General features: G+C 35.2%; 7 protein-coding genes and 1 pseudogene across 11 annotated transcripts; 2 read left to right on the top strand and 6 right to left on the bottom strand.

The window, feature by feature from the left end:
• Positions 1-11,554: 11,554 nt before the first annotated feature.
• Positions 11,555-13,360, bottom strand: LOC136226852 (uncharacterized). The gene is made up of 2 exons (XM_066015526.1): positions 13,142-13,360; positions 11,555-12,004 (listed from the first exon to the last, which is right to left on the bottom strand). Exons 1-2 carry the CDS (start codon positions 13,284-13,286, stop codon positions 11,643-11,645), a joined length of 507 nt encoding a protein of 168 aa, XP_065871598.1. The 5' UTR covers positions 13,287-13,360; the 3' UTR covers positions 11,555-11,642.
• Positions 13,361-14,386: 1,026 nt separating this feature from the next.
• On the bottom strand, positions 14,387-18,430 carry LOC136225832 (uncharacterized). 2 transcript variants are annotated; one of them, XM_066013950.1, is made up of 3 exons: positions 18,100-18,430; positions 14,949-17,305; positions 14,387-14,858 (listed from the first exon to the last, which is right to left on the bottom strand). In XM_066013950.1, exons 1-3 carry the CDS (start codon positions 18,293-18,295, stop codon positions 14,784-14,786), a joined length of 2,628 nt encoding a protein of 875 aa, XP_065870022.1. In that variant the 5' UTR covers positions 18,296-18,430; the 3' UTR covers positions 14,387-14,783. The 2 variants fall into 2 exon arrangements, with proteins under 2 accessions (XP_065870022.1, XP_065870023.1); XM_066013951.1 differs by having other exon boundaries at positions 14,949-17,302; positions 18,100-18,429.
• Positions 18,431-36,561: 18,131 nt separating this feature from the next.
• LOC136226672 (squalene monooxygenase SE1-like) lies at positions 36,562-40,626 on the bottom strand. Of its 3 annotated transcripts, none has more exons than XM_066015289.1 (9): positions 40,302-40,626; positions 39,218-39,362; positions 39,030-39,141; positions 38,764-38,938; positions 38,499-38,667; positions 38,125-38,343; positions 37,763-38,038; positions 37,377-37,655; positions 36,562-36,825 (listed from the first exon to the last, which is right to left on the bottom strand). In XM_066015289.1, exons 1-9 carry the CDS (start codon positions 40,448-40,450, stop codon positions 36,688-36,690), a joined length of 1,662 nt encoding a protein of 553 aa, XP_065871361.1. In that variant the 5' UTR covers positions 40,451-40,626; the 3' UTR covers positions 36,562-36,687. The 3 variants fall into 3 exon arrangements, with proteins under 3 accessions (XP_065871361.1, XP_065871362.1, XP_065871363.1); XM_066015290.1 differs by having other exon boundaries at positions 39,218-40,230; positions 40,317-40,456; XM_066015291.1 differs by having other exon boundaries at positions 39,218-40,230; positions 40,302-40,441.
• Positions 40,627-43,936: 3,310 nt separating this feature from the next.
• LOC136227087 (squalene monooxygenase SE1-like) lies at positions 43,937-45,850 on the bottom strand (annotated as a pseudogene).
• Positions 45,133-49,466, bottom strand: LOC136225833 (uncharacterized). The gene is made up of 6 exons (XM_066013952.1): positions 49,182-49,466; positions 46,181-48,495; positions 45,946-46,090; positions 45,680-45,844; positions 45,416-45,592; positions 45,133-45,320 (listed from the first exon to the last, which is right to left on the bottom strand). The coding sequence occupies exons 1-3, from the start codon at positions 49,375-49,377 to the stop codon at positions 46,016-46,018; spliced, it is 2,586 nt and encodes an 861-aa protein (XP_065870024.1). The 5' UTR covers positions 49,378-49,466; the 3' UTR covers positions 45,133-45,320; positions 45,416-45,592; positions 45,680-45,844; positions 45,946-46,015.
• Positions 49,467-67,705: 18,239 nt separating this feature from the next.
• LOC136227650 (aspartate--tRNA ligase, chloroplastic/mitochondrial) lies at positions 67,706-76,657 on the top strand. Its single transcript, XM_066016370.1, has 16 exons — positions 67,706-68,136; positions 68,275-68,418; positions 68,580-68,689; positions 69,734-69,845; positions 69,971-70,042; positions 71,197-71,288; positions 71,617-71,737; positions 72,296-72,418; positions 72,739-72,934; positions 73,024-73,214; positions 73,298-73,369; positions 75,572-75,670; positions 75,762-75,842; positions 75,939-75,996; positions 76,094-76,328; positions 76,421-76,657. The coding sequence occupies exons 1-15, from the start codon at positions 67,777-67,779 to the stop codon at positions 76,261-76,263; spliced, it is 2,001 nt and encodes a 666-aa protein (XP_065872442.1). The 5' UTR covers positions 67,706-67,776; the 3' UTR covers positions 76,264-76,328; positions 76,421-76,657.
• LOC136227652 (squalene monooxygenase SE1-like) lies at positions 76,542-80,811 on the bottom strand. Of its 2 annotated transcripts, none has more exons than XM_066016371.1 (9): positions 80,581-80,811; positions 79,385-79,529; positions 79,197-79,308; positions 78,930-79,104; positions 78,656-78,824; positions 78,286-78,504; positions 77,924-78,199; positions 77,558-77,836; positions 76,542-76,852 (listed from the first exon to the last, which is right to left on the bottom strand). In XM_066016371.1, the coding sequence occupies exons 1-9, from the start codon at positions 80,727-80,729 to the stop codon at positions 76,718-76,720; spliced, it is 1,659 nt and encodes a 552-aa protein (XP_065872443.1). In that variant the 5' UTR covers positions 80,730-80,811; the 3' UTR covers positions 76,542-76,717. The 2 variants fall into 2 exon arrangements, with proteins under 2 accessions (XP_065872443.1, XP_065872444.1); XM_066016372.1 differs by having other exon boundaries at positions 79,385-80,510; positions 80,581-80,718.
• Positions 80,812-107,890: 27,079 nt separating this feature from the next.
• On the top strand, positions 107,891-112,240 carry LOC136227859 (uncharacterized). The gene is made up of 6 exons (XM_066016625.1): positions 107,891-108,208; positions 108,940-111,242; positions 111,334-111,478; positions 111,581-111,755; positions 111,843-111,998; positions 112,102-112,240. Exons 1-2 carry the CDS (start codon positions 108,013-108,015, stop codon positions 111,204-111,206), a joined length of 2,463 nt encoding a protein of 820 aa, XP_065872697.1. The 5' UTR covers positions 107,891-108,012; the 3' UTR covers positions 111,207-111,242; positions 111,334-111,478; positions 111,581-111,755; positions 111,843-111,998; positions 112,102-112,240.
• The last annotated feature ends 31,939 nt before the right edge of the window (positions 112,241-144,179 follow it).

The raw sequence follows: 144,179 nt of genomic DNA on the forward strand, positions 1-144,179 counted from the left end.
AAATGAGCTAAATTTAACAACAGCCAATAATAAACAAAGCTACTTGTAGCTAGCTAGGCCTAACAACTAATGGGCTAAAAAAAATAGCTAGGCTTAATATGCTGCGTGAAAACATCCATCCATCATTTTGTATTTAGACTCCCTCAATATGTCATTATGCAACAAACACATTTACAAAGAGGTCCTTTAACTACATCACATTGTCAACCTCAAAACATTTAGGCCTACAAAGTGATACTTAAATCTTGAGTTGAGGTTGAACCTACATTACATTTAGGACACTAAGTTAAGTCTCTTGTATGAATAAGAATGATTTGACACAAAAAAAAAAAACCCCAAAAACATAAAGAAAGCTAGCTACCTCACCACAAACTTCAATTTTTAAGGCATGTGGGATGAGATGAATATGATTGAGTATATAATTAAAAGGGTAAATTTCAAATAAAACCCCTCTGGTTTCACTAATTTTCAAATAAAGGATTGTGATTTACTTTTTTTTCAAAGTAAGGACTGATGTTTTCAACTTTAACAAACTAAGTACTTTTTTTATTAATACTATTAAAATCACCATTGATGACTTCAAAAATGACATATTTTAAGAACTACTAATATTCTAAGCAATTTTAATTCTTCAACTTTCTTATTTTGAGATTATTTAGATGATGTTTGGTAAAGAGAGAGAAAGTTCCAAAAAAGATGATTTTCGAAAATTGAAAATGTAGTTTTATAGTAAATATGACATTGATCAACTTTAATTTTTGAAATTTTTTATTTTCAGATCGTTAAAGATGGTTTTAATAGCATTAATCCAAAAAGTCATTATTTTATTAAAAGTACAAAACCTCAATCTTCATTTTGACAAAAAGTAAACCACAGTCTTTTATCTGAAAATTAGTGAAACCACATAGGTTTTATTTAAAATTTATCCTAATTAAAATCTCCCAAAAAAGTGAGTATATAATTAAAAAAAATGTAGTATGTATACTACAAGTAATTTCCATCCCATAAATTTTTATAAATTTTATTCATGATGTATATATAGAGCTGGCCTACAAATGTAGCCTTTTTTATGATAACGTACATAATTCCAATTTTGCTATATAAACATGTAAACCTCTTTTCAAAATAAGAAAAAAAATCAATTTTGAAAACAGTGACCATATAGTCATTTTTTAAAAAAAAATTCTATTAACAATGTATAGTATAGTATATGTAAATATTTGATGGAATTGTATATGTTAAATTGTTTTGCAGCTGAGAAAGTAGGGTTACCTACTTCACCACGGTATAAATCCTTAACGTCGAACAATGTTTCTCCTTTTATTACCGGAGTCAGCTTCGCCTCCGGTGGTGCCGGAATTTTGAATACTTCAGATCTAACTCTTGTAAGGAGATGAAATCCCGAATGTCATTTTCTTAATTTTACCTCTTTTTAAATGTTATTTTCTAAACTATATATATGAATGGGTACTAGGGTCAAGCCGTTCCGTTGACCCAACAAGTAGGAGAGTATGAATCAGTTCATGGACATATGGTGCAACATCTTGGAGCGTCTCGTGCACAAAACATGCTATCAAAATCGTTGTTTTGCATAGTGATTGGTAGCAACGATATATTTGGTTACTCTAACTCCTCTAACTGTAACAAGGTCACCTCTCACAAATATGTAGATTCCATGACTCTTACGCTCAAACAACTCATTACGGTAAAAAAAATTGAATATTTAGTTATATTGAAGATATATATTATTATTATTATTATTATAAATTTAGTTATATTACTCATTAGGTCTAAAAATTGACCAAATAATATGTTATTTTAGATCTAAAATGGGTCCAAATTTTTAATTTTAGACTTTTAAGTACCATTTTTTTTATTAAGAACCTATTATTTCTTATTTCGCCTGGGGCCCCTAAAATGCCAGGACCGGTCCTGACTTGACCTTAACTTTAGGTCCGCTAAAGTCAGTCTATTTTTTAGTAGGTTTGAGATTCATAAAAATAGTACCGATCGTCCGTCCAACCTATTCAATAATATTAATTAGTAAATTTATATATTTATATACTAATTATTTATTTTTAAGTATAATTTTTTAATTATTATTAAAAATTTATATATTTATTTTTAGGTGACCTCATATGGTCTAGGTTTTAGATTTAATTTTAAAAATGAGTCCAGCTCGATCCAATCCCGCTTACAATTAACAACGGTTTGAACTGAGCTTAAGCTAAGAATCTTTAGAAGAAAGTCTACTGAATATGGCCTGACTACCACTTTAAACAAATTCATAAAACTAACGAACAAAAATTTAAGACAAATACAGACGAGAGAGTAGTAAGTAATTATGGTAATGAATTTAGTTGAGCATAACATATAACATATGTGATAGAATCTTAAGTTTTGTTGTGTAATTTTGGCAAAGAAATACATAATAAAGGATATAATCTTAAGAACAGAACAACATATTCAAATAACACAGAACCAATATTTCCAATAGCTACCTATTTAACTAACTCTATGTCTAACTCCACTGAAAAATAAACAAGGGACAAACAGCCAAGACATATCAGAAAACTTACCTTTATCTCTGAAATTAATGTGTCATTGGATCAAATGCAGCATCAAAAAATTCTTCAACATATAAAGATTTTAAGGACTGGCACAACCTTACTTCACCACTCAATATCCCCAAAATAGTTGCTAAAATTAATTTCAGATAAAAAGAAAACTATCTATAAGAACTGCTAAAGAAAATTATCTATAAATCACAAGACAATTTAGATATTGCAGATACTATCAATGGCTAAGCTCCATGATGGCATCTCCTTCAAAGTCATCACCAATTCGATCGGTAGTTGCTCTTTTTCTTCTTCTTATTCTTAATCTTCTTCTTGTACTTCTTCTTCTTATTCTTAATCTTCTTCTTGTACTGGGTAACTCCAGCTTGAGTCATCAGCCATTCATCTTCTTGAGCCATAGCAGCTGAAATCTCAGGTTTGGAGATCACATGGCTGAGATCGGGAACCTTAAACTGCTCTGCCCCCTGAGTTTGTAGTTGCAAGCTCAAGTCCTCAATCTTAGCCTCACCAAAGCTCACATGCGTATCTGATGTTGGGCTCTTGAAAACGTCAGGTTTTGAGATGACAATCAATTCTGTTGCCAAATTACTGCAAGTCTGAGTCGGAGTTGGAGTCGTCTTCATGGTCATACTTTCTTGAGGAACAAAAACAACCCTGACGCCTCAACAATGGCTTCTTGGGACTCAGATTCTTGACCCTTGTTACCTGAAACTTGTTGGTTGCTTTCATCAGCTTCATTATGATATCCTTGTTCAGTAAACTCATCACATTCAACTATTTCATCATCTTGAATCTCTGGACCTCCTTCAATTGCTATAGCATCTATAATAGTGCCCTCCACCATCAGGTTGTTATCAACTGAGCTGTCCTCAAGCAAGATGGTGATTGTATCAATTAACTTTCTTTCCCCCAATTCAAATCCTGAATTCTTCTTTTTTGAAAACTCAGAAACAGATTGTTCTGTTTTATCAGAAGATTCAGCAACAGAATTCCCACAAAGCATCATCAGAGAAATAGCAACTTCTTCTTGTTCTTGCTCAATTTCAGTAACAGAAGAAGATGAATTGGCAGTATTAGTACCCATGATTTTCCTTGTCCGCCTCTGTGATCTCTTCTTCTTCTGATTGGGAGCAGCAGTTTCATTATCAGATTGTTGGCTATCCATAATACTAGTCCATGAATCCTGCTCTTCTTCTTCTTCCTGTTCTTGTTCTTGTTCTTCCATGATCAATGATTTCTCTTTTTCAGTTGAATGAAACTTCATATGACCAAAGAGAGCTTTCCAAGATTGGAAACTGGTTACCAGATTATGAATATAAGATAACCATTGCCTGAACTTCTCTGTGATGAACACAGGTGCTACATACTCTGGCAGCTCAGCCTCAGATTCAGATTCAGGAACAATAACAACTTGTGATGACTTTGGATCATAAGGAACCATAACAGCCTCAGATTCATTTTCAGCTGCAGTCTCTGAAAATGAATCACAACAATCTACCACAAAGTCAAGATCTTTCTCACTGTCAATAGAGTTTCTCAGCGGATAATCTGCTAGACAAGAGAACAACGAGTAAGAAAGTGAGTGTGTATTATATATTGCTTGAACATTAACGTGATTGTACATCAGTATATATACAAACCCTAATGATATTAACTACTGTCAGTGGAGATAAGATTAAATCCTATTTCTTATTAGTAAATAAAATTGAGAGTGAGTGTGTGTGATATGTGTAGAGTGTGTGCATCAAATTGAAAGAGGAAAAGACTGATTCAGTTGCAAAATATTTGTAAAAGTTTCAGCTAAAAATATATTTTCTTCAATTAAGTATTCATATTCAACACAAAAGCCATTTTGTAAGGTCCATGATAACAGATGGTATAAACTCTTGTAGTACTACTTGAATATTAACATGATTGTGCATCAATATATATCCAATATTAAACTATCAACAGTTATATAATATATTAAAAAAAACAGAAAATTTAGAGAGAAGGGAAGAAAGAAAGAAAAAAAAAACCTGAATATAGTAAAGAGATCCTTTTAGAAAAAGGATACATCCCAAATGTTTGATTTAAAACAATCGAAGATTGTTTTTTAGTAAAAGGATTGTCAGTGACACATCTTCTCATGAAGAAATTGGTTACTTGGCTCATTCCTGAATTTCTTGGATTGGTTTGTTGAGTTGAAGCCATGGTTACCAAGTTCTTCTCCTCAAACTTATAATTTCTTTGAATAGAAATGTAATATAAGTAATATGACGGTTTTTGATTTATAAGAATGAGAGAAGTGGAATTGCACTTAGTAACAGCTTGTTTTGTAATCTAATTGAGAAATTTTAAAAGCATTAGTTTTATAACCTTTGACATAAAATGTTTTAAAAGAGTAATTTAGGGGAAAAGCAGTATAAAGTTTGACTAAAAAAAAAAGAAAAAAAGGTAAGGTACTTATTTTCATTTAAGGATAATTCCTAATAAATAAAAGTTTACATGTTCTATTAAAAGCAGGTGTGAATAATTCTTATTTCCATATACAGTAAAACCTCTATAAATTAATAATGTTGGGACCAAGAAATTTTATTAATTTATAGAGTTATTAATTTATCGAGTATAAAATTAGTGATCTAGTCTAAGTTGGGACCAGAAGAAATTATTATTTTAAAGAGGTTATTAATTTATCGAGTATTAATTTATGAAGGTTTGACTGTAATTAATACTTCAATTTTCATTTAAAATAATATTTGGTAAATTTTCTACCTTAATTAGATAAACTTTCCATAATCAAATAATTTGTAAAAATATGCAATTAAATTTTGCTTCTTAATTTAGTCTTGACTTTTATTCAGGGTAATATTTTTCATATATGTTAAGAATATTCTCAATTTAATTTACTTTACATACATGTATAGTACCAAATTGATTTATTATTTATAAAATATTTAAAATACTCCTTATTAAAATTCACATTTTATTTGACATATATATATGAAAACTTAATTTAGATTTTAATTCGATAAATATGATGACATGTATATTATATACATGATTCAATAATAAATAATCAATTCGGGATGTTATCTCAAACCAATAAAATTAATCCAAATTGATAAAAAAAATATCATTTGAATTTAATAATAAATCAAAATATTCCTTGTTATGATTCCTTATTATAATTCACATTTTATAAAATAGAAAAGTGGATTTTTAAAATGAAAGTATGTGTATGTTATAGATGTTGATCCAAACCAAACTAAATACATTCGATATTTATCGAATCAATAAGTTAACAAAATTAGCTCAAATTAATATGAAAATATTATTTGAGTTTATAATATATTTAAAATACTCCTTCTTAAAATCCATGCTTCAATTCACATTTATGTAATATTTGTAAGATTGAATTGGAATTTAATTTGATAAATACAATTACGTGTATGTTATATACGTAATTTCAAATTAAAATATACCTAGACCTAAAATCCTAAAAACGCACTAGCACATTTTCTTGTTTCGTGGTCATGATTTATACGTTGTTATTTTTATCATTATTTTTATTTTTATAATGTTTTATCTGAAATATGCATAACACAAGATATTCGATAAAAACTGTCAATATAGCTACCTACTTATGAAGTACTCGATGAAAGAGTAATAGAGATATGGTCGGCAGAAAGCCAGCGAAGGCTATGAGATACTACGACGGTGCTTGTGGCACCCAACCTCGCGAAAATAGACTTCAACCAAAGTGATTTGGAAGAGTTAAAATTCAATTTTAAGATGTTGCCAGTGGTAAAAGCTTTCTCTTACAAGTATGGATGGATACGACATTTGACAAATGAAGCAAACATGGGGCTTTCATAGTGACATTTGAGGGAATTATTTTGAATTTCAAAATAACCGTTGGAGGGAAACGCTCCTTCTGACGCTTTCATCCTCTGTCCTCGGTACACAGCCTACCGTTGATCTTTTCTTTTTGTTTTCTCCAGGAGACACCGTGCTTCTGAATTGTGCCAGAAGCAGACTAACTGTTTGCACAAATAAGGTAAAGATTCCAAATTGACTAGGGAACAAGCCGCCTGCTTCTTGTACTTCTTTCCATATATAGAGGTGTAATGTCAGTTGTCTAGAGTCATCGTTGATCTTGCCTGATATGGTTTGATCTACATCTTCTGGAACAAGTAACTCTTCTTATCATGGATTTTGCTTCTGGATCCTTCTAGCTATTGGGCCGAAAACACTTTTGGATCTTTGGTCCACTTTAAAGCCTTAATTTAATTTTCTTTCTTTCTTTTTTTACCCAAACACACTTTAAAAAAAACAATTAAATCAATATTTAATTTAAAACTAATAATGGAATATTAATTTTCTTATAATATTTTTATCATAATCAAAATTCAGTGTGGAATTTGTGTGTCAACACTCATCGCATACAAAGGCAAGCGTTTCATCCTCTGCCCATACCATGAAAGGTATATCTGTAAACTTTACTACTTTTTCCTTTTAAGTTATAACTTCCGTATATGTTTATTAAACATTATTTTATATCGTATGTTTATCGTTTTAATGTAGGAATCATTAGATTCTTTTTGTGTTGTGTACCGAGAACCATATGGTCTACTCATTCGATCCTAAAAAGTCTTCGTCAAAGTTTAGACCTAGTCCAATTAAGGAACAAATGAATAGCACTTTCTTGGGCTATCAACATTTGGAACCTAAACGGAAGGCTAAAAAAATGTTGACATGGATTATTGGAAAGGTATGTATGTAATGAAGTTCGTTTAGTCAGGTTTTGTGGTTTGTGGAGTTGGGTTTTATGGTTTTGTAATTGTATTTATCGTTTTGTAAATTTAAATTCAGTGTCCTCAATAAAGTGGATCTAAAGAGTGTGGATACTTTGTAATGTGATACATGTTAGACATAGTTTTGCATCACCGTGATTGTCAAGATATAACAAATGTAAGTTATGTAATATATTTTAATTGCATCCTTGTGAGCACGGATTTTTCTGATCCTTATGATGTACATATATTAACCTTGCAGGTAGGTCTGATGCGGTGAGAATCCACCTGAAACACTAAGTTGGAACCCTTTTCTACAAAATACAACTTAGTGGGGTCAAGTGAAATGGAGCAAAACTAAGTGAAATTGGCTGAAATTGAATAAAAGGGAGGAAGAAGGTCGATCGGCCATAATGTTGGGCTGATCCCCCATTTGGCTGGTACTAGACGATCGGCCACTATATAAGGGTCGATCGCCCTTTAGATATAATCTTAACTTTTGGAGGAGGTGGTCTCTAAATTGATGGATATACCGATTACTCATTCCATTCAGATGTGGATGATTTTAAATCTAACACTCGGTTTGTTTGTTTGTTTTTTATAATGGCATAGTGGTGAGTTGGAAAAGTTCCAAGCAATATGTTACTACGGATTCCACTACATAAGCTGAATATCTTGCTGCAACAAATGTGGTAAATGGATGTTATTTGGATTCGTAAGTTTGTAGTTCCTACCATTGTACATATTGTGGATACTTTGTAATATGATACAAAAAAGGCATCTTGAAAAGATAGGTTTTAAATATCATAATGATTGGCACTAATGCAAATAGGAGATTGTTAGTGATGTATGCTCTTCTGCCATACATATTGTAAATATTTGTTGGCAATAAATAAAATGTTTGTTTTCATATTTATCTTTTATTTAACAAAATATGTTAACAAATATTTGTCTTAAAGTATTATCTAAGAAAATTCTCAAAGAGTTGAAAATATGAAATAGGTTTTCTTGGTAATGATATACTTTAAATATTCATGGTCGTAGGAATTAATAACTAGGCATTATTACTTCATAGTAGTGAATTTCATACTGCTTGAGATGAGATGTTAGGATGAATACGTGGTAATTATAGAGATAAGTTGACTGAATTGTGACATTAAATGATAATAGCATAGAGTTTCTTAGCTTATCAAACATTTATCATTTAGGTCATATTAATACATATAGTCCTTTGACTTGAGCGGTTGTCCGTTCATAGGAGATTAAAGTGTGTTACTGTTTTGCACCATGTTAACCACATGTGGTGATTCAGCATGTGATGGCTTTATTCTGTTATATAGTGTGGCGAGAAATCAACTAATATAGGATTTCATTAGCCTGCAAGAACATGGATAAGATCTTATAATTTCTATTGATTATTCTTTAATAGAGTAAAACCTGGCTACGTACAAAAGACTTTAAAGTAAGTCTTATTTCATCCGAGAATTACTATTAAAGGTAAAGTTATGATATCTGATAATTAAGCTTTGAATAGAGTATGACCAGAGCAGGATCTTGTAATGAAAAGGACTTGAGTTTTTAATAATTATGATCATGATTCATCTTAATAGACTTTAGGGTTAATTTCAAATAAATATCTTGCGGTTTCATATTTTTTTTTTTTTTGCAGATCAAACATATAGTTGGCAAAATTTTCACGTTTCCAAATTTGGCCGATAACGACTCTAAAATGAAAATTTTTAAGAATTAAAGTTATTTAGTATCATATTTACTATGGAACTACGTTTTTTATTTTTCAAAACCATCAATTTTTGAGTTTTCTCTTTTTAAACATTAACTTTCTCTCTCATAAAAAAACACATAAATGACCTCAACTAAAAAAATTCAAGAATTAAATTTGGTTAAAATATCATTTAATTATTGAATATTTTCATTTTAAGGTTGTTATCGGCTAAATTTGGAAAAATGAAAATTTTGTCAAACACATGTACGATCTGCAAAATATGTGAAACTACAGAGATTTGATTTGAAATTAACTCTAAACTTTAAGGTTATTCATTTTTAGTTGGGTGTCAGAATATGTAATGCTAGACGTTAATTCTCATCTTTAAAGAATTGAAAGTAATATAAAATATGTATGGAAGAAGTCGATCATAATCCTCTATACATGTTTTGTGTTTATATACATATGAAAGCTTAAGTAGGACACTGTGTGTCTTACTTACAAGTTTCATTGGTTGTGTTTCCATATTGATATGGTACTACAACCTTATGCATGTTGACTCCAAAACTGATTCTACTCTGTTTCGTGAAAACGGACTCAAAAGAGAAAAGGTGATTGTTCATTTGTATCGGCCCCTAGCAAAGGACCGATGAAAATGATAACCGTGTTTACGTCGATCTTTTAAAGTGGGCCAATGTAAATATATCAATAGGCTTTTGTACCGGTGCTTAATAACGGACCGATACAAATAACAAAAATATTTATGCTTGTTTCAGTTAAGGGACCTACATAAATAATGTATCTCATAACAATTGTATCGGCTCTTTATAAAGAAACGATCAAATATATTATTATCACGTATTAAAAGGACCAATGCAAATACAGCGATGTAAACGAACATTTTTTCATGAGCGAAAATTCAAATTCAATTTGAATTCATTCAAGTTGCTATATAAATTGAAAAGTAGTCTTCCATTGTATTAAGATAGAAAACCGAGATACATAATCCAATAGATGGATTTAATATTTTATTTTTTTAACTATTAAAAGCAAAAATAAAACCTTTAATCAAAGTAAAAGATTTCGTGTGGACTGATTAGAGGTGCAATATTTGGTACACTACATCAATCCTACGAGTAAATTACAAAAGACAATGTTATGATCTCTATATTAGGGTTAGGACCGATCCTAATAATTTATGGATTCTTGGTGGAATAATAAATAAAAGCCCATTTAATAAAACATTTTACGTATAAGAATTTAAAATATATTTCAATACATGATACACAAAAAAGTATTTCATTAATTCCTTATTTCGTTAATTTATAAGCCTTAATCTTTAAAATATATTTAAAATAATAATTTTATTAGTTTGACCTAATTTAAAATAGGGTAAATAAGTTATTAGTCCCCTAGTATTTATCTAACACACTGTTTAGTCCATCTATTTTGAAAAACACATTTTAAGGTCCCTATCTTTTACCAATATTAACATTGTAGTCCTTTTATCTATTTTTTTAGATTTTGAATCGAACATATCTTAGCTTTTAGGACAACCACAGTACAATACAAGTTGACTATGTTACTCTGTTATTTTATATATATCCGTTTATGCTAAAATATAACAATTACAAGTCTAAAAAAAACTAGACAAAAGGACCTACGGGTTAATATTGGCAAAAGTTATGGACTTTATAATGTGTTTTTCAAAATAGGGAGACTAAACAGTGTGTTAGGTAAAAACTAGAGGACTAATAAATTATTCACCCTTTAAAATATCATTTGACATAATTATAAACAAATTTTTAAAAGTGGATTTCTATGTAAATTTCTTATTATTAATATTTGTAACCTAGACCCCTTTCAATGACAATTGTGATCTTAACCGCTAGGATTGGCTTTAATAAAAATTGTGTTTTACACCATATATATATATATATATATATATATATATATATATATATATATATATATATTATATATATATAATTTGGGGCCCTAACAGCCATGCGTTCTAGGCCAGAGCACTCCGCCTAAGCCATGGTTATAAGTTTGAATAGACGATCACATGAGTTACGGGGCATGCTAGTTTGATGTAGCCCATTTGATATATTCGTATCCGAGAATCAACAAATTCGACCCCGCATTGTTCACAAAATTTTCTGTCTTCTTTTTCATTTTTGATTACACGATCCTATAGAGATTTAATTCACGAGAGAATTCGGTGTTGGCAAAGAGCTTGCTAAATAACAAAAAATTTGGAATTTAGCTAAAATACATTACCGGTACCTCGAGAGCAAATATTATCAAATTACGTGAAAAGACCAACACGGTGAAGGAAGTAGACTACAGAGCTAGGAGGCTTGAGCATCCACTTGTAAATACCGAAATTTTTTATGAAACTGTGTATGGAGTTTTAATGTTTTTATGTAAAAATATCCAAAAATATCAATTTATAGTAATTATAAATCACGAGAGACCACCGCAAGTGAATCTTGGACTATTTTTTCATTTCCTTTACAATAGTTGATCTTTTGTTCTCATATTTAGACACTAAACATGAGATCATGGTAAAAGCTGCACATAGCCGGTTAAAACAGCAATCCCTAAAATAACGAAAGGTGGAAGGATTACAAACGCTCCAATAGTAGCAAAGAAAACCAAATCGTTCCTTTGAGATACTTCATTCAAGTAAGCTTGTCTTTTAATGTTTCTCTTTTGTGAAATAGTCAATAACTTTGGACTAAACTTCTTCAAATTCTTACCCAATGGAATGGTTAACTCTTCATCTTCATCTCTTGTTCCTACCAATTGCACAAGTTGTTCTCTGATTGTAAGTTTTGAAGATCTTTCGTAACTTGATGATGGTGTTGAGGATGTGAGCTGATCTAGGAGATCAAGCTGAGTGCGAGTGGAAGATAACGGTGCTACAAAATAAGTTAATTAAGACATAATTAGTGCATAGGGAAATATATAAATATTAAAAATATAAGAATACATTAATAAACATTAAAAGTACAATAAAAAAAATGGGTAGATGCAAGGGACGGATCTACAGTTTGAGCAATGGGACACTTGCCCCCCGCTGTAATTTTGGGAATATTTTTTACCCAGGTAAGTTTGCCCCAATTTTTTCAGATCCAGAAGCTTTTTTTCTCGCTGATGACGAGAGGGCGGAAGGTTGAAGATGAGATATTTAGTTTATATTTAAGGTTCGTAACATAAAGAAATCATTTGACTACAACACAACTGATTCGATTCAGAAAAGGAGAAAATAACTTGTAGTTTGATGGAAGAAATGAGTAATTTCAGTGCTTAAATGTATTGGCTTGTATCTTGATGTAGCATGGTTGTGGTAATTAAATTAGGATGAAGATGCTTTTTAGATTTATTTTGAATGGATGAAATTCATTTGAATTGAATGATTTTTACTTAATTTTCATGTTGGGAAACAAGAACAGTGGAATTCAATTTAGAGAAACTCGTTGAGGATATATTACGCACATTGACTAGTACATTGCTTCCACCTTTAACAATGATAATTATATCTTGATTTATCCTCACTAATTGAAAATCCTGAATTCGTCCCTAGTTACGTGTACTCTTAGGAATAGTTAGAAATTATCTTCAATATTAAGAACCAAAAGATGTGTTTTCTATTTTCTATATTTACGAAAATACACCCTGAAACATGTCATTCTAGTTTTCAGGAGTTTCCATTTCTGAAACTAACACGAAACACGAAAATGTTATTGAAGTAGAGTTTTCATGCAATTGGATCTCTTACACTTGAATTTATAACTTTTTGTTATTTGGCCGTCTAAACTTGTTTGACCTCATGAACTTGTCAATTTTGGACTTTTAGATTTGGTACACTTCAAATTTGATAAAAGTAGATTTCATTTAAAGTTTGTCATATTAGCAAATAAGGGTCTCAGAGATCCAAAATGACAAGTTGAGGATGTTAAACAATAAAAATTACATAAGTGTATGATTTGGGAGCTCAACTGCTTTTTGTTATTAAGTTTCTCAAGTTAAAGATTGTATCATTGATAAGAACATACCAGAAATTGGAGAAGGAATTTGTTTATCTTGGTCAGTTGGTCCACTTTCTTCTGATTGAGCTCTACAACAAGGTTGAAGCTTGAACAGATGTTTATGCTTTGGGATTAGAAATTGAGAAGAAGCTGCACTGAAATTTAAGGCCATGGGGTTGGGGATGAATCACTGCATCTAAATTTAGCCTTCATTTCCATGGACTTTTGAGGCTATTATTATTTTCTTTAAATGTCTCTCAATTTTTAGTTTTATATAATAACCACCTCATTTTATTTTATTTAATTATAAATCAAAATAATAGAATTAATTCTCTCATCCACATATTTTATATGTGTCTCTAGAAGATAAGAAGAACCACTTTTCTGAATTGGAATATAGCAGGGGAAGCCCTTTTACAATTTATTACAAGCCCAAGCTTCACTGATATGGAAAAGAGGCCCAGTTTTGTTATTGGATCAATGAAATTGTATCAATGTATAACATATAATCGGAGACTATGCAGTGGTCTATGTCTGCTTAATTTTTTAGATACATATTTGCCTTCATTTTTAACATAATCCAATTACTTTTAGTTATGTCTAGGATATCTAATTTTGGGGTGCAACACTAACAGTGACAGTTGATAGAGGATGGCCCAAAATCGACAGAGGCGGCACGATCGCGTAGCCAGGGATAGGAGGTGGTGACTCAACAGTGGACAATAATACTTGCATCAAGCAAATACAACACCCTTAGTTTATAGGGTCACCTAAAACCACCTTTTCCAAATTGGATTCGGGATTGGGGGGCACAATGGCAGCTTTGTGCGCCCCTCCCTCCCTTCCGACTCTAGCTACATTCTACAACTAAGGCGAGTCCAAATACAACACCCTTAGTTTGTAATTTGTAAATGAAGGATCATCTGAAACCACCCCTTCCAAAGAGGACTTTGGGATCTTGGGATGCAATTATCAAAACTAAAGAAAGCAAGCAAGGAAGAAGAAAATAGAAATGAGAAGAAAAAACGAATTCATGTATTGAAATGAAATTATTTTCAGTAAGTACAACTGTTGAGCAAACTAACAGTAAACACACGTGAATAACATGTATTACAAACCTAACTACCCCTGTAACTAATTTCTGTTTAATTACCTGATATAATCTAATAGCAATGGCACCTCTATGCACTGCTCCCTCCGCAACTAGCTACATGCTACAACTAAGCTTAAAGTTTAACGCTGTAACATTAGACTATGAAGGTTTTTCTCATCTAGTAGAATATGAAGTTCATCTTTACATCATAAATGAAATGGTACACAAAGATATAGATTTGAAAAGAATTCAAAGTAGATTCAACATATAATCAGAACTAAATCAATAATATAGGTGTTTTCCATGCTTACTTTGTCAAGGTTCATCACCATCCAATGGTGGAAAAAACAAAGAAATACTTATTTTGTCAAAAACAAAGTAAGCATAGCCTAATCCCAATAACATAATGCTACTAAATTAACAACTAAAAATCAAATTAAAACCTAAATTAGAACTACATTAATAACATAATGCCACTGACCAGTTTCAGTGGAAGTCACTTTACTTCAAAAGCAAGGTGGAAATAGCATCATCACTCAGATGAGGAAACTTCCATATCGATATCCAACATTCAGGTCAAGGAGAAGTGACTTGCTTTCTGATTCTGGTAGACCGCCTAACCGGAGTAAGAAACTCTTCCTCTGCATTTCCCTACATAACCACAAACAATTAATCATTAAACTTAGTTTCTGAACATGGTTTAAAGTATAGCAGAATAATAGAAAAAAAATGCATACATACATGTTTGATTTGGACTTTTTGGTATGTTGTGAAACTTCCGTAAGAAGATGATCCCATTGAATAATCTGATGAAGCCATGGATTCTCTCCTTGTATTGCTTCTAGACCTTCTCCCTTGGCTCTGAGCTTCACTCGAACCCCTCTGCTCTTCCTTGCTATAAGATGAGCTGTAGCGGGAACTGCTCATTTCTGATGGGCAACACGACTCTTCAAATGTGTTTCGTGTACTCATTGACAAGGGACTGTGATCAGCTTTCTTAGCCCTTGGCACTTGATCTACTGCTGCTGCATTTGGTGGTGCCATGGATATTAGATTCTTCATATAAATGAAAGCAATAACAGCAAGTAGACTTGAAACAGTCAAGGAGATAGTCCCCAACACTGCCTGTCCTAAAAATAGGTTCTTAATCCTATCTACTGCCATGTCCACTGATCCCGTTCTCTGTGTCTCCATTGTTGGAGCATCTGAATCTGAGCTTTCTGTTTCAAAATCAGGCATCGTGGACTCAGTTTCAACTGGACTAACAACAAATTCAGCTACAGGTTGCTGGGGATTGGCGACGTCTGGCTCAGCATTAGGGATTGCAACCCACTCTTCTGCAACATCTGCGTTACTTGGCAGCCCAAATAACTCTGCAATTTCAACTCTAGCTTGGGTCACTTCGGCTGCTAAAATACTATAAGCATTCGCCTCATCAGTCGTCGTCGTCAGCATACTTTCTTCATCTGATTCAGGAACAATAGCAATCCCTGATGCTTCAACAACGCTATAAGGTACCACTATTGCTTCTTGGTACTCAGATCCTTGACCCTTGTCATCTGAAACTTCCTCACTACTTTCATCAGCTGCAGTATTATATCCTCCTTCTACATCTTCTTCAATAAGCTCATCACATTCAACTCTCTCTTCATCTTCAATTTCTGGACCACCTTCATCTTTCTCATGGGCTTCAATTGGTGTAGCATCTTTTTCTTTTTCTTTATGCATGAATTCTGCTAAAAAATTACTGTGCTCCCCCATCAGGTAGTTATCAATTGAGCATTCCTCAAGCAAGATGGTCGTGTTAGCAAACTGCAAGCGACCAGGTTTGTGCCCTTCTGTGAAACTGCTTACCAGATTATGAATAGAAGACAATGATTCATATAACCATTGCCTGAACTTCTGAGCTAGGCCTTCTAAGTTCTCTCTGGTAAACTGTGAAATCTCAGGTGGTACATACAGATTAGGGAAGTTCAGATTATTAAGCACAGAAGGGTCCATGATTGGTGAGTTACTAACTGAGGCCCATAATCCGGCTAGAGCCAGAACAAATAACAAAGCGGTGAACTTTGGTCTCGTTAGGAGATGTCGCTTAGACACCTTCCTTACTTCAATAGCCCCCTCAAATGTGGCGATCGAATTTGGTTCAGATTCTTCCTCCTTTTCCTCTTCTTCTGGCACCACATCACCTGAAGCAACATCTTCAGAGTCTTTCTGTGAATCCATATCACTTTCATCACTTTCTTGTTCACTAAATTCGGAATCAGAAGAACTCTCAGACACAAAACTCTCCTCAAGCCGCTCTCCATATCTTTGCTTGAGATACAGCTCAAGTCGGGGGTTAGGCTTGTAACGACGAAACTGAGGCCTTGGAGCCAAATAATTCGTCTTTGGATCATAAGGAAGCATTAAAGGATCAGCATCAAGTGGTGCTAAAGCAGGACTTGACAAAGACATTAAAGGATCAGCATCAAGTGGTGCTAAAGCAGGACTTGACAAAGAGCTACTGAAAGCCATCGGACTAACCCTGAAACTTGGATCCAGATTTACAGAATCATCTACCGCAGCTGCAGCTTCTGAAAATGAACCCCAACCATCTCCCACAGAGTCAAGATCTTCAGCAAGTGGTGCCAAAGAAGGACTTGGCAAAGGGCTATTAGAAGCCATCGGACTAATCCTGAAACTTGGGTCGAGATTTACAAAATCATCAACCGCAGGTGCAGTCTCCGAAAATAAATCACAACCATCTGCAACAACAGAGTCAAGATCTTCATAACTGGTCATGATTTCCTCTTCCTTATCCTTCAGATAAGTGACTGTTGGATTAAATGAGACCTCCTTCTTCTTGTTCAAACCTTTTTCCGGCTTGAAGTCTGAATCTTCATTTAAAGCTTCATGTCTATTAACAGATGTGTGAACTGACTCACTTCTCTCCGTCAGCATTTTCTTCCTTGGAGTTGCATTGATTTTCGAGGCTGCAGAAATTGTTGGAGACATGAAGTGCTTTGTGCCCTTCGAAGGGGGTGGTGATTTAACATTGACATCTTTACTGTTTTCCTTGTTCTCACTGTCAATAGAGTTCCTCAGCGGATAATCTGCTAAGTCAAGAGAAGAACAACGAGTAAGAAAGTATGGAAAACAATAAACTCTTGTATTATCGCTTGAACATTAACGTGATTGTACACCAGTATATATACACAATACACAGAAAAGTTCTAGTTGCTATGCACAATATAAATCCTAATGATATTAACTACTGCAAGTGGCGATAGGATTAGTAAATAAAATTGAGAGGGAGTGTGTGTTTGATATGTGTAGAGTGTGCAGCAAATTGAGAGAGGGCAAAGAGTGATTCAGTTGCAAAATATTCGTAAAAGTCTCAGCTAAAAATAAACTTTGTTCAATTAAGTTCCATATTCAACAAAAGATCTATTTTGTACATCACCACAAAATTTTGTCTTCATAATAGCTTCTACCAAAATAACAGAGCAAGACCAAAATAACAGAGCAAGGAAGGGGGAACTTTATTTCTAAAACATAGCCAGAAAAAATGGAAAAACAAAACTAGGTAACATAGCAGCAAAGGAGAAAAAATCTTTCTTTTCTAAAATCATAAAAGAAAAAAGATAATACATTTTGTAAAATTTCCTCTCCTGATACCTTCATGATAAAAAAAAAAACAACACATGGACATCTGATGATTCCGCAGACTATCTGAAATCATGATCTATCGGAAACAGATAAAGAAACGAAATCTAAATTCAATTCATGACATTTTAGTGACTTTCTCCAAGTTTCTCATCGATCAAACAATTAAACAAACGATAATTTAAAAGAAAAACAGAAAAGCGAAGGAAGGAAGAAAGAAAGAAGAAAAGGAAGGAGAAAAAACCTGAAGGACTATTAGCAGGAGTGTTAGGGTTAAACCCAGATCTTGGGTTTGGAACAATGGAAGGCTGTTTCTTAGCAAAAGGATTGCCGGTGAAACTTCTCCTCATCGGGTTACTGATCTCTGAATACCTTGGAGTAGTTGGCTTGCTCGGTGACGGGGATGAAGAAGAAATGCTCTTGCTTTGAGGCGCAGCCATGATAGCGAGAGTTTCTTTCTTTGAATGGAAACAAAATCAAATAGATTTTGAATTAATAGAATCGCAGGGAGAGAGTTTGATAGAATGGGAGTGAGGACTGGAAATAGCATTCGCCAACGGCTACTTTTGAAAGGAATTGCTAGATTTTAATGCGTAGGTTCTGACCGTTGAAAAGACTGGAAAGAGTATAGCCTTTAGATTTATTTTACTTTTTATTTAATTTATGGTAAGATTTATTGTCTTTTTTATTTTGGAAAGTGCAAATTTCATATATAAATTTAATTTTAACGTTCTCGCTCAGTGTTTGCAACGGCTGGGGTGAGCTGTCGTGTGCTCATACTCCGCTGCAAAATGGGGTCGTTATCTCCCTCGCCTTGATGTTGAATAGCCAAAGTTATATCTTTCTTAAATGGGGGAGAAAGGTGGAAATAAAAAGTTGTTTTAGAATATGATTAATTTTGGTTTTATGTTATTAAAATTTTGAAAATGTTAGTTTGATTTTTATTAATTAAATTTATCAAATAAATTTATCGATAAATTGAATTAATTTTATACAAAAAAAAATTATTAATTATTTATAATTATATTAGTAATACATTAAATATTTTAGATACTTAAAAAATATATATAATTCTTCAAACAAAAAATATATAATTAATTTATATGTAGCATATTTTAAACATATATACACATTATATTTGGTGTGTACTCATCCAGATATGCACATAAAATAAAATAGATGGAATTTGAAATTTATTTTAAAAAACCCAACTCAATTTAGTTTGCCATATATATAAAATATTTTTTTAACTGGATTAAAAAAAAATTAGTATTTTGTAAAAAAAAACACTAGATTAATATCTAATATATTATAATTAAATCTATAAACATGCCTTGTCTCTCACAATCTAATTAAAAAAATATTATATAATATTAAAAAGATTAGTGTTTTGTAAAAAAAAAAAAAACAAGATTAATATCAAATATATTATAATTAAAACTATAAACATACCTCGTATCTCATGCATTATATGTTATAAGTAAGTAGCATTGAGCAAAAAGTCCAAAAATCAAAAACCAAACAAATAACCAGACTGAAATTTTTATTTTGGCTTGCTTATTTTAAAATTTTGGTTTGGTCGTGACCTCTGTGTGATAGCGATAACTCGTGTAGCTCGTTCCCTACTAGTAGATCTGTTTAAAAGCCCACTGGCCCGCCCAGTCCGTCCAAGCCCACTCTTCAAAGATTGGGCTTGGACATATATATTTCGTAATAGACCCGATCCAACCCAAGCCCGTTTAGATCCGAATACAAAGTGGGTTAGGCTTGGGATTTATCTCAAAACCCAGGCCCGGCCCAACCCGGTCCAAAATTTTAAAAATAATTTTAATTCAATAAACTTTATATTCCAAAAATAAAAAATTTAAATTTCTTAAAATTACAAATTTCCAAACCATTCAAATACAAAACAAGTTATAAAACTCTCTATATGCAATTAATTTCACATGTATATTTATGTTACTGATTTATTTATTGGTATGAAAGGAGTATTTTTTATATTTAGGATTGGGTTAATTGATTTTTATTGAAATAATCCTCTAAAGTTTAGTTTATTGTATTGTATAATTATAGTATAATTTTTAGTTTAATTTTAATTTTTAAAAAATACAAAGATATTAGTTGGGTCGGGTCGGGTCGGGTTGGGAATTAATTCTCTTAGCCTGACCCAGCCCGGCCCGAGCCTGCTGTAAATATAGTGCGTGCTTGATTGGGCTTGGACAAAGTAATTACATGACAAGCTCGGTTAGGCCCGGCCCAAGCTCAACCCGGTCCAGCCCATGAACAGGTCTACCTGTTAGTTCATGAAATGGATCGAAGCTAGTAAAGTAAATAAAGAGGAGCGAAGCAGCTTAATTAGTAGTAGAATAGTTCCGTGATTTTGTTCAAGTGATTCGGTTTTCAATTTTATTTTATTTGGTATTTAGTTATCGGCACGGTTATTTTGTAAAAAAAATTGGTCTAACCGAAACCGAACCAAAATTATTTATAAATATAAAAAATATAATTTTAATTTTTACTTATATTATGAGCATTTGGGGAAAGAGTATATCATTTATATTTATTTATTTTTTATTTAATTTATGGTAAGATTTGTCTTTTTTTTTTTGTAATTTGGTAAGATTTGTCTTCTTTATTTTGAAAAAACAAATTAAAAAGATAAAAGTCAGACTAAATTCTAATGTTTTTGGAAAGTGCAGATTGAGTCTAATATTTTTGAAAAGTGCAGATTTAACATATTATGTAGAATCGTTTTTAAATATGATTAATTTTGATTTTATGTTTTTAAAATTTTGAAAATGTTAGTTTGATTTTTATTTAATTATCGGATCGGATCTATCAAATAAATCTATCGATAAATTGAACCAGTTTCGTACAAAAAAAAGATTATTAATTATTTATAATTATATTAGTAATACATTAAATATTTTAGATATTTAATAAAAAATGTGATTAATTTATATATAGCACATTTTATATATATATTATGTTTAGTGTGGACTCATCCAAACATGCACATAAAATAGATTGAATTTGAAATTTATTTTAAAAAACCAATTCAACCTCGCATATATATAACTAGATTAAAAAAAATTAGTGTTTTGTCAAAAAAAAATCTAGTTTAATATGTTAAAAAAAACTTTAAACACACCTTGTATCGTACAATGTACATGCATAAGATGTTATGAGTATGGTTCTCAAAAATGGACCGATCGATTGGACTAGTTCAATCGCCAAATTTCTGGTCCGGTTATACTACTTTAGGATCAATATTAATGATCTCATTTGAACTGATGAACCGAAATTAAATTTATTTCATCCGGATTTTTATTAGAAAAATTATTTTATTTTAACAAAAAATTAATTTTTGAAAAATGCCTATTTAGTACTAAGGTTTTAAACTTATTACAAACCCACCTCTTTACCTTTTGATAACGTGATACCAAATACTTTCTGATAATGAGCCTTAAGTTACCTGAGAAGAAAGAAAACAGTCAGACAGGGGGCCGGAGACCGGCGAACCCTCTCTAATGCCTAAGTTAGTATGAGAAATAGGATTAATTACAAATTTGGACCTATTTGAATCTTTATTTATATATTAGAACTAGTTACTTCACTTATTACCAATCTAGACCCTTTCAATTGATTTGGACCAAAATACCCTCACTTTCTTCATAACTATAACATCATCATCTCCACCCTAGTCGCATTCGTCATTAACTTGGCTAAGACCTCCTTTATCCTTCTCCATACTCCGGTCACCGAGAAATGCAGGGATCTAAAAGAAAGTAAAACATTAACGTTAGATCTGGGTGTAAATACGGGGATCTAAGCAAAAGAGGAAAATCAGAGAGAATATCTGAGGAAGAAGAAGAAGAGAACGCTCACCAAAGGGTCTCCGCCATTCAAAAATCCTCCACCGTTGAGGCAATTGTCACCATCGATCGAAGAAGGCCAACACCGGAGAAGGGAAGTGCCACTGTCGGTGAAGAGTCGGCAGCCATGGGAGAAAATGGAAGTTGTTATAGAAGGTGAGGCTTCGGTTTGTCTTTGAGATAGGAAGAGAGTATGGCAGCCATGGATAGGTAAGGAACTTTAGGTCTTTTCAAAGGTTGAAAAAGATTCAGGAAGATGGTGGCTGCGTAAAGATTTTTGATGTCTTTATCAATGATTTAATTGCTGAGTATCTCAAGTTGCCGCTTCTCTTCTCGTTTTTTTTTTTTTGTTCTTTTCTGCTGCCTTTTGATCATGTTGCATATATAATTCGCGTTGTCGCGTTGCCATATAACGCGACATAATATATAAACTATTCTTTGTCGCGTTGTCGTGTTTTCATAACGCGATAGATAACACAAGCTAAACTATGCCGCGTTAAAGGTGAGGCTATTTTTGTCCAAATAAGGTTAAAGTGTCTGGATTGGTAAGAAGTTGGAGAAATAGACTTAGTATTTAAACGGGCTTTCAAATTGGCCCAAATTTATAATTTTTCCATGAGAAATACGTAACTTAATAGATATTTAGTGAAAGTAGTTAGTGTAGAATTGTGTACCTGATTCCTGATTTCTGTGCTATTTATAGACATTTATTTACACTAGTGTTTGTGCCATTGCACACGTGTCAGCTTGTCATTGGTTCGAAATCTATATTTCCGTAATGAAGTGATTTGAGCGTGCTTTTTGGAATCCGAAGCTCATTCCCTACATTAATTCCAAAAAGACCATTCCTAGCTGGATGGACTGACCAGATATATGAAATAATAGGTATGGACTTATTTGCTTAAGCTCATTACATTATTTCGTACCATATCACCTTTAAACTATCGATGTGAGATATCCACAAACTCGGGTAATTAGTATCGGCGGTCACTAAAGTTTGTAGAATATCTTCAAGAGGTTGTAAAAATTCAATTTGTCTTAATAAAATTAAATTGTCTTAATAAAATTATTTAAGTTTGTTTTGTCCTAATAAAATCGCTTTGAATGTCTTTTAGTCTTTTTTTTTTATCGAAAGTGATAACATGACGTCTAAACGTCACGTCAGCGATACCTGACAAATTAAAAAAATGTAATTACATATTTTAATTGATATTCGATATAACACGTTGGTTAATTTGTGGTTAAAATTTTAAATGACAATCCTTGTTTGCTTTAGTTAATTTTATTGAAACAAATTAAATTTTTTTTTTAATCTTTTAAATACATTATCCAAACTTTTGTGGCTACCGGTGCTAATTACCCCGATAAACTCTAAGCGAAAGATATTCAATTTCCACCAGCTGTTAAGCACACCCATTAGCACTGCTTGGATTGAGCTTTCTCACTCTTCCAATGCTTCTTCCTTAGCCCATAACACACGTAGCACTCAAGCTAGGAATTTTTTTATGGTAACAAACTCCTTTATTTTACATACACATTGATTATTTATATTATATCCACAAACTTATACGAATAGCAATTTTTTATTTCTGATTCTGCATTAATTATATATCTATTGTTTCTATAAAAAATCATATTTTTGATAATTTAATAATAGACTCGGAGATTAATACTTTTAAATTTGGTGAAATATTTGATTTTTTTGTTCAAGTAGCACAAAATAAAATATATATTTTATTTTATCTTTTGAATTTTTTTCACATCTAATCATATGTTTGTGATCTATTACTAACTAGCGATAAAATGACGATTATATGAAGTGTAGACGACAAGATTAATGATCGAAAAGACAATTTGATGAATTATTTATCAAATCGATCCAACTTATCAACGTTAGGGGTAAAATTGCTCTTGGTTGCTAACGCTAGTAGACCTGTATCTGGGCTTGGACCAGGCCTAACCGGGCTTGTCACATAATTACTTTGTCTAAGCTCACACTATATTTACATCGGGCTCGGACCGAGTTGGGCCAAGCTAAAATAACTAATTCTCAAGCCCAACCCGGCACGGCCCAACTAATATCATTGTATTTTTTAAAAATTAAAATTAAACTAAAAAATTATACTATAAATAATAAAATACAATAAACTAAATTTTAGAGGATTATTTCAATAAAAATCAATTAACTCAATCCTAAATAAAAAAAAATATTTTTTTTGATAGTAATAAATAAAATAGTAACAAAAATATGTACATGTTCACTAATTTTAAAAAATATATGGTTTGGAAATCTTTATGTTGAAGAATTTTAAAATTTTTATTTTTGGAATATAAAGTTTATTAAACAATAAAAGTTATTAAATTACAATTTCGGGCTGGGCTGGGCCTGGGTTTTGAGGCAAATCTCAAGCCCAACCTACCCTATATGCGGGCCTAAACGGGCTTGGGCTGGACTAGGCCTATTACGAAACATATACGTCCAAGTCCAGTCTTTGAAGGGCGGGCTTGGACGGGCTGGGCGGACCAGTGGGCTTTTGAACAGATATAAACGCTAAGGATAAAATTGCACCATTTTAGACGTTAAGAATAAATTTGCACATAGTTGTAAATGTTAGCAATATTTGTTATACTTTTTTTTCAATAAAAAATTATGATTAAATAATAAAGTTGTATAATTAAAACAAACTATATATGAAATAATGATATATGGGATCACGCTGGAAACTTTTGGAATTGCTTAATATTGGATCATTTTTGTAACAAAAATATTTTGTAACAAAAGTAGTCAAACGTAATGTAGATAAGGAAAAAAATAGAATATTATATTTTGGAATTATGTGTTAATTTTTGGCAACTTTTGCTGTCATTAAAGATGCTCTTAACTGCTTTGCAGGAAATTTAAGGTTTTTTTTGGATCAACTGGACCTAATTAATTATCTTTCTGTAATAGGAATGAGCAAAGCAAGAGTCTATTAGGAATTAAAATTAGATTTAGTCCTAATAAGTGGCATATAAATAAAATATTATGTCACATCTAAATCTTAATCTAAGATAATTAGTATTAGATAAAATTTTGTCTCCTTCTCCTCAAGAGTCGCATCCCCCTCCCCTCTCTCGATATGTGGTCTCAATTCGTAGATCAATCACAACTCCTCCTAGACTTGCTTAGTGTAGATGTTGTGGGATCAGTAATGCATGATCTAGTTTGTATCCTTCCGCTGCTATTCAACAGTTTTGCTCTACAATAGGTAACCCATTGCACCGTTATATTCGGGTTCTTGGCTCGCATCTTTTCCCATAAAGTAACCAATTAAACCGCTACAATAGGTAACCTAGCTATGATCTAGTTCGTATCCTTCAGCTTTTGATTTCACTCCTCAAGAGTTTCCTTCACTTTATGATGCATCCGCAGATACTCATTCGTTAGTTGGTGGGCGGTCATATTGCCTTTATCCCCTTTTGGAAGGTGTGATATATCCAGAGTGTGATTGAAGATCTTTGTATATACCATTTCAAATGGTGACTTCCTAGTTCCCGAATGTATAGACCCGTTATAAGCGAAATATGCCTGAGACAAACCAAGTCTCACATCTTGGGCTTGTCCTTACACTTGCTTCTTAGTAAGTTCCCTAGGGTCCGATTAACAACTTATATCTGACCATTAGTTTGCGGATGTGCAGTTGTATTGAACTTTAAGGTCGTATCAAAGAGATCCCATAACGTCCGCCAAAAGTGGCTTAGAAATTTTGTATCTCGATCTGAGATAATACTTTTTGGTACCCCGTGTAATCTTACGACCTCTTTGAAAAACAGTTTGGTGATCGCTGAGGCATCACTTATCTTTCGACATGGGATAAAATGGGCCATTTAAGAGAACCTGTCAACCACAATGAAAATGGAGTCCACGCCCCTCTGGGTTCTAGGCAAATCGAGGATGAAATCCATGGATAAGTCTTCCCATACAATCTCGGGCACCGGTAGTGGCAAATGTAGGCCGACGTTTGTCACATGTCCCTTGGAGGTTTGACAAATGTAATATTTCTCCACTAAATGGGCGATATTCATTCTTATCTTAGGCCATAAATATCGGGAGCTCACTGTTTCGTACGGGTTGTCTCTCCCCAAGTGCCCTCATAGACTTCCTCCATGTAAATCTCGAATGACTTTCTCCCGGATGGACGTGCATGGTAAACAAAGTTGGTTACCTCTCATAAGATATTCATCCAATAGATGATATGCCCCATCCCCATCTTGGTTCCTGCATCTCTCCCAAATGCCTCCAAAGTCAGGATCCGCCTTATAATCTCATCGGATGTGCTCAGAACAATCTACCTCCAGATTCACTGTCTTCAAAAGGGCTACCCTTCGACTTAGGGCATCTGCCACATTGTTATGTGTTCCAGCCTTGTGGATAAGTTTGTAGGGGAACTTATCTATAAAAGGAGTAAGGGGTTTGACACTCGATAGCTACTTAAAATCCTTTGCTGAAACATACCCCTATAATCGGTGCATCAACATAGTTCGATAACTTTGCAGATTGACTTAGATTCACTAATATTCTTTGATGTCGTTTTCACTACTTTTCTTTCAGCCTACATAGTGATCAACCACTAACTCATCTCAACTTCCATCTCCCCCTTCTTGACAACCAACTAGGCTTTCTCACTAGATAACTTGGCATATTCTTTGGAAGCCTCGACATCTTAGCTCTTGAGTGCCTTTTTAGCCTCTTTGAGCTCTTTGTTTTTAATGGCCATCTCGCTACACAACTTATTTAGCTCTTTTTGAAGAAGGGTTTCTTTCCCCTTTAGAGTAGCCACTCTAGTTCAAGTTAGGCCTTCTCTACCTGCAAATTCCGACTCTTTAGAGACTCATACATAAAATTATTTTCATCAAAAGCTTCCATAAGTTTTTCTCAACTACATCATCTCCCTCAGATTGTTATCGACTTTTTTTAGCATTTTCTTTCCTTTCCTTGGACACCTCTTGATGTTGAGCGATTTCCGTAAGTGCACGGTTTCGCTTGTAGTAATAAAAAGATATCGATCCCACAGGGAGCGTTTTTTCACAAAAACTTATTTTGATATGGTTTAAATATGTCTTTAGGTTTATTTAATAGATAGTCGTTAATTGAATTGGATTTGAGATTGAATTAATAAGAATCATATTAGAATTACATGTTAGAATGTTAGAAATCAATTCTGTCTTGAGATTAGATTACAAGACAAAAACATTTAGCGTTTAAAAATAAGAGAAGAGTTGAACTCGTTTGCATTAAGCAAAGATACCAACTTTAAACTTTGTAAAAATTATTAGTGTGTAATAAATGAAAACTCTTTCAATTAGAAGGCTTTGAACTGTAGAGAATCCCCCTGATGTTGAGTAGATTTCTACCTTAACCAAGTTTATACTTATTTCCGATAAGCCGATCCAACGATCATATCGTCCATAAATACGAACTTGTTCAAGTGTTCAACAAAGTTTCCTTGTAAAGATGAGGATTAAATTCGTTTTAATGAAAACACCAGAATCTTACTTCGGATTAATTACCAAAGTAACTATATAAAAATATATTGAATTGCATTAATTTTTATTAGATGAATTGTGAATTGATTCAAGTTTATAGAGAACATTAAACATGAAAGCATTCGAAATGACATTCGAGTTCCGGGTCGTCAATCCTTTCCTCAAACCTCGTTAGTGTTTGTCAGGCTCCAGGGTCGCATCCGCTGCTTGATCTTCTCGCTGAATCTTCGGAATAGAGATGATGTTTCTTCTACCGAAATGTAAACTAGTCTTCGAACAGATCTTAATCTAAATATAATTGCTACTGTGTTTGTCAGTAATCTAAGAACAATTAGTATACATCAGATTGCTTTTACAAAATTGAAATCTAAACTCTGAATCGTTTTGACTCAGAATTTCTGCACTTAATCTTAATTAATCTAACTCTCTTTAACTCTGAAATCAACTCTTTGTTTATAGATGTTGAAGAGTCGTGTTGAAGGTTCGTGTCCGATGCGAAGAGACGTTTCTATCCACCCGAACAGACGTGATTCTTTGAAATAAAACATGTGAAATTGATGCTGAAAAACTTACTGATCCTACCGAGATCATAGAATCCCTGCCGAGATTAGGGAGCAGTTTTCAGTCTTCAGAACGAAAGGGCGAATTGCCTCAAAACAGCGTGTCGCGATCGAGATTAGGGAATCTCGATCGCGACACGGGATCTTCTTCCCGAGTCCGTCATTTCTCGTCCTCCTTGTATCGGTGCGCTAAATTTCCTCGTCTTTTGGTTCGTAATTTAGGGTTTTTCCTTCATTTTTGACCTATTTTCGTTCCTATTTGGATTTTACCAAATATTTAAGTACCTTGCATGAAAGAAACATATTCGGACGTAAAATTACTCTAAATAGATATAAACAGCATGATTTCATAGCAAAACTAATGTAAATATTAATGATATTTTGGGTATATTTTGGGCTTAACACTTGACATGTCTTCTATTTGGTCATCTACCAAGCTTCTATTGGCTCTCTCGTTTGACATCCCTCTGTTTGACTTGTTGAATAGATATCACATACGTATCTATAAAAGCCTCGAAGAAAACACACATATTCCTTTAACACTTTAGCCAATCTTTCCGATAGATGCAACACAAAAAGGTTAACACAAATATAACATACCTTCTATTGCTCCTAATAAGGGGAATTAGTTCTAAAGGGTGTGAATAGAACTATTGAGTAATTTACGCCTTTAAAAACTTTTCTTAATCAAGTCAACAAACACACAGCGGATGATCTCAGTATTAGAGGCAATTTTAGTCTACTGAGATTTTCAGTAATTCAGCCTACTAAGATTGCTTCAGCTTCTCATAATTCCCAACTCAGATGGTGACTCTTTTATCAGAGGTTTTGAAGATATGAATGTATGCACGGTTTAACGAGTGCTCGGAGTATGAATGTGTGAGATAAAGTTCAGAGCATAAAATAATTCAGTAGAAGTAAAGGCAAAAGCAGGGAAAGAAATACTCAGCAGATTTATACTAGTTTGGCCTCTTGCCTATATCCAGTCCTCAGAATACCTTCTTATGAGCTTTAATCCAATATCGATCTCTTTCAAAGGTAGAGAACAAACCTTTATAGAATAGTCTAAGTTTGAATAAAGTACCTTCACTCAACACTTAATTAAAACACTGCTTATAACCAAAGCAACAAATTACTACTGATTTAAAATTGAACGATTATAATTTATTTAGATAAGAAATATGTTTGAACTAATCTCTCTCTAATCAATTACACATATATGAACTTGATTTGTATTTTGCACTTTACTCTGTTTTTAGCTTTTTACAATATATCTCATATATGCTTGAATTGCTCGCTTCATTTTTTTAATTGTTCTTGAGCTTTACTTATATAGGCAGAGATTAAAACTAGTTGTTTGAATCTAGAAGGAGACAGTTAAGAAGAAATGTACTCTGTCTTCTCTGGGATTTCTAGTTCCTTTGTTGAATTTTCCAAATGCGGAAACTAGCCATTTCAGACTCAGAAGACCGTTGAATGTTGACAAGCTTCATCCACTAATCTTCTCTAGTTTCTGATCTTATATACTGTAGGCTAGTCCGTTTCCATTTTTTGTGTATGTGAGAGAGATGGGTTGTTTTTACGGAGATGAATATCTTCTGCATTTTATCCATAATGGGTAAGCTGTTGGGGAAGATGATGTAATTGTCTTCTTATGAGTTTGGACTTGGGCTTCTAGTTGTGGGCTTGCTTCTGGCTGGACCTTTATTTTGCTAAAGGCTTTTTTGCTTTCTTTTATATAGAAGTAGCCTAATATGCCTTATACAATTTTTAATACTTAAACAAAATTGTTAGATAACAAAGACATATTTAATTCTGAATTTTAATTACTTGAGAGATCTAATTCCTTAATTGTAATTTTTGTCATACTCAAAACTTCACCAAAATTGGGTTTCAACGCCTTCTTAATGCTCTAAAGGGAGAAATCGTAGGTGATGATACAATTACGATTAGAGATCCTTCGATAGTGCGAGGACAACATAAACATCTTTGCCATATAATATATTTTCCAAGTCAGGCACATCCTAATGCACCCATTCTTGGTACGACCCTATTGTGATATTTAGACATTTCATGGTATCAAGAGAAAAACAAGGTTCCCTAGCACAAATTCCCTCCATTTTTGGACCCTCATTGTAGAGTCAAGGCTGCTAGATTCACCGGAACTTGACTCATGGCTCGACTCACTATCAACATCCATAATATCATTCCCCTTCATAGTTAACAAACTACAAGATCCTTATGGCCTGGTTGAAGAGGAGTGCGAGATTTCAGTCGAAGAGATCCTAATGCTCAGGATCCAATAGCGGTTCCCATAAAGCGGAAGGTGGTCCCTTCAAACTATTTCCCCTGCTCGGATCCTAATATTCACCCTAGATCCTTAAGAACATCTCCTTCGTCCTCGACACCCTCTCTAGCCTCCTCAACTTCATCATTTGACCACTTAGATATCTTTTGGACTTTATCAACAACCATCTTCGTGTTTTCGCTTATTTTCCTTACTTTTCTTCTTCTTAGACCCTGTTTGTTAAAAAGCTTTTTGGGGTAAAATTAGAGGTTTGAGCCACTTTAGAGATTTTAACTAGTCAATCCTTTAATGTTGGTGTTTGGTGAATAGAGGTTAAAAAGAGCTTATTGGGTTCAAAAAGCTAATTTTGAAAAAGCTCATTTTAGGAGCTTTTTCAATCAGCTTATTGCTCCATTTCTTTTGAAAGGACATTTTTACCCCTAATTATTACCCTTTAACCCCAAATAAATGTTTTATCATGTCTTTATTTGTCATTTACCTAAACAGCTATTAATAATCAGTTAAGTTTTACCAAACAAGTTTACACAATCAGCTAGTCAAACTAGCTAACCAAAAAGGTAATCAGCTATCAGCTATTTGCCAAACAGGGCCCTGGAATGAACATTAGAAAACTCCACACCTCCCTGTAATCTAGGCATCTCGACGGCCTCCTCCGACACCTTTATAGTCAAAGGGAAATATTATAGACCAATCAAACTAGACCTGGCAATTATCGTGTTCGAGTCATGTTCGTGTCGTGTCATTTCGGGTTCGTGTCAAAAAGAGTAAACCCAAACCCAACCCAAAAACTTTCGTGTCAAAGTCGTGTTAATTAACCTGTTCGGGTTAGTGTCGATTTCGTGTCGTGTTTTCGGGTTACATGTAATTTTGTTATGCATATATATTAATAATAACTCTTAAAAATATAAGAAGATATGGTATTGTTTTAAATATTTTATATTATTTTTAGATTAGTATGTTAACAATAATTATCGAAAAGTTCGATAATATCATGTTAGAGGGTCATGTAATGTGTTTATAACAATTTAGGAAATTCAAATCAATATTTCCAATTAATAATTATAATTTTATTATCTTTATTAATAAAGTGACACAAAACATGAGAGAATATAACAATAATTTTCAATATCCATGTCATTTCGTGTCATTTTCGGGTTCACATATCAACACTAACCCAACCCAAAAATTAGCGTGTCAGTTTCGTGTCAACCCAAAAATGACCTATTACCTATTAAGTTCAACACTAACACTAAAAATCCATATCGTGTTCGTGTTGTGTAATCGGGTCGTGTGTCATTTTGCCACCTCTAAATCAAACCATGCAAACTCTCTATAAGCACTAAGAAACCCCCTCAAAAGCAAAAAAGCAAGTTAGTTTGTTGTATGTCAAGGACTATCCTTGATTAGCACCTTGGTAGGATGGGAAAGGCTCAGCAACATCTCAGCCCCTTCTCCCTCGAGAGCCAACAATGAATATGCCCGCTCAAAGCTTATGGTCTGACTAGGTCATGTCGACCTCCATCAAATCAAAATCTAGGCATCGATCCCCTTTATATTACTCACTCATCACACCTATAAAAATGGGTAAAGTAAACATAAATGGCATCAGAAGCGTAAAAAATGAGAAGGAAGAAAAAAAACTCATTCCACTGCTTAGGAGTATATCTTTTAATCTCGACTCTAATTTTCTTGAGAAACCTGATTTTATCAAGAGGAAAACCACCATTCAAGTGAGGAATCATAGGGAACCTCCATCCCTTCCAAATCCAATGGCACTCATTCAAGATTTCCTCTAGCATTGCACCAACAAGTTGGGTCGGAGGATGAGTTTGCCTTATAGTTCATATTAGTCACTGCCATATATCTTGCTTGACATCAAGTGTTGCCCTACTAGGCATATGTGTACCACTCTTTTTTAGGAAAGGTTCCAACTAGTAGGAAAGAGGAAATAAGTCATTTTTTCCTCATAATAAAGAATGTGTTCTATCATTCAAGGATTTTATTTGTGTCGTTGGAGATATGAGGGCAACTTTGTGTTTTCTAACTAACATGACACGGTCTCACATCTTGAGTATTAAAAAGCTGCCTTAATAGAGTCACAATAAACCTATGGCCTCGTCGATGACAAAATTGGTATATGGCCACCGATTAGGACCAAGCGATGAGAGTAATTTGGCTCATAGCTAGATTCAAACCCGATAACACTTCTTGAGAAAAAAATTAAGGAGAACTTAGAAGCCATTGTTTAAATGAGCTCCATATAGTATGAAGGAATTATCGTCTATCTTGCTATTATATCGAACCTCAAGCCCTATAGTCTCTAGTGTGTAGGCTCCCCCAACGCAATATATAATGTCATCCAATGCCATATCATTGGGAGTAATTATACTTGCAACCTTGCCGACAAGGTAATAGTTCTTGGGTAGGGCATTCACAATGGTTGAATTTGGTCAACGGTTTCCCTCATGCCATAATCTAGTCTTCGCCTCTTGGTACAACTCAGGAAGACCTTTATCAACCTCTTTGAACTTATAATAGCAAAAAAATCTTTGGCACATTGCGCCATAGTAGGGAAGAAAATCGTACGTGTCAAAACCGTAAGCCTTTTCTGGCTACTCAATAAGTATACCATTACCCCCTTCACTAGAATCGCTCGTCTAAGAAATCTCTAGTGAAGAGGAAAATGGGCATTTAACAAGCGACGGACTTAGGAAAACAAATTTCTGGGTTTTTTAAATGGAAAAAAATGTACGGTAGTTCACACAAAGCAATATAGAAATAAAAAAGGAAGATATATAGAGAATAGCTTGTAAGAAGGCTAACCTTAATACAAAAGAAACTCTTTCGTTATTGAATGGAGCACTCCCGCGTCTTTTCCACTTTATATCCAAGTTCCATCGAAGATGAAGAGTTCATCTGACTTAACTTGAGTCTATATAAATTTTCACTGCCAAGTAATTATTTGTCCTACACTATTCGAAATGAAGGCCGTCTGGACCGCCTAGGCCCCGTCTAGGCGCTCGAAATCGAGAATCCGTCCCAATTTTCTACAATTAGTCCCTCTAGGCGTTTTATTGACTCCTAGGCGATTTCCAGCCGCTTGGGCTCCACCTAGGCCGCCTCGGCACCACCTAAACGATAATGAACAAAAGCATTTTTTATTGTGAATTTATTTTTTTTCTTTATTATAATTGACTTTTAAGTTGTTTCAATGAGATTGTTGTTGAAATGTTGATATTTACACAATTTTAAAGATATATGTTACAAATATACGTGTTTTTCTATATTAAATAATTTTATATTATTATTTTTAGATAGTATAATACATATTTTAATTGAATTATACAATAATTTGCTAATTAATAAATAAAAAATACAAATCCGATTAATCGTCAATTAATCTCCGACTAATCCCCGATTAATCATTGATGGCCTTGTCCGCCCGACTAGCGCCTAGAGTTTTTCAGAACCTTGGTCCTAATCAATGATGACCACCAACACCCTAATGAATGACAATAAATTTTCAAGATATCTGTAAAAGAGGACGTCATTAACTTTCTCTCAAATCAAATGTTTAGATAGCCCACCAAAAAACAAGCCCAAAGGCATCAAAGCTCCCTACTGCCAAATTTAAGAGCCGAGCAGTATTTTTATATCTTTCCAACCTATAAAAATGATAACTCACACTCTCTTCCATCATGATTATATAGTCTTTCATTTTTTATACATATAAATCGACTAATTTTGGTATCAGAGTTTACCTCGAGACCCATCCATATGTAAGTTAATTATTTCAGACGAAATCAAACATCAAGGAATTAGACCTAACCCAACAGATAATAATAATAACAATATCTAATAAATAATAATAATAATAATAACAACAAAATTTATTTAGTTTAAAAAGTAGATTTTACATATATATATATATAGATATATTATGACCTAATACATAAATAACCCCCTGAACTTGTTTAAATGTTGCAACTGTCCCCTCCAACTTTCAATTGTAACAACTTACTCCTCAAACTTGTCCAATTATAACAACTTACCCCTTAAACTTGTCCAATTATAAAACACAACCCCAAATTGCTAACATGGACTGCAATTAAAGAAACACGTGAAATACAATATCTGCAACGTTCGTGGAGTATGATAATCAGATCTTTGGCGTGATACGAATCCGGGGAAACTTTTTTACGGTTGCTTCAAATATGGGGTAAAAAAATTCTCAATTTGGGGTTATGTTTTATAATTGGACAAGTTTAAGGGGTAAGTTGTTACAATTGAAAGTTGAGGGGGGCAGTTACAACATTTAGACAAGTTCGGGGAGTTATTTGTGTATTAGGCCATATATTATTAACTTATATACTAAATTTATTAATTTAACATCTTAAAATATGATGAATTGGTATTAAAGAAATATTATTATTAATATAATTTTTATTAATATTATTAATATTTTACTATGGTGTATGATTAAATTTGAATAATGGCTTAATATCATTTGCTCCTTGAACTTGTCCAAAATGGTTGGTTGGCCCCCTGAACTTTCAAAGTGTCTCGATAGCCCTCTGAACTTGCATAAAATATTCAGTTAGCCCCTTGAACTTACGTAAAATGTAATCAATTAATCATTCGGTTGTAAAAAAGTAAGTCAAATGCGGAAGATATGTTACACGTGTCTTAGAATGTTATTACATATTTCACAAAATAGATTAAAACATGTTAAAAATGAATTTCTTACTTATTCAACTATAAAACATTCTCTTCTCTAATATTATAATCGTATATCCTGATCTTGGTCGTTTTACTTTTTTAAGATGCGTGCAACATATCTTCCACATTTAACTTACTTTTTTACAACCGAGTGATTAATTGATTATATTTTATGCAAGTTCAGGGGGTTAACTGAATATTATATACAAGTTCAGGGGGTTATCAAGACACTTTGAAAGTTCAGGGGGCCAATTAACCATTTTGGACAAGTTCAGGGGGCAAATGATGTATTAAGCCTTGAATAAAAGTATTATTTTCACATGATTTTTTTAATATTGGTTGAACTCCAAACCTTTAACTCTTTCCTTTTTTTTAGTTATTTGACTGGTCCAATTTTAGCAATTATATATCTTAAACTCCACTTTAGTCACCATCAGTGCTAAAATTCATCTACTTTAATGATTGTGGATGCTTTTTACTCGTTAATTTTGTAACTTTAATCTTAAAAAAATAAGTTTAAAACACTGTTTTGCTTTTCACCTATATTCAAAATGCTAAGTTTTAACTCTGAACCTATTATTTTTATAACATTTGCACTGTTCTGTTCAAAATAGGCTTAATACTTCTCCAGCCCCCTTAACTTGTCCAAATGTCATTTTACCCCTTCTCAACTCATCGAATATCCTATTTACCCCCTTAACTCCATAAAAGTAGTATTTCTCACCACTTATGATCATATTTACCTTCTTAACTCTATAAAAATGGTATTTCTTATCCATTTATAATAGTCAAAAAAGTTGAAAAGAGAAAGAACGAATAAAAAATACAAATAACAAGAACATTAATATAAACAAGTTAATGTACTAAAATAGGCCTATGATTTTTGGGGAAGTATCAATTTAGGTTCCACTTACAAAATAGCATAAATATAGGTTTAACGTTTAAAAAAAGTTATCAATTTAGGCTTCGATAACGAATTGTAAGGGGGTGAAAAATACCACTTTTATGGAGTTAAGGGGGTAAATAGAACATTCTATGAGTTGGAGGGATAAATGGACAAGTTGAGGGGGTGAGAAATACCACTTTTATGGAGTTAAGGGGGTAAATAGGACATTCGATGAGTTGAGAGGGTAAAGTGACCAATTTGGACAAGTTAAGGGGGCTGGAGAAGCATTAGGCCGTTCAAAATACTTGTTTTTACCCATGATTTATTATTTGTTAATATTTATCATCATCCAATGAGTATGATTTTACCAATTTTGATGAGAAAATGTTACCCAAAAAAAATTAACGGATAAAGATCAACATTTTAGATACTTTAGGTAGACCCGGTAATAGGTCGGGTTGGGCCGGACCAGATGGCCGGTTTCAACTTTCGACATATTGATACATCAAAGAGTGAATTCCGGCTTCCTGCTATCGGGTGAGCGCTCAGTCCAGTTTTGGTTTCTCTAGGGATGATGCAGTGGAACTTACTTTAGGAATTATTTGTTATTAAGTTGTGGCAGAATCAATTGTTCTGCAAAACGCACCGAGTCTAAGCCCATGAACTTCAGCTGAAAACTTTTGGTAGATGAAGAAAATAAAATGATTGAAAATGGAAAGTATTCTACTATTGTGAGATTTAGAAAGCAGAATATTTTGTATCATTGATATATTAAGTAATTCTACATTCTTTGGATACTAATTGCAGTACATTAAAGAACGAACGAATTAAAGAACGAAAGAATAAAAACGAATAAATTCTCAGATTTTTGTAATTTTCAATTAATCTAGTCTCCTCTCTGATTACTATACAACTTTATACACCACTTCAATTTTGTCCTGATCATCATTTGACAAACTTAGCTCAGTCTAAACTGCAAAACTGGGCACAGCTTATTTGTACGAAATTCAACTGTGATTCCAGACTTGCTTGTTGGGAAGAACATCTGTACAGCTCCTTCTGCCTTCATTATTGGAAGAATAATACTTGTTGCAGCCTAGAAAGAACAATGGAAAACAAATAAATATCGGATTATTTTGTGCACAATATATCCATAGCTCCCAAACAAACTTGTCCATAAAAGCAAGCCGAACGATTGAAGTTGCTAAAAGTAATATAATTAACCTCTTCTTTAAGCAGAGTAAAAGTTGGTAGAGTAATATGATTAACCTCTTTAAATTCTATATGGCTTAAAAAGTATATCATTTTAACCAAGTTCTCGGACTTGACGCTATATGTGACTTCTAAACAAGTTTAAGAAGCCAACATGTTACTTCAAAAAATAACAAAATTTGTTGGGCCTAAACCTCAGAAGGTAACCTCCAAACTATGAAAACAAACTAATTAGTATTGAAGTTGCTTAAAGTGACATTATTAACTCCTTAAATCAGGATGTTAATAGGTGATTGTAAGGAAGTTTGGAAGACCAACAGATGATTTTAAACAAGTTTAAAGAGTTAACCCGTCATTTTCAAAGTTCAAAGCATTAATCGAATTATACCAAGAAGAAGTAACAAAGTTATTAAGGTCATCATCAAAGAAGCATACCAAGATCAATCTAGCTCCAGCACAAATGCTTTTAGGTGAAGGAAATGGAAGTATTAATCGGCCAACTCCATAGATAGCTACAGCAAAGAAATGCATCACTAGATTCAAAGGACAAGGATTTAGTCCTGAGAGCAGAGAAATTGGTCCTTCTGAAAATACACCACCAAGACTTAAATAGTCAAAACATGCTTCACGCATGTCATTTCTTGCTGAATCACTTGATGCTGAAAAAACCTTGTACAGAGCACCTGCTAATGTATTTATGGTAGATGCCATTGGCTGCACAAATACAACAAATTAAAGCACTCAAGGTTACTTCATTCATAATTAATCCTAGTGCTAATGCTAAGCTATATCAAATGTTATTTTGAGTATGAAAATGTTACCTTTCGAAGAGTGTAAAAGGATTCAAGATTCTTGCTAAGAGCATATGCATCACTGATATTACGAAAAGGCTTAAGAAGGTCCCGTAATAGAACAATATCAGAAAGTGCAACAGTCATCCCTCCTCCTGTTAATGGATGCCTCATGTTGAATGCATCTCCTAACAACAACGCACCCGGTGTTGGACAAGGAGAAGCTGGCATGCTTCTATTCAGCATTGTTCTTATGTTTCCTTTCTCAATTGAAGCAATGAAAGCATCGCGTAACTCAGAGGGAATCTAGAAGATGCAAGGTAGTAATTAGCTTGATGATTATTAGATTATGCCAGAGCAATATATCAGTATTTATTAATTTCTAAAGGTACCTGTTGAGCCACCTCGCTTTTCAAATATTGAGCCAATTGGCCATTGGAAATGGATGGTACTTTTTTCCCCGGAATGTCAACCAAGCAACGGACCTCTGTGCTACTAATAGGATAAAACAAGATGGGTGATGGATCAGCCAAAACAACATGCCCGTGATTGGCAAAAGGAAGGTCGCAATTCTCTAGCACCAATGCAACAAAACAAGAGGGGATATCAACCTGTACAGTTGGTCATCAGATAAAAATCGTGTCAACCTCAACAGGAAATGAAAAATTGGATATTAATTGAATCATTTATGGGTAAATAACTAAGCTAGAGTAGTGTTTTTTTATTTTACAGTCTCATTCATCACTTAAAGATATTGTATTATTACCTTCGGGTTGCAGAGAGAACGTCGCAAGTTTGAAAAACAACCATCACATACAATAGTAAGAGGAGCATATGCTGTCAATTCTTGACCATTTCTAGTTCTGTAGTTCACTCCTTTCACTGTTCCTTTTTTCTCAATTAGTGATGTCACAGTTCCTTGTTCCAATCTTACACTGCATAGAAGATGAAGATAGAAGATGAATAATCATTTTATTAAAAAGCAACAGCAAACCAGTTAATATACAAGATTTAGGCATTGCAAAGATAACTTGGGAAGAGATGCAGCCTTTTCACGCATCCTTTGAATGAAACGCCCGTTGTGAAAGCTTCTTCCAGCGACATTAGACTGAAAGCCTTTCAAAGGATATGATAGTTTGGTACTTCTCCCATCTTTCATAATTGCATATCCAAATACTTTTTGAGCATCAATCTCTTCCACACAATCTATATCAATAAATATATATATTCTCATGTCAGAACATAATCATTTTTCAATTGAAGTAGATGAATGATTTCAGTTGTTAAGGATTGATACCTTCGAGACCGAGCTCAGTGAGTTTGAGATAGCCACCAGGCTGTAAGAGTTCACCGACAATTCGATCAGGCTCATTCAAATCTCTTTCTATTACTTGAACATGGCGTCCATCCTGCAATACATAATCAGGTCATTTAATAATCATGCTAATAAATGAAACAATAATACAGTGATCATAGCAAGTTCACCTTGCCAAGAGTATAAGCAAGAGCGGAACCAGCAACACCAGCCCCAACTATGATTATATCAGGAGTTGAAGCTATTTCTTCTGTAGAGCTCTTAAGAATAGTTTCATTTTTTAATTTCTTTGCAGAAGCTCTGCTGTTCTTCTTTCTTTTCAAAGTATACAAGAAAATCAATGCAAAAAATGAAGCTATAATAAGCATATAATCCATCTCCACAGATCAATCTAGTATGTGCTGAAAGCAAGAGAGATTACAAAGTTCTCTGTTGTATATTTTGGAGATTAATGGCTAATTCTTTTCAAGTACAAACTGTTTTTCTTCCTTTTTCTAAGACATATTCGCCTTTTATAGGATGTATAGCAGTCAAGGATAATGTCAGTCAATGAATTGCAGAAGAAATAATTTAGCTTCATTTTGTGACCAAATAAGTCAGATGGCCCTTCAACAAAGTCTGACTAAGTCGACAGAATAAGTCAAAACTCAAAAGCGGATGAGTTTAAGGTTAAAAAAGTTTTCATGGATTTGGAAATCAGTCGTAACCCAAATGAAATGAAATCAAACCAGACAAACAGAACAGTCCATCTGCAATATCATAATTTAATTTAGAAGTTAACAAACAAAGCAAAAAAGAAAGGACAAAGTACAGAATAATGCTTTAATATATGCTATTGAAGTCTAGATTGGAAGAAGAAAATGCATTGAAGTCTAAAGCAAAGGTAATATTTACAAAATTTAGTCAAATAATCATCAGCCAGACAGGAAAAAACGTTTGATTATTCATAGATCTTGTACTAAATCACAAAATAGTACTCTTCCTTTTTTTTTTTTTTTGCAGTTGAAGAAACTATAACTGTAACTTGTCATAGAAATGCCAATCTTCCCTAATTTTCTGAACTTTCAACCGAAATCCCCAATTGAGGAAGAAAACGAATTGTTAAATGAATGTTTCCAGAACGCCTAAGGAGAGTAATCTGGAGTCCCAAATTTTATGCAACCATTACCAATTTCAAGACAGCCTATTAAAGAAAAAGAAAACGAAAATCAAAATCGAGCACAGGCATTGATAATGGAAAAGAAGAAGAAGAACCTTTTGGTTGAGAACCTGAGCAGCAAAGAAGCCGAGTTCAAAAATGGAGAAGCATGATTGATGACGGAGATGAGAGTGATCGGCGGTAAGAATTGAAGTGGCAACTTCCCAGGCAGCGTCGGCCACCCGGTTACAGGAGCCGGCATCATGATTCGATTAGGACATTTACAGCTCCTTTAGCTTTGATCTTAACTCCATTTCTGGTTTGAGAATGGATAAAATTAAATTTTTGGCAGGAGCTTGAGCTGATGTTGATTGATCTTCCTTCAGATTTCAACAAACGGCTATAACTTTTGGGTTACAGGTTTAACACGCCCAGCCTCAGCGCAAATGGTAGTTAACCGTTATGGTTTAGATAATTAATTTTTGGGTTAAGGTGCAAAAATACCCCAATGAATGTTTGTGATTTGTTACTGATAAAATGACACACGTATATGAAGTGTAGATAACAAGATTCATGATCGAGAAGACAGTTTGATGAATTATTTCTCAAATTGATCCAATTTATTAATATTAGGGGTAAAATTGCTCTTGGCTTCCAACGTTAAGGGTAAAATTGCACCATTTTATACGTTAGGGGTAAAATTGCTCTGGGTCCAAAACGTTAGGGTATTTTTGCACATTAACCCTTAATTTTTAAGTATAAGGTTGAAAATTGCCCCATTTGTTTTTGGTAATTGCAAATTTTTTCCTATCAAATTTTACAATCTTATCCCTAATATTTTCAATTAAAGTCAATTTTACCCTTACATTATCATATTAGTTTGACGTTTATTTGATTGTCCTATCAGATATTCCAAATAAGTTTATCGATAAATTAAAACAGTTTCTTTCATTTCAGCTTTTTTTTTTTTTGTAATTGTACTATTAGTAACGCAACAAACATTTTAACGACTTTGACAAAAAAAAAATCGGGTTAATTACAAAAATGGGTCAAATGGGAGGCTCATTTACATATTTAACCCATTTACTCAACCTACTACATATCTAGACTGATTTTGTATGACTTTCCCATAATACCCTCAATATTTACGCGCGTCTCGCCCCCTCCCGTCTGACTTCGCAGATTCCATATTATGCGAAGCTAATGTTTGGATTTACTTGATTAATTTAATTAGCATATGCGAAGCCTGCGAAGCTAAAGTTTGGTTTACTTGATGAATTTAATTCGTATATGCGAAGCCTGGATGTGTTTTGAAGCTAATTCGCGAAGTGGTATATAACAAAAAATGGCAAACAACAACGGATTCTAACATTAAAATCATAACATTATCAAAATTTACAACAAGATTGCCACAATAAACCCCTAACAAATCACTTCAAAGTGAACCTAACTAATCCGGTACCAATTTTGAAGCGGATGAGTAATTTCTCTCTCTACAGGAAGTCCATACCTTTTGGGATGAGAAATGGAAGTCCATGCCTTTTAGGATGGATGTGTCCTATGGTGCACACCAAGATTGGCACAATATCTCCTAACCAACCATTTTAAGAGTGAATGTGTCAATCTTGAGGGAAATTTCTCCATTTACAGGAAGGAAAGTTATCTTCCCTACAGCCCAATACGCCGCCTTCTAGAAAGGGATGTTATGTAATCAACCACATTCAGAAAAAATTAATCGTGTTAGGCAGGGAAAAAGACGATTTTGGCTTCGCGAAATGAGGATTAGCGAAGCATGCGAATGTAAATGTGTAGGGAAAGAGGTGATTTTACTTCGTTAATCGATGTTTTCGCGAGGTATGCGAGGTCTGAAACGTGATGATCTACGTCGCATATCGATGCTTTCGCGAAGTCTGCGAGTCAAATCATGAACTTTTCTACTCGCAGACTTCGCGAAATCATCGATTCGCGAAGTAGATGCACACGTTTCAGGCTCTTTCTCTTCGCAAATCTTTGCAAAATCATCGACTACGCGAAGTTTATTCACGAAAAAACGCAGAAAAAACAACAGATACTTACATTTTTCGCGCCTTTCACCCTTAAAAGCGACAATAACATTATGATAAACTGGGAAAAACGAAGGAAATAACGTAGAATAACCATTTCTTTGATGGTAACAAGAAGAAAGAAACTAAGTAACGAGCAGGAACAGGAAGATGAAGAACCATGGCTTCGTTTTTTAGGATTAGTATAAGTTGCAGAATCAAGAGATGAAGAGAGGAAAAAGAAAAATTCATTGTGATTTGGCGAAATGGTGCAGATTTCGTGCAATTTAAAGGAAGATAGGAAGATCAAAAGTCTTCAAATCATTAATGGAGGAGCAACTTTTTGTGGAACCAATGAGAAGGGGGGGAGCGGCGTTCGCGTTGTGGGAAGGGGAAAGGTTAGGGGTATTATAGGAAAGTCACACAAAATCAGTCTACATATATAGTAGGTTGAGTAAATGGGTTAAATATGTAAATGAGTTTCCTATTTGACCTAATTTTGTAATTTTCCCAAAAAATTCGCGATTAATTTATATGTGTGAGACTTATTTATTGAGACTTTGACAGATTTTGACAAACAGTGTTTACATGAACTTTAACGATCAAATGAATTTGGTCATTTACCGTTAAATATAAACTTATTAAATCTCAGTTTTAGGATGTTTTGAATTTCACCTTATGATTTTAATAAGCATAGTTTTGATTAAGTTGTATGATATAGACCAAAATTGGTCATTAAGTTCTATGATATATGGCTATATAAGTTTTCTTTTTCTTTCCAACCTAACTAAAATGGTGTCAATTTAATTGGGCAAGACCAAAACAAATATTAAGCCCAACCAAACCCATGTAATCTGAGTTAAAAGTTGATTGTCATTATTTAGTTTCAAAATTGTTTGATGTTGAAAATATTGATAATAAAATTTTAGTTGTACTTGACTATGTTAAGTATGAAATTTGAATCTTACGCCATTAAAGTCTACATAAAAAAAACATATGTTAAAAAGTTTATGAAAATAAGTTTTTGACATAATTTATTAGAATATCTGCTGAGTTATATTCATTAATAATATAAAGGATTGAAAACAAACATCTTAAAAATTGGATGGACATATATATAACAATCAACCATTTAGATGGGACGTATCAGTGTAATTATTGACATATAACACTCTTTAATTATACAAAGGGAAAATAATTTCGGATACGATAACACGAATTATAAAAACAACCCGACTAACCTGGCTAACACGATTACGATTACTATATACAACACTAAAATAATTATAACCATTACCAGTTTTTTTCTTTCACTTGTATGTCACGATTTTGCACTCGTCACTCCTACTCCATTCCATATGCATCCAACACCATACAACTTAACTTGCATTTAATCTTTTGTTCTCTTCCTTATTTTCTCTCTCTTTCTTTTATGGCAAATGATATATACAACCCGTAGGGTTGTATATAAGCATTAATTCTCCATATATTTTCAATAAATTGTATTGAAAATATAATTAGTTTACTAGTTTTTAGGAGTATTTAATAATTTAATTTTTAAGTATTAATAAATTTTATTATAAAATTATCTTGAAAAACTAAATTAACACTAAATATAGTAATTTGTAGGGTTTTATTTACAGCCCTTAGGTCTGTAAATATCAGGACCTTCTTTTATACGTAAATTAAGGTCCTAGAAATCATTAAACAATGACTTTTCTCATTTGGAAAATTGAATAATTACATATAAAAATGACTGTTCTTTACAAAAGAATGAATTCCTACATTTGGGGACCAAAAATAATGAATGAATAGACCTATATACTAATCGAAAATTGAAAAAAATTGCTAGATCTGTTTTAAACTTCTAATAACAAGTTCTCTGAAATCTTGGTATGGATATGGGGAAGAGAATGTGTGCAACTCCTTCTGCCTTCATTATTGGGAATATGATTCTCGATGCGCCCTGGGAAAACAACAATTACAAATACATATGATTATCAATTTATGACACAACACAATTTAAAGATACAACCTGTTTGACACGATTATCATTCTTGTTGTATTTTCCTTTATCATATATAATCATGTGGAGTATATAAAATATAAATAACATAACACGATTTTGATGAATTTTGAAGTTATTGGTGTGATGTAGAAAATTGAAGTTATAAAGAAAAATTGAAGTTATTGGTGTGATGAAAGTAAGATGCATACCCAGATCAATTTTGCTGCAGTCAAAAAGCTTTTAGGTGAAGGAAATGGAAGTATCAAACGCCCAACTCCATAAATTGCTACAGCAAAGAAATGCATCACTAGATTCAAAGGGCAAGGATTTAGTCCTGAGAGCAGAGAAATAGGTCCATTTGAAAATGCACCACCAAGTCTCAAATAATCGAAACATGCTTCACGCATTTCGTTTCTTGCTGAATCAGACGATGCAGAGAAGACCTTGTAAACAGCACCTGCTAATGTATTTATGGTAGATGCCATTGGCTGCACAAATACAACAAATTAAAGAACTCTGAGTTATTCACACTTACAGGTAGTGCCAAAACATAAGTATATATAAAGTTAAGTCACCTTTCGAAGAGAGCAAAAGGACTGAAGGTATGTGCAAAGGGTAGACGTATCATTCAGGCTGCGTAAGGGCCTAAGAAGGTCTCTCAATGGATGTCTCATGTTGAATGCATCGCCTAATAGCAATGCGCCTGGAGTCGGATGAGGAGATGCTGGCATACTTCTATTTGGCATTGTTCTTATGTTTCCTTTCTCAATCGCGGCTATGAAAGCATTGTATAGCTCAGCGGGAAGCTGAAAGCAATGTAAAACCATATGTCAAATGGACTTCTTTCATTTTAGTTATAGATAAGAAATCAAGCAAATTCAGAACATATACCTTCTGTGCCACCTTGCTTTTCAGATATTGAGCGAAATCACCATTACAAATGGAAGGTACTTTTTGGCCAGGTATATCAACTAATAGGATAACACAAGATGGGTGATGGATCTGCCAATTACAAGTCCATGATTTGCATATGGAAGTTCACACTTCTCTAGCACCAATGCCACGAAACAAGATGGAATATCAACCTGTAGAGTTTGTCACAAGTCCTAGTTTTCGTTAATCTCAATTGTAAAGAAAGAATGTAAGTAATGTAACCATATAATCTTCAGTAATTGCATACTTAATTATCTTAGGATTGCAGAGAGAGCGACGCAAGTTCGAGAAACAACCATCACATACTACTGTGAGGGGAGCATAAGCCATCTTCTCCTGACCATCTCTAGTTCTGTAATTCACTCCTTTAACAGTTCCTTTTTTCTCAACTAGTGATGTCACAGTTCCTTGTTCCAGTCTTACACTACAAAGAAGATGAATACTTATGTTACTTTTCGAAAATTCGAGCTAAAACCAAACAGAATATGGTTTAGCAAATGCGGAAAATTACTTAGGTGCCAAGGGCGCATCCTTTGAATGAATCAGCCATTGTGAAAACTTCTTCCAGTAACATTGGACTGATAACCATCTAAAGGATAAGATAACTTGGTACTTGTCCCATCCTTGAATATTGCATATCCGAAAATTTGTTGAGCATCAATCTCTTCCACACAATCTGCATCGAAGTGAATGGATAGAGTCAAGCTAGGCACTTGAAATTTTACTCACTTGTACAATGCACTATATAAAGAATCAATTAATAAACATTGAATATACCTTCAAGACCGAGCTCAACGAGTTTAAGGTAGCCACCAGGCTGTAGGAGTTCACCAACAATTCTATCCGGTCAAGGAGAAGTGACTTGCTTTCTGATTCTGGTAGACCGCCTAACCGGAGTAAGAAACTCTTCCTCTGCATTTCCCTACATAACCACAAACAATTAATCATTAAACTTAGTTTCTGTACATGGTTTAAAGTATAGCAGAACAATAGAAAAAAAATGCATACATACATGTTTGATTTGGACTTTTTGGTATGTTGTGAAACTTCCATAAGAAGATGATCCCATTGAACAATCTGATGAAGCCATGGATTCTCTCCTTGTATTGCTTCTAGACTTTCTCCCTTGGCTCTGAGCTTCACTCGAACCCCTCTGTTCTTCCTTGCTATAAGATGAGCTGTAGCGGGAACTGCTCATTTCTGATGGGCAACACGACTCTTCAAGCTTATGAACATCCATCTGCTGAAATGTGTTTCGTGTACTCATTGACACTTGATCAGCTTTCTTAGCCCTTGGCACTTGATCTACTGCAAATGCTGCATTTGGTGGTGCCATGGATGTTCGATTCTTCATAAAAATGAAAGCAATAACAGCAAGTAGAGTTGAAACAGTCAAGGAGATAGTCCCCAACACTGCCTGTCCTAAAAATAGGTTCTTAATCCTATCTACTGCCATGTCCACTGATCCCGATCTCTGTGTCTCCATTGTTGGAGCATCTGAATCTGAGCTTTCTGTTTCAAAATCAGGCACTGTGGACTCAGTTTCAACTGGACTAAAAACAAATTCAGCTAAAGGATGGGCGACGTCTGGCTCAGCATTGAGGATTGCAACCCACTCCTCTGCAACATCTGCGTTACTTGGCAGCCCAAATAACTCTGCAATTTCAACTCTAGCTTGGGTCACTTCTGCTGCTAAAATACTATGAGCATTCGCCTCATCAGTCGTCGTCGTCGTGGTCATACTTGCTTCATCTGATTCAGGAACAATAATAATCCCTGACGCTTCAACAACGCTGTAAGGTACCACTATTGCTTCTTGGTACCCAGATCCTTGACCCTTGTCATCTGAAACTTCCTCACTGCTTTCATCAGCTGCAGTATTATATCCTCCTTCTGCATCTTCTTCAATAAGCTCATCAAATTCAACTCTCTCTTCATCTTCAATTTCTGGACCACCTTCATCTTTCTCATGGGCTTCAATTGGTGTAGCATCTTCTTCTTTTTCTTTATGCATGAATTCTGCTACAAAAGTACTGTGATCCCCCATCAGGTAGTTATCAATGGAGCATTCCTCAAGCAAGATGGTCGTGTTAGCAAACTGCAAGCGACCAGGTTTGTGCCATTCTGTGAAACTGCTTACCAGATTATCAAGATAAGATAATGATTCATATAACCATTGCCTGAACTTCTGAGCTAGGCCTTCTAAGTTCTCTCTGGTACACTGTGAAACCTCAGGTGGTACATACAGATTAGGGAAGTTTAGATTATTAAGCACAGAAGGGTCCATAATTGGTGAGTTACTAACTGAGGCCCATAATCCGGCTAGAGCCAGAACAAATAACAAAGCGGTGAACTTTGGTCTCATTAGGAGATGTCGCTTAGACACCTTTCTTCCTTCAATAGCCCCCTCAAATGTGGCGACCAAATTTGGTTCAGATATGTCCTCCTCCTCCTCTTCTTCTGGCACCACATCACCCCAAGCAGCAACTTCAGAGTCTTTCTGTGAATCCAAATAACTTTCATCACTTTCTTGTTCACTAAATTCGTCATCAGACACAAAACTCTCCTCAAGCTCATTTCCATATCTTTGCTTGAGATACAGCTCAAGTCGGGGGTTAGGCTTGTAACGACGAAACTGAGGCCTTGGAGCCAAGTAATTCGTCTTTGGATCATAAGGAAGCATTAAAGGATCAGCATCAAGTGGTGCCAAAGCAGGACTTGACAAAGAGCTACTGAAAGCCATCGGACTAACCCTGAAACTTGGATCGAGATTTACAGAATCATCTACCGCAGCTGCAGTTTCTGAAAATGAATCCCAACCATCTCCCACAGAGTCAAGATCTTCAGCAAGTGGTGCCAAAGAAGGACTTGGCAAAGGGCTATTAGAAGCCATCGGACTAATCCTGAAACTTGGGTCGAGATTTACAAAATCATCAACCGCAGGTGCAGTCTCCGAAAACAAATCACAACCATCTGCAACAACAGAGTCAAGATCTTCATAACTGGTCATGATATCCTCTTCCTTATCCTCCAGATAAGTGACTGTTGGATTAAATGATACCTCCTTCTTCTTGTTCAAACCTTTTTCCGGCTTGAAGTCTGAATCTTCATTTAAAGCTTCATTTCTATTAACAGATGTGCGAACTGACTCACTTCTCTCCGTCAGCATTTTCTTCCTTGGAGCTGCATTGGTTTTCGAGGCTGCAGAAATTGTTGGAGACATGAAGTGCTTTGTGCCCTTCAAAGAGGAAGGGGGTGGTGATTTAACATTGACATCTTTACTGTTTTCCTTGTTCTCACTGTCAATAGAGTTCCTCAGCGGATAATCTGCTAGTCAAGAGAAGAATAACGAGTAAGAAAGTATGGAAAACAATAAACTCTTGTATTATCGCTTGAACATTAACGTGATTGCACACCAGTATATATACACAATACACAGAAAAGTTCTAGTTGCTATGCACAATATAAATCCTAATGATATTAACTACTGCAAGTGGCGATAGGATTAGTAAATAAAATTGAGAGGGGGTGTGTGTTTGATATATGTGTAGAGTGTGCAGCAAATTGAGAGAGGGCAAAGAGTGATTCAGTTGCAAAATATACCTAAAAGTTTCAGCTAAAAATAAATTTTGTTCAATTAAGTCTTCCATATTCAACACAAGATCCATTTTGTACATCACCAGAAAATTTTGTCCACATAAAAGCTACTACCAAAATAACAGAGCAGGGAAAAACATAGCCAGAAAAAATGGAAACGGAAACAAAACTCGTAACATAGCAGCAAAATTTCCTCTCCCGCTACCCATGAACAACACATGAACATCTGATGATTCCGCAGACTATCTGAAATCATGATCTATCCGAAACAGATAAAGAAACGAAATCTAAATTCAATTCATGATATTTTTGTGACTTTCTCCAAGTTTGTCATCGATCAAACAATTAAACAATCGATAATTTAAAAGAAAAAAAGAAAAGCGAAGGAAGGAAGAAAGAAAGAAAGAAGAAAAAACCTGAAGGACTATTAGCAGGAGTGTTAGGGTTAAACCCAGATCTTGGGTTTGGAACAATCGAAGGCTGTTTCTTAGCAAAAGGATTGCCGGTGAAACTTCTCCTCATCGGGTTACTGATCTCTGAATACCTTGGAGTAGTTGGCTTGCTCGGTGACCGCGATGAAGAAGAAATGCTCTTGCTTTGAGGCGCAGCCATGATAGCGAGAGTTTCTTTCTTTGAAATGGAAAGACAATCAAATAGATTTTGAATGGGGAGAGAGTTTGATAGATAGGAGTGAGGAGTGGAAATAGCATTCGCCAACGGCTAGATTTTAATGCCGTAGGTTCTGACCGTTGAATATTTTTAAAGACTAATTTGGGGAAAGAGTATAGCCTTTATATTTATTTATTTATTTTTAATTTATGGTAAGATTTGTCTTTCTTATTTTGAAAAAAAATGAAAAGATAAAAAGTCAGACTAAATTCTAATGTTTTTGGAAAGTGCTGATTTAACATTAATATGTAGAATTGTATAAATTTAATTTTAATATTTTCAAAATATGATTAATTTTGATTTTTATGTTTTTAAAATTTTGAAAATGTTAGTTTGATTTTTACTTAATTATCGGATAGACCTATCAAATAAATTTATCGATAAATTGAACCAGTATCGTATACAAAAAAAGATTTGTTAATTATTTATAATTATATTAGTAATATATTAAACATTTTAGATACTTAATAAAAAAAATGTGATTAATTTATATGTAGCACATTTTAAACATATATATATATTATGTGTAGTGTGGACTCATCCAAACATGCCAGTAAAATAGATTGAATTTGAAATTTATTTTAAAAACCCAACTCAACCTGGCATATATATAACTAGATTAAAAAAAATTAGCGTTTTGTCAATGTTAGAGTATAAATCAATGTAATTGTTAGAGTAATGTAATTAATGAATAACATGCCTAAAGCTGCTGAAGTCTGTTGGAGCATGCTTAGGCTGCTAGTAGGGTCAGTATGTCTCCTTGATTGTAGGAGTAATATCAGGAGCTACTACTTGTATATATATCTGTGTATTGTTCCCAAGTAAAATATATCAATGTAGCATCTTACTCTACATGGCATCCTATGGATTTCTCGGTATTTTCATGGTCTGTTACATGGTATCAGAGCCTAATGTCTAAGGTTTCTGAATTCTTTTTTCTGAGTAGTATTTCCAGAGTTGTGTTTCTGCAAGGATTCAATATTTTCTGGGTAGTATTTCCCAGGGTTCCATTTCTGTCAAGAGCTTGGGTCTCTTGAATACTCACTATTGGGACATCATTCTATCTCACCACCCCTCTGGTTCATCCTCTCCGCTTCCGATCGTCGTTTCCTCACATTCCGGCCACCCTCTATCGTCGTCGATGTAAGAAAAGTCCTCCTTACATGGGATCAGAGCCTTGTTTCAGCTTCTCTCTTGGGTTTCTGGATTAAGATTCCAGAATTTGTTTTCTTCCTTGTGAGCAGAATTTGTGGGTTTATGTTGTTTCTTTCAGCATTTCTGTCTGCCTTGTGAGCATAGTCTAATTTCACCTCAACGGATTGTCGTTGTTCCTCTTCTGCTGCCGTCGCCTCTCTGTTTCCGACCTGTCTGTTCGGTTAGTTTGCCGGTGAATCTCCTTTTATGCAATTACGTTGCTGGCAGCCTCTTACGGGTTGCTTCGACTGAGTTTTGCTTGTCTGTTTCCTACGAAGTTTGATGTTCCTCTGGCGTCTCTCCTATTCGATCTGTTCTTCTAGGTTGTATCTCCCGAATTATGTTTTTATATTCCAAAGTATCTTGAGTTTCTTGGTTTGAGTTGTATCGTCTTAAGATTATATTATAAGTATCTATAGCAAGCTGAGCATGATTAAAATCCATGCTTCAGCTTGAGGGGGAGTGTTAGAGTATAAGTCAATGTAATTGTTAGACTATAAGTCAATGTAATTAATGAATAACATGCCTAAAGCTGCCGAAGGCTGTTGGGGCATGCTTAGGCTGCTAGTAGTGTCAGTATGTCTCCTTGACTGTAGGAGTAATATCAGGAGCTACTACTTGTATATATATATCTGTGTATTGTTCCCAAGTAAAATATATCAATGTAGCATCTTACTCTACATGGTATCCCATGGATTTCTCGGTATTTTCATGGTCTGTTACAGTAAAAAATAAAAAACTAGTTTAATATGTTAAAAAAACTTTACACACACCTCGCCTCGTATCGCACAATGTACATACATTAAATGTTATGAGTATGGTTTTGCAAAATGGACCGGTCGATTGGACTAGTTCAATCGCCAAACTTTTGGTCCAGTCATACTACTTTGGGATCAATATTAATGATCCCATTTGAACTGATGAACTGGAATTAAATCGATAAATTGGTTCATCCGGGTTTTTATTAGAAAAAATTATTTTATTTTAACAAAATTTAATTTTTAAAAAATGCCTATTTAGTACCAAGGTTTTAAACTTATTACAAACCCACCTCTTTACCTTTTGATAACGGGATATCAATTATTTTCTGATAATGAGCATTAAGTCACCTGAGAATGAAGAAAACAGCCAGACAAGGGGCAGCGACCGGCGAACCCTCTCTGATGCCTAAGTTAGTATGAGAAATATGGTTAATTACAAATTTAGACCTATTTGAAAGCTCATTTACATATTAGGATTAGTTACGTCACTTCTTACCAATGTAGACCCTTTCACTTGATTTGGACCAAAATACCCTCACTTTCTTCATAACTATAACATCACCATCTCCACCCTAGTCGCATTCGGTGTTAACTTGGCTGAGACCTCCTTTATCCTTCTCCATACTTCGGTCACCGGGAAATGCAGGGATCTAAAAGAAAATAAAACGTTAACGTTAGATCTGGGCCGTAAATACGGGGATCTAAGCAAAAGAGGAAAATCAGAGAGAAGATCCGAGAAAGAAGAAGAATAGCACGATCACCAAGGGGTCTTCGCCATTCACAAATCCTCCACCATTGAGGCAACTGTCACCATCGATCGAAGAAGCCCGACACCGGAGAAAGGAAGCGCCACTGTCGGTGAGGAGTCGGCAGCCATGGGAGAAAACGAAAGTTGTTATAGAAGGTGAGGCTTTGGTTTGTCTTCGAGATAGGAAGAGATTATGGCAGCCATGAATAGGTAAGGAACTTTAGGTCTTCTCAAAGGTTGAAGAAGATTCGGGAAGATGGTAGCTGTGTAAAGATTTTTTTATGTGTTTTCAATGATTTAATTACTGAGTATCTCAAGTTACCGTTTCTCTTCTCGTTTCTTTTTGTTCTTTTCTGTTGCCTTCTGATCATGTTGCATATATAATTCGCGTTGTCGCGTTGTCATATAATGCGACATAATATATAAACTATTCTTTGTCACATTGTCGCATTTTCATAACGCGGCAGATAACATAAGCTAAATTATGTCGCGTTAAAGGTGAGTGTATTTTTGTCCAAATAAGGTTAAAGTGTCTGGATTGGTAAGAAGTTGGAGAAATAGGCTTAATATGTGAATGGACTTTCAAATTGGCCCAGATTTATAATTTTTTTCATGAGAAATACGTTAACTTAATAGCTATTTAGTGAAAGTAGTTAGTATAAAATTGTGTACCTGATTCCTAATTTCTGTGTTATTTATAGACATTTATTTACATTAGTGTTTGTGCCATTGTACACGTGTCATTTTGTCATTGGTTTGGAATCTATATTTTCGCAATGAAATGACTTGATCGTGCTTTTTGGAATCCGAAGCTCATTCCCTACATTAATTCCAGAAAGACCATTCCTAGCTGGATGGACTGACCAGATATATGAAATATTAAGTCTGGACTTATTTGCTTAAGCTCATTACATTATTTCGTACCATATCACCTTGAAACTATCGATGTGAGATATCCACAAACTCGGGTAATTAGTATCGGTGGTCACTAAAGTTTGGAGAATATCTTCAAGAGGTTATAAAAATTCAATTTGTCTTAATAAAATTATTTAAGTTTGTTTTGTCCTAATAAAATCGCTTTGAATGTTTTTTAGTCTTTTTTTTATAGAAAGTGCTAACATGACATCTAAACGTCACGTCAGCGATACCTGACATATTAAAAAAATGTAATTACATATTTTAATTGATATTCAATATAATACGGTTGGTTAATTTATGGTTAAAATTTTAATTGACAATCCGTGTTTGCTTGAGTTAATTTTATTGAAACAAATTAAATTTTTTTTTGTAATCTTTTAAACCCATTATCCAAACTTTTATGGCTACCGGTGTTAATTACCCCGACAAACTCTATGCGAAAGATATTCAATTTCCACCCGCTCTTAAGCACACCTATTAGCATTGCTTGGATTGAGCTTTCTCACTCTCCTATGCTTCTGTCTTAGCCCACAACACACGCGTAGCACTCAAGCTAGGATTTTTTTATAGTAACAAACTCCTTTATTTTACATACACATAGATTATTTATATTATATCCACAAACTCATACACTAGCAATTTTTTTTGTTTCTTATTCTGCATTAATTATATATCTATTGTTTCTAAAAAAATCATATTTTTGTGATTTAATAATAGACTCAGAGATTAATACTTTTAAATTTAAAATATTTGATTTTTTTTGTTCAAATAACACGAAATAAAATATATATTTTATTTTATCTTTTGAATTTTTTTCACATCTAATCATATGTTTGTGATCTATTACTAACTAGTAATAAAATGACGAGTATATAAAGTGTAGACGACAAGATTAATGATCGAAAAGATAATTTGATGAATTATTTATCAAATCGATTAAACTTATCAACGTTAGGGGTAAAATTGCTCTTGGTTGCCAACGCTAGTAGACCTGTTCATGGGTCGGGCTTGGACTTGGTCTAACCGGACTTGTCACATAATTACTTTGTCCAAGCTCGCACTATATTTACATCGGGCTCGGGCTAAGCTGGGCCAAGCTAAAAGAACTAATTCTCAAGCCCAACCCGGCCCGGCCCAACTAATATCATTGTAATTTTTAAAAATTAAAATTAAACTAAAAAAAATATACTATAAATAATAAAATACCATAAACTAAATTTTAGTGGATTATTTTAATAAAAATCAATTAACGCAATCCAAAATAAAAAAAAAAACTTTTTTGATATATGTACATGTTCGCCAATTTTAAAAAAATATATGGTTTGGAAATCTTTATGTTGAAGAATTTTAAAAATTTTATTTTTGGAATATAAAGTTTATTAAATTACAATTTCGGACTGGGCTGGGCCTGGGTTTTGAGACAAATCTCAATTCCCAACCTACTCTATATGCAGGCCTAAACGGGCTTGGGTCGGGCCAGACATATTACGAAACATATACATCGAAGTACAGTTTTTGAAGGGCGGGCTTGGATGGGCCAGTGGGCTTTTGAACGGTATAAACGCTAGGGGATAAAATTTCACCATTTTAGACGTTAAGAATAAATTTACACCATGTTAAGAATATTTTTTACATCTTATCCCTTTACGATAATATTAATATAGTTTTGGTGCATTAATTAATTAATTTTTTTTGGAAAAGAAATTAATTAAATTTTAATTTGTTGCATTTATTACTCATCATCATATTTTAAATTAGTTTTTTTTTTTTTTTTTTTTGGTAGAAAAGGAAAAGAAAAACGAATAACAACAAACTACCCAGGAATTAGCCTAGGGAAGCTAACCCCAATCCTATCTTCTAAGAGAAGATGAGAGATGAAACTAGGGGAAACAGGAAGGGTAGTAACGCCTAACGTCCCTTCATGGCCCGCCGCCGCCAAGCGATCAGCAACACGATTCTGCTCTCTAAAAATGTGTCTGAACTCTACGAACTCAAAGGAGGAGCAAAGCCTTATAATAGCTTTGATGAGGTTGCGACTGTTAAGACCCATAGAATGATTCTCAGAAATCATTTTGATTGCTTCCAAATTATCAGACTCCACAGAGAGCCTCTTAACACCCAGCCTTTTAGCAAGATTGATTCCAGTAAGAATAGCCCAGAGCTCCGCAGAAAAGGAAGAACCCAACCCTAAATTCTGGGAGAACCCAGAAAGCCAGACGCCCCCTACATCTCTAAGCACACCTCCAGCCGCAATCTTACCGTTACTGAGGCAGGAACCATCAGTATTCAGCTTCACAACCCCCTCTCTTGGCCTGCTCCATCCCACGAGATGGACATCACAACACTGAGAGGCTCTGGCAAGGGACTCTCCTTTGAAACTATCGATAATAGAGAAAAGTTTTTTCGAGAAGAAATCAGCTAAGTTTGTCATAAAAACAGTTTTATCTCCAAAAATCTCCTCGTTTCTCCATTTCCAAACTTGGTGACAGATAATAGCAAAGAAAATGTCACCATGCTCCATGTATGGAAGCAACTTTCCTCTAACACCATCAGAGAACCAGTCGACCTCAGAATGTGCCATGAAGGAAGAGAAAATATGGTGTGGGAGAATTTTCCTCCAAACCTCTTTACTATTAGAGCAATCTCTAAGAGCATGGCACAAAGTCTCAACATGACCTCTGCATCTACTGCAAGCTCCAGAATCAGTCAAGTGCCTTCTGTGCCTATCCGAATTAGTAAGAAGCCTGTCCTTAACACCTAGCCACAGGAAACTCCTAATACGGAAAGGAACTTTAAGGGTCCAAATCGACTTCCACACATCCGAGGGAGGATCAGATCTAAAGAGAGAGAAAGCTTCAAAGGCCGATTTGCAAGAATAAACTCCATTGTTAGTCAGCGCCCAACAGTGCCTATCCAAGTCTTCCTCTTGATTACTCACCTTCACTCCCCGCATTCTAAGGAGAGTCTCAAGGCTAAAGAAAGTATCAAACTTTGACCAGATCCAGTCCCCTTCCGAGTCAACCACATCGGCAATCCTCCAGTTGCGTATATCACTAGGCGGGGGGGAAGAACACACCTCAATTAACGGTTTATCCCCAATCCAGTTATCAAACCAGAAACTAATGGACTTACCATTCCCCACCTCCAGGCCAACTCCCGAGCAGAACTCATCAAACACAGCACTAAGTCCTTTCCAGAGGAAGGAACAATTAGCAACTCTCTCTTTCGGGCCCCCGAAGATTTTGTCTTTCCGATACTTACCACAAAGGAGGCGAACCCAAAGAGAGGAGGGGTTTTGCCACATACGCCAAAGGAGTTTCATTAATAAAACTTTATTATTGTCCTTTGCTTTCCTAATACCCAGACCCCCAGAATCTTTAGGATGGCAAACCTCACTCCAAGGCACAAGATGGATCTTCCTGCCCTCCGCAGCTTCCCCCCACAGGAACCTACGGTTAATCTTGTCAAGATCATTAAGCACAGGATCCGGAAGCTTACAAGCCTGCATGATGTGATTGGGAGCAGCACAATTAACAGATTGAATTAACGTGAGGCGGCCAGCGAGAGACAGAGTCTTGGCTTTCCAAGTGGCACACTTCGAATTAGCTTTATCCAAAGTCTCTTTGAAGGAGCCTTTAGACACACGCTCACTATGGAGGGGAACGCCCAGATACTTCCCAAGAGAATCAGTAAGAGGAATACTTGAGAGATCACTTAATGTCTTACAGACTCTCTGATTCATATTCTTAGAGCACATCATCCTAGATTTCTGGATATTAAGCTTCTGCCCAGAGGCCGAACAAAAACAATCCAGAATATCCATAATGACTCTCAACTGCTCCTCATTACCCTCAAGAAAGATAAGGACATCATCTGCAAAGAATAAGTGAGTCACATAAACATTATTTCTTTTAACAGCATAATTTAATTTCTTTTAATTTTTTTTCTAATATAAAATTATTAAAAAGAATTATTTATGTAAAAAGAATGTGAATTACATTTGGACATAATAATTATATGGCAAGTTCGATTAGATCGAATCCGACCCAACACATAAACATGTTTAGTTTCAGTTGACATATGACAATACAAACCGCTCATTTGAAGTTTTGAGAAATAGATAAACAAAACATAGGAGAGAAAAAAAGATGGAAAATAGTGAAAACAAATTTGATTTTTTAGAGTGGAAAAGGAAAAGTTGATTTCCATATCTCATTACCTATTATACTTTATTTAATCAACCATTAGTAAAGAAAATTATTATTCTCATCCTCATTCCATATCAAGATTTCATTAAACCAAACACTTCCTTAGGACATTTTCAATAGGGGAGAGTTTAAAAATTGCTTGATGATATATATCTTTTTAGGCGCTACATTGGAGGAGAAGTTATCGTCACTTTTTTAAAGTAATATTATCACTTTTTGACAACATTTGTTATACTTTTTTTTTTTCAATAAAAACTTATGATTAAATAATAAAGTTGTATAATTAAAACAAACTATATATGAAATAATGATATATGGGATCACGCTCGAAACTTTTGAAATTGCTTAATATTGGATCATTTTTGTAACAAAAGTATTTTGTAACAAAAGTAGTCAAACTAATATAGATAAGAAAAAAATAGAATATTATATTTTGAAATTATGTGTTAATTTTTGGAAACTTTTAAAGTTGCTACCATTAGAGATGCTCTTAATTGCTTTGCAGGAAATTTAAGGTTTGTGTGTGTGTGTTTTTCTTCCTATGAGTGAAGAAATTCTCGGATGGACCTAATTAAGTAACTATAGGAATTAATTGGATCAAATGGACCTAATTAATTATTTTTCTGTAACAGGAATGAGCAAAGCAAGAGTCTATTAGGAATTAGGATTAGGTTTAGTCATAATAAGTGGCATATAAATAAAATATTATGCCACATCTAAACCTTAATCTAAGATAATTAGTATTAGTTAAAATTTTATCTCCTTCTCCTCAAGAGTCGCATCCCCCTCCTCTCTCTTGATGTGTGGTCTAAATTCGTAGATCAATCACAACTCCTCCTAGACTTGCTTAGTGTAGATGTTGTGGGATCAGTAATGCATGATCTAGTTTGTATCCTTCCGCTGCTATTCAACAGTTTTGCTCTACAATAGGTAACCCATTGCACCGTTATATTCGGGTTCTTGGCTCGCAACTTTTCCCATAAAGGTAACCAATTAAACCGCTACAATAGGTAACCTATGATCTAGTTCGTATCCTTCAGCTTTTGATTTCGCTCCTCCAGAGTTTCCTTCACTTTATGATGCATCCGCAGATACTCATTCGCTAGCTGGTGGGCAGTCATATTGCCTTTATCCCCTTTTGGAATGTGTGATATATCCAGAGTGTGATTGGAGATCTTTGTATATACCATTTCAAATGGTGACTTCCTAGTTCCTGAATGTATAGACCCGTTATAAGCGAATTATGTCTGAGCCAAAACCAAGTCTCACATCTTGGTCTTGTCCTTACACTTGCTTCTTAGTAAGTTCCCTAGGGTCCGATTAACCACTTATATCTGACCATTAGTTTGCGGATGTGCAGTAGTATTGAACTTTAAGGTCGTATCAAAGAGATCCTATAACGTCCACCAAAAGTGGCTTAGAAATTTTGTATCTCGATCTGAGATAATACTTTTTGGTACCCCGTGTAATCTTACGACCTCTTTGAAAAACAGTTTGGCAATCGTTGAGGCATCACTTATCTTTCGACATGGGATAAAATGGGCCATTTTAGAGAACCTGTCAACCACAATGAAAATGGAGTCCATGCTCCTTTGGGTTCTAGGCAAACCGAGGATGAAATCCATGGATAAGTCTTCCCATACAATCTCGGGCACCGGTGGTGGCAAATGTAGGCCGAAGTTTGTCACATGTCCCTTAGAGGTTTGACAAATGTAATATCGCTCCACTAAGTGGGCGACATTCATTCTTATCTTAGGCCAGAAATATTAGGAGCTCACTGTTTCGTACGGGTTGTCTCTCCCAAAGTGCCCTCATAGACTTCCTCCATGTAAATCTCGAATGACTTTCTCCCGGATGGACGTGCATGGTAAACAAAGCTGGTTACCTCTCATAAGATATTCATCTAGTAGATGATACGCCCCATCCCCATGTTGGTTCCTGCATCTCTCCTAAATGCCTCCAAAGTCAGGATCCGCCTTATAATCTCATCGGATGTGCTCAAAACAATCTACCTCCAGATTCACTGTCTTCAAAAGGGCTACCCTTCGACTTAGGGCATCCGCTATATTGTTATGTGTTCCAGCCTTGTGGATAAGTTTGTAGGGGAACTTATCTATGAAAGGAGTAAGGGGTTTGATACTCGATAACAGATAGCTACTTAAAATCATTTGCTGAAACATACCCCTATAATCGGTGCATCAACACAGTTCGATAACTTTGCAGATTGACTTAGATTCACTAATATTCTTCGATGGCCGTTTTCACTACTTTTCTTTCAGTCTACATAGTGATCAGCGACTAACTCATCTCAACTTCCATCTCCCCCTTCTTGACAACCAACTAGGCTTTATCACTAGATAACTTGGCATATTCTTTGGAAGCCTCGACATCTTAGCTTTTGAGTGCCTTTTTAGCCTCTTTGAGCTCTTTGTTTTTGGTGGTCATCTCGCTACAAAACTTATTTAGCTCTGTTTGAAGAAGGGTTTCTTTCCACTTTAGAGTAGCCACTCTAGTTCAAGTTAGGTCTTCTCTACCTATAAATTCCCACTCTTTAGAGACTCATGCAGAAAATTATTTTCATCAATGGTAAGCTTCCATAAGTTTTTCTCAACTACATCATCTCCCTTAGATTGTTATCGACTTTTTTAGCATTTTCCTTCCTTTCCTTGGCCACCTCTTGACATGTCTTCTATTTGGTCATCTACCAAGCTTTTGTTGGCTCTCTCATTTGACATCCCTCTGTTTGACTTGTTGAATAGATATCACATACGTATCTATAAAAGCCTCAAAGAAAACACACATATTCCTTTAACACCTTAGCCAATCTTTCCGAGAGATGCAATACAAAAAGGTTAACACAAATATAACATACCTTCTATTGCTCCTAATAAGGGTTCTAAAGGGTGTGAATAGAACTATTGAGTAATTTACGCCTTTAAAAACTTTTCTTAATCAAGTCAACAAAACACAGAGGATGGTCTCAGTATCAGCGGCAATTTTAGTCTACTGAGATTTTCAGTAATTCAGCCTACTAAGATTGCTTCAGCTTCTGATAATTTCCAACTCAGATGATGACTCTTTTATCAGATGTTTTAAAGATATGAAATGTATGCACGGTTTAATGAGTGCTCGGAGTATGAATGTGTGAGATAAAGTTCAGAGCATAAAATAATTCAGTAGAAGTAAAGGCAAAAGCAAGGAAAGAAATACGTAGCAGATTTATACTGGTTTGGCCTCTTGCTTATATCCAGTCCTTAAAATACCTTCTTATGAGCTTTAATCCACTATCTATCTCTTTCAAAGGTAGAGAACAAACCTTTATAGAATAGCCTAAGTTTGAATAAAGTATCTTCACTCAACACTTAATTAAAACACTCTTTGCTGCTTATAACCAAAGCAACAAATCACTACTGATTTAAAATTGAACGATTATAATTTATTTAGATAAGAAATGTGTTTGAACTAATCTCTCTCTAATCAATTACACATATATGAACTTGATTTGTATTTTGCACTTTGCTCTGTTTTAGCTTTTTACAATATATCTCATATATGTTTGAATTGCTCGCTTTGTTTTTTTAATTGTTTTTGAGCTTTGCTTATATATGCAGAGATTAAAACTAGTTGTTTGAATCTAGAAGGAGACAGTTAAGAAGAAATGCACTCTGTCTTCTCTGGGATTTCTAGTTCCTTTGTTGAATTTTCCAAATGCAGAAACTAGCTGTTTCAGACTCAGAAGACCGTTGAATGTTGACAAGCTTCATCCACTAATCTTTTCAAGTTTCTGATCTTATATATTGCAGGCTATACCGTTTCCATTTTTGGTGTATGTGAGAGAGATGGGTTGTTTTTACGGAGATGACTATCTTCTGCATTTTATCCATAATGGGTAAGCTGTTGGGGAAGATGATGGAATTGTCTTCTTCTGAGTTTAGACTTGGGCTTCTAGTTGTGGGCTTGCTTCTGGTTGGACCTTTATTTTGCTAAAGGCTTTTTTGCTTTCTTTTATATAGAAGTAGCATAATATGCCTTATACAATTTTTAATACTTAAACAAAATTGTTAGATAACAAAGACATATTTAATTCTGAATTTTAATTACTTGAGAGATCTAATTCCTTAATTGTAATTTTTGTCATACTCAAAACTTCACCAAAATTGGGTTTCAACGCCTTCTTAATGCTCTAAAGGGAGAAATCATAGGCGATGCTACAATTGCGATTAGAGATCCTTCGATAGTGCGAGGACAACATAAACATCTCTGCCATATAGTTGACAATGTTACTATTTAATATATTTTCTAAGTCAGGCACATCCTAATGCACCCATTCTTGGTACGACCCTATTGTGATATTTAGACATTTCATGGTATCAAAAGAAAGACAAGGTTCCCTAGCACAAATCCCCTCCATTTTTGGAACCTCATTGTAGAGTCAAGGATGCTAGATTCACCGGAACTTGACTCATTGCTCGACTCACTATCAACATCCATAATATCATTCCCCTTCATAGTTAGCAAACTACAAGATCCTTATGGCTTGGTTGAAGAGGAATGCGAGATTTCAGTCGAAGAGATCCTAATGCCCAGGGATCCAATAGCGGTTCCCATAAAGCGGAAGGTGGTCCCTTCAAACTGTTTCCCCTGCTCAGATCCTAATATTCATGCTAGATCCTCAAGAACATCTCCCTCATCCTCGACACCCTCTCTAGCCTCCTCAACTTCATCATTTGACCACTTAGATATCTTTTGGACTTTATCAACAACCATCTTCGTGTTTTCGCTTATTTTCCTTACTTTTCTTCATCCTAGGCCCTGTTTGTTAAAAAGCTTTTTGAGGTAAAATTAGAGGTTTGAGCCACTTTATAGGTTTTGACTAGTCAAACCTTTAATGTTGGTGTTTGGTGAATAGAGGTTTAAAAGAGCTTATTGGGTCCAAAAAGCTAATTTTGAAAAAGCTCATTTTAGGAGCTTTTTCAATCAGCTTATTGCTCCATTTCTTTTGAAAGGACATTTTTACCCCTACTTATTACCCTTTAACCCCAAATAAATGTTTTATCATGTCTTTATTTGTCATTTACCTAAACAGCTATTAATAATCAGCTAAGTTTTACCAAACAAGTTTACACAATCAGCTAGTCAAACTAGCTAACCAAAAAGGTAATCAACTAACAGCTAATGTAATTAGCTATCAGCTATTTGCCAAAACAGGGCCCTGGAATGAACATTAGAAAACTCCACACCTCCCTATAATCTAGGCATCTCGACGGCCTTCTCCGACACCTTTATAGTCAAAGGGAAATATTATAGACCAATCAAACCATGCAAACTCTCTATAAGCACTAAGAAACCCCCTCAAAAGCGAGTTAGTTTGTTGTATGGCAAGGAGTATCCTTGATTAGCCCCTTGGTAGGATGGGAAAGGCTCAGCAACATCTCAGCACATTCTCCCTCGAGAGCCAACAACGAATTTGCCCGCTCAAAGCTTATAGTCTGACTAGTAGCTTTCTTCTTATTTTCCTTTATTTCGAATACTTTCCCAAGAGATGGCATGCTAGTCCCTCCGCTTAAGAAAATTCCTATAAATATACGGTACACAACTCACCCTCCTTGAGTCCTTCAAATTGAGGGGCTACAACCTGGAGGATAGAAGTTATCATCCACTCAAACATGACTGGTTCCTTGATACTTCTACAACCTAAGAAACTGGCCTAAAAGGCACTACCAAGTTGATAATCCTAGTGAAATCTCTCAAACCACTCACAAACACATGGGTACTAATACCGTCATCTTCGTCAAGCAAGGTCATGTCGACCTCCATCAAATCAAAATCTAGGCATCGATCCCCTTTATCTTACTCACTCATCACACCTACAAAAATGGGTAAAGTAAACAGAAATGGCATCAGAAGCGTAAAAAATGAGAAGGAAAGAAAAAAACCCATTCCACTGCTTAGGTAAGCTGGTGGGCCTGTAACGACCCGATCCGGAGAGGGTGGCACCGGGATAGAAGGTCTGAGTAAGGAGCGGCCCTAAGGGATGGCGATGGGGGCAGGAATGAACTGAATCCCACATCGGAAATGGAGAGGGAGTGATTGGGGCTTATTAGTAAGATGTGAATCCAATACATGTAGACGCGTTTTAAAGCCGTGAGGCCCAATGTGTTGGAATTGGGCCAGAGCAGACAATATCTACATGGTATTGGACCAGGGTGTTATAATTGGTATCAGACCCGACTCTCCACATACGATGTGTGGTTCGGGGACAAACCAGGCGGAAGTTGGTGGGCCTGTAACGACCCGGTCCGAAGTGGGTGGCACTGGGGTAGAAGGCCTGAGCAAGGAGCGGCCCTAAGGGATGGCGATGGGGGTAGGAATGAACTGAATCCCATATCGAAAATGGAGAGGGAGTGATTGAGGCTTATTAGTAAGATGTGAATCTAATACATGCAGACGCGTTTTAAAGCCGTGAGGCCCAATGTGTTGGAATTGGGCCAGAGCGGACAATATCTACATGGTATTAGAACAAGGTGTTACAATATTGGTATCAGAGCCGACTCTCCACGTACGATGTGTGGTTCGGGGATGAACCAAGTGGAAGCTGGTGGGCCTGTAACGACCCGGTCCGGAGTGGGTGGCACCGGGATAGAAGGCCTGAGCAAGGAGTGGCCCTAAGGGATGGCAATGGGGGCAGGAATGAACTGAATCCCATATCGAAAATGGAGAGGGAGTGATTGGGGCTTATTAGTAAGATGTGAATCCAATACATGCAGACGCGTTTTAAAGCCGTGAGGCCCAATGTGTTGGAATTGGGCCTGTCACACCCGACCCTAAACGACCTCAATCGGCATCAGGCGTGAAATAGAAAGATCATAATCAATACTTAGAAGTCTCCAATTTATCCAAATATCATTATATTACAATTGCAATACTAAAGTTCTAACCATAATTCTAACAATAAGCAACAACTTCCGATCCTTGCCTAATCGGTCGGTAACCTTCTCTCTATCATGTACTTCCTCACCTAAAAACATTAAAACATTTAAAAAGGTGAGACAAAAATCTCAGTAAGAAACTATCAGCTATAAAAACCAACTTTATTTAACATAGCTACATATATACATTTATTAAGGGATTTAATCAAAACTTTATAAAATATACTCAAAACTTAAGTTCATATAACTTTATATATATAATGTATCTTCTCAAAACGAATCAAAATAAATAAACGTTTCATCAAACCAATTCGTATTCAATCAAACGTAAAACTTTATATCAAAATCAATCATAACCGAAAACATAATCCAAATGAACTTAAAACATTGAATCCATCATCGAGTTTCTCCCCTTAAGTATCAATACATAACCACATATATAATCGAGACGTCTCTTAACATTGCATATCGCATATGGTCTTATCCAACACTTCGCTGCCATACCCAATAGGTCTTAAGACTGTGTACACAGGCCATGTCCCTCACTGAACATGGTCTTCAAGTATAAAACCACCGATCCGGATAACACTCGATGGATATAAAATCATAAAATCATAACGTACCAAATTTCCTTTCACAATCAAATTCCAAACTATTTCATAACCATAAATCATTTGGCTTCAATTAGCCCTTTTGTATCATAAAAATCATATTTGGACTTCAATCCAAAATAATAACAACAATAACCGCAACAGATTTCTCAATCCAAAAACAATTCATAAGAAATCATCAAATTCATTTTGTTCAATATGGATATATATTGAAACTAAAAACATATATGTATATATGTAAATCAACCAAATTAAGCCTTAAATCGACATAATCAAGTAAAATCTGAAATTCACATAGAAGCATAATCAATAGCTTCATTTGAACCATAATTTCACAATAAAAAGCAAAACCATAAAAAATCCCTATTTTACAAAATACCTGTATAAACCCTGAAATATCAATTTCTGAAATTCTTTGATTATATATATTTATATATATATATATATATATATAACTCAAAATATAGTTGATAGTTACTTACTTGGTCACTAATTGAACCAAATACACCCGATCGATTCGCCTCTAAATTCTGTCTAAGACGTTTCCCTCCAAACACTGCCGAAACTCAAAAACTCTTCGGTTAAGACTTAGATCTATGCATAAAGATGCTATGGTTTCAATTTCGAGTGATTCGGACGGTCGACTCTCCGTAAATCAAAGAAACGGTTCAGAGAAAATTGATGAATTTTAAAAAGGAATCGAAAAAGAAAAAAGAAAAGATTTAGATATAGTAGATGATGATGATCCGATATTCTCTAGAATGCTTCAGAAAAGTTTGATAAATATCATATTTGATCCTCCATCTTTCTATAATCTTTTAAAAATTATCCTAAACTTTTAATTTACACCTAAAACCATCGAATTAACTCCAAACTTTTTTCATAGCACCAAATTAACTTCACACACCCAATAATTATAATATATACTAATATCAAAATATAAATTTTAGAAATTTAGACACGGACGTGACAGGGCCAGAGCGGACAATATCTACATGGTATGGGACCATGGTGTTACATTAGGAGTATATCTTTTAATCTCGACTCTAATTTTCTTGAGAAACCTGACTTTATCAAGAGGAAAACCACCCTTTAAGTGAGGAATCATAGGGAACCTCCATCCCTTCCAAATCCAATGGCACTCATTCAAGATTTCCTCTAGCATTGCACCAACAAGTTGGGTCGGAGGATGAGGTTGCCTTATAGTCCCTATTAGTCACTACCATGTATTTTGCTTGACATCAAGTGTTGCCCTACTAGGCATCTGTGTACCACTCTTTTTGAGGAAAGGTTCCAACTAGTAGAAAAGAGGAGGAAATGGGTCATTTTTTCCTCATAATAAAGAATGTGTTCTGTCGTTCAAGGATTTTATTTGTGTCGTTGGAGATATGAGGGCAACTTTTTATTTTCTAACTAACATGACATGGTCTCACATCTTGAGTATTAAAAGTTGCCTCAATAGAGTCACAATAAACCTATGCCCTCGTTGATGACAAAATTGGTATGTGGCCACCGATTAAGACCAAGCGATGAGAGTAATTTGGCTCAGAGCCAGATTCAAACCCGATAACACTTCTTGAGAAAAAAAACTAAGGATGAACTTAGAAGCCATTCTTTAAATGAGATTCATATAGTATGAAGGAATTATCGTCTATCTTGCTATTATATCGAACCTCAAGCCCTATAGTCTCTAGTGTGTAGGCTCCCCCAATGCAATATATAATGTCATTCAATGCCACATCATTGGGAGTAATTATACTTGCAACCTTGCCGACAAGGTAATAGTTCTTGGGTAGGGGGTTGAATTTGGTCAACGGTTTCCCTCATGCCATAATCTAGTCTTCGCCTCTTGGTACAACTCGGGGAGACCTTTATCAACCTCTTTAAACTTACAATAGCAAAAAAATCTTTGGCACATTGCACCATAGTAGGGAAGAAAACCGTACGTGTCACAACCGTAAGCCTTTTCTGGCTTCTCAATAAGCATACCTTACCCCCTTCACTAGAATCGCTCGTCCAAGAAATCTCTAGTGAAGAGGAAAATGGGCATTTAACAAGCGACAAACTTAGGAAAACAAATTTCTGGGTTTTTAAATGGAAAAAAATGTACGAGAGTTCACACAAAGCAATATAGAAATAAAAAAGGAAGATATATAGAGAATAGCTTGTAAGAAGGCTAACCTTAATACAAAAGAAAAAGAAGCTCTTTCGTTATTCAATGGAGCACTCCCGCGTCTTTTCCACTTTATATCCAAGTTCCATCAAAGATGAAGAGTTCATCTGACTTAACTTGAGTCTATATAAATTTTCACTGCCAAGTAATTATTTGTCCTAATCACTATTCGAAACGAAGGCCGCCTGAACCGCCTAGACGCTCGAAATCGAGAATCCGTCCCGATTTTCTATAATTAGTCCCTCTAGGCGTTTTATTGACTCCTATGCGATTTTCAGCCGCTTGGGCTCCACCTAGGCCGCCTCGGCACTGCCTAAACGATAATGAACAAAAGCATTTTTAATTGTGAATTTATTTTTTTGCTTTATTATAATTGACTTTTAAGTTGTTTCAATGAGATTGTTGTTGAAATGCTGATATTTACACAATTTTAAAGATATATGTTACAAATATACGTGTTTTTCTATATTAAATAATTTTATATTATTATTTTTAGATAGTATAATACATATTTTAATTGAATTACACAATAATTTGTTGATTAATAAATAAAAAATACAAATCCGATTAGAATTGTTCAAATCCGGTCCAAGGAACACGGACCTGAACGGGTACCGGACCGGTGGACAGATCTAACTTTAGGTAACCAATGCTAGAATATAACTATGGTCTTTCAATCTCGGAGATCACGTGCTATAACACGTGCCTCCGCATACTACCTCCGTCGTTGAAACGCAATCCTTAAACCCTTCTCCATCCCCCAACGCTTCTTTCTCTCTCCTCTCCTTTGTAACTCAGCAATGTCACTTCTTCTCAGATCACTGCCTCTCATAGGCCTACGCCACAAACCCTCTCTTCCACTTCTTCCTCGTATACTCAAATATCATTTTCCAAAGTCAATTTCAAAAAACACCAGAACAATTTCCTCTGCTTCTGCTTCTGCTTCCACTTCTCCTCCCCCTTCCGCTGATACCCTCCCAAAACCACCATCAATTCCCATCAAAGAAACCCTTGATTGGGTTTCCCGTACTGGTTTTTGCGGCGAATTGTCCGTTTCCGATGTGGGTAAACGTGTTCGTCTTTGTGGATGGGTTGCTCTCCATAGGGTCCATGGTGGACTAACTTTTCTCAATCTCAGAGACCACACTGGAATTGTGCAGGTATTAATGGAAAGTTAATATTCCTTTTTTACTTTATACATCTGTGGATAGGAAATTTCATTTTTGGATAGAAGACTGCTGCTCTTAATTTTTTTTATTCTTCTCTCTGTTTTTGATGGTTGTGAGGTGGAATTTCAGGTTACTACCCTTCCTGATGAATTTCCTGATGCTCATTCAATTATAAATGACTTGAGGTTGGAGTATGTGGTAGCTGTAGAAGGAGTTATTCGGTCACGGCCTAGTGAGTCTGTTAATAAGAAAATGAAAACTGGCTTAATAGAGGTAATAGCATGCACATTTTTGCTCAATTTTTCTTGAGAATGTGATAATTCATAATTGATTTGAAAGCTGATAAAGTAAGCTATGAATGGACAATGCAGTTGTATTATATGAACATTTTCACGAAGCGTATTATGAAATTATGTTGGCTATGTATATGCCAGGTTGCTGCAGAGAATGTTCAAGTATTGAATGCTGTGAGATCAAAGTTACCATTTTTAGTTACCACTTCAGATGATGCTAAAGAGTCTGTCAAAGAGGAGATCCGTTTGAGGTAGCTGACTGTAATTTTCTTTTATTTGGCCTTTGAAAGATAACGTAACTTAGTTTGAATGTTAACAAGTTTGAGATTTTTTACGTATTTTAAATTTTTTGCCCTAAATTTAATGGTCCTTTTAGTTTGGCCTTAAAATTTGGGTTGGAAATATTTAGGTAATTCCAATGTGTTATGCTGGTCCAAGGAAAAAAAAAAAATTGAACTAAACTGAATTATTTGTTATAACATTGAACTGAATGTAATTATATAACCAATCCAAATGAACTTAAACACGTTACGTTAATTCAGTTTGCTAATTTAATTTGAACTAAAAAATGCTTGTTCTGTTTTGCACGAAAAGTTAAGCAAGGCAATCGATACTTCCATTTTACAAGTAGCAGTAACACTATATTTAACTCTTGCATTAAATCTGATACATTGCTTCCTTTTCTTTGCATTTATTGTTTTTCAATACTTCACCTAGGCAATGAATTTAGTGGCTTTACCTTATGTTATAAGTGAGAAGGAACATATTGATCTGAAGCACTGTATCATTCTACCAATTGGTCTTCCTATGATATTATATTCAGAATACTTCATCGCCCATTGTTTGCCTAGTTGAATAGTGTGAACTGAGTTATTTGAGTCTACACTTAAAAATTATTGCCATTTTTCATTGTTGATTTTTCCTGCTTCGAGCTATTGTCGTTTCTGTCTTTACTTGGTTGCTGCTACAACAATCTCCTTGCACTATCACTTTATGGTTTCTGTACCATTACACAATAAATCTAGGTGTAGGCAACTATATTCCCTGGATATTTTTTATTTAATCTTAAACAAGAATTAAATTGTACTCCTTATCTCTATAAATAGCTCATTCTGTTTTTCATTGGCATGCTGCTTGCTAGAAATTTAATGTCTTTTAATTAACAAAACTGTCTACCATAGATCTCAAATTTTGGCAATTCACTTCGTTTTTTCACAAGTTACATCTTAGCTTTGTACAGAGTGATTTATGCTTATTGGAGTTTATATGATCGAAGTAAATCACATGTTATGTAGATTTCGGTGCCTTGATTTACGGCGGCAGCAAATGAATGTTAACATAATGTTGAGGCACGGAGTAGTGAAACTGATCCGAAGATATCTAGAAGATGAACATGGATTTGTGGAGGTATAACATGTGATGCTTGGCTATGCTTAGATACTTTCTTCTCCTCTCTCTCTCTTTTCTTCCGCTGTGCTCTTTTTATTGTTGCAGTCTGTTTTGATCGTGATCTTTTCATGGTTATAAGGTAGATTGAGACCCCGATACTTTGTAGATCCACTCCAGAAGGTGCACGAGATTATTTGGTGCCCTCAAGAGTTCAGGTACTTGGCATTTGAAGAACAGTGTGTAATGTACATATGACTTTTGCAGTTAACTTGTAGACCTTCATATTTCATATACTGGAGATTTCTACATCTAGGTTTTTATATGTTTAGTCCTTGCAACATAAACGAAGCCAACATACAAAAATGAACTCTTGTATTTTTACTCTCTGATGTGCGATGTCTATGATTTCAGCAATAAATTACAGATGATGCTGTCTGGGTGCTTTTGTTTATTTCTTCTGTTTCTGAAATAACTTGAGAATGATAGCAGTAGCATCTGTGTGCTTGTTATTAACAGGATAAGTAACTTATGTTCTAGAGTAATGTTGGTTCATAATCATATATTCAAAACTCTCTTGGGTTAAACATGATAACTGGATAGAATTTAGATCTCAATCAAATTGCTACATAACTTGGAAATTTTTTGTCAGAAAGTTTTAAAGTTACTGGTTTGAACTTGTAAAGGTAAATCTTGGATATGGCATTGAAAATGAATGTCAAACATTTTTTGTTGAACCATTTTGAAGGAAAGGAGAACCTAATAAAGTGCCTATCTATGCTTTTGTTTAACCTTTAGATGTTGTATATGGCGTATTCATCCGAAGTCAAGACTCTTGAATCATAGAGAAGAATTTGATAATGTAATTAAGCACTTAAAATTGATATAGCAAGTGTTTATTGGTTTTTAGTTTGTTTGATAACATCACTTAAAAAATTTTAGTTGAGTAAAAAAAAAATCACTTATTCAGTTATTCTGGTAATCAAAATAGTTAACTTAGAATTTTAAGTTGAACATTATCAATAATAAAAAGCTTAGCTTAATATCAATAATTTCATTACTTTATTCTTAGTATTTAGCATACAGTTATATCATTTAATAGTTTCAACATTTACGATCTTCAACACTTAAAAATCAGTAATTATTTTAACGCTTAATATTCAGTTTTATCAAAAAGCACCCAAGTATTGTTGAAGTAGGTGGATGTGCCTCTATCACTTGCCCTTAGTTTCTCAACTTTTGCATGATAAATTGATAGTTTTCTCTTTGATTGCGATATACAGGTCAAAATAGGCTGTTGAATCTAATGAATAATGATGCTTGGATAACTTATCCATGGTTTGTCTCATTTACTTAAACGTGTGTTTTGAAGCCAGGAACGTTCTATGCCTTGCCTCAAAGTCCTCAACTCTTTAAACAAATGTTGATGGTCTCTGGTTTTGACAAATATTATCAAATTGCAAGGTAATCTCTCTTGGCGTTGTGGGCTTCATATATATAATTGATGTGATTATTGTACAGTACAATTATGCCTTTACTTTTTTTTCCATTGTTAGTTGATGATTTTTCTTTTTTTTTTTTTTTTTTTTTTTTTTGTTTTTTATGTATGGTACAAACAAGTGAGCTTGACCTGGGCTTGAATTTCATATAACAAGCATTTTACCTCATCCAAGCAGAAAATATACGTTTTTGTTTAGTGGTTTGTTTCTTGTTCGGCATGTGGGTTCATTATTGGTTCATTTCATTTGTAATAGCAACAAAGTTAATATTTATTTTACGTGTATCTTTATAGATGCTTTAGAGATGAGGCTCTAAGGTCTGATAGACAGCCTGAGTTTACTCAGCTAGATATGGAATTGGCATTCACTCCCTTAGAGGACATGCTGAGGCTCAATGAGGATTTGATTCGAAAGGTTAGTGCATTATTTGCTTTACAATTCACAATTTTTCAGAGCAGTTATTTTTGAGATATTTTACAATTCACAATAGGATGGAGGAAAGAGAGAAGTTATTTTTGACTCCCTGGCTATACATGATTCTTGAGATGGTTTCTTGTTGCCTTAGGAGGTTAAATATTTTCTCGACTTGGTGAAAACTTACCGAGGCTCCATTTTGTTTCATGTAAAATAGCTACTCTGCAATTTATTTTTATGCAACTTCTCCGAGAAAACCAATTATTTTCATCTTCATCTCATTTGTTTGTAATTGTGAAATTCAATTGAAGTCACACTAATAATATTTAATTAAATGTTTATAAATTAGATAGATGATGATATAATGTTCATAAATCAATATACAGTTGAAAATAACGTCTAAAAGGTCGAACTAAATCATCAAAACAAGTTTTTTTTAGTATTATTTACTTTACATTTGCAGAAATTGCCAATATAAAACATTCGTTGTATGTCTGTACATTGAAGCATGTGATTTTCATTAAAAAAGGTGTCATTGAAGATTTACATGAATTGCAGGTGTTTCTAGAAATTAAAGGTGTCCAACTGCCAAACCCATTTCCAAGGCTTACATATGCTGAAGCAATGAGTCGTTATGGTTCAGACAGGCCAGATACAAGATTTGATCTCGAGTTGAAAGATGTAATCATCTTCTTTCCAACACAACCACACACATTTTACGAGTTCCATCATAATTTTTACCCTCACTAGTTAATCATTACTTTGGGACTGCATATTCATTTCTCAACTTTGTACTTCTTTCTTTATTTATTTTTATGAAATTACTATTATTGTAATTGGAATTTAAATGGTCAAAATTCACAACGATAGCATTTATAATGGAGTTTGAATGTGTGATATATGCTTTGCAGTATCATCTGAACCTTCCTTTATTTTTCATAGGGAATTACTCATATTATCATAATTTTGGTGTTAAGGAAGTTTTTATGCTGATGCTGCAGGTGTCTGATATTTTTGTAGAGTCCTCCTTCAGGGTGTTTGCAGAAACACTGAAAAATGGTGGAATTATCAAAGTATTATGTGTGCCTTCAGGAGCTAAAAAATATTCAAATACAAATCTTAAAAAAGGTGATATTTACAGTGAAGCAATCAAATCGGGAGCAAAGGGTTTGCCTTTTCTTAAGATCTCGGATGATGGTAAGAAGATATAATATAATTTTTCTTGTAATAAGGTCAATGATATTATAATTTCAGTATTTTACTCTGACATGTGTTGATTTCCATAGGGGGGGTTGAGGGGCCGGTCCCTGCACTAGTGTCAAGTTTGGATCTAACAAGTAAAGAACAGTTGCTGAGGCAATGCTCTGCAGGACCCGGAGACCTTATATTGTTTGCAGTCGGGCATCACGGATCAGTCAATAAAACTTTGGACCGACTTAGGATGTTTATTGCAAATGATATGGGTTTGATTGACCATGTATGTTTATCTGTCTTGGTTGTTGAATTTTGTTTGTCTATTATGCCGTTCTCTGACATTTTCTTGTTCTTTCTGATTTTTAGTCCAAGCATTCTATCCTATGGGTGACTGATTTCCCGATGTTTGAGTGGAATGACACTGAGCAGAGACTTGAGGTTTGTCTAACATCTATCCAACTTATATATGAAAGTGAAGCTGGTTTTGTTCTTGCCCTGTCCAACTGTACCTTTACATAACTAGCAAGCTTTCAGGCTAATTTGGATGAACTTGTCCTGTGTCTGGAATAGTGTTTCAAATAAGATTCTTTGGTTTCTTTTATAGTTAGCCTCGAGGGAGATTAATGAATTGGCGATGATGATTAGAACAAGGGATAAGGGTAAAAAGTACCTTAAACATCGATAAAGAAGTTGAATTTTACCCCTAGCGTACAAAATGGGTCAATTAAGGGTCCAACATTACCAAATACTGTCAATTATGCCCTGCACTAATAGATTCCTAGCAACCAGAATTTGTAACAAGTTGTGATAATTTAAGAATCAATAGTAATTGTGGCTTCAGGATTGTTAATATTAGCCCTGTTTGGTACTTATATATGCAAGTGTAACTGGTTTTGTTCTTGCCCTGTCCAACTACCAAACCAATACATAACCAGCAAGCTCTCAGGCTTATTTGGATGAACTTGTTTTGGGTCTAGAATAGTGTTTCAAATTATGTTCTTTAGTTTCTTTTTGCAACATAGTTGAAAGTTGAGAAGCAAGCTGAGGCGATAAGGGAAAAATATCTCCTCGAGGCGACGTGACCGCCTCTCGCACATGAGGTGACAAAAAAAAAAATCGAAAAACTCAAAAAATAAAACCATAACTCAAAATTTACTAATTTAACTTCTAAAGTTGTAGAACAAAATAAAACTCCAAATCCTAATAACATATCAAACAAACATCATCATCAATCCTAATCCTAATAACACCTAATTCCAAAATAAAACCTAATTCTTAATAACATATCGAAAAACATCGTCATCAAGCTCCATGTCCAAAAGCCTGCAAAATTTGGAAAATCAGACACTTGTAAGCTACTGTTTCAGACACTTCCATACATTTTTCACAAACTTTCATTTAAACTTTCACAACACAACTATGACAAACTTTCACATAAACTTTCATAAACACAACTAGTAATGAACTTTCATATAAACTTTCATACAAACTTTCACAACACAACTAATGATATACTTTCACAGAAATTTTCTTATAAACTTTCATATAAACTTTTACAACACAACTAATAATAAACTTCCACAGAAACTTTCATAATAAACTTTCACAACACAACTAATAATGAACTTTCACATAAACTTTCACAACACAACTATGATAAACTTTCACAACACAACTTTGATAAGCTTTCACAACACAACTTTCATAAACTTCACAAACCTTCATAACTTAGTACACAAATCACAAAATTTGGGCAGCATAACACTTGTACAAGTCATAATAAAGAGTAAGAGAGGAAGAGACAGATGAAGAAAAGAAATGAGAACAGAGAAGAGACAGTACCTGTTTGATTGGCAGATAAGAGGAACGAAGTGTTTGTGATTGTTGGTGTTGTTGGGTGGACGTGGAGGAGATCGACAGAATAGGAAGTTGTCGAACACTTAAGGATAGAGGAAGAAGCTTTTCGATCGGCAGAAGGAGAAGCTTTTCGATCGTCGGTGCTGTTGCGCAAGTGTTCGTCTGATTTTTAACCTCAAACTTATTCTTATATATATATATTTCTATATTATATATTTTTTTTAACATGCAAAATCCCCAACTTACTGCCTAAGTGCCGAAGGCGACCGCCTCTTGCCTCAGGACCTCCTCCCGCCTGCAGCGGCAAGGTGGTTGCCTTCGGAATAACGTCCGCCTTCAAGGGAAGAAGGCGGGGGCTTGAATGCCTAGGCCTCCTCTCGCCTCAGGCAACCCAAGCGTTCGCCTTTCACAAGTATGTTTTGCAATGATGATAAAAAGGGGATAAGAGTAAAAAATACTCCGAATGGGAGAATTTAAGGATCAACAATAGTAATTGTGGCTTCAGAATTGCCAATATCATAGTGAAGGGCATAATTAGCCCTGTTAGGTAACGTTGGGCCTATGTTGGTGGTAACATTCAACTTCCCTACCAACATTGGCGGTATTTTTGACCCTTATCCCATAAAAAAATATCGATTAAACTCATGTTTTCTGTCACTTAATAAGTTGTTCGTGGGACAGTTCTTTGTGATATTATTATTGTTTGTCATCAGAAGACATCTTTGCTCATACTCAATAGGACATCTATATGTATGTTATGTGAAACCGTTAATTGTGTTGCAGCCCCTGCATCATCCATTTACGGCGCCCAATCCTGAGGACATGGAAGATCTTTCCTCTGCTCGAGCGCTTGCTTATGATGTGGTTTACAATGGGGTTGAGGTAGTTTGCCATTTCTTTTTTATTACTGTACTATTGAAGCTTCTCCTGCTTTAACACAAATTTATTTTTTATTTTTTTGTCTTATGGTTAGATTGGTGGAGGAAGTTTGAGAATTTATAAACGCGAAATTCAACAGAAGGTTTTGGAAATTATTGGTATTTCTCCTGAGCAGGTGAGATTTTTTGAGAAGTTAAGAATGACAGGAAGTCATTTGATGACAGAATACTTAGCACGATGGCGCTAATGTTGATTTTCTTTTCGTTGGCAGGCTGAAGCGAAGTTTGGATATCTTCTGGAGGCTTTGGACATGGGTGCTCCTCCACATGGTATGGAACTATTTTCATCGCTTTCCTCTGCAGCTTTCTCTATTGTAATAGTTTGAACTTCCGGAACTTATTTCGCTGTCTATCTTGGTCATTGTAGGGGGAATTGCATTCGGGTTGGATAGATTGGTTATGCTATTAGCCAATGCTAATTCCATTAGGGATGTGATAGCTTTTCCTAAGACAACAACTGCGCAATGTGCGCTTACTCACGCTCCATCAGAAGTAGATCCTCAACAGCTGAAAGATCTATCTTTTAATATCCAATAAATGGCTGGTTTCAACTTTCGACATATTTATACATCAAAGACTGAATTCCGGCTTCCTGCTATCGGGTGAGTGCTCAGTCCAATTTTGGTTTCTCTAGGGATTATGCAATGGAACTTTACTTTAGGAATGATTTGTTGTTAACTTTTGGTTTCTCTAGGGATCTGCAAAATGGACCTGAGTCTAAGCCCATGTTCTTCAGCTGAAACTTTTGGTAGATAGAAGAAAATAAACATCATTTTGATTGAAACTCAAAAGTATTACCACTGTGAGATTCAAAAAGCAGAATGTTTTGTATCATTGATATATTAAGTAATTCTACATTCTTTGAATACTGATTGCAGTACATTAAAGAACGAAAGAATAAAAATGAATAAATTTTGTAGTTTTCAATTAATCGGTTCGGGTCTACTCTTTGTAGATGGATCTCTGATTGCTATACAACTTTATAGAGCACTCAATTTTGTCCTGAAACTGCAAAACTGGGGCACTTCTTATTTGTGCGAAATTGATTCCCAGGCTTGCTTGTTGGGAAGAGCATATGTACAACTCCTTCTGCCTTCATTATTGGAAAAATAATACTCGTCGCAGCCTACGAAGAACAATGTAAACATTTTTATAACAAATGCACTTGTAAATAAATGAAAGTGAATAAATGAAAAAAGGCTTTTAAGAAAATGAAATTTGTTGCGCAAGATAGCCTCTAAACTCAATAAAAGAAGATTGACCTTCCGAAATTTTGAAAATGATTGATTAGTTTTTTTTTGAAGTTATTTAAAGTAATATAATTAACTTTTTAAATTCTTCCTATGTGTTAACTCTTTAAATTCTACCTATGTGGCAGATCAAGAAAAGATTTGTATATGTGGCAGATCAAGAAAAGATTTGTATAAATTGAAGCATGTATTACTGTAAGTTCAATAGGCCCAATAGGTGGTCCAGTAAGTAAGTTTAGGAATAGGTGGTCCAGTCACTTTAGAAAATAACAAATTTGTTGGGCCTAATATATCCTTACACTCCCACATTTGTTAATAAAAGCAACTGAAATTGGTTAAAGTGACATTATTAACCCCTACAAAGTTAAGGAGAGCAAGGACATATTTAGATAAATTGAAGCATGAATCATTTAAACAAATTTAGAAATAGACAAAATGTTATTTTAAAATTTTGACTCAGCTTTCAAAAGTTAGGAGGTCAATCAGATTTCAAAATTTAGGAGGTCAATCAGATTCTAAGGCCAACTTAAAAGTGGATATGATACAATCGAGTTATTAAGGCCAACATCAAAGAAACATACCAAGATCAATCTAGCTCCAGCACAAATGCTTTTATGTGAAGGAAATGGAAGTATTAATCGGCCAACTCCATAGATAGCTACAGCAAAGAAATGCATCACTAGATTCAAAGGACAAGGATTTAATCCTGAGAGCAGAGAAATTGGTCCTTCTGAAAATACACCACCAAGACTTAAATAGTCAAAACATGCTTCACGCATGTCATTTCTTGCTGAATCACTTGATGCTGAAAAAACCTTGTACAGAGCACCTGCTAATGTATTTATGGTAGATGCCATTGGCTGCACAAATACAACAAATTAAAGCACTCAAGGTTACTTAATTCATAATTAATCCTAGTGCTAATGCTAAGCTATATCAAATGTTACCTTTCGAAGAGTGTAAAAGGATTCAAGATTCTTGCAAAGAGCATATGCATCACTGATATTGCGAAAAGGCTTAAGAAGGTCCCGTAATAGAACAATATCAGAAAGTGCAACAGTCATCCCTCCTCCTGTTAATGGATGCCTCATGTTGAATGCATCCCCTAACAACAACGCACCCGGTGTTGGACAAGGAGAAGCTGGCATACTTCTATTCGGCATTGTTCTTATGTTTCCTTTCTCAATTGAAGCAATGAAAGCATCGCGTAACTCAGAGGGAATCTAGAAGATGCAAGGTAGTAATTAGCTTGATGATTATTAGATTATGCCAGAGCAATATATCAGTATGTATTAATTTCTAAAGGTACCTGCTGAGCCACCTCGCTTTTCAAATATTGAGCCAATTGGCCATTGGAAATGGATGGTACTTTTTTCCCTGGAATGTCAACCAAGCAACGGACCTCTGTGCTACTAATAGGATAAAACAAGATGGGTGATAGATCAGCCAAAATAACATGCCCGTGATTGGCGAAAGGAAGGTCGCAATTCTCTAGCACCAATGCAACAAAACAAGAGGGGATATCAACCTGTACAGTTGGTCATCAGATAAAAATCGTGTCAACCTCAACAGGAAATGAAAAATTGGATATTAATTGAATCATTTATGGGTAAATAACTAAGCTAGAGTAGTATTTTTGCTATTTTACAGTCACATTCTTAAAGATATTGTATTATTACCTTCGGGTTGCAGAGAGAACGTCGCAAGTTTGAAAAACAACCATCACATACAATAGTAAGAGGAGCATATGCTGTCAATTCTTGACCATTTCTAGTTCGGTAATTCACTCCTTTAACGGTTCCTTTTTTCTCGACTAGTGATGTCACAGTTCCTTGATCCAACCTTACACTGCATAGAAGATGAGGATAGAAGATGAATAATCATTTTACTAAAAAGCAACAGCAAACCAATAAATATACAGGATTTAGTATAATTAAACATTGCAAAGATTACTTGGAAAGAGATGCAGCCTTTTCACGCATCCTTTGAATGAAACGCCCGTTGTGAAAGCTTCTTCCAGCGACATTAGACTGAAAGCCTTTCAAAGGATATGATAGTTTGGTACTTTTCCCATCTTTCATAATTGCATATCCAAATATTTTTTGAGCATCAATCTCTTCCACACAATCTATATCAATAAATATACATATATTCTCATGTCAGAACATAATCAATTTTCATTGAAGTGGATGAATGATTTCAGTTGTTAAGGATTGATACCTTCGAGATCGAGCTCAATGAGTTTGAGATAGCCACCAGGCTGTAAGAGTTCACCAACAATTCGATCAGGCTCATTCAAATCTCTTTCTATTACTTGAACTTGGCGTCCATCCTGCAATACTTAACCAGGTCATTTAATAATCATGCTAATAAATGAAACAATAATACAGTGATCATAGCAAGTTCACCTTGCCAAGAGTATAAGCAAGAGCGGAACCAGCAACACCAGCCCCAACTATGATTATATCAGGAGTTGAAGCTATTTCTTCTGTAGAGCTCTTAAGCATAGTTTCATCTTTTACTTTCTTTGCAGAAGCTCTGCTGTTCTTCTTTCTTTTCAAAGTATAAAAGAAAATCAATGCAAAAAATGAAGCTATAATTTCTTCTATTAAAAGCATATAATCCATCTGCACAGATAGTGTGTGCTGAAAGGAAGAGAGATTACAAAGTTTTCTGTTGTATATTTTGGAGATTAATGGCTAATTCTTTTCAAGTACAAACTGTTTTTCTTGCCTTTTCTAACAGAACAGATAGTGTGTGCTGAAAGGAAGAGAGATTACAAAGTTTTCTGTTGTATATTTTGGAGATTAATGGCTAATTCTTTTCAAGTACAAACTGTTTTTCTTGCCTTTTCTAACAGAACTATTCGCCTTTTATAGGATGTATAGCAGTTAAGGATAATGTCAGTCAACGAATTGCAGAAGAAACAATTTAGCTTCATTTTGTGACCAAATAAGTCAGATGGCCCTTCAACAAAGACTGACTAAGTCGACAGAATAAGTCAAAACTCAAAAGCGGATGAGTTTAAGGTTAAAAAAGTTTTCATGGATTTGAAAAACAGTTGTAACCCAAATGAAATGGAATCAAACCAGGCAAACAGAACAATCCATCTGCAATATCATAATTTAATTTAGAAGTTAACAAACAAAGCAAAAAAGAAAGGACAAAGTACAGAATAATGCTTTAATATATGCTATTGAAGTCTAGATTGGAAGAAGAAAATGCATTGAAGTCTAAAGCAAAGGTAATATTTACTAAATTTAGTCAAATAATCATCAGACGGACAGGAAAAACATTTGATTATTCATAGATCTTGTACTAAATCACAAAATAGTGCTCTTCCTTATTTTTTTGCAGTTGAAGAAACTATAACTGTAACTTGTGATAGAAATGCCAATCTTCCCCAATTTTCTGAACTTTCAACCGAAATCCCCAATTGAGAAAACGAATTGTTAAATGAATGTTTCCAGAACGCCTAAGGAGAGTAATCTGGAGTCCCAAATTTTATGCAACCATTACCAATTTCAAGACAGCCTATTAAAGAAAAAGAAAATCAAAATCAAAATCGAGCACAGGCATTGATAATTAAAAGAAGAAGAAGAACCTTTTGGTTGAGAATCTGAGCAGCAAAGAGCTCGAGTTCAAAAACGGAGAAGGATGATTGATGACGGAGATGAGAGTGATCGGCGGTAAGAATTGAAGTGGCAACTTCCCAGGAAGCGTCGGCCACCCGGTTACAAGAGCCGACATCATTCAATTAGGACATTTACAGCTCCTTTACCTTTGATCTTAACTCCATTTCTGGTTTGAGAATGGATAAAATTAAATTTTTGGTAGGAGCTTGAGCTGATATTGATTAGGGATGGCAACGCACTGTTAAGGTAATTAATTTATTAGTCCCTATATATTGATAAAACATACTGTTTAGTCACTATATTTTCAAAAACACACGGTAAAGTCTCTAACCTTTTTTTCGATGAACTATTTAGTCCCTAACATTTTTTTCGGTGAACTGTTTAGTCCCTGCCGTTAGACTCTCGTGAAGATTCTGTTAGTCAAATTGGATTTGCGTTTCCTTCCTTTAAACTTTATTGCATCTGAAATCAACTTTGAGTGTTTTTCTTCTTGATTTTCTTATTAATCGTTCAAATTCGTAAGCATTGGGTCTGTTCTTTTTCTTGTTCTCCATACAAATAGCTTATTCTTCTAAATTGGATTTCCTCTTCTGAAATTTGAAGGTAAATACTAAAGGGTAATTTAGTTATTTCCGAATTCATAAACGGTAAAAAATCTAACAAATAGACGGAAGGACTAAACAGTTCACTGAGAAAAAGGTTAGGGACATTACCATGTGTTTTTGAAAATACAAGGATTAAACAGTGTGTTTTGTTAAAATATAGGGACTAATAAATTAATTACCCAAACTATTAACTATTATCCATACCCGGTACCGGTACCGGTTGTCCGTCATAATTTTTTTTATATATTAAAAAATATTATTATTTTGTAGATGTAAAAATATGAGATTTGAATCCAATGCTTTTGTTCTTCAACCATGACTAAACTATTTTATTTGTATTGATTAAGCTTCAATTTATTCAATTTTTAGATGGATGGTTTATTAAATTTATATTTTGTTAAATTTGTAATATTTTTTGTTTTATTTATTGATTATTAACGGATAAGGGTATCCATAGATATTTGCAAATTAAATGAGATGAGTATGTGAAGCAAAAAGTATATCCGCTAGGATAATGAAACAGGTATAAGTAGTTAAAAAATAAATATATGAGGATTGGAATTAGCACTATCCGCATATACCTTACCCGTTGCCATTCCTAATGTTGATTGATCTTGCTTACTACACTTTCAGATTTCAACAAACGGCTATAACTTTACAGGTTTAACAAGTCGAGCCTCAGCGCAAATGGCAGTTAACCGTTATGGTTTAGATAATTATTTTTTAATTATAAGGTTGAAAATTGCCCCATTTGTTTTTGGTAATTGCAAACTTTCTCTGATGAAATTGTGCAATTTTATCCTAATATTTTCAGGTAAAGTTAATTTTACCTTTATAAAAAATTTAAACGGATTAGTTTGACATTTATTTGATTGTCATATCAGATATTCCAAATAAGTTTATCGATAAATTAAAATGGTTTCATACATTTTAGCTTATTATTTGTAATTGGCATCAATCACATATGCTTGCTCTATTAGAGATTGGGAACCCAGCTTGAACTAGAGTGGCTACTATAATAGGGAAAGAAACCATTCTTCAAACATACCTAAATAAGTTTTGTAGCAAGATGGCCACCAAAAAGAAAGATCTCAAAGAGGTTGAAAAGGCACCCAAGAGCTAAGATATTGAGGCTTCCAAAGAATATGACAAGTTATCTAGTGAGAAAGCCTAGTTGGTTGTCAAGAAGGGGGAGATGGAAGTTGAGATGGGTTAATGACTAATCACTATAGAGGCTGAAAGAAAAGTAGCGAAAATGGCCATCGAAGAATAGAATATCAGTGAATCCAAGTCAATCTGCAAAGTTATTAAACTGTGTTGATGCACCGGTTATAGGGGTATGTTTCAGAAAAAGAATTTTAAGTAGCTATTTGTTATTGAGTGTCAAACCCCTTACTCCTTTTATAGATAAGTTCCCTTGCAAACTTATCCACAAGTTGGAACACATAACAATGTGGCAGATTCCCTAAGCCAAAAGGTAGCCCTTTTGAAGATAGTGAATCTAGAGGTAGATTGCTTTGAGCACATCCGATGAGATTATAAGGCGGATCCTGGCTTTGGAGGCATTTGGGAGAGATGTAGGAACCAACACGAGGATGGGGTGTATCATCTACTGAATGAATATCTTATGAGAGATAACCAGCTTTGTTTACCATGCACGTCCATCCAGGAGAAAGTCATCCGAGATTCACATGGAGGAAGTCTAGAAGGGCACTTCGGGAGAGACAAAACGTACGAAACAGTGAGCTCCCGATATTTTTAGCCTAAGATAAAAAAGGATGTCGCCTACTTAGTGGAGCCATATCACATTTGTCAAACCGCCAAGGGACATGTGATAAACGGCGGCCTACATTTGCCACTACCGGTGCCCGAGATTGTATAAGAGGACTTATCAATGGATTTCATCCTCGGTTTTCCTAGAACCCAGAGGGGTGTGGACTCCATTTTCATTTGGTTGGCAGGTTCTCTAAAATGGCCCATTTTATCCCATGTTGAAAGATAAGTTATGCCTCAGCGATTGCCAAACTGTTTTTCAAAGAGGTCGTAAGATTACACGGGGTACCAAAAAGTATTATCTCAAATTGAGATATGAAATTTCTGAGCCACTTTTGGCGGACGTTATAGGCTCTCTTTGATACGACCTTAAAGTTCAATATTACCGCACATCCGCAAACTAATGGTTAGATAGAAGTGGTTAATCAGACCCTAGAGAACTTACTAAGAAGCATGTGTAAGGATAAGCTCATGATGTGAGACTTGGTCCTGGCTCAGGCATAATTCGTTTATAACGGGTCTGTACATTCGGGAACTAGGAAGTTACCATTTGAAATGGTATATACAAAGATCCCCAATCACACTCTGGATATAGCACACCTTCAAAAGGGGATAAGGGCAATATGACCGCCCACACGCTGGCGAATGAGTATCTGCGGATGCATCATGAAGTGAAGGAAACTCTAGAGGAGCGAAATCAAAAGCTGAAGGATGTGAACTAGATCATAGGTTACCTATTATAATGGTTTAATGGGTTACCTCTATGGGAAAAGATACGAGTCAAAAACCCGAATATAACGGTTTAATGAGTTACCTATTGTAGCGCAAAACTGTTGAATAGCAGCGGAAAGATACGAACTAAGCAAGTCTACAAGGAGTTGTGATTGATCTACGAATTGAGATCGCACATCGAGAAAGGGGAGGGGTATGCGACTCTTGAGGAGAGGGAGACATAATTTTCTCTAATACTAACTATGTTAGATTAAGGTTTAGATGTGACATAATATTTTATTTCTATGCCACTTATTAGGACTAAACCTAATCCTAATTCCTAATAGACTCTTGCTTTGCCCATTCATGTTATAGAAATATAACTAATTAGGTCCATTTGATCCAATTAATTCCTATAGTTACTTAATTAGGTCCACCAGAGATTTTCTTCACTCATAGGAAGAAAAACACATACAAAAACCTTAAATTTCAGGCAAAGCAATTAAGAGCATCTATAATGGTATCAACTTTAAAAGTTATTAAAAATTAACACATAATTCCAAAATATAATGTTTTATTTTTTCTCTTATCTACATTATGTTTAACTACTTTCGTTACAAAAACGCTCAAATATTAAGCAATTTCAAAAGTTTCCAGCGTGATCCCATATATCATTATTTCATATATAGTTTGTTTTAAGGCTTAATACATCATTTGCCCCCTAAATTTGTCCAAGATGGTTGATTGGCCTCTTGAACTTTCAAAGTGTCTTGATAGCTCCCTGAACTTGCATAAAATGTTCAGTTAGCTTGTCACATCCGTGACCAAAATATACATCGATCGATTGTTTATTAATTAAATATTTAAGTTTTATAAATATATTATTAGAGTTGATTTAATATTTTTTGTGTGAAATTTGAGAATTTGTAAAAAGTTTAATTAAGAATATTTTTTGAACAATATATGGTATATGCATGTTAAATAATTTTATATGAATCATCTAAAAAAAAAGTTAATCAATTGTACTTGAAAAAAAAAATAGAAATTTCATATTATTATAGTAATTAGAAATCAAGTTTTTAATCCATTTTAATAATGAAAGTTTAATATTTAAAGAAAAATGTTCATATTTAAAATATAGGTGTATACAAATACTTTAAATATTTAAAATATAGGTGTATACAAATACTTTAAATATTCAATTGTACTTAAAGTTCATGTGTTGTTAATGGATAATTTAATATTTAAAATATAGGTGTATACAAATACTTTAAATATTCATGATAATCTAGTATTTAAAATGTAGGTGTTCATATTTTATTATTATTTCAAGTTAGACAAGTTTAGTTCATTAGTGTAATAATTAAATTGTTTTAAAAGAAATGGTTAAAAGAAAACATAAAAAGATAAACTACTAGATTAAGTCAATTCATGCATGAAAAATGACTTGTCATATAAGTGGAATAGGAAAGAAAAACGTGGCAAGCAAATGATCTATATACATATATGTGTCTTCCTTATAAAGAGTGAAGAACACTTGTAATTATAATAAAAATTTCTTTCAACTAATGTGTCAAACAAATGAACTACCTATATATATGTCTTATTTTAAAAAGGGAGGGATGTACTTGTAGATGTAATGGAGAGTTTCTTTATAAGTTGAAAAATGAAGATGAGGGGTGGAACCAAAAAGAAAAAAATTAAAAAAGGATGAGATTTGGTTGACAAATTTTCATACGTGACAAACGTTTCGGGAATGGGTTAGAGGTGTAATGCTCGTGTAATATGTCAAGCTTTACGGTCGTCACATGAGGTAATATTATTTTTAACTAAAATATGGTTCTAATTAGACAGTGGATGATTCTTTGGAGGTTTCGGTCACGAAAGGAATTTACGCTAGTAAATTGTTAAGTTGTCAGTGACTGAATTTTTAATGTAACGAGTCTAATTGAACCTTCGGTCGGAATGAACAATACCAGTTTAGTGTTACATGTTACAATTTCTGGCGATAATAGACTCGTAGCAGTGTTACGAGTCTAACTGAACCTTCAGTCGAAACTAACGATACCAGTTTAGTGTTAATAAATAAAAATAGTCCGATAAAAGTGTACGAAAATAGTCTGATAAAAGTCTTTGATTAATATTTTAGTGACTTTAAATTATCGAGTTAAAATAAGTTATATATTAGGACTAATACCAATAATTGTTAAATAGAGTCTATACAAATTTGAAGGTAAAAGTAGTAGAATAATTTGAATGTAAGATTTGGATGAATATACTCTTAGTAGTTTAACGTGGTCTAACGAGTCGAATGGCATTCATAGTTCTAATTAATTATTCAGTTTTCGGTGACCGAAAATATTCCTTTAAGAATATTTATTTTTAAACGATATTAAATTTTATCAATAGAATATTTTGAGCTATTTAACTCTTAAAGTTGGATTAAATTATGAATCGATGATTTTATACGCGTTTTTATTACTTATATTAAAAGAATATTAATTTTAAAGGATTTTGGTATTTTGTTTGTAAATTATTTTGAATAATTGTGCTTATTTGCGAAATAGTTATAATTGAAGGTGAATGGTTTATGGTTATGGAATTATTTGGAAATTTGATTGTGAAAAGATATTTGAGTATATTGTTATTTTATGAGTTTTATATCCATCTAGAGTAATCCGGATTGGTGGTTTTGATATTTGAAGACCATGTTCAGTGAGGAACATGGCCTGTGTACACAGTGTAAAGACCTAGTCGGGTATTGGCAGCGAAGTGTGGGGTAAAACCAATACGGGATTAGGCAAGGTTAGAGAGACGTCTCGACTATGTGATTCTTGATATGTGTGGTTATGGATTGATACATAAGGGGAGAAACTCTAGAATGGATATAAGGTTTTTGTTTTCGGTTATGACTTGTGTTAGCGATATTTTCGAAATATGCTAATTTCAACCTTGTCACGTGTGGTTAGGGTGCGGGCGTGCCAGAGAAGATTACTTCTCAATTAAAATGGTTAAGTTTATGGAAATACGCGCCAAAAACATGAATTCTAAATCGAAGCGATTGGCGAGGGACGCAAGGATTGAAAAAGTCCCTCTTGGGTCTCTCGCGCCGTATAGAAACTTTGCGAGATAAATTGTTTTTATTTAAGCTAAGCATATAAATTAAAGACAGAAAAATAAAAGAAATTAAAGTGCGAAATTGACACGAGATTTTGGAAAAATTGGTGTTTTATTGATATGAATATGTTCAACAAGCATGAAATTGAAAATGAATTACAATTGAAATATGTCTATACTAAACATATAGATAATCAAAAATCAATACAAAGAATTGAAATGCAATTAAAATAAATTGGAATTCAACAACAAACTCGGAGCCACAATAGCTATCTCGGATTGATGTTGAATTTTGGTGTCGGCTTGAGGTTCTTGGAGAGATGTGGTCGGTCGGGCCCGTACGGTATATGATCTTGGCAATGGCAAAACGTTGGTAGGCAAATGGGACAGATTTAATCTTTAACTTTGGGAGGCTCATTTGGGCGTTTAAGAACACGGAATTGGACGAGTAAATAGGCTAAATTTAATTTCGGAATGTCAAGAACAAACTTCTATAAGGGATCGAAGGCTAAAACGGATGCTAAGTAGACGAAATTGGGAGTTGAAAATAACTGGACGAATCTGGAAAATTCTGGAAACAGAATGTCTAAAAGAATTTGGGCTGTAAAGATCGGCTTGTAACTACGGTTTCTGGGCACGGAATTGGGCAAATAAATACACTAGATTGAAATTCAGAACGTCAGTAACAACTTTATTGAAGGGATTGAAAGAAAAAAATGATTTAAACGGACGAAATCGAGCTTTGAAAGTAGTTGGACGAATCTGGAAAATTAATTTGAAAACAGAGTTTTAGCTAGGAATTGAGCAAATTAAAGGCTTGGAATTCTAAATTGAATTAGAAAAACTTGGAAAGAGGCTATTGGAACTTGAATTGGAGCTAAAGAGAGCTAAAAAAGGGATCGAAGCTAAGAAAAACGAAGAACGAAAAGAAGAACTTTGAAGAACTAAGAACTTAAATCTAGAAACTAGAGAGCATTGGAAGGGACCTTAGGAAGGAGTTTTGTTGTGTTGAGTTGAGTGTTTTTTTATGAAGGGGAGGGGGTCTATTTATAGTATTTTGGAGTGGAATTTTGGTAATTATTAAGTGGCATTTTGGTAATTATTCACCAACTAACTCAACTACCTCCATGCCACATCACCCCACTACCTCAACTTCCACTAACTACCATCAACTTCCATTGACTGCTTCCAACTGTTGCCGGAAGAGACGATACGCCCTGCGTATTGGAGGTCCTGAAGCTTGTGCGTTTCGTTGATGGTATCTGCGCGTGACGCCTCTGGTGTTACGTCCCGCGTAGGAAAGTACGCGCTGCGTAAGAGAAGGACGCCCCGCGTGTTTGTGCTCCTGAACTTGGAACGCCTTGTTGATGCGCTTTACACGTGACGTGTATAGCTTTACGCCCCGCGTACTTGAGCCTCTGAAGTGGAAATTCTCCGGATGTGTGGTATACGGCCCGTATATAGGAATACACGCCCTCATTGGCTGGAGGTGAGTTTACATATATATATTTATTTTATTTTTTTCTAGAAAAATGGAAACTATACCCTAAAATCAAATATAAGCTTTCTATATACATGAAAATAAAATTTATTTATTTTGGGTCAACAATTGCCCCCCTCTTTTGTGTATAAATTGACTAGGATTGAAAATTTGTACACAAAAGAATGTATTTAGGATTTCTTGAACCAATTTTTTTTTCTTTTTTTTATAATAAGAGCCTCGTTCGCTCATTGATTTTTTTTTTTTTTTTGAAAATTGTGCTGAAATAAAGCAGGAAAATTACAAAGCAATATGTACGCCGAAATTATTGGAGATAATTATACAAAAATAAATAATAACAAATTTGACCTCGTGACCGATGAATGGTTTGAGATCAAAACAGTTGTTCAGAACAGTTGTTTGATGAGATTAAATTTGATTCAGATCAAATAAATACCAAAAGCTTGGTTCTGAGATAATTGGTACTTTAGAATCACGGATTGCTTTTGAAAAAGGTATGGAAATGGTTTGCAACAAGAGAATGACTCGTAATAATAAAAAATAACTTGAAGCTATAATAATGATAAATTTGGACACAACTGGCTCGAATTGAGGAGTGGATAATGTTTATCTAAGCTAAATGGACTTCTAGAATAATCAGATTGGAATTTGTCAAATTGGAGAAATTGGACGTGTCGGAATTATTTTAAAATTTGAATACACGAGTTATCTGATGTAAGAAAAATCAAATGACAATGGGTGATTTCGAGTGAGAAAATTGAGGTTATAGGCAATCGTTTTGAGCAAAATAAAAGTTGAGAGTTATAATTTGGATATCAAGAAGAAATTGAGATTGGCTTTGAAGGAAAAGGTGGTTTATGACGGATGAAATCAATTTTGGGGAAAAAGGCTAACCAGAACAGTTGTTTGATGGAAATTATGATTTTGAGATCAATAATTATCAAAAGCTTGGTTCTGGGTATTTTAATTAACCGGAATCAACTAATAGATAACAAGTATGATTTAGAAATGGTAATGATTGAGTGTTCTGGTTTGTGAGTTAGAGTTTGAAACAAATGAAGAAGAAGATGCGATAACAAAAGTAGAAAATATGAACCAAATGGAAGCATGAACATAAATAATTTATTTTGAAAACTGAAATATTTTTTCATTTTTTTTGTGCTGGCAAAAACGCCAACTTATTTTGACCATAAATGGTCTTATGGGCTATGTTGTAAGTACAACATTATGTTATCGCCTCATACAACAAAATGCTCAATAACATCTCTACAAGAGGGATATGAGTTTCCATGTCTAGATTCTTATTTTCATGACTCTCTTTCCGCATAATAAAAAGTATTGGTAAACTAGAGTCTACATAAATAAACAAGGTTAAGAAGTAGAAACCTCGTGACTTGTTCGGATGGTAGGAAAGTTGAAGTAGACTGGCGAAAAGAAGAATCATGGTCTGCAAACTTGGTCCCCAATTTGAGTTGACAAACTTCATGGTGATCATAGGCTCTGGAAAAACATGAGTTGTTGGAAGAATCATTAGAGGTATTTCTGGTGTGGATTCTCGATTAATCCCTTGATCTTGACTGCCCCCCAAATCACGATCATAGAAGTTTTCTTCATCATGACTGAGTTGCGAATTACAATCATAGAAAACTTCTTCATGTGTTTCTGAAGCCACTTCTTCTTCGATATTACAACTTTTCATAAAGTCTTCTGATTTTAAAGACTTCACAAGAATGGGAGATTCTTTCAGAATAAATTCTTGTTGAACCTCTTCCAGTTGGATGTCCCTCGGGTTGGATACCTCATCGTCTTGACTGGATTCTGAATCATAGCTCCAAGAAACATCTTCCTCATCTTCTTGAATTTCTACAGGTGCTTCATGGATGCCCCCCGAGTTAGAAGTGCTTGATGGGTCGTCACCCTCCCGACTGAAATCCGAATTGAGGTTATGAGATATATTTTCCTCTTCTTCCTGGGCTTGTACAACTATTTCTTTGTTCATGTCAGGACTCCATGGAAATTCTATTGACTTTGGTGGATTTGCATCTATGGGCAATACTTCTAGAGTGGGTTCTTATTGAATTGCTTCCTCTTTACTGCCCCCCAAGTCAAGATCACTAGACACAACATCGTCTTCTTTGTTGGATTCTGAGTCATAGCTCCTAGAAACATCTCGTTCTCCTTCTTGAATCTCTACAGGAGTTTCATGGATGCCCCCCGAGTTCGGAGTATCTGATAGGTCATCATCGTCCTGGCTGAAACCTGAATTGAGGTCATCAGATACATCTTCATCCTTGTCTTGGGTTTGCACAACTTCCTTCTCGTTCATGTCGAGGCTCCATAAAAATCCCATTGACCTTTGGGGATTTGCATATATGGGCAATACTTATAGAGTGGGTTCTTGTTGAGTTGCTTCCTCTATGCTGCCCCCCGCATCAAGATCACTAGACGCTACATCATCCACTTCGTTGGATTCTGAGTCATAGCTCCTAAGAACATCTCCTTCTTCTTCTTGAATTTCTATAGGAGTTTCGTGGATGCCCCCCGAATCAAGATCATTGGAAGCGGCGTCATCCTCTTGCATGGACCTAGAATCATAGTCATAGGGGTCATCTCCATGCTATTGACTTTCCATTATCGTTTCATCATTAGGCATCTTTGTTTTTGGAGGAGTTGGGAGTGTGGGAGATGCTTCTAACTTCGTATTATGATGAAATTCTTGGATTGCCCCCCAATAGCTTTCAATGCAGGCTCTTAAAGAAGCCACTATGTTAGCCGTTGTAATGTCCGCCTGTTTCTCGAGTTGGTCCATTCTTTGTTGATATTCATCGTCCTTTGGTTGGTTCTCCTCCATAAGTAATGATTCGATTTCTCCATCATCCTCAACCACTTGGACTGCTTCCATCTCTGCCACACGACTAGAATCCTCGAAAGAATTTTGGTCGTAGCTCATATCGGAGCACCCAAACTTTTCATAGGTCTCATGCTCGACTGGTGCCATGATCGTACTTCTTTCGAAGCAAGATTGCCGACAAGGACGATGGAAATGGAGGTTTTCATCCCTATAATTGCAAATATAACTACCTCGGCAATGAAGATTACTCATTCGAAGGTGCTCCCATACCTCAATATAATCAGGACCATGTGGATTTTTATGGGATTCCTGGACTTGCTCCACGTAGCAACCATATTGATCATCATAGAATGATGCGGTTTGAACGTAAGCACAACATTTGCAGTCGATATTATGTTCGTCGCTATGAATAAACTGAACATAGCCAACGTCGTAGCATCTAAAGACGGTGTACCAATGGACCCACAATCCAGTTGTACTTATTGTAAAATGTCGATCTCGATTGAAACCACCAAAATACACCGGTATTGTAGCATCCCTTGCATCTTCGTATGTTGTCCTCGTCATGGTTTGATTGCTTTGCACCTATTGATATTCAGAGGCATTCTCCGTGAATAAATAGAAAAAATGATTAAACAAAATTTATTATGAAAATCAAGTAAATGAAGCGAATAAGTAAAATTGTATAAAGTAAGAGCATGGAATAATAAGCTAAATTGAAAAGTTGAGTGTAAAAAAAAAATGTACGTGGTGTAAAAAAGGTTTTAAATTTTTTGGCTAAGCCTAAATAAAAATATAGGTCCCACTGGGCATGCCAAAAATTGTTAGCGTTAGCTAATAAATTTTGGTATGGTAAAGTGGGGCGAGAAAAGTGCAATACGAGGTCCAAAAAATAATAAATTGTGTAAAAAAGAAAGTTTTAGGTTCTATATGCAATTTTTGGTAGCCTAAAAAAACAAAACTGTCCCACTGGGCGTGCCAAAAATTGTTAGCGATATTTTCGAAATATGCTAATTTCAACCTTGTCACGTGTGGTTAGGGTGCGGGCGTGCCAGAGAAGATTACTTCTCAATTAAAATGGTTAAGTTTATGGAAATGCGCGCCAAAAACATGAATTCTAAATCGAAGCGATTGGCGAGGGACGCAAGGATTGAAAAAGTCCCTCTTGGGTCTCTCGCGCCGTATAGAAACTTTGCGAGATAAATTGTTTTTATTTAAGCTAAGCGTATAAATTGAAGACAGAAAAATAAAGGAAATTAAAGTGCGAAATTGACACGAGATTTTGGAAAATTGGTGTTTGATTGATATGAATATGTTCAACAAGCATGAAATTGAAAATGAATTACAATTGAAATATGTCTATACTAAACATATAGATAATCAATTGAATTGGGAAGAGACAAATCAATACAAAGAATTGAAATCCAATTAAAATAAATTGGAATTCAACAACAAACTCGGAGCCACAATAGCTATCTCGGATTGATGTTGAATTTTGGTGTCGGCTTGAGGTTCTTGGAGAGATGTGGTCGGTCGGGCCCGTACGGTATATGATCTTGGCAATGGCAAAACGTTGGTAGGCAAATGGGACAGATTTAATCTTCAACTTTGGGAGGCTCGTTTGGGCGTTTAAGAACACGGAATTGGACAAGTAAATAGGCTAAATTTAATTTCGGAATGTCAGGAACAAACTTCTATAAGGGATCGAAGGCTAAAACGGATGCTAAGTAGACGGAATTGGGAGTTGAAAATAACTGGACGAATCTGGAAAATTCTGGAAACAGAATGTCTAAAAGAATTTGGGCTGTAAAGATCGGCTTGTAACTACGGTTTCTGGGCACGGAATTGGGCAAATAAATACACTAGATTGAAATTCAGAACGTCAGTAACAACTTTATTGAAGGGATTGAAAGCAAAAAATGATTTAAACGGACGAAATCGAGCTTTGAAAGTAGTTGGACGAATCTGGAAAATTAATTTGAAAACAGAGTTTTAGCTAGGAATTGAGCAAATTAAAGGCTTGGAATTCTAAATTGAATTAGAAAAACTTGGAAAGAGGCTATTGGAACTTGAATTGGAGCTAAAGAGAGCTAAAAAATGGATCGAAGCTAAGAAAAACGAAGAACGAAAAGAAGAACTGTGAAGAACTAAGAACTTAAATCTAGAAACTAGAGAGCATTGGAAGGGACCTTAGGAAGGGGTTTTGTTGTGTTGAGTTGAGTGTTTTTTTATGAAGGGGAGGGGTCTATTTATAGTATTTTGGAGTGGCATTTTGGTAATTATTAAGTGGCATTTTGGTAATTATTCACCAACTAACTCAACTACCTCCATGCCACATCACCCCACTACCTCAACTTCCACTAACTACCATCAACTTCCATTGACTGCTTCCAACTGTTGCCGGAAGAGACGATACGCCCCGCGTATCCTTGGTTACGCCCTGCGTATTGGAGGTCCTGAAACTTGTGCGTTTCGTTGATAGTATCTGCGCGTGGCGCCTCTGGTGTTACGTCCCGCGTAGGAAAGTACGCGCTGCGTAAGAGAAGGACGCCCCGCGTGTTTGTGCTCCTGAACTTGGAACGCCTTGTTGATGCGCTTTACGCGTGACGTGTCTAGCTTTACGCCCCGTGTACTTGAGCCTCTGAAGTGGAACTTCTCCGGATGTGTGGTATACGGCCCGCGTATAGGAATACACGCCCCGCGTGTTTGATTGACGCCCTCATTGGCTGGAGGTGAGTTTACATATATATATTTATTTTATTTTTTTCTAGAAAAATGGAAACTATACCCTAAAATCAAATATAAGCTTTCTATATACATGAAAATAAAATTTATTTATTTTGGGCCAACAACTTGATATTGATATAAGGTTTTACGTTTGATTGATTACGAATTGGTTTGATAAAACATTTGATTGGTTGCGAGTTGTTTTGATAAAATGCTGATATAAAGATATCGATATTTATTTGTGATTTGATTTGATTTGATAACGTAATTTTTTGTAAAATTTAAAGTTACGTATTGTTGGATCGATAAAAAGTATTCACGTATATATTGTGAATAGTAGATTATGATTAAGTTAAGTTATTAGGATTAAGTTTTTAACGGATTAAAAATTGACGAGTCGAAATCGTAGATCGGGATACTAAATATAGTGTGAATAGTAGTAGCGATAAAACGAAACTATATAGCAATAAAGTGAATTCTATCAATTGCATCAACGTGTCAATAAATTGAGAGAACTACTTAAAATAGGTAGAACTACGTGGCTTTGATTCCCGAATTAAAGATTAAAAGACGTTCGGGATACGTAGGAAGCTTGATAGAATTATCGAGTCCAAGCCAAATAATTAAATAAAACTTTAGGTAGTCCAAATAAATTTTTATTCGTAGAAAATTGGTTCGCCTTCTAGACTGTTAGAAGTTGGTTATCCTGTTTTCCGTTTATATCCGATGCCGTTTAGGGTCGGGTGTGACATAGCTCCCTGAACTTGCATAAAATGTAATCAATTAATCACTCAGTTGTAAAAAAGTAAGTTAAATATGGAAGATATGTTGCACGAATCTTAAAAAAGTAAAACGACAAAGATCGAGGTATGCGATTGTAATATTAGAGAAGAAAATGTTTTATAGTTAAACAAGTAAGAAATTCTTTTTTAACATGTTTTAATCTATTTTGTGAGTATGTAATAACATTCTAAGACACGTATAACATATCTTCCGCATTTAACTTACTTTTTTACAACCCAATGATAAATTGATTACATTTTACGCAAGTTCAGGGGGCTAACTGAATATTTTATGTAAGTTCAGTGAGCTATCGAGACACTTTGAAAGTTCAGAGAACCAATCAATCATTTTAGACAAGTTCAAGGGGCAAATGATATATTAAGCCTTGTTTTAATTATACAACTTTTTTATTTAATCATATTTTTTTTATTGAAAAAAAGTATAACAAATGTTGCCAAAAAGTGACAATGTTAATCTCAAAACATAAGCAATTTTAAAAGTTCCTAAAAAGATATACATCATTAAGCAATTTTTAAACTGTCCCCTATTAAAAATGTCCTAAGAAAGTGTTTGGTTTAATGAAATCTTGATATGGAATGAGGATGAAAATGTTTCTTTGCTAATGAGGTTAAATAAAGTGTAATAGGTAACGAGATATAGGAATCAACTTTTCCTCTTCCACTCTAAAAAAAATCAAATTTGTTTTCACTATTTCTCAAAACTTCAAAGTGAAACTAGACATGTTTAACGTTTATGAATCGGGCGAATTCGACCTAATCGAATTTACCATATAATTACTATGTTCAAACGTAATTCACACTCTTTTTATATAAAAAACTTATTTTTAATAATTTTATATTAGAGAAAAAAATTAAAAATAAATAAATTATGCTGTTAGAATAAACTAAATTAAATTATGATGATGAGTAATAAATGGAACAAATTAAAATTTAATTAATTTCTCTTCCAAAAAAAATTAATTAATTAATGCACCAAAAACTAATTAAATTAATATTATTGTAAAGAGATAAGATGTAAAAATATCTCTAATATTTATAACAATGAGCAAATTTACTCCTAACATATAAAATTGTGTAATTTTATCCCTAGCGTTGGCAACCAAGAGTAATTTTACTCATACCGTTGATAAGTTCGGTTAAATTGAGAAATAATTCAATAAATTGTATTTTCGGTCATTAATCTTATTGTCTACATTTCATATATGCGTCATTTTATCACTAATTAATAATAGATCACAAACATAGGATTAAACGTGGAAAAATTCAAAAAATAAAAATAAAAATATATATTTTATTTTGTACGAGTTGGATAAAAAAATTCAAATATTTTACCAAATCTAAAAATATTAATCTCTAAGTCTATTATTAAATCACACAAAATATAAAATCTTTTTTTTAGAAACAACGGATATGCAATCGGTGCAGAATAAGGAACAAATTTTATGTGTTGTATAATGATGTCTGAAATTGACACAACTTGCCAACATTAGGGGATCAAACCGTTCTTGATTGCTAACGTTAATGGTAAAATTTCACAATTTTAGATGTTAAAGATAAAATAGTTTTTGGATGTAAATATTAAGGATATTTTTATACTTTATTCCTAATATAAATAAATAAAATACTAGTAATTGTAATATATAGTAACAACCAATATTTAATTGTAATATATCAATAAAATACATATTAGTTTTATACCAGTTTAATAAAGAGAAACATATAAAAATAAATTTGTGGTTTAGTGGATTTGTAAAGATAGGAGTTTACAAATTTACAAATCTCTAAAAAAAATAAAATAAAAATTGCAAACCTGGGTTCTATGTTTTGTGTAGTTCACACACTTAGTCATTCCGCATAAAATTATTGTCGTGACTATTTATAAAAAACGCGACTTATTTTACAAATTAACTAAACCATAAGTATTATTTGACTGAAATTGACTCACCAAGTCCAATAAAACAATAGCCACACACTGGACTGAATTAATTAATTATCAATTGGAAAAACGAGAAAATTTTGATTTGTAGTAAATAAGATGCGATGAAGCTGACAGACCGATGGAAGAGAAACTTTGGATTTGCAGTAAATAAGATGCGATGAACCGGACCGACCGACCGAGAAGAAACTTGGCAGCAACTCCATAGACGGAATGGAAGAGAAGAAGATAACTAAGGTGACAACGGGGTGGGGGGGGGGGGGGTTGCATCCCCTTCCGTCTCCAATATTTTCGGAGAATCCCAAAAATAATGTTCAGAGATTTTTTGGCACCTACACCGGCCCGCACGGTTCCCCACGGGTAACAGAAAATCCACAAATAAAATTTAAAAATTTATATAGAATTACCAATTTTATAAAAAAAACCACAACTTAATATTAATTTTAGTATAAACGTAACACTAGTTTATACCAGCAGACTTTCAAGGGCGGTTTTTGCGGGCAGTTTTCCGGGGACGATTTACGGATCCCACGGTTCGGGGATAGTAACACTCACGCCGCACAATTTTAATGTTCGGGCTAAAATTTCCCCCACCTCCAGTCCCGCACCCAAAAATTTTATTTTTTCCCAGCCCCGTTGGTTCGGATCCCTACGATTTTCGGTTTTGTCTCGCCCCATTGCCACCCCTAAAGATAACAAATGAAATATATATACTGTCAGCCACACAAATATATATGTGATGAATATATAAACAAGAGTTTCTCAATTTTAGGGGTGGAAATAGTTCGGGGCGGGGATGGGTATGCATTTATAACTCCATCCCCAAATGTTTACGAGATGGTTTCGGGGAATCCCTATTAACTGATTTGGGGATTTATAACTCCATCCCTAAATGTTTACTCTTTAATTCTAACCAGCAATTATTGGTTACATATAATATAACCAACAACAAGTACTTGTTATATTGCCCCTATACATATTTTTTATATAAACATTTACTAATTTATTATGATACATTGATACAAAAATAATGGATAGAAATTAAAATTAATAATTTTATCCGGGGATCCCTATGAGAATTTACACGGTAACGGGGCGGGGATCCCTACATGACGGATATAGCAATCCCCATCCCCATTTAGGTTTCGGGAAAAAAAAATTTCCATCCCCATCCCTATTTCTAATTTTTACGGTTATTCTCCATTCCGTCGATTCGGATACCCGCGATTTTCGGATAATCCCCTCTAGGGGTGCAACTGAGCCGAACCGAGCCGAACCCTAGGTAGGCTCGGTATTGGCTTGTTATTATCTCGAGCCGAGCCCTCTCGAATCGAGCTTTGACGAGCTTTGACCGAGCCGAGCTTTGACCAAATCTGACCTTGCCGAGCTTTTATCGAGCTTCTAACGAGCTTTAACCAAATTCATCATACATGCATAGAATAAGTAGCGTAAAAAATAGAAAAGCGTTATAACACACTCCATATGAGTTTAAAATATTTATAAAGAAAAATAATTATATTATTGTCGAGATTCCAAAACAGTATATGGTAGGCTATGCTTACTTTGTTTTTGACAAAGTAAGCCTTACTTTATTTTTTTCACCATTGGATGATGATGAACTTTGACAAAGTAAGCTCATCCAATGGTAGAAAAAACAAAGTAAAGCTTACTTTGTCAAAAACAAAGTAAACATTGTAATGTATTTTATTCTTTATCAAAATCTAATTGTCTCGCTAAAGACTTAAATGTCTAAACTTTTTTGTGTTATTTTTTTGTATGGATTAAATCTTATTTGATTTGTGAATTGTGATGAAAACTAATAATAACTAATGAAATATATATTAAATATATATAATGAAATATATATAGTAATTAAAAATAATCGAGCCTGCTCGCGAGCTTTCGAGCCGAACCTGAGGAAGCTCGGACTCAGCTCGTTAGTGCTCGAGCCGATTCCGAACTCGAGTCGAACCATATCGAACCGAGCTTTAATCGAGCTTTCACTGAGCCGAGCTCGAATAGTTTGCGAACTACCAAGGCTCTCGCTTGCACCCCTAATCCCCTCCCTATTGCCACCTCTACTCAATTTGTACAAATTAATTAATAAGTATCAAAATATGGGCTTTGGTTAATAATTAGGTAGGTAGGTTTTTATGAAGAGTTAAATACATTAATATCATAATTAAGTATAAAATTACAATTAAATCATATCACCAAAATTAATTCTTAATATGCCACTATATATTATTATTTTATACCATAATTTAAAAATTGTAGACTCCAATTTATAAATCATAAATCCTAGAAAATATATTCTAGATTTCTATTTTATAAATTCTAATCTTTAAAATATATTAAAAGTACTGATTTTACTAGTTTGATATAATCTAAAATTATAACTTGACATAGTTATAAATAGTTTTTAAAGGATGAATTTGTGTAATTGTCCCTTTTACGAAATCATTGGACTTATATGGGCTCTAGTTTACTTATTTATATGGGCTTTATCTTTATGTACAATTTACTTAGGGTTTTTTTTTTATATAAGCATTGTGATAATATTATCGTTTTAATTAAATTGATAATTTTTATTTGTATTATATCATATTAGCTTATTTTTATTTTTAGAAATGTCATAAAGTAAAATGTAATCATCATTTTTTAATCTTCTTAAAAATAATTAATTATTAATAACTTTCCGAATGATAAAATTCAAAATAAGATTTGACATAACCATAATTTTTTATAAAATGTGCTTTACTTTGTAATTTGCTCATAATATAAGTAAAAATTAAAATTATATTTATAAATAATTTTGGTTCGGTTTCGGTTAAACCAATTTTTTTACGAAATAATCGAGCCGATAACTAAATACCAAATAAAACAAAATTGAAAACTGAATCACTTAAACAAAATCACGGAACTATTTTACTACTAATTGAGCTGTTTCACTCCTCTTTATTTACTTTACTAGCTTCGATCCATTTCATGACTCTCTTTACTAGCAAGGAACGAGCTACCCGAGTTATCGCTATCACACAGAGGTCACGACCAAACCAAAATTTTAAAATAACCAAACCAAATAAATATTTCAGTCTGGTTATCGGTTCAGTTTTTTGACTTTTTGCTCAATCCTACTTACTCATAACATATAATACATGAGATACGAGATATGTTTATAGTTTTAATTATAATATATTAGATATTAATCTAGTTTTTTTTTTTTTTTTACAAAACACCATTTTTTTAATCTAATTAAAAAAATATTATATATATATAGCGAGGGGCGGATGTAGGGGGGTCAAAGGGGCATTTGCCCCCCCTTCATCACGAATGATTTTTTTTTGTCCAAAACGACTTTGTTTGGTTCCCCTCAAAATGACGCCGTTTTGCCTTGTGGGTTTTTGATATAAAAAGAAGGGTTAAGGTATAAAAATACCCTAACGTTTTGGGTTAGGAGCAATTTTACCCCTAACGTCTAAAATGATGCAATTTTATCCCTAATATTGGAAGCCAAAAGCAATTTTACCCCTAATGTTGATAAATTGGGTCAATTTGAGAAATAATTCATCAAACTGTCTTCTCAGTCATGAATCTTGTCATCTACACTTCACACATGCGTTATTTTATCAGTAACAAATCACAAACATATGTTGCAATGTGAAAAAAATAAAAAAATATTAAAAATATATTGTCTTTTGTACGAATTAGACAAAAAAAATTCAAAAAATTCACCGAATTTATAAATATTAATCTCCAATTTTATTATTAAACTAGTTTTTGGCCCGTGCGATGCACGGAATCATCTTAATATATAAATATTAATAAAAATACAATCTAATAATTACAATTAATGACATAAATGTGTAATATAAATTAAATATTATTATTTGATTTTCACATTTACTTTAAATAATATTTTTATAGATAAATATAATAATAAAATAAAAACTAATATATTATATATTATATTATATTTTTTATCAGTAAAAAAGAGGAAGTGACACCTCAATTCCATCGTTACTGTTTTATATTATATATAGATTATAAAAAACATTATATCATTTTTTTAGAATAAATTGATATGCAATTGGTGCAAAATAATAAAAAAATGACTGTATTTTTTAATAGTGTCTGAAATTGATCCAATTTATTAATGTTATGGGTAAAATTGCACCATTTTAGATGTTAGGGTAAAATTGCTCTTGCCCAAAAACGTTAGGGGTATTTTTGCACCTTAACCCTAAAAAGGAGCAGTATAGTTTTCAAGTTATGACAGAGCGTAGATGTCAATTGTCACCTCGTAATCGTCGATCTACTTAACATTATAAGTTTTTTTTTTATTTTAAGACATTTTGTATCGAATAGCAATTATGTACTAAAGTATATTTTTTTCAATTAATGCTATTTTGTCTAAAAATTTTTTCCATAGAGTTTTGCCCTCATCTCCCTCAAATACTGGATCCGCCACTGTATATAGCCCTACTTACTCATAACATTATGGCTGCACAAAACTAACCGGAAAACCAAAAATTGATTTCTGAAACCAAAATCGAACCAAAAAATAGGTTAACCGTAACCAATGGACTAGTTTACGGTTTTTCATTTAAAAAACCGATGGTTAACCGAAACCGAAAAATAAACCGATTATATATTGTATACATAAAACTAGTATAAATATATGTAGAAATTTAATTATCAATATATAAATATACATATTTATATTTAATTTTTAAGTTAAAAATATTAAAATAACTTAAAATTTATTTGTTTTGGCAATTTTTTTAATTTTTTTTTGGTAGAAACAGGAAAGAAAACAAACCAACACCGAGACAAAAGCTAACCTGGGATCAGCCTAGGAAAGCTAACCCCAACTCTGTCCTCTAAAAGGAGAGAAGAAAGATAGATAGGAGGATCAGAAAGGGTGGAAACACCTAACATCCCCTCGTGCCCAGCCGCCGCCAAGCGATCCGCAATTCGATTTTGTTCTCTGTAGATGTGGCTGAACTCTAAGGACTCAAAGGAGGAGCCAAGACTTCTTATTGCTTTGATAAGGTTCTGGCTACTAAGACAAAAAGCATGATTATTAGAGATCATACTAATAGCCTCCATATTATCAGACTCCACAGCAAGCCTTTTAATACCCAGATTTCTGGCAAGCTTGACTCCAGAAAGAATACCCCAAAGTTCCGCTGAAAAGGATGAGCCCAAACCCAGGTTATGGGTGAATCCAGACAACCAGGCACCTCCCGCGTCCCTGAGCACGCCTCCAGCCGCGATCTTTCCATTGTTGAGACATGAGCCATCCGTGTTCAACTTAACCACCCCATCCTTCGACCTACACCACCCAACGAGTTGAACCTCTTTATTCTGGGTAGAATTGGCAAGGGGGTCCCCTTTGAAGCTCCCCGTAATGGTAAGGAGATTTTTAGAGAAGAACTCGGGTAAGTTCTGAATAAAAACAGTCTTCTCACCAAAGATCTCCTCGTTTCTCCACTTCCAAAGGTGGTGGCAAATAATAGCAAATAAAATGCCTCCATACTCCATGCTAGCCATTAACCTACCTTTAACCCCATTGGAGAACCAATCATTCTCAGGGTAGGCAAAGAAGGAGGGGAGAATGTGGTGCGGAAGAACTTTCTGCCAAACCTCCTTACTCTTAGGGCAGTCCCAAGGGCATGGCACAAAGATTCAACTTGGCCTCTGCATCTACTGCAAGCACCTGAATCCGCCAAGTGACGTCTATGTCTATCCGAATTAGTCAGCAACCTGTCCTTGACTCCAAGCCACAGGAAGCTCCTCATTCGGTAAGGGATTTTCAGAGCCCAAATGGAATTCCAAGTGTCCGAAAGAGGGTCGGATCTGTCAAGAGTAAAAGCTTCAAAGGCAGACTTGCAAGAGTAAGCTCCATTTTTTTGTCAGGGCCCAGCAATGCCTATCATTGTCCTCCTCAAGGTTACTAATCTTCACTCCCCTGATTCTGAGGAGAGAATCAAGGCTCAAGAAGGAATCAAACATAGACCAAATCCAGTCCCCATCAGAGTCCACCACATCGGCAATCCTCCAGTTGCGGAAATTGCTAGGCGGGGGAGAGCAGCAAACCTCTATAAGAGGTTTATCTCCGATCCAGGTGTCATACCAGAAGCTTATGGACTTACCATTACCCACCTCCAGGCCAACCCCCGTGCAAAACTCAGCAAACACAGCACTGAGCCCTTTCCAAAGGAAAGAACAATTGCCAATCCTCTCTTTAGGGCCCCCAAAGATTTTATCCTTTCGATACTTGCCACAAAGCAATCGAACCCAAAGAGAAGAAGGGTTCTGCCACATTCTCCAGAGAAGCTTCATCAACAAGACCTTATTGTTATCTTTAGCTTGTCTGATGCCAAGACCCCCCCTGCTTTTAGGCTGGCAGACCTCCTTCCAAGGGACCAGGTGAATCTTCCTACCCTCTCCAGACTCACCCCAAAGAAAACGCCGGTTGATTTTATCAAGCTTATTGAGAACCGACTCAGGCAACTTACATGCTTGCATGATATGATTGGGAGCTGTGCAGTTGACAGACTGAATTAAGGTTAGACGGCCAGCCAAGGAAAGAGAATTGGCCTTCCAACTAGCACACAACCCATTAGTTTTGTCCAGAGTCTCCTTAAAGGAGGCTTTGGAAACTCTGTCACTATGAAGGGGGATCCCAAGATACTTTCCCAAGGATTGGGTAAGAGGGATACCCGAAAGATCGCTAAGCTTATTACAGAGGCTTCTATCCATGTTCTTAGAGCAAAGCATCCGGGACTTGTGGATATTGATCTTCTGGCCAGAAGCAACGCAAAAGCACTCCAGGATATTCATGACCACACCAATTTTCTCCTCATTCCCTTCCACAAAGATCATCACATCATCAGCGAAGAACAAGTGGGAAATAGGAGGGAAAAATCTGTTAATGGACACAGGATGGAGACTCCCCTTATTCACAGCTTCTTGAATTAGGTGAGCCAGCCTTTCCATTGCTATCACAAAAAGGAAAGGGCTCATAGGATCTCCTTGACGGATACCCCTAGAAGGAGAAAACTCATTAGACATATCTCCATTGATCAGAACCTGGAAAACAGGAGAAGACACGCAACCTTCAATCAAACTCCTCTAGTTCTCAGGAATACCAGCTTTACTTAAGCTATCCAAAAGAAAGCTCCAGTTTAAACGATCATAAGCTTTCTCCAGATCAAGCTTGAGAGCCACGATCCCTTTCTTACCCTTCCTCATTTTCATGGAATGGACCATCTCCTGGGAAATTACCACATTGTCCATCATTTGCCTACCAGGAACAAAGCTACCTTGATTTTGGCTAATAATCTCAGGAAGGATCCGCCGGATCCTATTCGCCACAATCTTAGTGATAGCTTTGTATAAAACATTACATAGGCTGATCGACCTCATTTGTAAAAAGGAGGAGGGCTTTTCAACCTTAGGGATCAGAACCAGGAGGGTTTTATTCACCAGGCTAATATCGTTGGAACCGCGGAAGATTCCAAAGATAAAATTATAGACACCTTCCTTCACCGAGTCCCAGTGTTTATGGTAGAAACTAGCAGGGATACCATCGATCCCTGGAGCTTTAGTAGCTCCAATACTGGTGAAGGCAAGATCAATTTCTTTCCGATCGATAGGATGAAAGGCATCAACAATTACCTCCTCCTCCAGCCTAGGAAAGGTGACCCCAGAGTGGGCTTTGTCCAGATCCACAACTTCCTCTTTAAAGAGGTTTTTATAGAACTCAAGAGCAAGGCGACGAATATCTTCTTCCTCATAAATCCAGTCACCATTAGAATCTTTAATAGCATCGATCTGGTTCCTTTGCCTTCTAATAATAGTAGAAAGGTGGAAGAATCTGGTGTTTCGGTCACCATCCTTAATCCAAGCCTTCCTAGATTTCTGGAACCAAAGGAGCTCTTCCTATCTAAGGACCGCTTCCAGCTCGTTCTGGAGAGATCTAAGATGACAATTCATACTGTGGTCAAAACGGATCTCCAAACAGCGTTGAATGCCTTCCATCCTCCTTAAGAGTTTATTTTTCCTTCGGATAATATGGCCAAAGATGTTTTTATTCCATCCCACCACATTTCTTCTAAACTCCTCAGCAGCAAGGAGAACATTAGAATGGGGTTGCCAATTATCCTTAACAAAGTTCCTGAACTCAGGATGGGTGTCCCAAGCAACAAGGTACCTAAACGGTCTATTCCCTTTGGGCCGATGACCTTTAACCAGCTTAACGAGGATAGGACTATGGTCCGAGTGGCGAAAAAGGAGGTTCAACACGTTTACCTCAGGAAATCTATAGATCGCCGCTACATTCGCATACACTTTATCCAACCGAACAAACACGTTGTTCCTTTTCCAGGTGAACTTGTGGCCAGCCGCACCAAGGTCCGATAGCCCGCAAAGATCCATATTCTGCTTATGGTTAAGGCACCAGTTGATATAATGATTGCCCCCCTTTCTGATCACTCATCCGGGCAATATCATTAAAGTCACCAGCGACCAACCAAGGATCCATCATATTCGTACTAATAGAGAACATGATCTCCCAAAGCCTGTTCCGGTTAGTCAGGATCGGATCGGCATAGACAAAGGACACAAAGAAAGGTTTGTTGCCAGGATAACACACCTTGCTATGAATGAATTGGTTATCAATAGTAATAATATCAATACTTACACGACCTGGCTTCCAAAAAAGCCAGATCCCCCCTGCTCGACCAGTCGCCTCCGACCTGACACACTTCCAATTCTTAAACTTTTTAACCACCTCATCTGCTTTAGAACCACTAACCTTAGTTTCAAGAAGAGAAAAACAAGAAGGGTTAAAATGCTTAATAAGATCATTAACATGGATGCGGGTTGCCTTGCTAGCCGCACCTCTAACATTCCAAACAAAGAAGTCCATCAGAAGGAAGACAACTGATCACAGGCACACACTCTAGAGAAGGTATTTATTCGGGGCTCCTGAGAGCCTAGAAGAGGTGCCAGCCGGCCCTCTTTTATCCTAAGAATCCAAAGAACCAAGGTTCTTTTTAAGGTTAGCCTTAGGTTTCTTCAAAAGAGACTTACTCCTATAGACTTCCCAATTAGGGGGTCTGCAAGGGGATTCAGGACACTAACCTCATTAAGTTTTGCTTTCCCTGTCGAGCCAGTGATCTGGGATTTCCCCTTGGCATAAGCTTTGGGATCGAAGAGAGGATTAATAGAGTCACCAAGGATGGTAGCTGGCTTAGCAGATTCCAGGCTTGGCATACTTAACTCCATGTGTTCAGCTGGTAACTCCGAATCCTGACCATCCACAATAGACAGGGCTCCGAATCTAGATCCTGAACCAGAAGCTGAGTCCCTACCAACACCACTCTTAGTATCAGGAGGCCTAGCCTTGATCTCAGGAGCAATTTGGAGAGAGGTCATCTCCTTGCTGATGTCTGGAACTTGATTTTGAGAAGCATAAGCACGTGGCTTCCTTCGGGCTGACCTTTTGGCCAACATCCATGGCCCAAAATTCTTCTCCTCACCTTTGCTACCTTCATCTCTGCCTATGATAGGCACCACCACCTCCTCGACCACTTTCCTTCTTCTGGGGCAGCCATCATAGGTATGGCCAAACATACCGCATTCATAGCAGATATTGTGAATACCTTCGTATTCAATATAAAAGACCTTATTCTGAATGGAGAATTTAGACAGAAGAGGCTTAGCAAGATCAATGTCAATACAAACCCTGACAAACTTGCCTCTTTCTGCCCCCACGGTAGTCTTGTCAACGTGGTGAACTTTCCCAACCAGGCCACCAATCTTATTCAGAAATCTTTCATTATAGTATTCAATGGGTAGACCTGGGAATCTAACCCAAGTAAGGATCCTATTAACAGAGCAATCATGCGGATTAAAATTTGAAATTTGAAGTTCAATATTTTTATTTAATATCTAGATAATTATATATTTATTTTTAAGTGAGTAATTATAGATTTAAAGTGATATTTGCTACGAAAATCCACCAATAGTTAACCGACCGAAATATAGGTTAACAGAGCAAAGTAATAAGTTAACCGAAATATGGTTAACCGAATTAAATGGACTGGTTAATGGTTTTTGCTAATGGACTGGTTAACCGACCATATGCACTCATACGTAACATATAATGCATGGACATGTTTGGATGAGTACACACTAAACATAATGCATATATATTTGAAATATACTACATATAAATTAATTATATATATTTTTTGTTTGAAGAATTATATATATATTTTAAGTATATAAACATTAATGTATTACTAATGTAATTATAAATAGGGTTAAGGTGCAAAAATACCCCTAACGTTTTGGGCTAGGAGCAATTTTACCCCTAACGTCTAAAATGGTGCAATTTTACCCCTAACGTTGGAAGCCAAGAGCAATTTTACCCCTAACGTTGATAAATTGGATCAATTTTAGACACTATTATAAAACACATAAATTTTTATTCATTATTCTGCACCAATTCCATAACAATTCGTTCTAAAAAAAAGAATTTCATGTTTTTTATAATTTTATAATAGAATTTGAGATTAATATTTATAAATTCGGTAGATTTTTTGAATTTTTTTGTCTAATCCGTACAAAAAGACAGTATATTTTTTTATTTTTTTCACATCCTAACAAATGTTTGTGATTTGTTACTGATAAAATGACACATGTATGAAGTGTAGATAACAAGATTCATGACCGAGAAGACAGTTTGATGAATTATTTCTCAAATTGACCCAATTTATTAACGTTAGGGGTAAAATTGCTCTTGGTTTCCAACGTTAGGGGTAAAATTGCACCATTTTAGACGTTAGGGGTAAAATTGCTCCTAACCCAAAACGTTAGGGGTATTTTTGCACCTTAACCCTTATAAATAACTAATATTTTTTTTTTTTTGTATAAAATTGATCAATTTATTAATAAATTTATTTGATAGATCCGTTTTGAATAATTAAATAAAAATCAAATTAACATTTTTAAAATTTTAATAACATAAAACAAAAATTAATCATATTTAAAAATGTTAAAATTAAATTTAGGTATGAACTTTGCACTTTCCAAAAACATTTAGTCTGATTTTTTTTTTCAAAATAAAGAAGACAAATCTTACCATAAATTAAATAAAAAAAATAAATCTAAAGGCTATAATCTTTCCCCCAAATTACTGTTTCAAAATATTCGCATTAAAATCTACGAATTCCTTTCCAAAACTAGCCGTTGGCGAATGCTATTTCCACTCCTCACTCCCATTCTATCAAATTCTCTCCCCATTTAAAATCCCTCCAATTCTGATTTTGTTTCCATTTCAAAGAAAGAAACTCTCGCTCTCATGGCTGCACCTCAAAGCAAGATCATTTCTTCTTCATCCCCGTCACTGAGCAAGCCAACTACTCCAAGGTATTCAGAGATCAGTAACCCGATGAGGAGAAGTTTCACCGGCAATCCTTTTGCTAAGAAACAGCCTTCTATTGTTCCAAACCCAAGATCTGGGTTTAACCCTAACACTCCTGCTAATAGTCCTTCAGGTTTTTTCTTCTTTCTTTCTTCCTTTCTTCGCTTTTCCTTAGCTTTTCTGTTTTTCTTTTAAATTATCGATTGTTTAATTGTTTGATCGATGAGAAACTTGGAGAAAGTCACAAAAATGTCATGAATTGAATTTAGATTTCGTTTCTTTATCTGTTTCGGATAGATCATGATTTCAGATAGTCTGCAGAATCATCAGATGTTCATGTGTTGTTCATGGGTAGCGGGAGAGGAAATTTTACAAAATGTATTATCTTTTTTTCTTTTATGAGTTTAAAAAATAAAGATTTTTTCTCCTTTGCTGCTATGTTACGAGTTTTGTTTCCGTTTCCATTTTTTCTGGCTATGTTTTTGAAATAAAGTTTCCGCCATTCCCTGCTCTGTTATTTTGGTAGAAGCTTTTATGTGGACAAAATTTTCTGGTGATGTACAAAATGGATCTTGTGTTGAATATGGAAGACTTAATTGAACAAAATTTATTTTTAGCTGAAACTTTTAGGTATATTTTGCAACTGAATCACTATTTGCCCTCTCTCAATTCTGGTGATTTACTAATCCTATCGCCACTTACAGTAGTTAATATCATTAGGATTTATATTGTGCATAGCAACTAGAACTTTTATGTGTATTGTGTATATATACTGGTGTACAATCACGTTAATGTTCAAGCAATAATACAAGAGTTTATTGTTTTCCATACTTTCTTACTCGTTGTTCTTCTCTTGACTAGCAGATTATCGGCTGAGGAACTCTATTGACAGTGAGAACAAAGAAAACAGTAAAGATGTCAATGTTAAATCACCACCCCCTTCCTCTTTGAAGGGCACAAAGCACTTCATGTCTCCAACAATTTCTGCAGCCTCGAAAATCAATGCAGCTCCAAGGAAGAAAATGCTGACGGAGAGAAGTGAGTCAGTTCGCACATCTGTTAATAGAAATGAAGCTTTAAATGAAGATTCAGACTTCAAGCCGGAAAAAGGTTTGAACAAGAAGAAGGAGGTCTCATTTAATCCAACAGTCACTTATCTGGAGGATAAGGAAGAGGAAATCATGACCAGTTATGAAGATCTTGACTCTGTTGCAGATGGTTGTGATTTGTTTTCGGAGACTGCACCTGCTGTTGATGATTTTGTAAATCTCGACCCAAGTTTCAGGATTAGTCCGATGGCTTCTAATAGCCCTTTGCCAAGTCCTTCTTTGGCACCACTTGCTGAAGATCTTGACTCTGTGGGAGATGGTTGGGGTTCATTTTCAGAAACTGCAGCTGCGGTAGATGATTCTGTAAATCTCGATCCAAGTTTCAGGGTTAGTCCGATGACGTTCAGTAGCTCTTTGTCAAGTCCTGCTTTGGCACCACTTGATGCTGATCCTTTAATGCTTCCTTATGATCCAAAGACGAATTACTTGGCTCCAAGGCCTCAGTTTCGTCGTTACAAGCCTAACCCCCGACTTGAGCTGTATCTCAAGCAAAGATATGGAGGGCAGGTTGAGGAGAGTTTTGTGTCTGAGAGTTCTTCTGATGACGAATTTAGTGAACAAGAAAGTGATGAACGTTATTTGGATTCACAGAAAGACTCTGAAATTGCTGCTTCCGGTGATGTGGTGCCAGAAGAAGAGGACATATCTGAACCAAATTCGATCGCCACATTTGAGGGGGCTATTGAAGGAAGAAAGGTGTCTAAGCGACATTTCCTAACGAGACCAAAGTTCACTGCTTTGTTATTTGTTCTGGCTCTAGCCGGATTATGGGCCTCAGTTAGTAACTCACCAATCATGGACCCTTCTGTGCTTAATAATCTAAACTTCCCTAATCTGTATGTACCACCTGAGGTTTCACAGTTTACCAGAGAGAACTTAGAAGGCCTAGCTCAGAAGTTCAGGCAATGGTTATATGAATCATTGTCTTATCTTGATAATCTGGTAAGCAGTTTCACAGAATGGCACAAACATGATCGCTTGCAGTTTGCTAACATGACCATCTTGCTTGAGGAATGCTCCATTGATAACTACCTGATGGGGGAGCACAGTACTTTTGTAACAGAGTTCATGCATAAAGAAAAAAGAGAAGTAGATGCTACACCAGTTGAAGCCCATGAGAAAGATGCAGGTGGTCCAGAAATTGAAGATGAAGAGAGAGTTGAATTTGATGAGCTTATTGAAGAAGATGTAGAAGGAGGATATAATACTGCAGCTGATGAAAGCAGTGAGGAAGTTTCAGATGACAAGGGTCAAGGATCTGAGAGCCAAGAAGCAATAGTGGTACCTTATAGCGTTGTTGAAGCATCAGGGATTGCTATTGTTCCTGAATCAGATGAAGGAAGTATGCCGACCACGACGACTGATGAGGCGAATGCTCATAGTATTTTAGCAGCAGAAGTGACCCAAGCTAGAGTTGAAATTGCAGAGTTATTTGGGCTGCCAAGTAACGCAGATGTTGCAGAAGAGTGGGTTGCAATCCTCAATGCTGAGCCAGACGTCGCCCATCCTTTAGCTGAATTTGTTTTTAGTCCAGTTGAAACTGAGTCCACAGTGCCTGATTTTGAAACAGAAAGCTCAGATTCAGATGCTCCAACAATGAAGACACAGAGAACTGGATCAGTGGACATGACTGTTGATAGGATTAAGAACCTATTTTTAGGACAGGCAGTGTTGGGGACGATCTCCTTGACTGTTTCAAGTCTACTTGCTGTTATTGCTTTCATTTTTATGAAGAATCGAACATCCATGGCACCACCAAATGCAGCATTTGCAGTAGATCAAGTGCCAAGGGCTAAGAAAGCTGATCACAGTCCCTTGTCAATGAGTACACGAAACACATTTCAGCAGACGGATGTTCATAAGCTTGAAGAGTCGTGTTGTCCATCAGAAATGAGCAGTTCCGCTACAGCACATCTTATAGCAAGGAAGAACAGAGGGGTTCGAGTGAAGCTCAGAGCCAAGGGAGAAGGTCTAGAAGCAATAGAAGGAGAGAATCCATGGTTTCATCAGATTGTTCAATGAAGTTTCACAACATACCAAAAAGTCCAAATTAAACATGTATGTATGCATTTTTTTTATTATTATTCTGCTATACTTTAAACCATGTACAGAAACTAAGTTTAATGATTAATTGTTTGTGGTTATGTAGGGAAATGCAGAGGAAGAGTTTCTTACTCCGGTTAGGCGGTCTACCAGAATCAGAAAGCAAGTCACTTCTCTTTGACCGGATAGAATTGTTGGTGAACTCCTACAGCCTGGTGGCTACCTTAAACTCGTTGAGCTCGGTCTTGAAGGTATATTTCAATGTTTATTAATTGATTCTTTATATAGTGAATTGTACAAGTGAGTAAAATTTCAAGTGCCTAGCTTGACTCTATCCATTCACTTCGATGCAGATTGTGTGGAAGAGATTGATGCTCAACAAATTTTCGGATATGCAATGTTCAAGGATGGGACAAATACCAAGTTATCTTATCCTTTAGATGGTTATCAGTCCAATGTTACTGGAAGAAGTTTTCACAATGGCCGATTCATTCAAAGAATGCGCCAAAAGGCTGCATCTCTACCTAAGTAATTTTCCACATTTGCTAAACCATGTTCTGTTTGGTTTTAGCTCGAATTTTCGAAAAGTAACATAAGTATTCATATTCTTTGTAGTGTAAGACTGGAACAAGGAACTGTGACATCACTAGTTGGGAAAAAAGGAACTGTTAAAGGAGTGAATTACAGAACTAGAGATGGTCAGGAGAAGACGGCTTATGCTTATGTGATGGTTGTTTCTCGAACTTGCGTCGCTCTCTCTGCAATCCTAAGGTAATTAAGTATGCAATTACTGAAGATTATATTGTTACATTATTTACATTCTTTCTTTACAATTGAGATTAACGAAAACTAGGACTTATGACAAACTCTACAGGTTGATATTCCCTCTTGTTTCGTGGCATTGGTGCTAGAGAAGTGTGAACTTCCATATGCAAATCATGGACATGTAATTCTGGCAGATCCATCACCCATCTTGTGTTATCCTATTAGTAGCACCGAGGTCCGCTGCTTAGTTGATATACCTGGCCAAAAAGTACCTTCAATTTCTAATGGTGATTTAGCTCAATATCTGAAAAGCAAGGTGGCACAGCAGGTATATGTTCTGAATTTGCTTGATATGTTATCTATAACTGAAATGAAAGAAGTCCATTTGACATATGGTTTTACATTGCTTTCAGCTTCCCGCTGAGCTATACAATGCTTTCATAGCCGCGATTGAGAAAGGAAACATAAGAACAATGCCAAATAGAAGTATGCCAGCATCTCCTCATCCGACTCCAGGTGCATTGCTATTAGGGGATGCATTCAACATGAGACATCCATTAACTGGAGGAGGAATGGCTGTTGCACTTTCCGATATAGTTCTATTGAGAGACCTTCTTAGGCCCTTACGCAGCCTGAATGATACGTCTACCCTTTGCACATACCTTCAGTCCTTTTATTCTCTTCGAAAGGTGTCTTAACTTTATATTTACTTATATTTTGGCACTACAAGTAAGTGTGAATGACTCAGAGTTTTTTAATTTGTTGTATTTGTGCAGCCAATGGCATCTACCATAAATACATTAGCAGGTGCTCTTTACAAGGTCTTCTCAGCATCGTCTGATTCAGCAAGAAACGAAATGCGTGAAGCATGTTTCGATTATTTGAGACTTGGTGGTGCATTTTCAAATGGACCTATTTCTCTGTTCTCAGGACTAAATCCTTGCCCTTTGAATCTAGTGATGCATTTCTTTGCTGTAGCAATTTATGGAGTTGGGCGTTTGATACTTCCATTTCCTTCACCTAAAAGCTTTCTGACTGCAGCAAAATTGAAGGGCGCATTCAGAATCATATTCCCAATAATGATGGCAGAAGGAGTTGCACACATTCTCTTCCCCATATCCATGCCAAGATTTCAGAGAAATTGTTATTAGAAGTTTAAAACAGATCTAGCAATTTTTTCAATTTTCGATTAGTATACATTCATTTGTTATTCTTGGTCCCCAAATGTAGGAATTTTTTCTTTTATAAAGAACAGTCATTTTTGTGTAATTATTCAATTTTGCAAATGAGAAAAGCCATTGTTTAATGTTTTGCTATTAGGACCTTAATTTATACGTTGAAATGATAATTCAGAACAGAGTCTATTGGATTATACAATTATTTGAGTGTTGTACAACGTAATTCAGAATCTTGACCAATGAGATTGAAATTTTTTGTAATCGTGTTAATCGGATTGTCTTTATAATTTATGCTATCATATCAGGGGTTAAATATACCATTGGTCACTGAACTTACATGGTTATCTCAAAATGGTCACTCAACTTCAATTTGTTTCAATAAAATTATTCAACTTTGAGTTTTGTCTCATTTAAGTCACTATAACGATTTTAGTGATTAAAAATCATCGGAATGATGACATAAGTGATACGTCAATATGAGAGAACTCATATTTCTAACCGAAATGACACATGACATCCATATATGCGCCATATGGCTATCATGTGTCGATTATTTTTATGGAAAAAAACTAAAATTTAGTTTTTTGCATAAAAATACCTGACATGCGGCTGTCACATTTCGTTCCCGTCAGAGATTTGAGTTAACTCATGTTGACGTGTCATCCATGTCATTATTTCGATGCGTTTTAACCACTAAAATCTACGGAGTGGCCTAATTGAGACAAAACTCAAAGTTGATGATTTTATTGAGACAAGTTAAAGTTGAGTGACCATTTTAAGACAACCATGTAAGTTGAATGACCAATGATGCATTTAACCCATCATATCAGAAATTATTATCTCTGTTATAGAGTCTAGTGAAGTACTCAATACATTTGGATCATTCAAGAGTGTCATATGTTGAGATTGAAATTTTTTGTAATCGTGTTAATCGGATTGTCTTTATAATTTATGCTATCATATCAGAAATTATTATCTCTGTTATAGAGTCTAGTAAAGTACTCAATACATTTGGATCATTCAAGAGTGTCATATGTTAATAATTATACTGTTTATATTATTATTGTTTATCGGTAAATATTAGTTGAATTAGTTGAATGAATATAATAGAATACACTTTTTTTTTTGGCATTATATTTATTTGGATCCCCAAACTAAAGTTTTAAAGTCAATTAGGACTCCAAACTATCAAAATCATCAATCAGGTTCCTGATATCAATTGAGTCCCCATTCTATTTTGAAATCAGAAACTTCAAAATGGGATTGGGGAAGAGGGTTTGAAACTGTTCAACTGAATGATTTTCGATGAGCCCTCAATTGATGCTTTTTGTTTAGAATAGGGACTCAATTAATGATTTTTGGTTAGTTTAGGGACCTGATTGATGATTTTAATAGTTTATGGTCATAATTGACTTTGAAGCCTTAGTTTGAGCAGCCAAATGAGTATGATTTTTTTTTTGAAGAACTCTACACATTTTTAATATGTGGAAAACCTAGGGAGATGTGGCAACTGAGATGAATGTATAAGCATCTGGGTCTCCTTAGAAGAACCATTGAACTATGTGACCAGCTTACTGCAAAATCATGATCTCGTATGGCACCTGAGGACGCTCCTCTCCTACCCTCTCCAAATCCTAGTTGCAATATATCCTATGAAACTGGGAATCACTGAACCATCAACAGGACCCATGGGGACCTGCTCCTTCACTAATCAGTCGTCCTCTGCAGCATCTCTGGAGCGTTTGCTGCTCTCTGAAATTATATTACACGTATTATAATTGAACGATTGAAATCTTATAATAATAACTAAAGTAAACTAATAAAATAATAATTTAAATTATTTACCGGATGACGACACAGCGGCAACAAAATGCCTGTCTGGACCCCCCTCGTCACCTGAACAGACAGGAACATATCATCACGTGGAGGAGGCTCTGAGCCATCTACGTCCATATGAACATCATCATCCTCCTGATCAACTCCAACACGCTCAGCATGTGCCACGTGCGCCCTCTGGGCGTCCGCCACCAGCCTCTGCTGAGTCCGGATCCTCCGAGCGGAGGCAGTGACAACACGACTGGTAGTATATGTAGATACCCATTTTTGTCCGGACCAATTTTTAAGTTTATAATAAATTTCACTCAAAATTTGAGCAATTCCTGAATTATCCAGAATATATGGTATTATCTCGAAAATAATTTATTGGGGGAAAATTGTGCTATTAAGGCTAATTTGTCATATTTCGGTATAAATCGATAAAGATATCGAATTATATTCAAAATACGACTTAATAGAATTGAGGTATAATTTTTAACCTATTATGGATTTTATTCGAGATGTGTTCCTCGTATTTTGAATAAAATTGAATTTGCTTGAATTCGAGTTATAATTTATTAATTAAAGTTCAGATGTCAATCAATCGAATTAACATTTCAATGCTTATTTATTTGTCATAAACTATATTTAGAAATGCTTATAGTCTGAACTGCGAATTATGATGTAACATCGTATATTAAAGTTAAAGTTAATATTGACTTTGGTTACAATTTATATTATAATTAAACGTTTAGAATATAGTTGATTTCTAAATAACAAATTATGACAAATGGATTCAAAAATTGAAAAGTTGATAAATTAACGACAAATGAACTGATAAAAATGAAATTTTGTTAATAAATAAGTGTTACAGTATTATTATAATCATCTTTTTAATTATGTCTATTTTTCAATAATTTTGACAGATCCGGAGGTCCGCTCGTCAACGTCAAAGACACCCGAAAATGCTCACTTTTTAAAATTGAAGACAATTTTCATATCCCGAAAAGCAAGATCAAAATGCACACTCGATTCAAGAATATTCTAAAAAGTGATCAAATCTTATTCAAGTGACTAAGTTATCTCATTGCGGTACAAGTCCCAACAAAACGGAAGTTCGGAGAATTATTCGTATGAGTCCAACAAAATCCAAAGCACGGGTAATTATCATTTCAAGTCCGATTCCAAAAGCACGGATAACTATTAGTTCAAGTTCGATTCCAAAGCACGGGTAATGGTCAGTTCAAGTCCGATATATTCCCAAAGCACGAGTAACTATCAGTTCAAGTCTGATAAATTTCAAAGCTCGGGATTTTATCCGTACAAGTCCAACGGAGTCTGCTCGGGTCAGAAATAATTCAAATTCAATCCGGATCTACATCAAGCTCGGGTCAAAAATAATCCAAATTCGATCCAGGTCCACATCAAATTCGGGTCAGAATTCAGTCCAGCAGCGTGAGTTTGCAAAAAATTCAATCCCAGGGACCAAGTGGCATTTTTACCAAAAATCAATAATTCAACAGGATATCGAGAACCTTCCCTCTGCAACTCTCAGTGAGAAGTGGGCAAGCAGATTGACAAAACAACCCTCAAGGGCACAGTAGGACATAAGAAAAAATCATGATCAATAATTCACAGGAATTACCTTACTTACTATAAATAGAAAAGATCCATCACTGTAAAAGGGGAGGAAAAAGGAGCAAAAAACAATGTAATAGAGAGGAATTTTGTAAAAACTCCATCACTGTAATAAGAAAGCTTCACTGTAACAGGGGTGGAAGGCAAAAGAACAAGTTCATCTTCAATATTGTAACAGCAAACAATCAATCAAAAGAGCAAGGTTTATACATTTCTAGTTTATTATACATGTGTATATCTATATGAACTGCTTCTAGATCATTGTTTCTTCTCATTTCTATCACTTTTCATCACATAATATCATTAAAACAAGAACAGAGGCTTACGTTTCATTCCCGAGTGAATCGGTTTGAAGGTTCAGGAATACCTCCAGAGCCTGTAATGGCTGTAATGGCTCTGGTTGCATTCCTAAAACCAGTTTGAGATTAGAAACAGGGGATAGATTATCGCAAAAAATCAAACCAACACAGTGAACAAACCCATAAGCATCTACCTCAAATCAAAGCCATAGAACCCATCTAGGAGAAGCAGAGGGAGATCGATTAAAGAGAAACCGAAGTGAAGCGAACCCAGAACTCATGTTTTCAAGGGTTCAAGGAGGAGAACGATGGAAGAAGTCAAAGATGGGAGAGAAGGCGGAAGCAGACAACAAATGTAATTAGGGCTAATCCCTAATTTCTTCATAGCACAGATATAAATTCTTAAATTAAATAAGTGCTTAATATTTTAATTTAAGTTATTAAGTGGCTTATCAAACAAGGCTTTAATTGATGAATTCTATTCGTTGGCTAAATTTCATAATGTAGTTTCCAAATAAATAAATAAATAATGCATTCTTAAGTTGAATTTAATACTAAATCCAACTTGTGTGAAAATTCAAATTAATCGCTATAATATAGACCCTTTATATAAGATTATAGTATAACAGTGTATAGTTAGGAAACTTAAAACATGATAAAAAATACTCGAATCATCCTCTACTAAAATTCATACCGTATATGTAATATGCCCAGGTAAAAAAAAAATAATAAGTCAAATTTCGAAATGTTATCTCGAATCAATAAAATAAACCTAACTAATTCGGATCGATGTGAAAACGCCATTAGAATTCATAACCAAATTAATTCGGATCGATGTGAAAACGTCATTCGAATTCATAACGAAATTAATTCGGATCGATGTGAAAACACCATTCGAATTCAAAACCAAATTAATTCGAATCGATGTGAAAACGTCATTCGAATTCATGACCATATCAATTCGGATCGATGTGAAAACGTCATTCGAATTCATAACTAAATTAATTTGGATCGATATGAAAACGTCGTTCGAAAATTGTAAACCAAATTAATTCGGATTGATGTGAAAACGTCATTCGGATTCATAACCAAATTAATTCTAATCGATGTGAAAACGTCATTAGAATTCAGACCTAAACCCAATAACCCCAAAACACGTGCGAGTACATACTTTATATTGACAATTCAAAGCAAAACAAATAGCAAACACATAATATCACTATAGTACCGATACGTCGGGCGGGGTAGGGTGAGATCACATCTCTTCCCTACACGTAACCGGAAAAACGAACCTCTGATCTCTCCGAAGACCGTCCTTATCAAAACCAAACCATGCAGAGTCAATCCAAACAGATAGGGCGACCAATCACGCCCGCATGCACGTATTTTCAAGTGATGATTGGTGGCGACTCGAAACCTTAAAACATGAGAAAAGCGGATCGAGCCGGCCACGCACCCCGACCTGTGTAAAAACTAGAAGCCAAGGTGCGACAGCTGACGACTCTGCTGGGGATTTCCTAGCTATGTAAGTGATATTATGTGTTTAATCATTGCTCAATGTGCTATTTGTTATTGCTTTGATTAATTGTGGTACTCAATTATTGTTTTTAGATATTGCATCCTGTATATGCCACACTTTCACTTGTGCACCCAAAGGTCATGTTATGATCTACCCTTTTAGAATTTAGGTGAGGCAAAGTACGGATACCACTCGGGAAACCGGGAACGGATCCTGAAACATTTTCAAGCCAAATTGGACTTCCCTATCAACACTGAAGGGTTAAGGATTTGGTAGCCATTCAATTAGAACTAAAACCAAAAGCTATCCTATAGAAACCAGCCAATTTTGTGCAGGTTCACCCTTTAGGGTTACATCATCCATGCATAATATTATTATAATTGTCAATATATGTTGTGATTACCGTGTGTTTGTCAAATGTTTTCACTATTAACACGATGATTTTCTGTAATATTTCAACATTTAATCTAACATTTTCACCTAATATATTTTTTAACCTAACATGTACATATGCATAATTAGTTTAGGTACATAATTAACATTTCATCTCATAAAATATTTTCAATAACCTAGTTCCATCTAGGTATTCATCCATATCATAATCATCATGTTACAATTCGCATTATTCGTCACGTTTTCTCTCGATGCATCTTCATATCATATCATCGCATGTCATTATGACTCTTCGTTCATACGATTTTTCATATCATACATTCATATCACATTGCGTATAGTTGCACTCTTCTTAGGTTCCTTTAGACATATTTTTCATAAATTTTCATTTTTTCTATTTTAAATAGAAACCTTTGTGTTCAATTCTCCACTATCAAGTCTCATGATTCCACAATATTCAAGATAGAAACCTTCTGTGTCACCTCTTATATCATTATGTTAATATTCCATAACATCGCATGTTATGTTGTGTATTACCATACGCACATAAACATCCACGTGTCACTTATGCCTTCCATGCACTATCAATCCACTTTCACATTTCTACATCGTGTTACACATGACATTACATATAGCATACTCATGCATTTCACAAAACATGTTTCATTCTTCGTTTTAATGAAAATAAAATCTTGAGGAACAAAAAAAAATTGAAAGAAAGAGTTGAAACAATGGGTCTCCCATGGTTGAATAAACAGACTACTCAGCTAGTTGATTTTCCAAACGAGAAACAGACGAGTGGAGAGGCATATCAAGCCTCAAATATACAAACTCCAGTGGCGAGTCCCGTGAAATTGTACATGCTCAATATTTCAGAGGGAAGGAATTCAAATCAGAAGCAGGAGAAGAATGGTGCTAATGCCCAGAATAGAGGAAAAGGGATAACATAACCCGTCATCATATGGTTGAAATGTTGGAGGTGGCATTGAAACTATTGAAAGAAACCATTGATCTGACTGAGCTATTTCAAGTCTCTAGTTACCCCTCAAAAGTGAAAATTTTGTAGTGTCTGAAAATGCAGATAATCAGGCATAAGGAATTGAGAAGAGACAAGATATAACTCAAAGAACGGGTCCCCAAGGCTTGAATAAGCAGATTGCTCATTTGGTAGATTTGTTGAAAGATGAACAGATGAGAAGAGAGGCATCTCAAGCCTCGACTATGAAAACTCCGGTGGCAAGACCTGCAGAATCATACATGCTCAGTGTCTCACCTCCAGAAGAAAGGGATTCGAATCAGAAACAAATGGGGAATAACGTTATTGACCATGCCTGAAGAAGAGGTTTAACAAGACGTGTAACAGAAAAGTTGAAATGGTAGAAGCCCTCAAAGGAAACAACTGATCCTACTCAGTTGTTTCGGGTCTCTATTTTATCCCTCACAAGTGGAAATTTCCAGAATCTGAAGAGAAAAGTGGATCATTTTGCCAAAAGGTCCATTCGACGATGTGTTGTAGCCTCAGGACTATCTGTGTTAGCAAATTTCTTATCCAAATTTTGAAGGAAAATCTTAAGGAGAGAAGTTCAAGATGATTCCTGCAGTTGGATTATAGTTGAAGCTAGAAGAATTCACCAGACAATTTTCTCAAGCACTGAAAGCATAAAAGTAATGTAACCTTTGGGGTACGAGAAATAGTGAGATAACTGGAGAATGCGTGAAAAGTGAATAAACGAATGCAGTTCCTTTGTTCACAAGAAAAATTTGAAGTTTGCCGAACACATTGGGGGGCAAAATCTGTAGTCAGGGTTTCAGATTGAATTATAACCAGAGACAAAGTTAAAGAGAAGCTCAGAACAAGCAGAACTGAGACAAAATATGAAGAATGCATTCTTCTAACATATCGATTGAAGATGTTGTTGGAGTTTAGTGTCCTAAAGACAATTGTTTTAGGATATTTAATATTAATGAATAAATTGTTTATTTGATCATTTGTTTAATCAGATATATAACATTAAAATGTAACTATATATAAATGCACAAATCTTTCATAAAGAAAGTAACCATAAGTTTATTTAAGTAGTTATAAAGTGTTCATACAAGCATGAAGTGAGACTGTACTTTATAATAGACCAATAGACTTAAAGTAAACCCAAGTCAAGTGATATGTTATAGGGGTTGACATATTACTGTTGAGACTTGCATGTAACAGTGTTTTCTATCGAGACAGAAAGCTGATCTCACAAGCTTTAGATATTCAGATATCTAGACAGTTACATGGATCCGATGAAGGAGTTTATTAGGATTGGGACCCGACTTGAGATAACAGAATGAATTGATTTATCTAATGTGCCAACTGTTCATCTCATTGGTATTAGTGGGTATAACTAATCCTCAGACTCAAACATTTGTTAATTAGTGATTCTGGATTATGGAGTATGATACTTTGATTCTGTGCGAGCACGATCCAACAGGTGAGAGCCTGGGGTGTGTGAGAGCAGGGTTGGGTATCACACAAAGTAATTGCAGAATAGTTAATGTCAGATTGAGCATTCGTCACTCCCGATAAGTGGGAGATATATCCAAATGGCCGCTTGTGGTGAATTGACTAAAATCCTTGCAAGGTGATACAGTTAAGAGTAGAAATGAACTTTTCACTTAACTTATCTTTTTAGAGTGAATTCAACCTGTACAAGTAAAACCGGACTCTTCGTTATATGTAACCTTGACACGTTCCATGGTTATAAGGAATTGACCGAAAGGATATAGTTGATGAAGGATCGTATTATACTATACCTAATGCAGAAAGGTTAAAGTCAGTTATCAACCTGACTTCTTAATTGCTCTAGGGGAATATCATAGGTTCTGCTAGTAACAGCTCGCGACGGTATTCCGTTATATATATATTGGAATTAATCGTGATGAATAATTTCAAAGGATATATACGGCTAGTGGCAATAAAGAACCTAATGGGTCGCATATGGGACTTGGAATCGGAGGATGAAAAAGTAATTAGTGGGACATACATATATGGGCCGAAATTTGTATTAATTTAGGGATAAAATTAATTTGATTAATAATTATAATTTGATTCTGGTTATCAATTAAATTAAAAGATTATCTGATAATATTAATTAGAACTTTTTATGTGATTGAAACTCTAATTAATTATCCCTAACATTAATTAATTATTAATTTGATTAATAATAATTATCTAGATATAATTAGTTATTATTTAGATAATAGTAAAGTGTTTATTTAATTATCTAATTAGGAATCCTATTCCGAATAAGATTCCAATCATTTAATTACCTAACACAACTGGGATTAAGGTTTAGAGAAGTCTATAAATAGACTCCCTAACCCCATAAATTTCGACACACACACATAGACAAAAGAGAAGGAATCGTTCCGTCGTCATCTCGGCTAATCTACTTTATTTCTTACTCCCTCTTTGATCTCGTTTCGATTTTTGTTAGAGACAATCATTGCGATTGCTATACTTTAAAGGTTGATTACTGATTAGTTTTGTTTTTCTGTGTTGAATAAAAACGTTCGTTGCTCACGAGTTGATAATAAGAAGTTGTGGGCACTTCGTTTGCAACGGTAGATAGTTCTTCACTAAAGGTATTACTTTCTATCCCTCTTTATATGAAATAACAATTAACAGATTTTGGAAAAGGGAAATAGATAAAATAGATAAAATTTTATTATTCCGCTACGCCTAGACTTGTCTATTTTCCTACATTGGTATCAGAGCCTATGTTAATCTGTTATTTCATATATGTAAATAAAAGAGTTTTTCAATCAGATTGAATAAATTTATAGTTAGGTTAATTAATTAATCAGTTAGTTTAATTAATCTAAAGATAAATAAGTTTTGATTACTTGTTACTTAAAACTGATTAGGCATAGTTTCTGATTATTTCGGTTGATAATCGTTTAAACAAAATCTAAAGGTTTTATAGTTAGATAATTAAAACGTTTTGGTTTTATTAAATCTAAGAGATAAAACTGTTTTCTAATATTCTGAAAATTGTTTTGAAATTGTTTTAAAACAATTATATATATATATATATATTTAATTTAAAAAAAATATATATATACGAATAGCTGTTCGGGGTCGCTGCCGCGAGGCAGCATGTCACATCCGTGTCTAAATTTCTAGAATTTATACCTAGATATTAATATCTATTATAATTATTGGGTGTGTGAAATTAATTTGGTGCTATAGGAAAAATTTGGGGATAATTTGATGGTTTTATGTATAAATTAAAAGTTTAGGATAATTTTTAAAAGATTATATAAAAATGGAGGACCAAACCTGATATTTGCCAGATTTGGATATATATATAATCCAAATCGTGAAGAGGTGCGATCATTATCTCATTTTCTTTCTCTGTTGTCCTTTTCTTTCCTATTTCTTTTCTTCATCAGTTCTCTTTCGACCGTTTCTCCACCGTTTATTTGATTTACGGAGATTCGACCGTCCAAATCACTCGAAATTGGAACCATAGTATCCTTATGTATAGATCTAAGTCCTAATCGAAGAGTTTTTGAGTTTCGGCAGTGATTGAAGGGAAACGTCTTAGACAGAATTTAGCGGAGAATTGAACGATAATGTTTTCTTCAATTAGTAGCCAAGGTAAGTAACTATCAACTATATTTTGAGTTTATGTATATAAATATATATATAATCAAAGAATTTTCAGAAATTGATATTTTAGGGTTATGCAGGAATTCTGTAAAATTGAGGTTTTTCACGATTTTGCTTTTTATTGTGAAATTATGGTTCAAATGAAGCTATTGACTATGCTTCTATGTGAATTTCAGATTTTACTTGATTATGTTGATTTAAGGGTTAATTTGGTTGATTTACATATATACATATATGTTTTTGGTTTCAATGTATATATATATTGAATAAAATGAATTTGATGATTTCTTACAAATTGTTTTTGGATTGAGAAATATGTTGCGGTTATTGTTGTTATTATTTTGGATTGAAGTCCAAATATGATTTTTATGAGTTGTGATATTTTGACAGATAAAATGGTTTTGTCCATCTAGGATTGCCCAGGGTAGGAATTGTATTTGTAAGACCATACCTAATGGCGGTATGACCAGAGTGCACGGCTGGTAGTCCTAACTGTTAGGCAAGGAACGAGATATAAATGAGATATCTCGATTATTGATATAATTGATGTTATGATAAGCTACACGGGTGGAATTCGAGGATGGATACACATACACAAATTTTATTGTATGAACTTAAGTTTTGAGTATAGTTTATAAGGTTTTGATGAGTATATTATAAACTTACGTTTTGAGTATATTTTATAAGGTTTTGATGATTATATTATAAACTTAAGTTTTGAGTATATTTTATAAGGTTTTGATTAAATCCCTTTATAAATGTATATATATAGCTATGTTAAGTAAAGTTGGTTTTTATAGCTGATAGTTTCTTACTGAGATTTTTGTCTCACGTTTTTAAATGTTTTAATGTTTTTAGGTGAGAAAGTACAGGATATAGAGAAAGTTACCGACCGTTTAGGCGAGCTTTGGAAGTTGGCTGCTTATTGTTAGAATTATGGTTTAGAACTTTGGTATTTCAATTGTAATATAATGGAGTTGGTAAATATATGTTGAGGTCCTCGAATGACTAATGTAGTAGGAGAGGAAAGCCAAAATAGATAAATAAATATGATGATATGGGATAAATTGGAGACTCCTAAGTTTTGATTATGCTCTTTCTATTTCACGACCGATGCCGATTGAGGTTGTCTAGGGTCGGGTGTGGCAGTTTGGTATCAGAGCTCTAGGTTAAATTCTTCGGACCTAAGGTTGATAGTATTTGATGAATATCGATATTTGATAATACCTAAGAAATAAATGATAGTAATTGAGGACTATGAATATTTGGTGATAGCTAAGAAATAATTGAGAGGAATTGATGCCTATGACTATTTGGTGATAGCTAAGAAATAATCGGTAGTAATTGAGGAATATTGATATTTGATGCAAGCTAAGAAATAATTTGGAATTTTTCGAGGATTGAGTAACTAGCTAATGAGGGGTAGAAATGAGATTTGATGGTTAGTAAAATATTGGGTGTATGAAAATTAGTAAATTATTTGATAATTGGCGACATGGGTTACATATATGATCTTAAGTATGACTTGGAATTGATATTTGAGAGTTTAATAGTTAGCTTACAACCATATATACATGAGATATGAGTAAATTAGAACTTTGAGCTAGAGATAATAGAGAATTGTCTATATAGGTGCGGCGGGAGAATCAGATTCGTATATGAATCTTATGATGCATTTTACGACCAGATAGAGGCTGAATCTGTCATGGAGTCCTGAATGAAAGTTCTTTATTATTATCTTACGTTTCCAAGGGTTTTTGAATCGCCTTAATCGGACTCCGTATGAAAAAGTTATGCTGAAAATGACATATGTTGGTCATTTTAGTGTTAAACCAGAATTTGGTTTTTGCTTTGATTTTTCTCCTTATTTGAGAGACATTGCTACTAGTTTACATGATAAGTTGGTATTTTTAGAAATATAGAAAATTGAGCAAATGATAAAGTGATCAATTGAAGTTATTAGATATGGGATTGAGAAAGATAAAATATGGAGGTTTCATTTAATGGGTTTGAAGGTTGATTAATGATTGGGAGATTATAACATGAATTTAGTGTATTATAGAATCTTAAGTTGAATAAATGAGATCTGAAATTTAAATTACTGTTTTATTGGTGAACTTCATTGGGTTGAGGTTTAGAATTATTGAGAGTTATATAAATGATGTTTAGATAGATATCGATGTTAGTGATCAATGAGAAAGTGGGAGAATATATTAGAGTTCATGATTTGATGATTAAATATGAAAATTTGGTAAGCGTAAATAGTGTTTGAGGAAATAATTAAGATATAAATTTTGAGAACAAATTTTTCTGATCTTAAGCACAGTTTGAGGTAAGAAATTAAGAGATAAATATGATATAAGAGGAAATTTTTAGTTGAAGTTTGTGTGATTATGGTTTAAGTTTATAGGTGTAAAGATATTATTTGGAGTTTGGAAAAAAAATATTGATTATCATAATTTAGGTACTCTATCTTCTTTGGTTATATGGTTTGGAGAAAAGATTGAAGTTTCTTTAGATTGATAAATGATATACATAGTGGTAGAAAAAAATAGCATGGTAGCTTCATTGATTTTGAGGAGTTAAATGGAGAATTATATGATTGATGTTGATATTAAGAGTTTATGAAATGACTCTTATTGATAGGAAATTTTATCATCATAATGAGGTTTATATTAGTGATGTTGATGTTGATGTTTATGAAATGACTCTTATAAGAGTGATGGTGGTGTAAATGATAATGATTGAAGATTATAATATAAATAATTATTGGAGTGAAAAATTATAGATTTAAGTATTATTATGATGAAATATGATTATAGGTGTATGATGTTTATTAATTCGAATTATTTGGAAGATCTAAGAAAAATATAATATCATACATATTAACGGTTCAAAAGTGATATTTTTGAAGTCTGTAGAACTCGGAGATAGGTGAAATATATTTGATATATATGCAATTGATGGAATCAATTGTGATTTAAATTTATTAAAGTAAGATTTGGTGTATGTTATTAGGAAGATATGAATGATATTTGAAGTTTTATTGTGGATTATGGTGATGGAATTAACTAGGTTGAAATTGAGAGTTACTAAGAGTTATGTATAAATAATAATTACAGTGATGTGGATATGGATAAATCATGGAGTTAATGGAAGGAAACATTAGAATTTGTGGTCTTATGATGATTATGAAGAATCTTGATAATTTGAAATAACTTCATAATCTTGAAATTGGTTTCGGAAGAAAATTAAGATAGATTAGAGAATATGAATTTCGTGGACGAAATTTTTTTTAAGGTGGGGAGAATTGTCACATCCGTGTCTAAATTTCTAGAATTTATACCTAGATATTAATATCTATTATAATTATTGGGTGTGTGAAATTAATTTGGTGCTATAGGAAAAATTTGGAGATAATTTGATGGTTTTATGTGTAACTTAAAAGTTTAGGATAATTCCGTGGCCAGCAGTCCCACCCATAGAGGTGCAAACCATCTGCAAAAGTGAATAGCCATTGCTGTCGGCGGTGGATACACTTACGAATCAAAAAAGTTTAGGATAATTTTTAAAAGATTATATAAAAATGGAGAACCAAACCTGATATTTGCCAGATTTGGATATATATAATCCAAATTGTGAAGAGGTGCGATCATTATCTCATTTTCTTTCTCTGTTGTCCTTTTCTTTCCTATTTCTTTTCTTCATCAGTTCTCTTTCGACCGTTTCTCCACCGTTTATTTGATTTACGGAGATTCGACCGTCCGAATCACTCGAAATTGGAACCATAGTATCCTTATGTATAGATCTAAGTCCTAATCGAAGAGTTTTTGAGTTTCGGCAGTGATTGGAGGGAAACGTCTTAGACAGAATTTAGCGGAGAATTGAACGATAGTGTTTTCTTCAATTAGTAGCCAAGGTAAGTAACTATCAACTATATTTTGAGTTTATGTATATAAATATATATATAATCAAAAAATTTTCAGAAATTGATATTTTAGGGTTATGCAGGAATTTTGTAAAATTGAGGTTTTTCACGATTTTGCTTTTTATTGTGAAATTATGGTTCAAATGAAGCTATTGACTATGCTTCTATGTGAATTTCAGATTTTACTTGATTCTGTTGATTTAAGGCTTAATTTGGTTGATTTACATATATACATATATGTTTTTGGTTTCAATGTATATATATATTGAATAAAATGAATTTGATGATTTCTTACGAATTGTTTTTGGATTGAGAAATCTGTTGCGGTTATTGTTGTTATTATTTTGGATTGAAGTCCAAATATGATTTTTATGAGTTATGATATTTTGACCGATAAAATGGTTTTGTCCATCTAGGATTGTCCAGGGTAGGAGTTGTATTTGTAAGACCATAGCTAATGGCGGTATGGCCAGAGTGCACGGCTGGTAGTCCTAACTGTTAGGCAAGGAACGAGATATAAATGAGATATCTCGATTATTGATATGATTGATGTTATGATAAGCTACACGGGTGGAATTCGAGGATGGATACACATACACAAATTTTATTGTATGAACTTAAGTTTTGAGTATAGTTTATAAGGTTTTGATGAGTATATTATAAACTTACGTTTTGAGTATATTTTATAAGGTTTTGATGATTATATTATAAACTTAAGTTTTGAGTATATTTTATATGGTTTTGATGTTGAGGTCCTCGAATGACTAATGTAGTAGGAGAGGAAAGCCAAAATAAATAAATAAATATGATGATATGGGATAAATTGGAGACTCCTAAGTTTTGATTATGCTCTTTCTATTTCACGCTCGATGCCGATTGAGGTTGTCTAGGGTCGGGTGTGACACAGCAACCCCGAACCGCTATTGCGGCTGGTTGCTGCCTAGCGGTAGCAACCAGCAGCGGCGGAACGCTACTGCCGCTGAGGCAGCAGTGCCTTGCTGCTTGCTGCTGCCCTACGGCAGCAGCTGTTGCTAGGAAGGGGTGGCTGAATTAGGGTATGCATAATACTGATTTTGTACATGTTATATTAATCTAATATGTACTTGCTACAATTTGATTAAATATAAAGGATACAAAGTTGACAAGATTAAAATTGGATGTAAAATTAATTAAGTTGTTAACTTGATTAACTAAAAATATGGGTAAAGTTCAAATAAAATCCCTGTGGTTTCACTAATTTTCAGATAAAGGACTGTGGTTTACTTTTTGTCAAAACAAGGATTGAGGTTTCAAACTTGGATTAATGCTATTAAAACCATCTTTAACGACCTGAAAATGAAAATTTTCAAGAATTAAAGTTGTTCAATGTCATATTTTCTATGGAACTACATTTTCGATTTTCGAAAATCATCTTTTTTGGAACTTTCTCTCTCTAGACATTAACTTTCTCTCTCTTTACCAAACATCATCTAAACAATCTCAAAATAAAAAAGTTGAAGAATTAAAGTTGCTTAGAATATTAGTAGTTCTTAAAATATGTCATTTTTGAAGTCGTTAAAGGTGATTTTAATAGTATCAATCGAAAAAGTCCTTATTTTGTTAAAGTTAGAAACCTCAATCCTCGTTTTGACAAAAAGTAAACCACAGTCCTTTATCTGAAAATTAGTGAAACCATATGGGTTTTATTTGAACTTTACCCTAAAAATATTACACAAATAGTTTGTGTGATCAACCAATTAAATTTAATTTAATTGAGTCTTTGCATGTTTGGCGTTATGGACATATTAGACCCTTTATAATAGTTATTCAGTCTTTTGATATTTTAAATAGGACATGCGTGTCCTGCCTTCTCTTACTCTCTATTGTATTTCTCTTCTCATCCAAATCCCTTCAAGTACATTGAAGTTTCTTAGAAATTGAATATTGTTGTAATTCAAGGCGCCAAAGAGAAGATGGATGACCTAAAGAGAAATATGCAATAGTTAGTATTTCCCTAGGGTGACCCTTTATTCCGTTTCTGGCTCAACGGAATAAACTTAGAGATATGTCCATAATTGTCAATGTTGAATGTATGAACGTTTGATATATGCTAAAGCAAATCAAGACTAGGTTAGATTATGAGACTTAAATAAAATCCCTCACTAATCAAAAGTTAAGTAAATAAGCAAGTTATTAAAATTGGTTGCCCCTCCCTAATATTATAGTTCAGCCGGCAGTACTGGGGGCCTTTGGGTTGTTGAGCAAACTCAAGCTCGGGGTCTTATGGTAACACCTGAATTATCGAAAAATCGTTTTTCACGAATATAAGGTAATGCTTAAATTAGGCTAGAATAATTGGATGAGCAAACTCATGTTGTTCTAACCTAATGGGCAATATGGTTGGGATTGATAGACGACACATATCAGTTACTAATGTGGTTAGTAACCCAACAACCTAGAAGTCACATGCTTGATGTGATTGATTACATGAATCTACCTAATGAATGAAACTAGCTTGTTGAGTAAACTCAACGTGAAATTTCAGGAGTTAGGATTCTAGCTCACTAAGGGATTTGTGAATATCCTTCGAATTAATATAGAGGGTTATTAATTTGGTAAAATAGTGGGAGCAATTTAAAAACATAAAAGTCCAACGTATTTAAATTGTAAATGAATTAAACAAATGAATAACATCCGTCACTTTTCTCACTCTCAGGTTATTAACAAATCGTACTCTAAAATAATCATGTCTAAAACCAATCTGCAAAATATACTTACCGATAACAAGTTGAACGGTTCAAACTTCACCGACTGGTATCGCAACCTCAAAATCGTTTTGAAGTTCGATAAGATAGGGTATGTACTTGATACATCGATACCCCCTACCCCGGCTCGTGATGCACCCATCGAAGAGATCAATGCTTACTGGAAGCATAAGGTTGATGATGATCACGCGGGATGCATCATACTTGCATCGATGACACCGGAATTGAAAAGGCAACATGAGGAGTTGGATGCCTATTCCATGGTCACGCACCTGAAAGAGTTGTTTGGGAATCAAACTCGGTGCGAACGCTACGAGATAACGAAGCAGTTATATAGATGCAGGATGCAGGAGGGCACATCTGTAATGACACATTGTGTCAAGATGATTGGCCTTATTACCAAGTTTTCTAGTATTGGAGATGCGATGGATCATGAACTAAGTGTAGACTTACTTCTTCAATCCCTCCCGGAGAGTTATTCACAGTTCATCATGAACTACCAAGTGAATGGCTTGCAAACCTCTCTTAAAGAGCTTGCAAATATGCTCGAGACAGTCGAGCCCAATATAAAAGAAAATAAGGAAATACTGGCCCTTGCTATTGAGGGATCAAAGAAGAGGAAAGGGAACCCTCCCAATCCTATATATCTCAAGAAGGGCAAGGGGGCCACGCCCACCGAAACAAAGGGGATGGAAGTGAAGAAGCCCAAAGGAGAGTGCCACTTTTGTGGTGAAGACGGGCATTGGAAAAGAAACTGTTTGGTGTACCTAGCCACCCTCAAGAAGGGAAAAGCCGGGACTTCAACATCTGGTATGTTCTATATTGAAATAAACTCAATTTCGCAGTATGAATCTTGGGTATTGGATACCGGATGTGGATCTCATATTTGTATGAATATGCAGGAACTAAAGCAGACTAGGGAATTAAAGAAAGGAGACATAAACTTGCGAGTAGGAAATGGAGCAAAAGTTGCTGCCCTCGCAATTGGAGATTATGCTTTGAGTTTGCCCTCTGGGCTTGTAATAGAATTAAGGAACTATTTGTATGTTCCAGAGATGTCTCGTAACATTATTTCTATTAGATGTCTAATTGATGATGGCTTTCATGTTTCAATTAAGAACAATGGTTGTGAATTTTATAGAAATAATATTTTCTATTTTTCAGGAATATCATTAAATGGGATTTATATTTTGAATGATAAAGTTTATGCTTTCACAATTGATACCAAAAGACTTAGACTAGATAATTCAACTTACTTATGGCATTGTCATTTAGGCCATATAAACTAGAGACGTATGCTTAAGCTACATCAAGATAGGCTTATAGACTCAATTGATTGTGAATCACTGGGAACATGTGAGTCATGTTTAAAAGGAAAAATGACAAAGACACCCTTTAGCAATAAAGGTCAACGTGTATCAGACACTCTAGGATTAATACATTCAGATGTATGTGGTCCTATGTCAGTCCAAGCAAGAGGAGGATTCAGATACTTCATTAGCTTCATAGATGATCATACTAGATATGGTTATATCTATTTGATGAAGCACAAGTAAGAAGCTTTTGAGAAATTCAAATGCTTTAAGAATGAAGTTGAGAATCAAACGGGAAAGACTATTAAGATACTTCGATCTGATCGAGGTGGAGAATATCTTTCTGAAGAATTTATGAATTATCTAAATGAATGTGGAATATGCTCACAATGGACGCCTCCTTATACACCACAATACAATGGAGTATCAGAAAGGAGAAATCGCACCTTACTAGATATGGTACGATCCATGATGAGCACCGCTTCTCTACCAAAATCATTCTGGGGCTATGCCTTAGAAACTGCCCTATTTACCTTAAATCTAGTTCCAACCAAATCCGCCAGTTCCACACCATTCGAACTGTTCGTTGGTAGAAAACCCATCTTCTCTTTCATGAGAATATGGGGATGTTCAGCATACGTCAAACGTATTATATCAGACAAATTAGATCCCAAATCTGACAAGTGTTTCTTCATTGGATACCTAAAGGAAATTGTGGGATATTACTTTTATCATCCAGATGACCAGAAAGTAATAGTATCCAAACACGTAGTGTTTCTAGAGAAAGAGTTTCTGGAAGAGACACAAAATGGAAGCATAATTGAACTTGAGGAAGTTCAAGAGGAATCACATGTTGAAAACACGGAAGAAGTTGAACCCGAACCCATTTCACTAGATGAAACACAAGTGTCATATCCAACTTGTAGGTCTCAAAGAATTCGTGAACTCCCAGTTAGATATGGTTTTCTAGTGGGAGATAACGAACTGGTTCCCGTGTTAGACGATGAACCCGAAACCTACGAAGAAGCTCTTGCTAGTCCAGAATCTAAAGCATGGCTTGAAGCCATGAATTCTAAAATGGACTCCATGTATACTAACCAAGTGTGGACTTTGGTTGATCCACTCGAAGGGATAAAACCCATTGGGTGCAGGTGGATCTTTAAGAGGAAGACGGACATGGATGGAAAGGTTAGTACCTACAAAGCTAGGTTAGTAGCGAAAGGATATCATCAAAAGCAAGGAGTTGACTATGACGAGACTTTCTCTCTAGTAGCCATGTTGAAATCCATCAAAATATTGCTTGCAATTGCCGCTCATTTCGACTATGAGATTTGGCAAATGGATGTGAAAACAACTTTCCTAAATGGAAACCTACTTGAGGATGTATACATGATGCAACCTGAAGGTTTCACGTCGAAGGATGCAACCAAGGTTTGCAAACTTCAAAGGTCCATTTATGGACTCAAGCAAGCATCTAGAAGCTGGAACAAGCGTTTTGATGAAACCATAAAACAATTTGGTTTCGAGCAAAACTCTGAAGAGGCTTGTGTTTACAAGAAGACAAATGGGAGCTCAGTCGTTTTCTTAGTACTATATGTTGATGATATACTACTTATGGGAAACGTTGTTGCAATGTTGCAAACAGTAAAAGTTTGGTTATCGGGTAATTTCTCCATGCAAGACTTGGGAGAAGCAGCCTATAACTTAGGGATTAAGATCTATCGGGATAGATCAAAGAGACTGCTCGGACTATCCCAGTCTATATATATTGACAAAGTCCTAAAGCGTTTTGACATGCATGAATCGAAAAGAGGTAACTTACCAATGGTCCATGGTGTCAAGTTATCAAATGATCAATGTCCTAAAACGGACAGTGATAAGAATCGCATGGCTGTAATTCCTTACTCTAGTGCGGTTGGTTCGATCATGTATGCCATACTTTGCACTAGACCTGATGTGGCGTTCGCATTGAGTATGACGAGCCAATATCAAGGGAATCCAGGATTTGATCACTGGATTGCTATCAAGAACATTCTTAAGTATCTTAGAAGAACTAAAGACATGTTCCTCATATATGGACACGGAGAATTGAAAATTGAAGGATATTCAGATGCTAGTCATCTGACTGATGAAATGATTATAGATCCCAATCAGGATACCAGTTTATCCTAAATGGAGGTTCAGTTAGTTGGAAGAGTTCCAAGTAAGGAAGTGTTGCTTTCTCGTCGACTGAATCAGAGTACATCGCAGCTACAGAAGCGGCAAAGGAGGCAGTTTGGATTAGGAAGTTCATAATAGAACTAGGAGTGGTGCCTGACATTGTGAATCCCATTACTCTGTACTGTGATAATAATGGAGCCATTGCACAAGCAAAGGAACCACGGTCTCATAATGCATCCAAACATTATCTCAAGCGATATCATCTCATTAGGGAGATCATAGCCAGGGGAGATGTGAGAATAGAAAAGGTGCCTACTAAGGACAACGTTGCAGATCCGTTGACCAAGCCATTACCACAAAGAGCTCACGATAAACATCTTAGTTCTTCTGGTATTAGTTGCAGAAACAATTGGCTTTAGTCCAAGTGGGAGAATGTTGGAGTTTAGTGTCCTAAAGACAATTGTTTTAGGATATTAATATTAATGAATAAATTGTTTATTTGATCATTTGTTTAATCAGATATATAGCATTAAAATGTAACTATATATAAAGGCACAAATCTTTCATAAAGAAAGTAACCCTAAGCTTATTTAAGTAGTTATAAAGTGTTCATACAAGTATGAAGTGAGACTGTACTTTATAATAGACCAATAGACTTAAAGTAAACCCAAGTCAAGTGATATGTTATAGGGGTTGGCATATTACTGTTGAGACTTGCATGTAACATTGTTTTCTGTCGAGACAAAAAGCTGATCTCACAAGCTTTAGATATTCAGATATCTAGACAGTTACATAGATCCGGTGAAGGAGTTCATTAGGATTGGGACCCGAATTGAGATAACAGAATGGATTCATTTATCTAATGTGTCAACTGTTCATCTCATTGGTATTAGTAGGTATAACTAATCCCCAGACTCAAACATTCGTTAATTAGTGATTCTAGATTATGGAGTCTGATACTTTGATTCTGTGCGAGCACGATCCAACAGGTGAGAGCCTGGGGTGTGTGAGAGCAGGGTTGGGTATCACACAAAGTAATTGCAGAATAGTTAATGTCAGATTAAGCATTCGTCACTCCCGATAAGTGGGAGATATATCCAAACGGCCGCTTGTGGTGAATTGACTAAAATCCTTGCAAGGTGATACAGTTAAGAGTAGAAATGAACTTTTCACTTAACTTATCTTTTCAGAGTGAATTCAACCTGTACAAGTAAAACCGGACTCTTCATTATATATAACCTTGACACGTTCCATGGTTATAAGGAATTGACCGACATAATATAGTTGATGAAGGATCGTATTATACTGTACCTAATGCAGAAAGGTTAACGTCAGTTATCAACCTGACTTCTTAATTGCTCTGGGGGAATATCATAGGTTCTGCTAGTAACAGCTCGCGACGGTATTCCGTTATATATATGTTGGAATTAATCGTGATGAATAATTTCAAAGGATATATACGGCTAGTGGTAATAAAGAACCTAATGGGTCGCATATGGGACTTGGAATCGGAGGACGAAAATGTAATTAGTGGGACATACATATATGGGCCGAAATTTGTATTAATTTAGGGATAAAATTAATTTGATTAATAATTATAATTTGATTATGGTTATCAATTAAATTAAAAGATTATTTGATAATATTAATTAGAACTTTTTATGTGATTGAAACTCTAATTAATTATCCCTAATATTAATTAATTATTAATTTGATTAATAATAATTATCTAGATATAATTAGTTATTATTTAGATAATAGTAAAGTGTTTATTTAATTATCTAATTAGGAATCCTATTCCGAATAAGATTCCAATTATTTAATTACCTAACACAACTGGGATTAGGGTTTAGAGAAGTCTATAAATAGACTCCCTAACCCCATAAATTTCGACACACACACATAGACAAAAGAGAAGGAATTGTTCCGTCGTCGTCTCGGCTAATCTACTTTATTTCTTACTCCCTCTTTGATCTCGTATCGATTTCTGTTAGAGGCAATCATTGTGATTGCTATACTTTAAAGGTTGATTACTGATTAGTTTTGTTTTTTTGTGTTGAATAAAAATGTTCGTTGCTCACGAGTTGATAATAAGAAGTTGTGGGCACTTCGTTTCAACGATAGATAGTTCTTCACTAAAGGTATTACTTTCTATCACTCTTTATATGAAATAACAATTAACAGATCTTGGAAAAGGGAAATAGATAAAATAGATAAAATTTTATTATTCTGATACGCCTAGACTTGTCTATTTTCCTACAGATGTCACGTATCAAGCCAATCACACAGTTCACAAGAGATCATATATCCAAAATGAGAAGAGACTCATCTCCTACTCTCAGTTATTTCAGAATCATTAGATTTCTCCTCAAAATTGTGAGCTTCTACTGATTTCGCCTCAGAAATATGAGCTTCTACGGATCTGAATACTTGAGCAATGACGACACTCAACGATGACTGCTGGCTCCTGAAGATGAGCAATGCATGATATTTGGGATTTTGTGGCTCCTATTCCGGGTGATAATTATCAAGGTGGGATTTTCATTGCTTTTCACATTCCAATGAACACTTGAATTGAGACTGGCCAGTGATAAAAGAGGATTTTGGGCAAATAAACAAAAAAGGCCTCAGATGAAAGTTGATGACTCGATTGTTCAGGAAATAAACAGAGATTGTGCCCCAAAATAAATGATCAAACCATTGTTTCTAGGGAAGCTATCCGGATTAAGGTTTTTCAAAAAAAAAAAAAAAACTCTAGAACTTATTTGATTATTCCTCGAGACGAAATATCTGACTAACTCATGATTAGGGAAATGACTAAGGCCTTCCTTGAATCGCCCATTTAGCCTTTACACATACCCTTTCATCATATTCCTTTGTTCGCCCTTTTGAGCCGATGATAAACCTTTTTTTCATATCGCCAAACTCCCCTCTTTCCATAAGAGAAAACCAGTTGAGTGAAGGATGATTGAACGCCTAAGAATCAATATTTCTTCAAAATGACCACTATCAGGTCAATGCAACAGACATTCCAAGATGCTGCAATACACTGTCAATGCAGTTAAAAAAAAAGAAAACAAAAAATAAAAGAGCCTGCTAGATTGAAAACCCCACAAGGGCGGTCTAGGCAAAAGATAGAGCGAAAAAAATAAGGAAAAAGAAAAAACAAAGAGCCCGCTACATCGAAAACCCCACAAAGGCGGTCTAGGCAAAAGAAAGGGTAAAAGAAGAAGAAGAAAAAAAACCCGTGTAGACACCGAGTCGGAGGACCTGTGATGAAAACCTCAAAATAAGACGGTTGAAGCGATTGATTCCGGAAGTTTTGAAAAATATATAAAGAATAATAAGCGAAGGAAAATTAGCGGCACGGCGCGGGTGCTTAGCGGCATTCGGCACGCGGACGACAATGGTCGAACGCCCGCTCGGCGGCGCGGGACGTGCGCTCGGCGTCCGTCGGACGCACCGCAAGTGGCACGCTCTCGACGTCCGAGCAATGCCCGGGTCCGGTGGCACGGGGCGCACTCTCGTGGGCCGCTGAGCGCACGTGCCCGGTAGCGCGAAGCGCGCGTTCGGCGGCCGTGACGTGTGAGCGTCCGGCGGCGCGGGACGCGCGCTCGACGGCCGCGGGGTGCGCACGCCCGATGGCTCGAGGCACGCCCCGAGGGTCGTCGGGCGGGTGCCCAACCACGTCGGGCGAACGCCCGACGGAGGTTGGGCGCTCGCCCAACAAATGTTGGGCGGCCGCCCAACCCCAATGGGCGACGCCCAATTTCTTTTGGGCGTCGCCCATTGGTCCGGGGACCCGTTTGCCTATAAAAGGCACGGATCCCCATGCAAAAAAAAAAGAAAGGGGGAAAAGAGAGGGGAGGAATCCTTAGAGAGCTTCTCACACTAGATATTTTTCTAGAGAGAGGAAGTTGATTTTTTTAGGAAAAAACATTTTTTTTCCTAAAAATTGAAAATCTCTAAATTTCCTAAGTTCAATTTTTACTAATTTTTTTATAAAAAACGGGAGCTCGTGGTTCGTGGAATCAATCGGCTTCAACGAGAACTAGACTCTTTATTTTATTTAATTTATTCTCTTCTTCTATTTTTATGCTATAGTTTTTATTCATTTAGTCATTTATTTATTTTGTCACATTTTATTTAATTAGCGTATTTATTTAATTTTCGTTTGGTGTTAAATAAAATTCGGTTTTGTTTTAAAATAAAAAACCTCGTTTTGATGTCCCAATACGAACCGTGATCCGATAAAAGGTAGTTTGGGTATCGAAAACGTTGTAATTACAAGTTTTTAATTTAAAAGGAATTTCCAAATAATGTCTTGAAATAAAAAACGTCGTTTAGGAATTTCCGCTTTCGACTATGATCCATCTTTGGTAGTTCGGAAACCCAAAACGATTGAATTAGATTTGATTTAAAGCTTTTGAATAAATCTGGAAACATTTAGGAGTGCTGCTGTAATTTACCTATTCTGTCACTAAATGCTGTTTACCGACGGATTTTCCGTCGGTAAATCTGCCAAAATGTAAAAAATGCCATTTCAGTCCCTTTTTCTTAACTCTTAAACTTTTAATCCTTAGTACATATATATAAATATGTAATATATGTTTTTCAAATTATTTTAGAACTTTAGCATATATAATCATTCTAGAATATTTGTATATTATTATTTATTCCATTTTACAATATAAGTATAAGTATATATATGTATTCCTTTTTATTAATTTGGATTATGTTTTAAATGTTAGTTATTTGGTATTTTGAGAAATAATTAATATATATTAGCATATGGTATTTTTGGTATTTAAAACTATAGTAGTTATGTATATGTATAGTTTTTGGAATATTTGGGTTATTTTAGTGATTATTGAATAAAATTATTTTTGGATAAGAATTATTTTCTTAGTTATAGGATTTACTTATTATTTTCACATTTTCAAAGTATAGATATATTGTACCTATTATTTTTATATATACATATAGCTTCTTTTGTATTAACTCTTATTTTATATTCTATTTTTGATTTAAATGTATATACGTATGTACAAATTATTTTCTTTACCCTTTGAGCTCATTCATGGGTCCATATTTCAAATGAGCTTTATTTAAGTGTAAATATTAGTTAAAATAAGTTTATTGTTGTAATTATAACAATTAGAGAGTCCATTAAATAAGTGGGGAAAATAAATCACAAAAAGAGAGTTTTCAATTGAATTATTTAAACTAATGAGTTTTTTTTTCTAATGTAAATAAATAGAGTTATTCTTGTTAATATTCCAAATCGTCTTCAAAACACCACGTTTTAAAACCTTAATCCGTTCCAAAGGCGGATTAAAGGATCATTGTAATTAAAATCGTTTTCTTTGCAAATAATAGATTTTTGAATCATTTTCTTAAAGGATTTGTACAAAATGAAATTGACTTGTATGTTTAACCACGTTTTCTTATTAAAAGGTTCTTTATCTCAAACGTTTTCAAATACTCGAGTCGTTCCAACGGCGATTCGGGTAAGCTTCATCAAACGAGGTTTTAAAACGCTCCTAAATCGTTCCAACAGCGATTAAGGTGCGAACCATGTAAATAAAACTCGTTTTGGGGAAATAAGTTAGTGTAGAATAGACACACAACATAACATTTAAATACGGTTGTAAATAAATCATTTCTTTCTTCCCTCTCTGTGTATGTATAAACATAAATGGGTGATTCTTTACTGAGGTGGCTTTTCAATATCATATGCTCAAAATGGTTTCTAAAAAGAGAAAGAAAAGGGTTTCAAATGAATTTTAAACTTAAAGAAGTATACGATTAGTCCGTTACCGCCTAACATGCTGAGTAGGAGGCCGGTGGTTCATAACCGGGCGATGTCGGGGTGCCTAGTAGCCTTTCTCCGGAAAGGAGCTAGCCTTCTCGGCTCGTACCTAAGTTTCCCGAACCCACACCGGTCTCCCGCAAGGGATCGGTGTTCATTTTCCCATTCGTGGGTGGCGACTCTTCCATATCTCCGAGCTCCGGTCCTGCCGAGCAGCTTGATTCCACGATTGGTTGCTTTCGGCGCCAATCACCGCTTACGTCGCCATGAGGTTGTCCACCCCCCGGTCTGCCCGGGAGATTAGGCCGCGGCACCTCGTCTAACAAGTGGCGACTCTGCTGGGGAAGCGAGAAATTTGATTCCGGAAGGCGTGTATTAAGCCCTTAACGGGGACGGATCGTTTTACTTCTTTTCGTATGCATTCATATGCATTATTGCAAACCCTTTGGGTAATTTCCGCGAAACCTCTAGCGAGAGTCCATTCGTCGCTCGAAAGAGGCTAGCGTAAGTTCCCCCTTATAGTAAGGCGCCAGAGGGTCCCCATCCATTCGTTAGGGGCGAATCTGTGCGGTCCTGTGAGGTCCCGCGGTCAGCCGTGTCAGCATATAGTAGCCTTAGAAGTTTCTATAGGATTACCCGTTACTATTTTTGATGTGATAAATGAATCAGTTCGTGTAATCCTAAAATATGTAAAGAAAATGAGACGATGCGTTAATATATACTCATGAATCGACATACTAATTACCCTAAAACATCGAAACGATTTGAACTAAAGACGACTTAGTCATCTCATATGAATGAACATGTGCGACCCGCCTTGTCCCTTTCGGTGTCCCGACGAAGGCACGTGTTCAAGAAATGTGTTATGACGTAAGCACGTATTAAGTATGAATCGGTTTAATGTTAAGGATAATTACATTTCGATACAAAAGACTATATTAACAATAGCCGTTATTCACATTCTTTAGATAAATTGGGATAAAACGAGATCATGACGAAACGAAAACGCAGAACATTTCTGTCTTGAATGACCCTATCGTAACGTGAAAAGTTTCGCACAAGTAGCCCGTCCCTTCCGAATAAAAGACGAGCTTTTTTTACGTTATGCCTCGTGTCGTTCTTAAGAGAAATGGATGTGTCCGCAAAGGTGACTAAGAAAATAAAAGAAAAGAAAAATGAACTAAACGACCAAAATCATTCTGAGTCTACGATATATGTCAATCTCAAGAGTAGTTAAAGAAAATAAACTAATGCCGTTGAATACGTGCCTCGAACGAGTGTATACCCCGTTTAAAATCTCGAAGCCGAATTAAGCCAAACCATATAATTGCGCCATATGGACGAGACTGCGGGTTTTGACTAACGACTCGATCATTTCGACCGTTACCAAAACTGCAAGAAATATGGCCCGATGTACGTGTTTGCTTAATTCGTGCCTAAAGGAAAGAGAACTGTGATATCCTCGCTTCGAATAGGCATACGATTCAATGAAACGTTGATTTTCTATAACCACACTAAGATGATATATCCCGTGGATTGGGAAGAACAACGAACTGTTGCTAGCCGAAAGGTTACCGTGCGCTCAAAATAAGACTCGCCGTCTTTTCACGTAGCTAAAATGAGCAAACGGATCCCCGACGCTAAGAACAAACGCGTTACGCGATGAGTCCGTTCCCTAAAATAAAATCCAAAAGTGATTCCATCACTAAATAAACACGTGGTTACGTCTCTTGATAGATCTAAAAGATCCCGTTGTAATCCAAAAATCGAGACACGAACCCGCGCGAACAAAAGGGAACGAGTCATTGACAATAACGAACGATTGGACTAAAAGAGTAACTCGTACCACGTCTAAAAATTGAGATGCGCTCAAAGGGAGTCAAAACCCGAACTAATGCGTCTCACGAAAGAACGAAAGACGAGTTATTCCGAAAGAACAATCCAACTTGGTCGATTTCTTAGTCACTGAACGCTGATGCGTCAAAAACGAACTGTGTTGTATGGTGAATGATTTATTTTTCCGCAATAATCGACGGCATCACGCATCCCCTGGACCGCAATGTGAGCCCCAAACCAAAATCCTAGGACAGAGACTTGGACCAACGAGTGTGTGGAGGAATGAGGATGGAAGAGAGATGGCGTGATAATTGTGATTGATACCTAACATTTTCTTTCTCTTGTCGCGATCTAATTACGCGTTGTGTACGATTTTCGCTAACTAGTTTGTTGGTATAGACTTATATCTTGTTGTACATCAGTCGAGTCAAATTTAAGTTATAATGCATTCTATGCTTAATAAATCATTGCAGTCATACCATATAGAGCGTTGCATGCTAACCAAATTGCGTGCAGCCATTCTAGGTTTCGTAGACTTAGGACGTGTTTATTTGGAATGTGAGAAAGAGTCGAACCCAGCGTCGCGTGTCATTCAGGAGGCATACCAGTTATGTCGTGACGTATCCCATACGTCTTTGCCTGGTCGTACCTATGTGTTGGGACGCATCCTATTCATCCTTGGCATGTCTCGTACGTCTTCACCGTGTCGTTTGTATGCTAGCTAGGAGGCATGTCCATTATGTCGTGACGTATCCTATGCGTCTTCGCCTTAGCATACTGTGCGTATGATAGCGTACCTCATACGTTTTTCCAGCATCGTAGGCACTAGTTAGAAGGTACAACCCTTATGTCATGGCGTATCCCCTACGCCTTAGTTTTGGCATACTCCGTATGTCGTGGCATCTCCAATATGTCCTTACCCTGTCAAGAGGCATACTGCTCTCTCGTGACGTATCCCCTATGTCCTTGCTGCGTCGTGTCATCATGCGTCCACCCGTCAGGAGTCCCACCGGTCATATGGTGACGTATTCCTGGCATCTTTACTTGGTCGTACCCCGTAAGACGTAACGCACCCCATGCATCTTCCGTTAATCATTCAGACATCGATCAAGAGGCGTACCTGTTATGTCGTGACGTATCCCATATGTCTTTTCCCTGTTGTGCCTCGTATATGGTGACCCATTCCTTGTGTCTCTACCATGTCGTTACACATCGGTCAGAAGGTGTACTATGTGGGTCATAACGCATCATGTACATCTTCGCCTCGTCCCTTACGCCAAGCGAGGGGCATGAGCTTCATACCCCGTATATCATGCTATATCATATGCTTTTTCACCATGTTATATACGTTAGACAAGAGGCATACCATTTGGGTTGCGACGTATCCCATACGTCCTTGCCTCGTCCCGCCTTCCATATCGTGATACGTCCCATGCATCCTCATCACGTCAACTATACACTAGTCAGGACGTGTACTCGATGCGCCCCTCGCGCATTGTGTACATCCGGGAATTGTCAAGGTCGTACATCGTGATAGGCCGTATATGCGCCTTCCATATCAAGCACACTAGTCTAGAGCCATACCCCGTATGTCATAACCTGAGTTCTCGCCTGGCTAGGTGCCTAACAGAAGACATACCCCGTATATCACAATGCAGCTCGCACGTCTTTACCATGTCTCGCATACCCGTCAAGTGGCCTACCTTTAGACACTGAGGTGTTCCCTACGTCTTCGCCATGTTACACTTCGTGCGGGATACGTCGCACATATCTTTATCTTCCTGTTTATACCATTAGAGAGTGTACCTCATGCATCGTGACGTGTCACATGCGCCTTCACCATTGTGATTAAGTCATCCGGAGACATATCCCATGTGTCGTGATGTATCCCATATCCATCTATTATGGTTAGGCTTGTTTGGTGGTCATACCTCGCTTATCCTGGCATTCGCATCGCGGGGCAGGTCCCGTATACTATCCGCACGGTCAACTCAAGACATACTAGGTCTGTCGCCATGTCACTGACAACGTATCAGTGGTTCAAAAAAATATCACGACGTCGGTTCCCTCGACTCGAGTTAACCATTCATCACATGCCTCATACACGTCCTACTTACGCCTCAAGACATACCATGTATGTCGCTACGCCTTAGCCAACACATCTCAAGATTATGACTGGCACCTTGATCTCAAATAGAACCATAATCTCACGGGTCGTCGTCACCTCCCTTTCGTATCTCAAGACATACCCACAGATGTCGCCACGCTATACACAATACCCAGGTGATTCCAAATTACTTTGTTGTATTATCCATGCCCCTCACCTCGTAGGTTGCCATCATGACCTTCGCACGCTAAGACATGCCACGTGTGTCGATGCGCCGTGCACCTATACTCCAAAGTTACGTGGTTGTAAGATTGAAACCTTAGGGTCGAGTGAACTGTTTCACACGAATCTCGTTTACCTGTCGTCATTCGCATCTGGGGAGGTAGTCCATACGTGACACCTCCGTATTTCAGAATTATGGGCAATACCCTGAACTTCGAAGCGAACCCTTGACTGGTGTGTTGTCCACGCTTCCCATTTGTACCTTTAGGTGCGCCATGTGGGTCGTCATAGTGTCCCCTCGTATTTACATCATCCCACTGTCCGGACCCCAAGTTCACATTGACCCACTGACGCACGCTTCACACAAAGTCATGGCGTCACATCCGCGCTTTAACTGGCGCCTTATATGTTGCCTCGTCACATCTAATGAATCTATGCCTCATTGTACTAACCTCTTGACTAGTAGGCCATCGTCACACCCCATTGGTACCCTCGGTCGTACCTTGTATGTTGACAGGTCATTGTACTAGGGTAACCCGCGCATCCTTGGTCTTCTTGAGACACCCCGT

This window comes from Euphorbia lathyris, chromosome 4 (assembly GCF_963576675.1).
Source record: "Euphorbia lathyris chromosome 4, ddEupLath1.1, whole genome shotgun sequence".
Taxonomy (NCBI): Eukaryota; Viridiplantae; Streptophyta; class Magnoliopsida; order Malpighiales; family Euphorbiaceae; genus Euphorbia; species Euphorbia lathyris.

Excerpts from the sequence above, each read along its gene's own strand:
- LOC136227650 (XM_066016370.1), top strand. The coding sequence starts at position 67,777 with ATGTCACTTCTTCTCAGATCACTGCCTCTCATAGGCCTACGCCACAAA. Across the intron at positions 72,935-73,023 it reads TCTTAAGATCTCGGATGATG|GGGGGGTTGAGGGGCCGGTC; the intron begins GTAAGAAGATAT and ends TGATTTCCATAG. Across the intron at positions 73,215-73,297 it reads ATATGGGTTTGATTGACCAT|TCCAAGCATTCTATCCTATG; the intron begins GTATGTTTATCT and ends TCTGATTTTTAG.
- LOC136227652 (XM_066016371.1), bottom strand. The coding sequence starts at position 80,729 with ATGATGTCGGCTCTTGTAACCGGGTGGCCGACGCTTCCTGGGAAGTTG. Across the intron at positions 79,309-79,384 it reads TTGCTTATACTCTTGGCAAG|GATGGACGCCAAGTTCAAGT; the intron begins GTGAACTTGCTA and ends TAAGTATTGCAG. Across the intron at positions 78,200-78,285 it reads AAAGCGAGGTGGCTCAGCAG|ATTCCCTCTGAGTTACGCGA; the intron begins GTACCTTTAGAA and ends TGCATCTTCTAG.
- LOC136225833 (XM_066013952.1), bottom strand. The coding sequence starts at position 49,377 with ATGGCTGCGCCTCAAAGCAAGAGCATTTCTTCTTCATCGCGGTCACCG. Across the intron at positions 48,496-49,181 it reads TCCTGCTAATAGTCCTTCAG|ATTATCCGCTGAGGAACTCT; the intron begins GTTTTTTCTTCT and ends CTTGACTAGCAG. Across the intron at positions 46,091-46,180 it reads AAAAAGTCCAAATCAAACAT|GGAAATGCAGAGGAAGAGTT; the intron begins GTATGTATGCAT and ends GTGGTTATGTAG.
- LOC136226672 (XM_066015289.1), bottom strand. The coding sequence starts at position 40,450 with ATGATGCCGGCTCCTGTAACCGGGTGGCCGACGCTGCCTGGGAAGTTG. Across the intron at positions 38,344-38,498 it reads GTTCTCTCTGCAACCCGAAG|GTTGATATCCCCTCTTGTTT; the intron begins GTAATAATACAA and ends CCAACTGTACAG. Across the intron at positions 38,039-38,124 it reads AAAGCGAGGTGGCTCAACAG|ATTCCCTCTGAGTTACGCGA; the intron begins GTACCTTTAGAA and ends TGCATCTTCTAG.
- LOC136225832 (XM_066013950.1), bottom strand. The coding sequence starts at position 18,295 with ATGGCTGCGCCTCAAAGCAAGAGCATTTCTTCTTCATCCCCGTCACCG. Across the intron at positions 17,306-18,099 it reads TCCTGCTAATAGTCCTTCAG|CAGATTATCCGCTGAGGAAC; the intron begins GTTTTTTCTCCT and ends CTCTTGACTTAG. Across the intron at positions 14,859-14,948 it reads AAAAAGTCCAAATCAAACAT|GGAAATGCAGAGGAAGAGTT; the intron begins GTATGTATGCAT and ends GTGGTTATGTAG.
- LOC136226852 (XM_066015526.1), bottom strand. The coding sequence starts at position 13,286 with ATGGCCTTAAATTTCAGTGCAGCTTCTTCTCAATTTCTAATCCCAAAG. Across the intron at positions 12,005-13,141 it reads AATTCCTTCTCCAATTTCTG|CACCGTTATCTTCCACTCGC; the intron begins GTATGTTCTTAT and ends CTTATTTTGTAG.
- LOC136227859 (XM_066016625.1), top strand. The coding sequence starts at position 108,013 with ATGGCTGCACCTCAAAGCAAGATCATTTCTTCTTCATCCCCGTCACTG. Across the intron at positions 108,209-108,939 it reads TCCTGCTAATAGTCCTTCAG|ATTATCGGCTGAGGAACTCT; the intron begins GTTTTTTCTTCT and ends CTTGACTAGCAG.